This window comes from Manis javanica, chromosome 5 (assembly GCF_040802235.1).
Source record: "Manis javanica isolate MJ-LG chromosome 5, MJ_LKY, whole genome shotgun sequence".
Classification (NCBI taxonomy): domain Eukaryota; kingdom Metazoa; phylum Chordata; class Mammalia; order Pholidota; family Manidae; genus Manis; species Manis javanica.
The window spans coordinates 84,964,743-85,108,921 of NC_133160.1; the positions used below are offsets into that span (position 1 = coordinate 84,964,743).

At 37.4% G+C, this 144,179-nt stretch overlaps 1 protein-coding gene and 1 non-coding gene across 2 annotated transcripts; one reads left to right on the plus strand and one right to left on the minus strand.

The window, feature by feature from the left end:
- The first annotated feature begins 9,982 nt into the window (after positions 1-9,982).
- On the plus strand, positions 9,983-110,140 carry DKK2 (dickkopf WNT signaling pathway inhibitor 2). The gene is made up of 4 exons (XM_017660804.3): positions 9,983-10,985; positions 103,802-103,952; positions 105,203-105,358; positions 107,755-110,140. Exons 1-4 carry the CDS (start codon positions 10,764-10,766, stop codon positions 108,003-108,005), a joined length of 780 nt encoding a protein of 259 aa, XP_017516293.1. The 5' UTR covers positions 9,983-10,763; the 3' UTR covers positions 108,006-110,140.
- Positions 64,152-64,265, minus strand: LOC118972733 (U5 spliceosomal RNA). Its single transcript, XR_005061814.1, has one exon. It is a non-coding gene; the product is annotated as a U5 spliceosomal RNA (small nuclear RNA).
- Positions 110,141-144,179: the final 34,039 nt, after the last annotated feature.

The following is a 144,179-nucleotide window of genomic DNA, read 5'->3' on the forward strand; positions in this document are numbered from 1 at the left end:
TTTTGGATTTCCAGTAGAGATAATTTTGCTTTAACTTTTCCAGTTCTTACAGCTTTAGATTTCTGCTGCTTACTTGAAAAATGTTACCAATAACACAGTGGTCAGTAGTAGTGGAGATTGTGGTCATCCTTGTCTTATTTCTTTTTCATTTAAGCATCAAATTATTTCCTGTCAAATCAAGATGCTAACTTTTGTTGTGAGGTATGTATATATATATTTATATGATATACACATCCATATGGGTATATATATATATATATATATATATATATATATATATATATATACATATATATATATATATATATATATTTATTTATTTATTTATTTCCATAAACTCCCATTCTACTGGCTAATTTTAACATGAATGGCACTGGTTGAGTGTTGTCAAAAGCTTTTCCTGCACCTATAAAGGTGATCATTAGATCTATTATATCAATGGAGTATATTAATGGATTTCTCAACCTTATATTCAACAAATCCCTTTAGTCATGGTGTATTGTTTAAAAGGTCTGTTGGGTTTTATGTACTACTGCTTTATTGAAGATTTCTCCACATCACTATTCACAAAGAGATTGTTCTGTTACTACTCTCTCTCTCTCTCTCCTTTTCTTTCTTTTGCATAACTTGTTACTACATATAGCCATTATATAATATTGTCTCTCTCTGAAGACCATCATGAAGTCCTAGTTCTATAGGTAATTGCATATTTAGTGCCATTCCTTATTTCAGTGTCTCCCCAATCATTGTGGTTTTCTAAATCTTATTTTCTGATAAATTTCTAAGGAAAAGCTTACATAATAATGTTCTCTGACTTCTTGAATTCACAAACCATTTTGTCTGGAAACTTTGTACATGAAGACTAGTTTAGCTGGATTCAAAACCTTTAGCTTCCATTTTTTAAAATATCTTAAAGTATTTTACTTAATTGTCTTTTGGCATAAAACATGGTTGTTAAAAGGGGCATGATTTTTTACTGACTGAAGGATATTTTCTTGAAGTTGAATAGTTTAACTAGAATATGTTTGGGGTTGTTTATTATGGTTTGACTTCCCCTTGTAAAACCTTATGATATGTAGTTTCTAATCTTTTTGGTTTTGTTCATGTTATATCCATGTATTTTCTGAAATGATTTTATATAGTGTTTGTTGAGTTATTGTTTAGGTTTCTAATTTGGGAAAAACTCGTTTAAGTATGTTGGACCTTCTTTTCCTATCTTCTATGTTTATCATTTTTCTTGGGCTCTTTTTATCTCTTGCTTTACTTCTTTTTGATTTATATAATATCCCTTGTTTTCCTGATATTTCTCCTAAAGTATTTCATCTTGCTTTTTTGTTCTTCCCAGTTCAATCTTCATTTCTGAAATTTTTTTTCCTATTGCATCTCCTTTCAAATCTTTCTTTTCTTGAAACATATCATTAGAATTTTCTAAATCTGATTTATGAGGTTATTTTAGTTTCCATCTTTTCTTAATTTCCTTTAGCATGTGTTAAAATATTAGGTTACTGTTTTATGTGGTTACTGGGCATTGTTTTTTGGCTTGCTTTTAGTGATGCTATTCTAATGCTTACTCTTTTTTTTTTCACATATTTGATTATATGGGATTGGACCAAAACCCCTTTTCATTGCCCATTTTTAGTCAAGTAAGTTTTTATTTGCTGTTAGAGAGAGGACTGGGCCAGAATAATTTTTCTAACTATATTGTTGTGTTTATCTTTTGTTTATGAAGTAATTTTAAAAATGGACTTGTATATTTGAGGGCTACTTCCTCTCTTTTCTCACTGTAATCTAGACCTTTTCTTTCTGTCCTGATTGTTTCTGTCCTGCCCAATTTGGATTCTATTTCCAGAAGTTTCTGAGTTTCTGTACATTGAGAGACTTTGTTCCTTGATTTAGAACCTGCAGGACACATTCCCTCCTGGCTTTGTCTACTGTTCTCAGATTGGCTGTGTTCTTTCCAATGAGGACTAGATGGAGACTTCAGAATTCTCCTATTCTCAGAGGCCCATTGATTTCTCATATCCTTTTTCACAGAAACTGACATGTGGACCTCATAATTATTGGTGATTTCTGCTCACATACCTTGTTGCCTAATTTTACTATAGATGTTGTCTGTGGGGTTTTTTCTTTTTGATGTTATCCTAGCATCTTTTTGTGGTATTGTATAGCTGTTTAAAAACTATGCCATCATGTTATATCCAAGACTCTACCTTTAAATTGTTACCTCTAAGTTTTTTGAATAACATTGTGCCCTTGTGTTGGCTGCTTTATTTGATGATTTGTCACAAGTAGCAGAACATGGGTAAAATCAGGGTAGAGTGAGTAAGTAATAAAGCAGCTTATTGAAGTAGGTTTTTAGAACCAGGACAAAAAGATGTGAACATTGTTATGGTGGTGGGCAGTCATAGGAACTAAAGGGGAGATAAGTACTGAGGTCCTTGGATTTTGCTGCACTTCTTTGAAGCATCCAGAGAAAGTTTGAGAATAAGTAATGGTCAGATTAAATAGGAATTTGTTTCCAATGCATTCTGCGAATTAATTGGACCATTTACAACATCATTTGCTTGCCTTTGTTTCTGAGTTGTTGGAAAGAATTTTTATAGTAGACTTCAGTGCCATTCTATATAGGCCTTGATGAAGGAATATGGCTTCTCGTGTGTTGTTCGGTTAGGGAAAGCTTTCTAATTTTTTTTTTCCCAATCTTGGCAGTGTAAGATTTGAGAAGTATTGCAACTACTCTTCATGGGGGGAGTAGCTGAGTTCTTTTGTAGGAGAGGTCTTTTCCATTTGAATAACACTGGGATATGAAAATTCTGTAAACATTTTTCTCCAGAAAAGTTACTTTATAATGATCCATAGCTCTCCATCTTTCTTGCCATTGATAAGTGTGCATTACTGCCCTCTGCTGCATGAACTTGGACTTCTCTTAGTCTTTCAGACTAAGAACTCTTATCAGAGGATAGTAGTGGGATGGTTTGCAATTTCTGTCCCCATATATTTGAATTTACTTAGAAGTGTTGCTCAGAGTGGTTTTCTTAGAGGTATTTTAACATTAAATAGTCATTGAAAAGAAAGTCAAATGATCCTATCTGCTATATTCAGAAAGTGCTTTAAAATAAGTGACAGATAAAGTACACTTTAACAGTTAATTAGCAGTGTTAGGCTGTATCTACACTTGGCTAAAGAGAATGACGAGTGTTAGATTGTAAGAAGTAAAACTTTTTGTCAGAACATGCAACTTTGGGCTTTTTAAAATGAATGGCCTCCTAGACTTACACAAATGTATTGAAGAAAAATCAGGTAATTCTGAAAGTAGTCTTTAGAAGGTTATAAATGTAACTTGCCTTTTTGTGTTAGAAAGGGCCCCAGTTTGTATATCCCTGGCCTCAATGCTAGCTCCAGTGTTAAGTGGAGGGAGGAAATATATGCAATGTTATAGAACTAAAGGATAGTTTTCAAAATTTGAGTAATTCTATAACATGGTAATATTTATCTAGTATATTTTGATACTTAAAAGGCAAATTGAGCAAAGATTTAAGAATTTTATTTCTTGTTAATTTATATTGGAGAACAAGGCTAACACAATTTTAGAACAAGGAAACAGTTGTTATATTCTAGGAGATATTTGATTTTAGGTAAACATAAATCTGCACATATATTTTTGACACTACCAACAAAAATAGCATTTTATGATTTCAGAAAGAAAAACAATAATACAAACTACACTAAATTCAGCTTATTTTAACTCAAATAATTTTAAAACAAGGTGGTTTAAGTGCAATATATTAAAAATGATTTCATAAGCAGTTTCAATGAAATTAGATATTCCCTCTGCTTCCACATATTTAGCACTGCCTTGAACTAATTAAAAGTACTGTGATTCCAAGTAACTATTAATTCACTGAGCAAACAGAACAAATCAAATTAAATAGTTGGACAAATTAAGTTAGTAACAGAATAACTTGCTGATTGCTAGATCACTCTATTTTTGATTGCCGCTTCCTTTTTCTTTGATCTACAATGATTTTATTTTTTTATCATATACTCCTGTATTTTATTGTTTCCATCTTTCATTAACAAAGTGCTGTTTTTAAATGTAGACATGACCTTATCTTCTTGGCAAATAGCTTGTGTTCTTTGTTTTCTTTAACAGGGCCCCTGTGGAATTTTAACAATCATATTCAGACTCAGTCAGCTGGGTTCATATTTGGCCATAATTCACACACATAAGGAAGGTGAGGAAGTCAATATCATTAACACAGGTCAGAGGTAAAATGGTAATAGGAAAGATTTAAATAATGTTTTTAAGTAGACATATGACACATCTCCCATAATAAGTTCAGGAACTCTGGCAGAGTTCCAGAAATGTTAGTCTTTCCCTAAATGTTTTAATATGCACTATGTCTATAAATCCATTCATATGAGCTGAATTGTGTTTCCCCCAAATTCATATGTTGAAACCCTAACCCCCAGGTCCTCAGAATGTAACTTCTTTTGGGGATAAGGTATTTTAAAAGGTAATTAAGTTAAAATGAGATCTTTAGGGTAAGCCTTAATCCAATATGTCTGTGTCCTTATAAGGAGAAATCTGTACAAAAACAGGGATGACCACGTAAGGACACAGTGAGAAGGGGGCCATTTGCAAGCAAGGAAAAAGGCCTCAGAAGAAACCAAACCTGGTCACCTTGATCTTGGATTTTTTACCTCCAGAACTGTTAGAAAATAAATTTCTTTTGTTTAAGTTAGCCAGTCTGTATCATTTGATGATAGCAGCCTGAGCAGACTAAGATACCCATCCTTATTACAGAGAGCTTTTTTGGTTCTTTGCTAAATGATAATTCAGTTTCCAAGAGGTTTTACTATACAGGGCAAAGTTGCAATACATGGAGTCATCTACTTATATTCTTGGTGTTATTTGTAGCCTTTGACCAAGTGATGTACCTTGGCTCTTTCAGAGGAATCACTGTTAAGCCTGTTGCAATGATGTAAAGGTGCCTCCACTTCCTTCTGGTAGATTCTCCTTTTCTTAAGTACACTTCACATTGTTGCCATACCAGGCACCTGTAATACAAATGAGGGCCTGCTGTGCTGCATGTTACTCTTTGCTTAGTATTATTTTAACAGTGGACCTTGTTTTAAAGGCATGATCTATGGGATACAAATACGAGATAATACATGGATTGCATTTAAAATACTTAACAAGCCTGGAACATAGTGAGCATTCCATATATTTTGGTTATTATTAGTTTTATTATTGCTGTATATTCTAAGCCAGTTACCTATATAATTCCTTAAGCTGAGCAAAGTTTAATATCTTGACTTTTCATGCCTCAAACTGTTTTTGAGCACTTTAGTCTATTCCTAGAGTATAAAAAGGTATGATAAAATATCAAAAGGTATAGTTAGTTTTTCCATGTTCATTAGTCATAGGTTTAGAGAACTGATTGGAATGAGCACATTATAACATGACTGGATTAGCTCCCTTGTCCTTCCATTTTTTTAATACACCCAATTTCAAATGACCAAATCATTTCTGTCTGAGTAAATTGCCAGATTTTCAATGGTTGTCCATTTGAGAAATGTTTGTTTTGGAAATAATCTCTAATAATAACAGGGCAGAAATCAATCCATCTTGTTGGCAGGTTGAGGGCTTATAGAATATTTTGGCCAACTCACTGTGGCCAAATCTTAGCACTTAACAGTTGATTAAAACCAACAAACCAACACAACCCTCCCAAAATAAAACAATAACAAAAAGAGGCATTTAAAAATTGATGTTTCTGGAGCCCTCTCCTAAGAGGTCCTATAAAAAATACAGCAGCTCTAACTTCCTTATGGGATGTCTAAAGAACCTGGGAGACCTAAGGGACAGAGTTTGAAAACCACTGGTAAAGATTATCTAGAAGTTGTTGTTCATTAAGACAAGATTTCTTGCAATGGTCCTCTCTTAAGAATTAAATGTGTTTCTCTTTTACTGCCAAGTGTAGTTCTGTTTCCAAAGATGAATCTTGCAATGGCTTGCCAGAACTCAGCAGCAGCAGTGGACCACCAAGAAGGATATGCAGTATATAGGACCAGCAGAAACTGTGCATCATAAGGGGAAAGGTTTGGTATTAAACTTTTGAGGTTGGTTTCTAATTTTAATTTCCCCTAAAGTCACTCACATGCACAAGAACCAGTAGAAGTTTATCTGTCTGAGTTTCTGACTCTAATGTTAGCACACTTTTTATTAGTTGGGTTCAGTCTCTAGGGAGTAACTCTCTTTCATTTGGATGGCAGATAAAGTACTGAGAAGACAATTGATATGTCAAGGATCAAAAAACATACCATTGGCTAAGCAACGATTATGTTTCTGATTGATTTATGGTGAAATCCCTTAAGCCATTTCACTTGGGCATGTTTGTGTCAAGCACAGCTAGTGCCCCAAATGTGAGTGATGCAGTCTTCTCTTATTAGCCAGTTTTGCTGTCCATGAAATCAAGGCAGAAGAGAGTGAATAGCTGAAACTATGGCAGGAATCAATTAAATGGTACAATTTCTCATCTCTGGTATGGAAATTAGTCCTATCAAGGAGCAGAAACACTTGTTCACAATACCAGTGCTAACTTACATTTATTACAAATCACTAAAATGTAACTGACTGCAGCACATGTTTTATCCTCAGGCACAGTGAGATATGTAAAAATCTCATGTGGTAAAATTCAAAGTGTGAGCACAAAGAGAATAGAGAACTAGCTAGCCGGCTTTACCACACAGAAAGGAAACCCACGTTAATCATAGTTTCCTAATCCTTTAACAGCCAACCAGATTAAGGTCACTCATGTCCGTCCTATACAGACAGACAAGATGTTTTAGGGGTCCTATAAGGCCTACTGGAAAGTAATCTTCCTTCCCAAGTTTGCTGCAGTACCATACGTCTGTTCCAACTAACCTAAAATTACAACACCTAGTGTCATTTCATTGGGTTCAACCACAAATGTAGAGTATTATTTCCTTGTAGCTATTAAAATGTGCATGTACCTTCTGAGGAAAGGAAACACTGAGGGGCAGCTTCAGTTCTTTTATTCTCACAGTGATATGAATTCAGTCCAGCTTAGAGGTTCCAGATGCCTTCAGAGACTGAGGTTGGCAGAGTCCAGTGTGGGTGAGAACAGAAAGTCCACAGGAGTAACTCCTAAAAGAGGGGAGGGGCAGGTTTCATGGAGGCAAGGCTTTGACAGTGGACCTCAACCCTCTCCATAGCCATGGCTCCGACTTTCTCACTTTTGCACACTCAAGGCCCTAAACTTGATAAACAGTGAATGCATGAACAGCTGCTAAACAGACCATTGTAGGAAGTGGTTTCTACTGCATGGAGAGAGATAATGGGATGAAAAACAAGAATAAGGCAGTAAGGGTGTACACTTAGTTTACCTTGGGGCTAGATACTCAGAAGGAAACCAGGACCCAGAAACAACTGCTGAGACAGTTGTGGTTTTTGTATGAACCCAAAATGACCCCACAGCTGGTGGAGCAGAGAGAAGAGGGAAAACATGGCCAAACGGAAAATTGTCCACAGCGGCACTTTCTTCCAGACAAGAGGATCCTATCCTTACTTCTCTACAGTATGTCTTTTATACATTTACTCCCTCATAATGTTATTGCATGAGGCATACAAATCTATCTTTTCAAGTAGCAAATGAAACTGGTATCTTTATACTTAAGATAACACACATGAAAAAACACATGTGGGGTTATGACAGTAATCCAAAGGATTATGTTTATTTACAGTTATTTGATTCTGTGTATATATATCAACTTGTCTGTAGGTAGTGTGTGTCTGTTACACAATTTTTACAGAGAGCTTTTGGCTCACAAATGAGATGTTTTTCCTCCTTTTTAGCCTAAGGTAGTGTACGTTTCAGCATTTGTAGTGTGTTTTGTTTTATATATGTGGAAGAATGTGCAAGTAAACATGATGTGAACTTGGATTCTTAATTCTATCTGCAAAAGTTTGCTTTTGGAGCTTGTGGGGTGCTGTGTAAACCTCTGAGATAGTCTCCTTATGATATGAAAAGCTGAGGGATTTCTTGAGAGTAAATAGGCTGAGCTTGGCATCACTTCTCTTGTTAGCAGTACATATGACAAGAGTTAGGTATGACTATGTAGGGTCTTATTTTGGTTGGAGGTAAAGAAAGCAAGAACTTACAGAAACAGGCAAAATATTTTCGAATTATCTCTTGGTTCATTTGAGTTTGTTCTTCAGCAGAGGGTGAATATCCACACCCTTCAAGTAGATGGAGAATGATTTCTTGCCTACATATTTAGCTCTTTCCTGTATTCCTTTTGCTCTAAAATACTCTTGAAAAAACTTTGGAACCAGTAGACCTTTAACTTAATTTTCTACATTTCTCTGTTTTCTGATTGGCAAATCAAAATGAAGGCAAAGGTATACTTTTTTGTAGAGTCTACACACTGAATCCTAAATGTGTGTTACAGAGTGTGGGTCAGTTTCCAGTCCTCCACTAGTGGCTAGAATGCTCCACTGGTACTTACAAACCCATGATTTTTTAAAAAAAATTTAAGTGATAAAATAATTTTTAATGTCAAAATCTTTACCCTGAAGAAAGGAACCACAAGGCAATCCAAATGTACGAAAACATGCCAGAGATCTTTTCAAGTTTTAATCCTCTTTTGCTTATGTATTTTAAAACGTTCTTACTTATGACATGATGTTGAATGTATACCTCTGTACGTGCTGGTTGGTGTATACGAAGATCAAGTGTAAAAGTGAGCAACCCAGGTCCTAAAGTTCTAGAGTGTGAGTGGAGAGAGGTCTTCTGCCTCAGCTGTGAGCGGTCAAGAGCAGCAGTGCCTTGATTTCTCTGCACGGAGTCGTTAGAGCCCGAGGAGAGAAAGGCAGCAACTTTCGAACAACCCCTCGCATTGCTTCTGCAAGCTTTGGCGCTTGGCTACCCAACATTTCTGAGCTCGCAGGGAACAACTAGTCTCCTGCAGAAAGTCGGGGTCTCCCCCAGCCGCTGCCACTGGCGCCTCCGCGCGCCCCAGCTCCTCTCGGAAGCTCTTTATACCTTTGCAGACGCGAACGGGACCCGGGTAGCCTCGGGGGTTGGCCGGAAAGGCTTCCCATGGAATTCCCAGAGGCTAGAAGGCAGGAAGCAGGGGAAGGCAAGTCCTCAAAGCCTCCGCTACCCCCTTTATTCCTGTCTGGGATTTCCTCTTCGCAAAGGGGGCAGCCTGGCGCGGCAAAGGTGAGGGGTAGAGCTATGAGTTTCAAACCCTCGGAGCGTACTCAGGGGCACCCGGGGGTCTCCCAGCAGTGCTGAGACGTAAACACTCTGCGTGTGCGGCGGGGGCGGGGGGGTGTTGGAGGTCCGGGTGGTGGGGATAGGAGGAGATTAGAGAACCAGAACCCAAACGCCTCCCGGAACGGAGAATAGGAGCATCTTGCCCTTTCTCTGGTCCTTTTCTTCCCGTTTCATAGCCCCATACGGATAGTTGGGCACCCCTGGCGCACCCACACAGCCCAGCCTCACACATCCACCGGGCAGCACAAGCTAAAACCCAGACTGGAGCGTACACAGACCACACAGTAACGCCCGGAGGCTCGTTCCCTAAATCGTGTGCAGGGCTTTTCCAGCGCTCCCCTAGGAGTCAGGGACTGGAGACGGGCGGGGGAACCTGGGAAGGGTACTGGAGGTCCCGAAGCGCCGTGGCAGCTTGCCCCACTCCACCTCCACATTTGCCCTGCGTCTGTTTGCAAAAGTCCTTCCACCCTCTGGGACTGTTGTCAGGAATTTAGGAGTACTCATGTTCCTCTGGGAGTGAATCCCATTTTTCCGAGTGTTGTGGAGTGGAGGGTAAGAGGGGGAGAAAGGGGGAAGCGGGAGGGGAAGCCGCAGAAGGAGCAGCCGCAGAGGGGAAAAGAGCGGGGCGGGAACGTGGGGGTGGTGAGAGAAACGTTTTCACTCTTTGTCACTCTTGAATTGGGGGCGGAGGTAAAAAAAAGCCCACTGTGCGAAGCTATAAAAAGCAAAGGGGGCGGCGGTAAGAGCAAACGCAGAGAGGGAGACCGCGCGGAGCAAGACCGCTCCCAGGGCGTCGCTGCGTCCCTGGCAGCGTTTTGCTGCCGGGTGCCAACGGGGAACTACGCTTGGGGGCGACTGTGAGCGCGCGCGCGTTGGGGACCGCGGCTTGCTTCAGACCTTGCGGGCCAGGTGTTGGGGGGTTCCAGATCCCCCATTATAGAGCCCGCTAGCATTGCAAAGGAGGACTTGTGTCCTGCAAAGGTTGAGACATAAAGAGTAAGGAAGGAAAAGAGGAGAGAAAAGCAACTGAGGCCGAAGGAGAAGAACTAGTGTTGACCTCCTGTGCAGCTAAGAGGAGGACTGGACCGCGGAGACTCGTGCGGGACCACGGAGGCGGGGCGAGGAGCGACAGAAGCGGTGCGGGCCGTGGGGCCGGGTCTTCTCGCACCTCGGGTCACGCCTCTTTGGCAAGAAGGCGTCTGCCTTTGATTGCTTGCAGTTACTACGGAATTTCCTGCCCTGGTGGAGAACCGGGTCTTGCTTGGGTCCTCCTCGCTCCTGGTCTGAGGCGTGAGACTGGTTCACACGGTGCTGCGCCCCCGAAGCCAAGTGGGGTTGGGGGAACAGAGTCTGCGAGCACACGCGCCCCACGTGAGGGGGTCCCTTGTGGTCCTCCCGCCCCTTGCATCCTCACCCCTAGGGGATTTGCACGTGCCCGGGACCCCTCGCCGGGAAATGGCCGCGTTGATGCGGGGCAAGGACTCGTCCTGCTGCCTGCTCCTACTGGCCGTGGTGCTGATGGTGGAGAGCTCACAGCTCGGCAGCTCGCGGGCCAAACTCAACTCCATCAAGTCCTCTCTGGGCGGGGAGACGCCTGCCCAGGCCGCCAATCGATCTGCGGGCACATACCAAGGACTGGCTTTCGGCAGCAGTAAGAAGGGCAAAAACCTGGGGCAGGTAGGAAAACACCCCAATACACTCTTCAGCCAGGAGAGGTAGGGACCAGCGCTCGTGAGCGTGTTGTTTGCCTTTGCTTCCCTCGACCTTGCGAGTGCGCCCCCAGGTGTGGCGAGCACGACAGCTGGGGAGGGGTTCCCAGAAGTAGATCTGCGCGGGTGGGGGTGACTTGGGTGGCTGCTGGTGGCGGAGGGCGTGGAGCGGGTGGGTTAGAATTCTGTCTCACCTTTGCTTTGGATACATGAACCTGTATCAAGATCTAGTGTTTACCGGTGGGGAAAGTGGCCAGAACCGTCCTTCTCCAAAGTTAACGAGGCGATGCCACCGATGATGGGAGTAGCAGCTAACATATAGCAATTGTTATGTGTCGGACACTGTTCTAAGCGTTTTACATTTATTTAATCTTCACAACCCTATGAGCTAGGCGCTGTTAACTCTCCCCCTTCTTCACAAGAAACTGAGGCACGGAGTGATTAAGCGATTTTCCCAAAGCACACAACTAGTGTAAGTGGTAGAGCGGGATTCTAATCCAAACACTTGAGTACAGGTCCTGGGCTCTTAACCATTACATTTTACGATTTGGAGGGGGAATTTATCCCTTTTCAAGTTCGCGTTCCCTCCCAATCACTTTCTCCCTTCAAAGTAAGTTAACAAACAGAAAACTGCAATAGACGCTCATCTCTCACTCCCGTAGAATTGTAAATAAATCATCCGGAGGAAGCAAAATGATGAAATGACAATCCCTGCATCGTAGGCTCCAGCTACCTGGGTGCCGGCGACAAAGCAAGGACGCCGGAGGCATTTTTGCGAGAGGGAACTTTTCGCGGGAGTCTCTGTCGCTGTTACATAGACAGATAGATTGACAGTCACATATAAACAGACAGAGACGCGAGCTCGCACACTCGGCACCGCTGTGGCCGGCACGCAGCGGCCAGGAGAGGAGGCCCTGAGGGCGCTGGGAACCAGGACAGCAACCCCTTTCAGCTCCTTTTGTAGGAAGCCAGAGTCAGTTTGCCAAACAGCACATGCACCTCGCACAGCACAACTGTCAACCCACAAATACGGCTCATTGTCCCACGGACGTCAAGTTTCCTTGTCTTATGAGGGAGACTGCTGCAGCCGCTGCGCGCGCTCTCGGTACCCTCCACTGGCTCCGCCGCCAGCGCATGCGACAGGGTGAATGAAGGTTGACAGCGAGGGCCGGTCCTGGATGGACAGCGAGGGAAGAGTTGGCTCACACTTGGCCCCCTACTGCCCTCTCACGGGGACAGTTTTGCTAGTTTTTGCAATTCCAGAATGCTTCCTGGGTTTTGAAATGTCAAACATTTCAGCCATCCTCGAAAAGGTATACAAAGTCTGCAAACATATAAATTTTTTTTTTGCCGTCTCAAGGGAAATAAACTATATATATTCATACATACTAAATGCATACATATCCTTTGCACATTCTCACACATGTGCACATACCTCCACACTTAAATGAACGCTCTCATTCCCTTTTTCTATTCCCTCAGAAACACCCTGAAATTTTCAATGAAAGTGGACTTAACATTCTCTTGGAAATCCATTATGAAATGGGGCAAAGTTTAGAAAGAAAGGATACTCTCAATCAAAACCATAAGACTTTTCTCTAATGCTATTGACTTTCTTGTCATCAGTTGTTGAAGAGAGCTTAATGTTTAGTTTAGCCAAAGACAGAGGTATGGACCCAATGATCTTTTGAGGATCCTTTCCATTCTAATCTACGAACATTCTGTGAGTTTTGTAGAAGACTGGTTCCATCATCACTGGGCCCCAACACCTGATGAACCTCAGTCAAATTTTCAGTATGTCAACACTGCCATGGGGTTACATGGACTAGACTGAGGAGTACACTCTGGAACTTAGTTTATACTTTATGTTTTGATAGTATATCTGCATATAAGTATGTATATGTTTATTTTGCTGTCTCTCCAAATGTCTGCTCCTTAGAGAGATTACAACTCTTTGTATGTCTTCAAATTGAAGATTTACATATTTATTTTACAAAATGAGTTTCCTTTCTTTTTTTGGGTGTGTGTGTGTGTATGAATTTTTATATGCTCTCCATAACTTAGTAGTTCTGTGGAATATGTTTCATTTGTTTAACTGTAATGCCAGATCCTTAAGTTGAAGTTGGATTTGTAAGAAAATTGTAACTTATCAGATAATATTGTTAATATAAATTAAAATATGGAGTTGAGTTGCATGAAGATAGCTAGAAAATCAGAGGATTATCTTTAGATATTCTGGCTTCTCACTTGTTTAGGCAGTGATCTAAACTGTGTACTAGTAAGAAGACATAAATAGAAAAATCTGTCTTCTTTGAAGTAGGACAAGGAATTCTTTGAATATTTATGGATCTCTTTATCTTCTTTATTCCACTAGTTATATGGTTACCAAAATTCTTAGTACTCTTATTTTCAATAATGGAATGGAAATTAGAAAAACTCTTCAGAAGGGAAGATGCCACAGCCTTTTACAGAGAAAAATTCTAGAACTGAAATATAGCTGACCTGAATTTTTATCTATCAATATAGAAAAATATGATTGAGAGCATTGGAAGTAAAGTGACAGCTGATCAACCTAGCTCCTTAAGTCTATATCATCCTGAGACCGAATAAGTTTAATTCTTTCCCTCTTCACTATGATGCTGTTGCTGAAGATACAGGAACAAGAAACAGTAGGATGCAACTTCAAGTAGGCATACTAGAAATTTAGTTCTTTTTTCCTTAAGTGAAAATAGAATAATCATCTATTCATTTTTCTAATTTATGTTCCAGGTAGAGAATTAAAATAAAAAATTTATTGCCATTGCTGAAAAAAATTATTTAAGAAATTTAATAATTTGTTAACCTACAAAAGTGAAAATGAGACTAAACGGGTCTCAAAGTTCTCTTGATTCATCATAGCCTGAATTCATATGAAGAAAACATCCTTATTTATAGGAATTCTACTTGTTCTCTAGGCAAGGTGGATTATTTGTGAATCACTCTTTGAAAAGATGTCTTTGGATTTCAGGAAAGATTCTTAGGTTTGCTTTCAAAGAGAGCTATGAGTAATGATGGAAACTGACATAGAAATTTGGAAGCGGTTGTATTCAGGTGATGTAGAAGTAGCAAAAATGATTTTGCTGAATTATTCACATTAATGTTTTAATTTGACTTTCCATTCACATCTACTGCTGGTGGGTTTTAAAAGGTACATATATGTGTATGGGATAAATTAAGTTGAAGGACTCTTACATATATATGTGTCAATATTTACATATTTCAATTTTTAAAGAGATTATTACAAGTGTTATAAATTAAAAGTAATTTTTAACAAAATCTTCGGTATCATGTGGATAAATATACTCTGAGTACACTATTGCTTGACATCACCTAAAAGGTATCAACCTTTATGGGCCACCTTAAAAGCCATAAAAAATAAGCAACTTAAAAAAATCAATTTACCTTTACAATTCACATTTTTTGTGTGTGGGGGGGTAAAAGTCCTTCTGGATTTGTGCTTGTAATCATTTCTTTCAGTCTTTACTTCTTGCTTTACCTATTTGAGACAAGAAGACTAGCTTGAATGCAATGCTGTAGGATTTTGAAATATTTTTTAAAATTATGAGTAGAACAGTGGAAAATAGTTTTAAAAGTAAATAAGTTCTAAGCATGTGTGTCTAAAAAGAAGCTGATATTGGCTTAATGTAAATTTGGATTCTATGATTTTCTAAGGTAACTTCTATACTTGAAGGACAGGTTTGGATGAAGTTAATGACATGGAAAGAGAATGCTTGGAATACATTGAAACAGAAGCTTGAGGGAGTTGGTTTGAGAGCACTAATAATGTGCATATTGCATATTCCTTAATAAAAATGCTGTATCTATTTGTATGCACAACCACTCATGAAAGTGCTTGTTGAAATAAACTATATATAAACAACATATTCTATTTTCTGTAGGTGATCTTGTCACTTTTTGAAATTACCCGTGACTCTTTTTTTAACTCCAACTCAACTTTCCCCTGCTAGGGAGTAAATATCTCCTCTCCTTTGGACATCAACTGATGCTAAATATAATCAAGAAAGAAAATCATTTTTTGAAATTAAGTTTTTCAAAATAAAAAGAATTCGAAACAGTCTACACTAAGGTTCCTTTTCTTTCACTGTGAATTATAGAGAATTGAGAGTTGAGACAAGTGGCAGGTTACCTTGTGAACAGCAAGAAAAGCACTTTAATGATAATCTAAGTAAGAGGATCTATCATTACACTTTTGTGCTAGAGTACAGAGAGCAAGGGACACGGTTACTTAACTCACTCCAGCTGTGAATTTGACACTACCATAGTCTTCTTTAGTACTCGCCTCTGATGCACTTCTCCCAGGATGTTTCAAATCTTACAGTTTTTAAAGTAAAGAAAGTAATGCAATAGAAGTGTAACTGATGTATTTTGTTCTAGGAGAATATCGCCATTTCCTCTTCTTTGCCCTGCACAATCATTTTAAATGTATATTAAAATAATCTGTTAAATTACAGAGGCCTATTATAACTCTCAATATATTTGCCATTTTAGACCCAGTCTCTTTTGGCTGGTATTCTTTGGTATTGATGTAACTGAAATTCTTTAATATGGATGTAACTTTGAAATGAATTACAATCTCATTACTGTGTGTGACTCCCTAACAGCCCTTTAAAATCATTTTACTTCATTATATCTCTAGTTACTTGTACTTATCTATAAAAAGGAGAAAACTCCTATTAGTTATTTACCCGACCATTGAAAAGATTATTGAAACTCTTTATGTGATATTTGTGTCTGCCCGTGACTCTTCCAGAGCTGATTTTTAAAAATCTGAAGCAAAACCCAAAAGGAAACAAAATTAATAATGATTAGTCCATAGATTTTTGCATTGTGTAGGTTGCTTTACGATTACATAGACAATTTAAATATGGACTATAGGATGAATACTTAGTATTACCACGTAAAGTAAGCAAAGGTTAACTGTCTCTTCCTCCTCTGTGCACTCTTGCCAGGAAATAGAGTAGAACAACGTATTTTTCTCTAATCGTTAGATTTTTTTAGGGCAAATATAAACCATTCTCCCAAAGAGGTTAACTGATAAAAAAATATCAGAGATTTTTTTTGATAGAAATATCTCTCCACAGGAAGAATAGTCACCATCCAAAAATTTTAAATAGTGGCTTCCCAATGAGTCTTGCATGCTAACAACTTTGGGTCGCTGCCCACTTCTTTGGGTTCAAACCAACAAGAAAGGCCATGAATAATAGCAACATCTAATCAGATGTCCTTAGGAGAGCTCACCCCATATGTCTTTGTCTTTGTAACAGTAAATGGAGTCAGAGAAAACTTTAAGGCAGATGGATTTCAATATCAGATCTAAACTGTTGTACTTTAGTTCAAGTAATTAGTTTATGTAGCACTAAAAACAGGATTGTTATTCTGACACTTATTCCACAACCACTGAACCGATATGACAGATTATATTTGTGAGATCTTAATACTAGTTTAGATTTATTCATGTATTTACCTTTGTGCTAATAATAAACGGATAAATCAAATCAACAAAAGCACAAAAGTAATTGTTTTTAAAGTTACTTATCTCTCCTCCATAGTCAAGTAAAAGAGACAAATGTGCATCAGCTTTCCTTCTAAATATATATTACAGTGCCTAATTTAATTTCTTGTATGTATTGTAATTGGTATATAGAATAACTCAAATTTAAATACTATATAATCATATAATCATAACTGTCCCACCCTGTCTAAAACAAGAACATAGATAAAATCAATGAATGAATAAATAAGAACGTTAAGTGGCAGAACAAATCAAAGCACCACAATTAGGAAGAATGACTTCTTAAAGTAGGGGATCTATCCAAACTTTTTCTGAAATGGTAGCTTTCCATATTTATGCTTTATCATGCAGAATAAGAATGTTCCTTTACCTAGAGACTGGAAGAGGTGAGTGATCTTCATACATATTATTTCCTCAAGCTGGCTTGCAAGTAGTTACAGAACACATTAAATTATAGTAAGAAGTTAGACATATTATTTACTCTGTGTCAGGCACTGCTCCAGACACTTCATTTGAATTAATTATTTTGAACTCAGCAGCTCTTTGAAACAAGTCTTATTATCATCCTTATTTTTATAAATGGTAGAATATTTTACAAACGATAAGACAATAATTGTCCTGAGACACAGAGAAGTTATACAATTTGTACAAGTCACACAGCAGTAAGTGGAGAAAGGCAAAATAGAAGCCTAAGCAGTCCCGTGTTAGAAGCTGCATACTTAACCACCAGTCTGTGCCGCTACAGTACCTAATGTTTTTCTGGATTTAAGAGGGAACATGGATTTGTATTAAACTGTTTTCTTTTATATTTCTAATGACATGGATGTAACTCTAGGTTCATCAAAAACCACTGCAAAATCCAAGCCCTCTGTTACTGCCAACTGCTACTCTGAGCAGCCCAAAGGTGGTTAGCACTCCGTGTGTACAACGTCAGGCACCGTTGGCAGTGCAGCATTTTCCTTCTGTCTCTACTTCTCGCTCTGCCAGGAGTACACCGTAGACACACAGAAACACAACTTTCTTCCTTCTGCTCTTGTCCACCAAGTTATGGTGTTGCCCTGAGTTGAAGGGGATACTGTTGGATAAGTCCTATTTTCTCTTCTTTTCTCACAGCATCCGCCACACACTCGCCAGGACCCGTGTCCCTGCGTCCCAGTGCCACCCCATGTCCACTGACGGCGGCAGGGCAGAGGCCTTCCCGTGGTGTCCCTGCAAGAGCGTTAAGTGTGCTCGTCTGGCACTCTTCACACTGCGATCGTATAGGGAGAAACCGCGGAGTTAGAGCCTGCGATGCCCTAGCTTTGACCAGGGCAGGCTGCTGTTCAGGGCATCCAGCCATTCAGCGCCCCTGCAGCTCTATAGTTTCCCAACAGGTTCCAAATTCAGGCTCGCCACTCTCTCGCTTCCTGTCTTTGAAAACTGTCTCTGATCCTTTGTGTTTGTAATTCGTACAATGGGGTAGCAAAAACAGCAACCATAGCCGGAAGAGGACAGTGCACCTGTTGTGCTGATGTCCTTATGCCTTCAACCGTTACAGAAATACTTAAGGCCAAGAGCTCATGCACAAAACGGAAAGTGGCTGCCTAATCTTCCCCCTCAGGCTGGGCAGAGGTAACTACAAGGGGTACACGCGAAGGAAGCAAATGAATTCAATTACAGCACGGCCAAGAATTGTAAAACAAAACGAGACGACAAAATACACATAAATATGTTCACATGTTTCTTGTATCGAATGTTAACACGAAGAGGGATGGTAAGTCAGTAGTGTCCCATAAAAAGGAAGCGAAATAACCCGTAATTGAGTAATTGGTGAAATTGCACAGAAGCAAGGGCACATCAGACATGAAAAATATAATCACAGTAAGTGGGGTCTCAACAACCGTGGCAGTGTTAGTTATTTAACCACAGGAACCCAGCTAATTGAACAACATGTTAGGGGCTGCTGCCAACAGCACTAATTTGATATTCTCCAAAGTAAGAAAGCTTCTGCAAAGGCAAGTTTCTTGACACTTCCTGCCTGGTGCCTGGGGCCCAGAGAGCCAGCTGCGAATTTGGAAGGTTTACAGCCCTGGGTGTTGGCTGCCCTGCTAGAAAGACTCAGAAATGCAGGGCTCATTATTCCCATTCCATTCCCCACTTTCTCTTTCTGTTTTATTTGTGTTAATTTTTTTCATGATTCAGGTACCTTGGCGATATTTTAACCATGTTAAATTGTTAATGAAAGTCCTCTCATTGACGTTGGTGATGAATTTCTTTTAATATATTGGAAACAAGCTGTTTGCCAATAAACATTTCTATCTAATAATGAACTAAAAAGCTTCATACAAATGGGAGGACAGGGAGAAAAATAGTCATTTAAAACCAACTGAAATGACAGCTCACGCTCAAATACGGGTCTTCATTTAATTCTTGCTTTACTTCATCTTAACCCTTTGAAATTTGGCTCAACAAAATTAACATTTTGCTAATTTTTTCTCTTAAAATCCAAAGTGTTTTTTCACTAACCATCCTCTGTCCTCTGTAGCCTGTTGTCTGCCCCTTGTGCTTCATTCTCCTTGCTTCTGTAGTGTTACATACTTCTCTTTTCTACTTTGGATCATTCCTCTTCATTTCTTTCCCTTATTCCTCTACAACCTTCTGCCAAGAATGTGGACATTTCCTCATGTTCCCTCCTCAGCCTCTTTTCTTTCTGTTCCACTCTCTCCTCTTTACTGGTAGTCTTACCTTCTTTGCAGTCATTTATCACACATGCAGAAATCTACCTTTAGCTTGATTAAACTCCTGAGGCCCCTTTGCCTGCTCAACTCTTTTGGACGCCTTCCCAGAAAGAAGCAAACCAAAAAAATCTCCCTATCAAGAATGATACCTTTTACAGCTTAACTTCAAAGTGCCAGGCATCAGGCAGTCCAGTCTGTACGGTTTCTCATAGCTGTCAAGGGAGCCTGGTTGGAAGCACCCTTGGCCAGAGGACTGCGGGCCACAAGAATCAAGTCTCATGCCTCAGTCTGGTTCATCACTCACTGGTGATGAAAGAAAGCTGTGTAGTTTCCCATCAAGACGGGAGCTTTTGCTTCTTCAACCCGACTTATTTAAATGCTTGGAATTGAAATAGCTTCCAATTTTTCTCTCTCTGATAGGCCTGTTGTTAAACCAACTCATGTCTGATTAGAATGTTCAGGTATCTATGATTTATGCTCATCAAATGTTATATATTATGAAATACATATTTTAAACAATATATATTTTAGCTTGAACTGCCTCCTACAGAGTAATTCTTTAGCTATTTGCTATTTAGAAATAATTTTTTAACTTTTAGTGTGCAAAACCTCCTCCTTAGTGTTTACTTTCAGCCTGAGATTCTTAGAAGTGCTTAGATATTTAGTAACTATAAGAGGATTCTTCAAGTGTGCTTAATTGTTGTTATTCAAGATGGAAAGCTCTATAGAAAGAACCAAGAGAACATTTTATCATCTATAAGCTTTAAGAACTTGTGCAATCACCTAAAGTGGGCATAGTTAGAGTTAGGAAATACATTAGAAATCACCTGGTTTAATTTTCTCCTTTTACTATGAGGGAACCAAACTAGGAGATATTTCCTGATCTGTGACATGGACTACATATAGCGCCTGTGACAAAGGAATTTCCCCAGGAACTTGGAACCTCTGACTTCTTACACAAGCCTTTCAAATAATCAGAAGCAACGATTTATGTTAAATCTGTAATAACAAAGTTCTGCAGAAGAATGAGAGTCAGTTGATTAAAAAGCAGTTGGGATGTAAATTAAATAGAGAGCTCCTTTTCAGCTCTAAGTTTGTGTATGTTAAAATGTATTATCAAAGAGCACCATGCCATGATGACAACTATGTCAGTAGGATATAAGAAAAATTAATTAAAGAAGTGTCTTTGACTGTTTGGTTCTTGCTCACTGTTTCAGTTATCATACTTTAATGACGTGATTAGCAAGAGGCCTGGCTGGAGAGAGTCTGTGCCAGAACAGTCAGAACACCCAAAAGAAGGAAAGGAAATAATGACAGGCTGCTGGGAACACAGATTGCTTGACCTTTGTCCAAGCATCATCTAGGATAGAGGCCAATGGCTTTAAAACTTTTTTGACAGAAATGCACAGAAAAAGAAAATGTATTTCACATTATAATCTAGTACACACACACACACACACACACACACACACACAAAACCTTGAAAACAATTTTCAAAAATAAATACTCTTATAATGGGTAATGTTATGAGACACTTTAAAATTTTAGTTCTTTCCCTCTGTTCTGCTCTATGCTATTCTCTTGTTCTGCTCTGTTCTCTCTCTTTTTAAATGCTGGTCATGACTCATTGGATGGTTTCATCAGACCTATGCTTTGAAAACCATTGGCCCATTTGATACTCTCCTGGCCCCACAGGGAGCTCAGGGCGCAATGCTTGGAGATCAGCAGTACTCAGGAATCAGCCCCAGTGAGGGGAAGTAGAAAGCAGAGGCAGGAAGGTCTTCATGGAAAGAAATACCGATCGTCCGAGACCTCTCCCATTTTCCACTGTGCAACTGCATGTCGGACTCTGGCCCAGCTGAGGTGGACCTCTTCATCTGGGATGTGCTTACCTTCTGCCTCTCTCCAGGTCCAGGAGTCAGTGACTAGTAACTATGCTGCATGTGGCACTTGGATGTGTCAGGCATATTTAATCTGAATCTATTGTCCTTTTTGAGTGTATGCCATGTGTAACTGCATACTTTATTTCTAAGAATATGTAGTTGAAGATGGTTATAATTTCTACATAGGACAGCAGGTGAACCTGAAAGAGCATATTTTCCAAGAAAAACATCTTGGAAAGATTTAATAAGGGTCTCAATAATAGAAATTAGTGCATCATTAAAGCTCTAACACTGAACTGGAGGGTCATAGTTTGGGCACATTATGGGTTAGGAGATTCAGAATGGTTAGAGTTCAGGGAAACCGCCCATTGTAAAGACAAGCTGAATGGGTGTGAAATCTCTTGGACTGTGAGAGAGGAAATACATTTTGTCAAAAACGCTTCAAACAGGAAACTGGTTATTTTCCTAAGCTGCTGTGACATATTTTATTGCTAAGGAGGCTTTTCTGGGTGAATGATGTAATAACTCTGATCACTCATGTGCCAATTGCAGGCACCTCACCCAACTGTTTATCCAAACAATCTAGGTTTCCTGCTTTCTATCCCCATTCCTAAACAGTTATTCTCTAATTTACAGGATTCTCCTTCTTAATATTGATCTTATTTGTTGCTTTATTCTCATCCTAATTGTCATTGCCTTGATTCAGACCATTATCATTTTCTGATGGACTGTTACAGTACTGTAATAGGTTTGTACTTCTCCAAATCACCCTCCACACTACTTCTAAAATCAACTTTCTATAGTCAAAATTTGATCAGGATATTCTCCAACTTACGTCCATTTCCAAAGCATGAAGTCTAAACCTCTCAAAATGGCATACAGCATCATCAATTATCTATCTTCTTTCTATTTTATCCCAGGGGCCACACAACTGATGAATGGTGGAGCTGGGGTTTAAAGCCAGGCAGTCTCACTTGAGTCTTTCTGCTCAATCACTGTGCTATGCTGCCCCTCATATAAATTGGAGGACAGAGAAGCCAGCTGGAGACATTGTGGTAGTCTGTTTCAGAATTCAGATGTGATTAAATTCTTCAGATAAGTGAGTCAACTTGCAAATGCTTCTTACTTCTTTAGTGTATTAGATACTATGATCACAGTAAATATTTATGAGACACATATGCTATGCCAGGTCATTGGTTTATTTAGCCATAAAAATAAGTGTGGTCTTCTTGTGGAATCCATCTGGACTTTTACAGTTGATAGAGGCACCCAGAAATTGTCTAGTTCATGACTCTATTTCCAGTAGAGTATTAGAACTGGGACAATTCTAATATCAATGAGTTTTTCTTTTTATAAATATTTCTGAAGTGAATACTTGTATTGCCTCTCTTAGTTATCTAGCTATTTTTAATTATGTTGAGTATAGGAACATTTTGCCTTCTGCTGTAAATGAAGCATGTATAAAACAAAGTTGGATATCAGTCTCTATATGAAAATCCTTCTTCATTAATAGAAAATATAATCAAGTTATTTTAGTCATTCTTCATGGATTACACTCAGGTTCCTTTGACGGATAGTCAGGTTGGCCTGGAAGAGTATGACTATTTCCATAAACAGTCAAGGAAAGGTCTATTTATGCTTGAACATTGTGGTGATAAGGTAAAGAAGTGGTGTCTGCCTTTTCCAAATATTTTATAAAAAATTCAGTTTTAACTTCTTCCTTCATAAATCCTCATTGTTCACTGAGGAAGTCTGATCCTAATTTTATCATTTACAAACATCAAAGAAACAGTGGGAAGAAGCAGGCTTACAAGTAACTAGAAGTATGGAAAGAAATACCAAAGCTGCACTAGTAGGAGGGTGGGAGTCTGGTGAGCTTAGAATGGATCCATAGGGGGAGGGTATGTTCAGTCGGTAAGATCCTACTATAAGTAGGGCAGAGAGAAATAGAAAGTGTGCTGAAATGTATCAATGACATTTGATAAAGATTCAAGTTTAAAGTGATCAGAGAATTTTTAGACAAGCACACTCCAACATTATTTTTCCAAATGAGTCATTGCAGAAACTCATTCCTTTGATATTGTCATTTAGACCTTTCTTTTGAAAGTAACTTCAGAAGAAATTTACATGTTTCTTTACTTTAGCCCATAACTGTATGACCAAAACAATGTTAAGCATATTGATTGGCATACCGCATCTGAAATGCTTGGCTGTGAATGACTCTGTGTTCTTTCCATAAACCAAACACCTTATAGAAGGTGAAGATGTCAAAGAAATGTGGTGTAGTTTCTGAAAACAATTCTAAAACATTTCAAAGACATTCTGAGTCATGGAATCAGTATTGTGGTTACAACTGTAAACCCTTCAGTGTTGATTGCTTTAAGGTGGAAAACCCTCAGTTGGGGTTATAATCTTAAAAATTTTTAAATATGTTTATATATAATATTATCTTGTAATCAAGTCTTCCCCATTAGAAGAACCTGGTCAGCATTTAGGTACTGTGGTTGCTATTTCTCACAGAATCATGGCGTTCAGGAAGCAGTTAATGAGTGCAAGCCAGCAGTGTGTTCCCCACCCAAAACCCACTCCTTTCCTGAAAGAAGAGGCAGGAACAAATCATACCCAGTGCAGTTCCCTAGAGTCCATTCTGGTGACACACATTATTTCGTGTGCCACTTGTTAGTTAAAATGCATGCACTGAAGCCAAAAAAAAAAAAGTCTGTCAGAAGTTGTTTTTTTAAATGCAAACATATCCTATTAAAATTTTAGAGAAAAGCTAAACTGCTTAACTCAGTAAAAATGTTTTTCTAATCGTTTAACTTAATACAATGCTTCCAAAATGCTCTTTGGAAATCCTTGTAAATTTCCTTGCTTACCTATTTGCCCCAGTACTATCTTCCCAACACTCTTCAGAAGGAAAATTTTCTTTTTAGCAAGAAGAATCTTCTTGCAATTACATTTGCAATGGGGTCCTCGCCACACCAGCTGCAAGATGTTGTAACTGAAATCTAATTTCTGTTGGTTCTCACTGTTATAAGCACAAGTGACCAACACTTAGGTCTTATGCCACAGCCATCCCAGTGACTGATTACAAGTTGGATTGGAGTGTGTGCTGTGAATTTTCTTGTTAGAAAATACAAGCTTTCAACACAAAAGGGTAACTATAAGTGATGGCCTAGCACTTAAAAAATTAAGTAAGGGCAAAAAAATATAAAACTTGTTCTTGGTCAATAATAAAAAAGAGTGTAGCCCAACTTCAGCAGTAATTATGTGTTTTAAAGAAGTCTACTTCTGCGTGAGTCAGAGACTAGCTGGAGGGAATGCTCTGATGGTTGGGACCAAGATGTTATGAATTTTCAAGGACTATTTAGAATATCTTAGGGAATCAAGGCAGAGTGGTGAAGCAATGAACAAATTATTTATTTCAAATCCATGCTATCAGATTTAGGAATTGTACACTCAATGGATAGCCCAGAGCAATCATCACAATGAGATTTAATGTTAGGTTTTGAAGAAGTAATCTTTAACTAAGATGTATGGAAAGGAAGGAAGAGCATAACCGATAACGACTTGGGACTCAGTCGCAAAATCAAGCAGGATAAATTGGCCAACCCACAAATCATAGTCATTGTCTATTCATGGATAGTGTAGTCTGATATTAAACATGGTTATCACTATCCCTCTCTAGTAAATGCCTAGCAATATCCTATAGCCAGCATTAGTGGGTTTGAATAGCTGAGCAATACATATTGCCTTGCTACTAGGAGACAGGGCACCTAGTATTTGTTGAGAACCTACTTTATGCCATAAACTTAATCTCCATCTTCTCAATACACTGTGAGCTTCTGTCAAGTGCAGAGTACTTAGGAAATGTTTGAGGGAGGCAGTCAGGCAAGCAGGACTATATATATTATGAGCAAGTCTACATTTGGTATCTGTGGTCACATGATGGCTCAGCTTCAAATTCAGAGTTATTTGATTATAGTTTTAATGTAGCATAGTTTTGCCTATTGAGTTAAATAGGGATATCACTTCAGTTCAAAAAAATGTTTTTTTGTAAAAGTAAATGAGATTCAGATGACAATCAGGTCATCAGACCATAGTACAGATGGCCAGCTGGTACATAAAAGATGCTCAACATCATTAATCACCAAGGAAATGCAAATAAAAACCACAATGAAATATTATCACATGCTTGTTAGAATGGCTTTTACCAAAAAGGCAAGAAATAACAAGTCTTGAAGAGAATGTGGAGAAAAGGGGACCCTTGTACACTGTTGGTGACAATGAAAATTGGTGCAGGCACTATGTATGGAGGCACCTCAAAAAATTAAAAACAACTACCATGCAATCCAGAAATTCCACTTTTAGGTATTTACCTGGAGAAAATCAAAACACTAACTTGAAAAGATACATGTGCTCCCTCCATTCATTGCTGCATTATTTACAATAACCAAGATATGGAACAACCAAAGTGTCCCTTGACAGATGATTGGATGGAGAATAATATGGAATATCACTCAGCCATAGAAAGAATGAAGTCTTGCCATTAGTTACAACATGGATGGAGCCTCAAGGGCATTTTGCTAAACGAAATAAGTCAGAGATAAAGACAGATATTGCATGATCACTCTCATATGGAGAGTCTAAAACTCAAACAAACAAGCAAACATAAAAAAACCAAGCTTATAAATACAGAGAACACATTAGTCATTGCCAGAGGAATGGGGTGGGAGGTGGAAGAATAAAACATTAAAAAAAAAAATGAAATGAAGAGTACAGAGATATAATCTAATCACCAAGATTGCAGATTGGCACAACTCCATATGCAATCAGTTTAGCAAGTGTGTCTGATTATTCTTTTATGTACTTCATTCCTTGTACAAAATACTTTTTAATTATTCAGAAACAGCCATGTTTTACTGAAGCAGGCCTTGTATAAACTGAGAAAGAAAATCAGTGGCATTTCCTCTGAACTGTGAGTAATTTCCCAAGTCAGTCTTAATTAATTCTTGGCTTAATTAATTGAGTTCTTGCTTTATGTGCCTGAAAATCAAGGTGAATATTCTGATCTTGTTTAAATGGGGATCTATTGAATGGGATTTGTGAAACCTTTGGTAGAGTTACTGCATTTTCAAAATGACCTTACAACTATAGGTATATTATAAAATCTAAGTTTTCTTTCCATTTCTAACTAATCTGAAAAAAGATTAAAAGATTGTTTTCCCACATTGGGGTTTTATTTTTTGTTTTAGGAATTTAACAACTTTATAGAACTGTGCCTGTAAACTCTAGAAACATTATGGAAGTCCTGGTCTTCTTGTCTCTGAAGAAGAAACTCAAATTGCTATAATCTCCAAGGGGAGTAGACTGTATATAGCCATTAAAGACAAAAATAAACATTCAAATATCTGATTATTACTAATAGTTGCTAAAAAGTAACAAGTTGCTAAACAAGGACTTAAGATAGTTTGTGGGAAATTTAGCCCCCAAAGCAAAGAAGTGTTAATTTATAGTCTTCTAGATGTCAGTTTTCATGGGGAAAAAAGGCAATTAATACTACTTGTTCAGTAGATTCTGGATCTATCCACCATGTTTGCTCTGACCAGATTCTCACTAGTGATCAGGAAGTCAAGACATGGGGCACGTGTCTCATTATGTTTTAGAAGGACTAGGAAAGAGTGATATTCCCACGTTGGTCTGATTGCTGCAAATCCAGCAACAGGAACATGGAGCATTTTTGAAATGTGCACATGCTTAACACCTGGAATTTTCTGAGAGTTGCAGCCATACTTCATCAGTCACCAGAATGAAAAGCCAAATGCTGATCCAAAGGAGAACTTCTGAGGCAATTCCTCTGGAGCTAGCAATATACCCTACTTGTCATCCCTCAGACATAAGCCTTTAATCCCCTCTTCCTAAAATTGTTTATTTTAAAATGTGAGAAAGGCTAAGGATGTCACAGCTGAGCTGTGAGCTTTCTCTTTAAAGAATCCCATTTTTCAAACCCATCTTCGGCAAAGAAACTGGCATTTCATGTGCTGAGCAGATGGTGTCCTGTAGCACTGGCCAGCCTGCAGATGCAGCTGGGCCTATCTGGCACCCAGGTGTCCTGATTTGGACCTTCTTGAAATTATGACACTGCTTTTTCCTCCATGGGGAAGTATGACTTGGCTACACTGTTTTCCAGTGACAACAGCTATACTGGCCTAACAGTAACAGTCCTGACTAAGGTGATAACATAACCCTCTAACTCATGTTTAGCTGGGACCCAGGGTGTAGGGTTTATTCTACGAGTCTGAGCCAACATTTTGGTTTTGATTTACACATTTTTTTCCATTTTTTTTCCCTCTTTTGTCATTCATGTCTCCTCTTAACCTCTCCAAGTTTTGGGCACTTCTCAGAAAGGTGGGAAAAGATCCTTGAAGGGGAGGAAATGCTGCTGTAACAAACAAACAAACAAGGCCAAACATTATACTTTAAATGAGTGGCTTTTCTAATCACTGGCAAATATGGGGCAAACACATTCTGATTTTAAGGAATCTTCAAGGGTTTAAAAATGAGGGAAACTAGACAAATTTATTATGCTTTTCATAGCATTTGACCAAAACTACTGTGAAAGTAAAAGGAGACTTCAAAAATGTAGGCAAGAAAGAAGGCATTTAGCTGCTGTTCCTTCTGCGTGATCTTTTACATAATCATTTCAGTCTCACCAAAAATATTTCTGAGTGCAGAGCCCAGATGTTTTGAGGGTTTTTTTTCTTTTTAAAAGCAATACTTAATAAGTTTCCCATTCCTTTTCCTCTTAGTAACAGCTGCCTCTAACAACAGCTTATAATTAATATAACTAGGTAGGAAAAACATTAGTGAAAATAATGAGGGACGTAGTCGATGGCATCACAATTTAGAGCTTTAGTTTGTGTTCCTGTTATGTCTCTTTCTCTCTCTTTCACAAAGCATAATTTTGAAAACTATGTCCATTTATTAAAAGCTACTCGTCTTCACTCAGGTGTGCCCTACAATGTTGATTGTCTCTGACCTGAGATAAGCAGACAGAATTACCCAGTTCAGGAGGGAGCTAAAAGTTTATTACCCAGAAGTGATTTTATCCCACTGTGTGAACATAAGTCAACCTTTGCCATTGATCCAAAAGGAATAATATAATATGGAAGAGATATTTTGATTTTCAAAAAGAGAAGGTTTATTCTGTAGAATGATGAGTCTGATATCAATTCTGGACTATATTGCAGAGCAGATTATAAAACTCAGTACTTAGGGAAATAAATATACCCAAGAAGTAACATAGATTACTTAGAATAAATCATGACAAACTAGTGTTTTTATACCTTGAACAAAAGAACTGGATTGCTATCAGTATGATGTTTACTCCTTGTCATCTTCAGTCATTCCCTTTGTGATGTAATGGTCTTATAACTTTAGATACCATTATGCCAATGACACTCATATATATATTTCTAGGCAAAACCTCTCTTATACTTCAGAATAATAAATCCACTTGCCAGCCTAACATTTCTGCTAATAGATATGTCATACCAACCATATCAAAATTCCATCTTTTACCTTCTCCTAACCTATTGCACCCACAGGTTTCCTCATCTCTGATAGTAAATCCATTTTTCTAATTTGCTCAATCAAAAGCCTTGGATTCATCTGTAACTTTTTCCTCTCCCTCACACTTACGTTCAGCCTATCAGGACAGCTCCTTAGCTCTGTCTTCAGAACACATCCATAGATCAAAACAGGCATCTCCACAAAGGTATGAGTTAATAGTAGCTAATAGAAAAATGACTTGGGAATTTAAATTAGACTGAATGAGATCCACACAGGGCAGAATACACCTTCTTAATAAAATAATTTCATACAAATATGAGAGACATACTTATTTTCTAGTCTAGGAGGTGTTTTGTCTGTGTATGTTTAGAACATTAAAAAAATTCTGGTATTCTGGCAACCAGTTCACTCATCAAGTCTGCTATTGCCAGGGTTGGAAAAATTACTCAAGTGGCGTTTATTAACTATATCCTATACAAACAAAACACTTTGTAAATCCTGTTCTTTGTTAGTAAGACTGGATTCCTCAATCATTTTTTTTTAGTGACTAGGCAACATCAAAACCCATATATGAACTGTTTTCTTAATACCTTCCAAATGTGTTTTTGTTGTTTGTTTTTTAGTTTTTCTCTATGTTATGTTATATAGCTATTAGTGGATGCTAAACAGACGAGACGAATGATATTTTAGACTGGCCGTGATCTTCTCTTATAGTTTTATATTGAGATGTGACTTAGCTCCCAAATTTCAATAACTTTCAAATAACTTTGCTTTAATTTGACTCTTTGGAAGGGCAAGCCTTAATTATTATTTAGGGTCAATGGAAAGGTTATTACACAAGAGGTGTTATTATATTGTTATCATATCACTTATCATAATCCCAATTTTTAACATGAGTACTAAAGTTCTCTACTTTAATGTTAACTCATATTACCAATATGATTTATCTCTCACACTGGCTCTATAAACACTTGAGGAAAACTGTATTTTATTTTAGCAACTAAAAATATCTTCTTTTGCCTAAATTTCAGGTCAGTTACATGCATGTATAATCCCATTTACCAGGCCTAGTATTTGTATCTCAGAGATGAAAAATACAAAGTTATGTTGATACTGTGGTACTGACAAATGAGCCAATGAAACAAACTAGAGAGCCTAGATATTGATTGAGAAATGGATCATTAAGAGAAAGAGGGACTATTTAAGAACTTGTTCTGGAAAAATTAAGTATCCATATAGAAAAAACTGATATTGTAAACTACCTTACTACATATAAAAATCAAACGGAGTAGGGTTTATAAGTCAGAAGAAAAAAATATAAAACATTTAGAAGAAAATATAGTAAATATCTTTCAAACCTTGAATGAGAAAGGATTTTTTGAGCAAGGCACTAACCAACAGAAACAAAAAAAGATAATCTTGACTACATTAAAAGTAAGAATACTGGCCTGTCAAATGACACCATAAATAAAGTAGAGAAGAGACCACTAATGGGGCGATGTGTGAGCACATATAGCCCACCCATATCTTATATGATTAGGGATTGATTAGTGTCTGCAATATTCAACAAATTCCTGTAAGTGAGCAAGGAATTAAAAGGGTTATAAACAATACAATAAAAATGGGAAAAACACATGAATAGGCATTTGACAGAAGAGTAATAAAATGGCCAATAAATATTTGAATAGAGCCTCAATCTTATTAGTAGAAAAGAGAATGAAAATTAAGACATTGACCTTCTATTGTATATTAGATGATCAAAAATTAGGAACTTGGTAATGATAACACCAAGTTTGTAGCAGACTATGTGGCACCTTAATATATTGTTCATGGGAGTAGAATCACTACAACCACTTAGCATCATCTTGTAATTCTGAACATTTGTACAGTCTATGACCTGGCATTTCTAACTCTTAAAAATATATCCAGAGAAATGTGTATTCATGTGTGCCAGAGATATGTAGAAAAGGGTCATAGCAGCACTAATTGCAATATCAAACAACAGAAAATAACCCAGTTTGTTGATGCATATATAAATTATGGTAGATTAATATCATGGAGTGTTATGGAGAAGTGAAAATAAATAAATGAACTATAGTTAGAAGTGAGCATAAATGAAGCTTTAAAGTATAAATGATAGTGACAGAAAGAAAAAATATAGATAATATCAAGGATAGTGTTAATTTTGGAGGAAACCAGAGGTTGGAATATGGGAAGTATGCTAAATAGAGGCAAGTTGTTGGTGTTCTAGCTCTTGGATTGGATGGTGGGTTCACAGTTTTTGACACAGTTTTGTCACAGTGTTTGACAACTTACAAATATTTAAATATACTTTGCATGTATAAAATGTACTTTTAAGATACTAAAAGTTAAAAAAATTAAAGGTGATACAAAAGAAAAACCTGAGAATCTTTGTATAACTTAGAAATTTTCCATTCAGGTAGGGTACCTGCAGATAAGAGCTGAGAGAGAGGTAAATATCTCTGGTCACATCTTCTGAAAAGTGTTATCACTTTAAAAGTGATTTTTAGAGGTCATATGTTGACAACACAGTGATAAACAGTATTAGTGAAACTTGTGTAAAAGTAGGACTTGAGCCTTGGTAAATGTAGTTAGAGCTTTTATGAGTTTTTTTCCCCAAAATGATGATCCCATTTCCCATTCACACATCCCTGCCTTCTGGAGTATTTCCTTGATATATGAACCTGGATATATCCCTCTCCTCACTCACCATCTCTCACATCATGGTTTTGGGTACTTTCTACTGAACCTAATATCATAGGTTCTTTTATTTTTTTCTGTTAGAAAAGCATTCATGGCTTCAATAAACAACTTCTTCCACAAAACAGGTCTCTATCTTATTGCTGTAGTTCTCTAAGATACTGTATAGAGAAGAAATGACTTATAGTGAATGAGGAGAATAATGAATTTTAAGGTCTCAACATTGAAATTGACATAAACACTGGATAAAATTTATTTTAATCGCATTTACAAAAAATGGCTGCTGAATTGTTCTACTGGGGCTAATTATTAAACCCATTTGCTCCTGGCCTAACCTATTTGTAAAGGACGTGATGATTCTTAAGCTGTAGTAAAACAGGTTAAAATCTCTTTAAAATATGTGTTTAAACTTTTCCTTCAGCAATATTACATAAATGGGATGTAAGATCTTTCAGCAGTTTAAGTTTGCGTGCATTTTGCATTTTGGAGGTAGTGGTTGAAAGGATTTTTGTTATTTAAATGGTAAGATGTCTAGTTAGCAACTCCCTGTTCTAAAGGTGATAGGAGCAGGTACTGTAATTTTTCTTTTTCAGAGCAAAATAGAAAATTACTTTTTCAAATTTATTGACATAAAAAGATGCTTTATGCCAGTGGTTCTCAAAGTTTGGTCCATGGACTCTTAGGTATGTCTGGGATTCTTTCAAGAAGTCTAAAAGATCAAAACTCTTTTCATAATAACACTAAGATGTTATTTGGCTTTTTCACTGTGGTGACATTTGTTAATACTGGTGCAAAACAATGATGAGTAAAATTGCTGGGGCCTTAGCATGAATTACGATAGTGGCACCAGACCATACTACTACTTCTCCATCAATGCATTTGTAATAAAATCATACACAGCATACACACATACATACATATGTATGCCACTTATGCTCAAGCATGTCCTTGATAAAGCAGTAAAAGTTAGTTTTATTAAACCTTGACCGTTGAACACATACCTTTTAAATATTCTGTATGATGAAATAGAAAGTCTGCATAAGGCACTTTAACTGCATACCATAATATGACTACAAAACTTGAGCTGCAAGTTGAACTAGCTGCTTTTTATCAAGAACATTATTATTTTTTTTAACCTGGAAGAATGGCTGAATAAAAATCTCTGGTTCTTCAGAGTTAACAAGTGTTTAGCAAGTATTTTCTGAGAAATTAACAAAGGAAATTTGTTACTTCAAGCTAAACTATTTTGATATTTATTGCCATGATAAGAGTTGAGCTTTCAAGGTCTACATAACTGCAAACTAACATTTTCTAAAGGTTGCAAAATCGTAAGGCAAAGTAGACCAAAAGATTTAATGTAATAGAGTATGAAAAGTTCATTGATGTGGTTTCAGATTCCACCAGGCAACTAACTTTTATGAAACTACCATCTGTCAAGTTTTGGTGTAGTAATCAAAGAAGAATATTCACAATTATTTGAAAAATCTATTAAAATACTCCTCCCCTTTCAAATTACATATATGTTTGAAGTCAGATTTTCTTTAGTTCAACAAAAAAACATATCACAAGAAATTAAATGCAGAGGCAGATAGGAGATTCCAGCTATTTTCTACCAAGCCAGACAGTGAAGAGACTTTCAAAATGTAAAATAACGCCATGTTTCTCACTACATTTTTCTTTTGTTTTTGAAAATATAGTTATTTCTCATAAACATATAATGGGGTTACTGTTATTTATTAAATGAACTAATAAATATTATGTTTTTAAAGTTTTAACTTATAATATGATCGATCATTATTGATAAATACAACAAATGTAAACTAAAGTTGTTTGGGGCCCTCAATAATTTTTAAGATTTGAATAGGGTCCTTAGACTGAAAACCTTGAGAACAACTTTCTTACGCAATTTTTTTTTAATTGAAGTATACTCAATATACAATATTATGTAAGTTTCTTAGGCAAATTCTTGCTTCAGGGCTAGGACCAAAATGAATAGAAAACTTTCAGCAGTGTCAGAATTTAACAGAACTAGGAAAGCAAGTTGACCCATTCTCTCACTTTTTTTGAGTGTGACTTTATCCTCACTTTTTTTAAAGTATAGTTGATACACAATATTATGTTGATTTTAAATATAGAACACAGTGGTTCAACAGTTACACACATTATTAAATCCTCATCCCAACTAGAACAGTTACTGTGAACATAAAAAGATATTATGGAACCATTGGCTATGTTCTCCATGATGCACTTCCGTTTCTGTGACCAACTTATATTATGATCGAGAATTTTTTTTGGTATCATTAATATACAATTACATGGGCAGCATTGTGGTTACTAGACTCCCTCCATTATCAAGTCACCACCACATACCCCATTACAGTCACTGTCCATCATGATTGAGATTTTTGTGCCCCTTTATCCTCCTCACCATCCCCACTCACCCACCCCAACTAATTCCCTATTGTAACCACTAGTAACTTCTCAGTGTCTATGATTCTTCTGCTGTTTTGTTCATTTTGTTTTGTTTTGTTTTTAGACTCCACAAATAAGTGAAATCATATGGTATTTGGCTTATTTCATTTAGCATCATATCCTCTAAGTCCATCCATGTTGTTGCAAATGGAAAGATTTCTTTCTTTTTTATGGCTGAGTAATTTTCAATTATATATATATGTACTACTTCTTTATCCGTTCATCCACAGATGGACACTTTGGTTGCTTCCTCATCTTTGGTATTGTAAATAATGTGGCAATAAACAGGGATGCATATTTCTTTCTGAATCAGGGATTTTGTTTTCTATGGGTAAATACCTAGAATTGGAATTACTGGGTTGAATGGTATTGCTGTTTTTAGTTTTTGAGGTACCTCTGTACTACTTTCCATAGTGGCTGCACTAATTTGCATTCCCACCAACAGTGTAGGACGGTTCCCTTTTCTCCACATCCTCACCAATATCTCACTGGTGTAAGATGACATCTCTTCGTGGTTTAGATTGACATTTCCCTGATGATTAGCAATGTGAAACATCTTTTCATGTGCCTGTTAGCCATCTGTATTTTTTCTTTGGAAAAATGTCTGTTCACGTCCTCCATCCATTTTTTAATTGGGTTATGTGTTTTTTTTTTGGTATTAAGTCACATGAGTTCTTTATATATTTTGGATGTTAACGACTATTGGAAAAGTCATTTTAAATGAATATATTCTCCCATACTGTAGGTTGCCTTTTTGTTCTGTTGATGGTGTCTTTTGCTGTACAAAAGCTCTTTTGTTTGATGTAGTCCCACTTGTTTCATTTTTTATTTTGTTTCCCTTGCCTGAGGAGATATATCCAGAAAAAATTGCTCATGCTTTTGTTTGAGAGATTTTTGCCTATGTTTTCTTATGAGAGTTTTATGGTTTCATGTCTTATGTTCAGGTCTTTAATCAATTTCTAGTTTACTTTTATGTATGGTGTTAGACAGTGATCAGTTTCATTCATTTGAATATAGTTGTCAAGTTTTCCCAACACCATTTATTGAAAAGACAGTCTTTTCCCCATTGTATATTCATGGATCCTTTATCATATATTAATTGAACATATATGCATGGGTTTACATTTGGGCTCTCTATTCTGTTCCATTGATCTATGGGTGTGTTCTTGTGCCAGTACTATACCATTTTCGTTACTGTAGCTTTGGAGTATAGCTTGAAATGAGGATATGATACTCCCAGCCTTGTTCTTTTTTCTCAGGATTGCTTTGGCTATATGGGGTCTTTTGTGATTCCATATGATTTTTAGGATTGTTTGCTCTGGTTCCTTGAAAAATGCCTTTGGTATTATGATAAGGATTGCATTAAATCTCTGAATTACTTTGGGTAGGATGGCCATTTTGACAATATTAACTCTTCCTACCCATGAGCATGGGCTAGGTTTCCAGTTTTTTGTATCTTCTTTAATTTCTTTCATGAGTATCTTATAGTTTTCAGAGTACAGGTCTTTTCCCTTCTTGGTTAGGTTTATTTCTAGATATTTTTTTCTTTTTGATGGAATTGTAAATGGAATTATTTTTCTAATTTCTTTTTCTACTAGTTAATTGTTAGTATATAAGTATGCAACAGATTTCTGTGTATTAATTTTGTATCCTGCAACCTTGCTAAATCCAGTCATTAGTTCTAATAGTTTTTTGGTCAAATCTTTAGGGTTTTCATGTCATCTGTAAATAGTGATCATTTTGCTTCTTTCTTATGAATTTGTTTTTATATCTTTATTACTGTGGCTAGGACTTCCAGTGCTATATTGAATATACAAGTGGTGAGAGTAGACATCCTTGTCCTGTTCCTGATCTAAGAGGAAAAAATGTCAGCTCTTTGATAGACTTTATTATGTTAAGGTATATACTATCTATAATCATTTTGTTGAGAGTTTTTATCATGAATGAATGTTGAATTTTGTCAGGTGCTTTCTTAGCATCTATTGAGTTCATAATATGGTTTTTATCCTTTTGCTAATATGGTATATGATTTTGATAGATTTATGAATATTATACCATGTTTGCATCCATGGAATAAATCCCACTTGGTCATGAAGGATCATCCTTTTGATGTATTTTTGAATTTGTTTGCCAATATTTTGTTGATGATTTTGGATCTGTATTCATGAGGAATATTGATCTATAATTTCCTTTTTTGTGCTATCTTTGGTTCTGGTATTAGAGTGATGCTGGCCTCATAGAATGAGTTTGGAGGTTTTCCCTCCTCTTCTACATTTTGGAGTACTTTAGAAAGGATGGGTATTAGTTCTTTAAATATTTGGTAGAATTCAGCTGTGAAGTCATCTGGTTATGGAGTTTTTGTTTGTGGGAGTTTTTATTCCAATTCGATTTTGTTACTGATAATTGATCTGATCAGATTTTCTGCTTCTTCCTGGGTTAGTCTTGGAAGGTTATACTTTTCTGGGGATTTGTCTATTTCTTCTCAGTTGTCCAATTTATTGGCATATCACTTTTCATAGAATTCTCTAATAATTCTTTGTATCCCTGTGGTGTCAGTTGTAACTATTTTTTTGTGTGTGTGTGTGTCTGATTTTGTTTATTTGTGTCTTCTGTCTTTTTTTCTTGGTAAGTTTGGCTATGCGTTTGTCTATTTTGTTTATCTTCTCAATGAACCAGCTCTAGGCTTCATTGATTTTTTTCCTTTGTTTTATTCTTCTTTATTTTCTTTATTTCTGCTCTGCTCTTTATTATGTCCCTCCTTCTTCTAACTTTGGGTTTCACTTCTTCTTCTTTTTCTAGTTTATTTAGTTGAGAGTTCAGATTGTGTACGTGGGATTGTTTTTGTGTCTTGAGGTAGTACTGCTATGTACTTCCTTCTTAGAACTGCTTTTGTGGCATCCCACATATTTTGAACAGTTATATTTTTGTTTTCATTTGTCTTCATATATTACTTGATTTCTTTTTTGGTTTGTTCATTGATCCATTGATTATTTAGAAGCATGTTGTTTAACATCCATGTATTTATGGGGTTTTGTTATTCTTTGTATAATTTATTTCTCATTCCATACCATTGTGATCTGAAAAGAGGGCTTATACAATTTCATTCTTTTTGGACTGATTGAGGATCTTTTTGTGTCCTAATATGTGACCTATTCTGGAGAAAGTTCCATGTGTACTTGAGAAAATTTTGGGTGAATTGTTCTGTAGATGTCTGCTAAGTACATCTGATCTAGTGTGGTGTCCATTTCCTTTGTTTCCTTATTTATTTTCTTTCTGGTTGATCTGCCATTGATGTAAGTGGCATGTTAAAGACCCCTAATATGATTGAGTTGTAGTCTATTTTCTCCTCTAGTTCTGTTAGTATTTGTTTTACATATTTAAGTGCTCCTCTCTTAGGTGCATAGATATTTATAGTGGTGATATCCTCTTGTTGGATGACTCCTTTATCATTATGTAATATCTTTCTTTATCTCTTTACTTTTTCGTCTTGAAGTCTATTTTGTCTGATATAAGTATTGCTACTACTGCTTTTTTCTCCTTGTTATTTGCATAAAATATCTTTCCATCCTTTCACTTTCAGTCTATATATGTCTTTAGATGCAAAATTAGTCTCTTGTAGGCAGCGCATAGATGAGTCTCATTTCTTTATCCATTCTGCCACTTTATGTCTTTTGATTGGTGCATTCAGTACATTTACATTTACCATGTTATTGATAGGTATATACTTATTGCCATTTTATTGTTTTCTGTTTGTTTTTATAGTTCCTTCCTTTCCTTTATTCTTCTCTTATACTCTTCTTTTGTTATTTGATGGTTTTCTTTAGTGCTGTGATTGGATTTCTTTTTTTATCTTTGTGTATTTATTATAGGCTTTAGGTTTGTGGTTACCATGAAGTTCATAATAGTATCCTAAATATATAACTATATAAGTTGATTGTTTCCCTATTTTGATCACAATCTGAAATTACTTCTTTTGTGTTCTCCCTCCTCTCTACTTTATGTATTAGATGTCATGATCTGCATATTTTATGCATCCCTTGACTGATTTTGTATATAGTTTTACTACTTTTGTTTGTTTGTTTGTTTTAACTTCATACTTGCTTTGTAAGTGATCTACTACCGTTTCTGTGGATGTATTTTCATGATGAAAAATATTTAGGCTTAGGAATGTTTCCATCTACAGAGTCTCTTTAACATATCCTCTAGGGCCAGTTTAATGGTGGTGAATTTTTTCAACTTTTATTTATCTGAGAAACTTTTAATCTCTCCTTCAATTTTGAATGATAACCTTACTGGGTAGATGATTCTTGCTTGAAGGTCTTTCTCTTTCAATATATTAAATATTTCATGCCACTGCCTTTTGGCTTGTAAAGTTTCAGGTGAGAAATCTTCTGATAGTCTTATGGGTTTTCCCTTATAGGTAACTGTCTGCCTCTCTCTTGCTACTTTCAGTAATCTCTCTTTTTAATCTTTTCCATTTTAATTATGTCTTGGTGTTGTCTTCCTAGGGTCTCTTTGTTAGGGGCTCTCTGTGCTTCCATGACCTGAGTGTCTATTTCCTTCCCTAGATTATGGATGTTTTCAACAATTATTTCTTCAAAGAGACTTTCTACTCTTTTGTCTCTTTCTTCTCCTTCTGGTGCCCCTATTAATGCAAATATTGTTTTGTTTGGAGTTGTCACACAGCTCTCTTCACTGTCTCTCACTCCTAGAAATTATTTTTTCTCTCTGTTTCTCAGCTTCATTATATTCCTGTTCTCTAATTTCCATTTCATTGATTGTCTCCTCTATTTGCAGCAATCTATCATTCATTCCCTCCATTTTGTTTTTTCATTTCAGTTACTGTATTCTTCAGCTCTGAGTGACTCTTTTTCAAATCTATCTCTTTGTAGAAGTTCTCACTGATCTCATGAATTATTTTCTGCAGGTCAGTGAGCACATTTAGGATGTTTACTTTGAAATCTTTATCAAGAAGATTGATGATCTCCATTTCATTTAGCCCTCTAGAAGATGCCTAATTCTGTTCTTTTGTTTGGACCTTATTCTTCTACCTTCTCATTTTGTTTGGGTTTCTATGTTTGTTCCTTTGTATTAGATAGATCTGCTATGCCTCCTGGTATAGAGACCAATGACTATGAAGAAGGCATCCTGTGGTGTTCAGAAGCTCAAGACTTTACTGATCAGTGCCTGGTTCTCCTTTGCAGCAAAGCTGCAGCTGCTGGTGGTAGGCTGTGGGCAGGCCACTTTCTGCCTGTCTGCTGGCAGTGGCCTATGTCAGTCAGCATGGGCTGACAGTTCATTTCAGTGGGACTTTTGTGAGCCATGCAGTAGACCTTCTGCTGGGATTGTTGTCAGCAGGACTTCCCTCTGCCTGCTAGGAAGCAATGGAGGTGCTGCTGGGCGGGCAGGGTTGATGGGGCTTGTTGTGCAAAGAAGCATGCTTCAGGGCTGGGCCACCAGCAAGGAGGAAGGAGTATTTGGAGCTGTCGCCCCAGGTGCCTCACCAGTTGGACTGAGAGAGGGCCAGAAAAGTTGGGAAAGTCTCTCTCTGCCAGCCAGGCAGCAAACTCAACTGGTTTTGGATTGATTGAACAAGCAGGTGGCAGGAAAGCACCTAGGTGCTGAACCCAGCCAGGGGGATGGAGCATTTGGGGCTGGCTCCTGTGAGTGCCCAACTTGTTGGCTTGAGGGAAGGCTGGGGAAGCATCATCCACCTGTCTTTTCTCCTCCAGAGAGAACTCCCTCCATCCCCTGCCCCTCTAGCACCCTTCACATTCTTGGTAAATCTTTCAAACTGCCGCCTCTGTGTTGTGTCTCAGTGGGACTGATGAGCATGGCTCTCTGCACTTAATAGGACTCTCATCCTCCCAGAGCACTCCAACTCTCCCTGGTGCCCAACCCTGTTAAGCACCAAGGCCCAGTGCAATATGAACTTCTATTCCCAGATCAGATCTCCAAGGCCAAGTGTGCAGTTCCTTAGTGCCTATCCCCTCCCTGCTCCATTCCTCTGGACTGGGGAAATGGCTTGGGTCCTGCTAGTTGGGGCTCTGCCACTATACCCGTCTCTGTGTGGTCTTCTCTTCTTCACCAGATGTGATGGTCTGTTCTTCAGTTCTTCTTCTCAGTCTTCAGGTTGTCTTCAGGGTTTTATCTGATGTAGTTGCTTTCTTGGTTTATACATAGGAGGAGGTTTCCCCTTGCCTTCCTACTCTCCTCTCTTTTCCCAAGATCCTCTATCCTCACAATCCCATTCTCTTTAAAGTTCTAGTTCCTGAGACTTAACACCTTTTATGAAGTTCAAACCCCACATTTATTCTCTTAATCAATATTTATTGAGAACCTTCTATGGGATAATTATTGCCCAAGAACTAGAAATACAGAAAAAAAGATAAACACCCCTGTCCTCCCTTAGAAATGATGTTTAAGTTAAATATTGGATTTAGCTTATATTGCTGAGTGAAAGATTGTTGACTGTACTGATGTGTGCTTAGATTATTTCAATTTAGAAAGTAGGAATAGAAGCATTATCTATTTTTATTGCCTGCCCACTCTCACATGTAGCTGCCTTAATAAATGGTTAACCTATAACTTGAAAGTAATCATTGTGCATTTTATCATTTTAAGTTGAAGGTTCTTTAAGAGTCAGGCTATAATCTAACTTAAAGCACACACTGAGTATAGACAATATGTAGATACTCCTTTTTTTAGCCTTGTGGGAAGGTAGACTGTTTGCAGGTAAATCAAATCATTTAAATGGAAGAAAGAAACCCACAGGTGTTTTATTTTGTTTTGTTTTAGTGCAAAAAGCAATTAATTTAAGTCTATAAAGTGATGGTAAACTCCATACATGGCAAAATTCTTTGGGATCCTTAGAGGAAAATAAGTCCTTTTGAAGTAAAAATTTGAAGAATTAAGGAACCATTACCTGTCATCAAATTCTTATTCCCCATAATTCAAGGAGAACTCACACAGAATTACAGAGATTTAGAAACTGGTTAACAAGTAGTCATTTAAGGAAAAACATGTTATCCAAGGAGCCTAAAATTTCTCTTTTGTGCAATAAAATGCCTTGTTCTACTTTGTTACTAATTCAGGAATGTCCTTTCCAATGCTGTGTCGAAGTGAGGGCTTGTGAATTTTATTAAAGTGACATATCTTAAAAATATTGCTGTCCCTTGGCCCTTCCTCAGCTGCAAGTTCCCTTGTTGAAATGTAATTTCATAAGGTTATTCTGAAATAAAATTTCATTTTTCCTTTCCTCTACCACTTCCAACTGCAAACTCCTATCCACCTTTGTGCAATAATTAATATGTATGTTTAATATAAGAACTCATCTTCTCCCCTCACCCTCCTAGCTGCAGATTCCTGTCCTTTGTGTTTTTCTTTACCTTTTTGTTTGTAGTAATATTTCATAAATACAGAAAAAGGTCATGTTCTCCATCCCACACTGTTGTCCTGACTCTCAGTGGTTCTGATTCTTGCCAATGGAGATTACCCCAGGTCCTTCCTTAGTTGAAACATTACTCTTAAATTCCACTATTTTTATTTTATTTTTGAATTCTTCAGTTCCCAAGACATTATTAAATAAGCATTAGCCAAGGAAGAATATATTATAATTTTCTAGTGTTGAAATTAATGGAGTTTTTTTTCTATGATTGAGGATGATATACATCCTATCTTCTGAATTGATCCTTTACTAGGTAATCTATAATTCCTTCATACTAAACATTTAAGTATATGAAAACATTTCAGTTGTTGAGAAGACATACTTGGTTCAACTTTGATAATCCTTTATGTTTCATTTACTTATCAGATTTGCAAACACAAAATTGTTATTTGGCAGTTTATGAAAAGACATTACAAATAACCAAATACTCCTGATCATAGAGTAATGACCTGATATTTCTGTTATACAATCTAGTTTTGATTATATTCATTCATCATATTTCTAAGTACTCTCGAAAATTTCTACTTAGTAGAATATCAAGTCCAGGGAGCCTTCTATTTGATTACTACTACTAAAGTGGTTTTATTTGATTTATAATTTTCTTAGACTATTAAACTCTAAAAACCTGGAAAAAAATATAAACCAAATTAGACACAAAATAAAAAACTTGATGTCTAGAGAAGGTTCAATTTGTCTGTGTGTGTGTGTGTGTGTGTGTGTGTGTGTGCGCGCGCGCACGCGTGTGTGTGTGTGTTTAAGGTATTGTTTTGTGTATGAAACATTAAAGGAGCTTTGGCCCTCTCCCTTTGTTCTTCCACTTTGTGACTGGAGTGAGCTTTCCAAATTGCAAATCTGATGGTGTCTCTCCCCTTTAAGATAAAGCCTAACTTCATTAACATGATTCACAGGTCCATGACTTACAGGAGTGCTTACCTTTGCTTGCCCTGCTGCTGCTGCTTTTTTCTATTACACGTTTGACCTGGGTAACTCTTCCTCATCTTTCTTACTAAACTTTCTTACTGCCTTACTAAACTTTCAAAGGCAAAACAAGATTCCTAGGTGTTCCAAAAGCATCCTGTATTTGCTGTCATTATAGCTGTTACTCTCATGAATATTTTTGGTCGGTATTACACCTCATTCTCCACTCCCACCCAAATGGAAAGATCAAATTTTTTTTCACCATTGTATACCCAGTGTCTTGTACAATGACAGCCACAGAATAGATGGGTAGTAAATGCTACTTGAAAGAATGAATTTTGAATTATAAATCTTACAGAGTCCTTCTCAGCCCTGCAGGATGATTCTGTATTGCTTTTTACATAGTCTACTTATGTTTTAATGGTGGTGATTAGAGAATACCTATTTTCTGTCGACTCTGTATTATCAGCAACTGAAACCTAAGGACATGACTCAGAGAGAGTTTTAAGGCATTTTATCAAACAAGGTGCAGCCAGGAATGGAGTAAGGATATCAGGAGATGATATGGGTGTCTAGTTCGGGAAGTTTTTCATTCTGAGAACTGATGTTTCCCAAGGATTCAGCAAAGCTGTATAAAGACATGCAATCACCTCCTGCTGTTTACCTTAAGTCTTAACAATTTCAAGTATGTCCTTATATGTCCATACTTGCCAAAGAGCATGACTGAATCCATTAGTGCACCACTTCTTAACCTTAACCACACACTACAATCACTAGATGCCCAGGCTGCACCTCAGACCAGTTAAATAAAATCCTTTGGTGTAAAATTCTGTCATGCATAGTTTTTAAGCATCTCTGAGTGATTTCAATGTGCAGCCAACTTGAGATCCATTGCACTTGAAGATGTCAACAGACATTGATTTAGAATCACCTTAAGCTCCATAAGCATCCTCAAAGAAAGGCATGGGCTAGGACACACCACCACACCTAAGGCACCCGCTTTCTTCTCAGAAACATTTATTATTTTGCAGTGCCATAATTTAAAACTATATTTACTTAGAAGTACTGAGGGGCTCTCAGATGCAATCACTTTATTGTCAGGAGTGCTGAGCTAAATGGCTATTTTGGCAGGAAAAGGCAATACATATGAAAAAATAATGTTTCCTTACTGCCACTTTCCGTAAGTCCATGTTGAAAGAGACCTTAAAGCTTTTATGACCCTACAAAGAGAAAATACAGCCTCTGTCACTCTTGAATCCATTGACACAGAAGAGATATTAAAGTTCCATGCAGAAGCTTCAATTTAAGCACAAACTTGAAAATTAACACAAATATCCTATTTTTTTAAATGAATTTAGGATCATTCCATTGGGGAAAAATCATTAACCTAAAATAGCAAAGGTACTATGAGTGTTGCTCTTTCTAAATATATGCACCCTTTATTTTATCCTCTCATTCCAGGAATTTGGAGTGAATTTCTATCTTTAAAGAATGTCTTCTCCTCACAACATTTAGAACACTGACCCTTTAAAAAGTTTTCACAGCCTATCAATGTTTGACTTATTTGTCATATTAACACTCCTTATGTCCCTTTACTTTCTCCTCTAAAACAGATGCATTTTACAACCAAGGAAGTTTAAGATTTTATTACAATTCACTTTCAAAATGCTGTACTTACCAATCAAAATTGGGGAACTATTTTTGCCAAAAGGTTCTTATTTAACCATTATGTGTTTCCTTAATTTTCATTTGATTTACTTTGTACTATAACCAGACACAAACCAGAGATTGTCATCTGCCCTATCACTTCTTTCACTTAAGTCAAATTGGGAGGTATGCAGTGTGGGTGTGGGGGAAGGGTGAGCAGAGTGAAAAGAAAAGTGGGAACCACCCGCAATCAGTTCGGCCATCAAATGAATCATATAGAATTTAATACTTGACAAATAACTGTGCACTTAGCATGATCTTGGAGTCACTAAAGATTTCAACCAGATCCTAGGAATCTGACCCAGACAAACAAGCCTTCTTCTTACCAAAAGATTGTTTGCTGAAGGTATTCTTTTTCCCACACCCACGTGCTGCTGAGCATGGAAAGAGGATCTGAGACCAGGGAGGAATTTTTGCCTGGAGTTTAGTTAGATACATAGAAAAACTGATTGCTTTAAAATGATCGTTGAGATGTTGACTTTCCTCCTTCTGAATACACCCTTCTCACATTACCAAAATTATGTACTCAAATATGATTATCATTAATAACAAAAAAAAAGCTGCTTGTTTTTTTAAGTCATTTTAATGTGAGTTCCAAACCATTACCTTCTATCCCTTTAATTTTTCCCCCCCTAAAGTTACCTTCTAGCTCATTAGCTACAGTCTAGCTCTTTGATTACCTTCTTAGCTCTTCAGTTTTTGTTTCCAACATTTTCTTAAATGTTGGAATTAGTCTGTGAAGCCATGACTGGTTTTTACACAGAAGAATGCTATTTCTTTTAAATTCCCATTGGTGTTATGGTTCGTTTCCATTTAATTATGCTGTTTTAAAATAAGAGACCATAGTCTTCCCTGAAGAGCTTCTCCAGTGATTCTGGCATCCTGTCAGATTTGGGAACCCACTGCTCTAGAGACAAAATGTTTACTAAATGAGATTGAAAGACTTCTTTTTGCTACTAGTGTGGCTTATCCAGTGGAAGCAGGTACTTTGTGGAACTCTACTGATAATTGTAGAATCATAATATAGTTTGTCTACTGGGGAGTGTGAGTCTATTAGAAACTAAAACCAAAATAGAATAAAAATCTCTGCATTTTATCTCTCCACTTACAGGAGTCTTTGAAAATACTTCTACCTCTTTAATTGCAAGTTCAGAATAATAATGGGATGCATGGAGTGTGTGGGAGAATTAAGACAATGGTGCACACCAGATACCATACAAGGAAGAGAGAATAGGATGATGAGTATCATCAAAACATCTCCATACATTCTGGGGAGAACTCTGGTAAAGGCATTAAGGAGGAAGAAACCAATCTTCCAGGTCTTCCTGTTGTTTCACATTTTTCTATTTTCTATTTTCTGTTTACTTTTGCTACCTAACAAATGACCACTAATTTAGTGGCTTAAAGTAACAAATTATCTTACAAAACTATATGTCGGATGTTTGACACTAGTCTCATATGCTAAAATCAGTGTGTCAGCAGGGCTATGTTCCTTTCTGGAGCTCTGGCGACAATCCACTTCTGGGACTTTTCCAGTTTCTAAAGGCCACTCGCATTCCTTGGCTCTTGAGACCACTTCCCTCCATCTTCAAAGTCAGCAACAGAAGTCCTTTCACATTGCACTGCTCTGACCCTTCGTCCTTAGTAACATCTCTAAGTCTTATAGGCCCTATGAATACAGCCTGGAAAGCTTTTCCAGTTCTAAAGACCTGTGTGATTGGATTGGGCCAACCCATATATTCCAGGATAATCTCCCCACTTCTAGGTCTTCAATATCTGAGCAGTCCCTTTAGTCATGTGAAGTCATATATTCACCAATTCTGGGGATTAGGATATGGCCATCAGTGGGGAGCCTTATTTTGCTACTAAAACATGTGTAACATTTACCCAGTTCTTCTGTATACTACATCTTGTATAATTTTATTGAATTATAGAATTATATAGCAAGGTAAATTTAAAACATTATTAGAAGTGATTTTCTTGTAAAATGCAGATAACTTGTGCTTAATGGTAGAATAGGTGCTAATAGATTCTTAATTGGGCTTTAGTCTAAATCACCCTTGAAAATTTCTCGAGGCATCAGTGTGAATCCTAGCAAAGTCTATCAGTAATTACCGATACAATCCTCTTTTCCTTCATCACTGGAATAGATCACTAGAATTGTTATCTGTCTGAGCACCACATGCAGTAGTTGGTAGATGAAAAAGACATCTCTAAATATTTGAATCACAATGAAGTGAGACCTCACAATATCACAACATAAGAAGCACTTGGGAATGGAGTCAGTAATTCAGTATCACGGCCACACACCTAATCCCTCATTTACTCTGATTATGCAATTTGGAATGGTGGGCTTTATTTAAATTGTTTTCTCTCTCTTGCACTCTATTTTATAGATTCTCTCTCTCTCTCTCTTTCTCCTAATCCACAGAGCACTAAGAATATGTAATGTTGAACTGTGTTGCTTCATTAATTCTGATTTTGACCACCTCTCATAAGAAGACAAATAAGTAACACAAATAGGAAAATTGAACCTCATCCTTATGATGTTTTCCCCAGTCTAGTAGTTTAGTTTGGAATGCAAGACTCAGACAACTTCTAGAGCAGTGCTTCTCAGATTACACTGTACATACACAATACCTGGGGAGTGTATCAGAATACAGATTCTGACTCAGCAGATCCAGGTGGAGCCCAGTAGTTTGCATGTTAACTAGGGCCCGAGTGATACGATGATGATGAACTCCATCTGAGACAGGTTAGTTGTACCCTACTGATGATGTGTTTTTACATGGTAACCCTGTTCAGTGGGAAAGGAAGCTGTAGGTTCAGGTATTTGGGGTATGTGTTGGCTGAGGAGCTGCAGGGACAAAGCTACCGTCTGTGGGGTCATGACTGAACACCCCCATGTCAGAAGCCTGCCAAGGCAGAATTCTAGGGCAGCGCCACCCAGCCAGGCAGAGGTACACGGGGAGCTCAGGGTGGGAGGGTGAAGCATGCGCACTTCCGTTAGGACTGGAATGACTGTAAACTGCCTGGGCAGAGGGAGACCAGAGCAAACGCTGGTGGGAGTCTCCCGCAGTCCTGTGTAGAACCCTCACCTGATCTGGGTGGAGGGAAGAGAGACTGCGCCATCTAGTAGCTAGTTCCCTTCAAAGATTCCCTCAGAATCGCAGGCACATCTGGAGCATGCCATGTGAAGAGAAAGGCAGAGACTTACAAGCCAAGAGCCGCTAAAGACTGCCACCGACCATCAGAGAGGGGAGGAACGCTCTCCCTCAGTCCCTCAGAAAAAAACAGCTGGCCCTCACCTTTTAAGTAGTGAGGCTTTAGTAGACTCGAGCTATGGAGGATTTCACTTTCAATCTACCCATAATGCAGTAGTAGGTGCCATGAATTACAGACTATTAGTCATTTATGGAATGTGATAATTTATCTGACCTTATACTAAGCAGTTTATGCATGTTAGTTATCTAATTTAATCCCCACAAGGATGCTAAGAGACTGGTATTATCCCCATTTTACAGAAAAGGAAGTGAATGCTTAATAAAGATCACACAATTCATAAGTGGCACAGCAGTATTCAAACACATCTGTGCTATTCTCAGACCTGGAATTTTAATTACGTGCTATGGTAACTATTTCACCAGAGAGCAGACCAGAAGTCCAGGACCAGAGGTTAGAATATATTAATTTTTTAATTTTTTTATACCATATTTAGGGCATACCAAATTTGCTTTAGACTCAACATTTGTTCAAGGACTAGTGGTTTTCTCCTCCTTTTTTTTTTCTCTTTTCTTTTCATTTTGGCAGTAGAAATCATTGAGCCAGCAAAGCAGAAGCATGTGAAGCCCTCGAGCAGATAAACATTTTCCATTCACATTTTGAGAAGAATAAAAAAGCCAAATAAAAGAACCCAAATGGCAAACACTGTAAAGCCATTCCTTCATAAAAATAAATTTTTGGTGAAGAGGTCTTTCATTCAAAAATTAGATCCAGCTTCTGCTTATGGAAAAAGCAAGTAAAAGGCAGGAAGAACCAGTAGATCTGCTAACTGTACAGCCACACGGTGATACGTGGAGTTGCAGAATACAAAATGTACACTTGAAAGATTTGAACAATTTATTTGCATATCTATACGCTGTGGGATCAGGCATTGCAAAGAAACAGTGTCTTGTAGCTAGTTCAGAATGACATAATTCAGGACAGATTTTTTTTCTCCAACACATGGTTTTGAAATCGAATATTTCTTTTCTTTGAAGAGAGATGGAAAAGTCATTATGAACCAAGTGCAAAAAATTAAGTGCAGAGCAAGATTTTCATGGCACGTAACACTTCACTTCCTGCCTATCTTTGATTGGGTGGGCATACTTCTTGTCAGCAAAGACCAGTGAGTTTTCCAGGGTTGAGGTTTGTAGTGAAAGATGTAATGATAAGGTTTTCACAGTCTAACGGACAATCATTTTTCTCTGTCGTGACTTCAAAAGGTTATTTTTCCTAATGATTCCAGAATTTATTTTTAATGCATAGCTATATGCCTTTCCTTATGGAAAACAAGTAGTCTTTCATTCCTTTAGGTTAAAATAATAATAGTTCACTCTTGAGTACACACAGAATATCGTTCCTTATGAGCAAGATACTGCATCAAATGGTGTGAGAGGTGGCAAGCCATGATCTCTGCCCTCTAGGACATGAAAACCTGCAAATAATCTGGGATAAGAAGGAAGAAACAGAAAGAGAATGAATGCACTCCTCTTTAGCCACCATGAGATACCTCCAGGTTTTGTGCTAAGAACTTTGAATGTATTGTTTGATCTTTACAACAATCAGGAATCATTAATTTAAGCCTCAGTTGTATTGTCTCAAAAGCCATTTCTTTAATTTATTTCTGAAAGTACAGACATCCTCTTATAGGAGTTAACTTGTTTACTTAGAAAATTCTTGGAAGAATTCAGGCTTTAGGATTACCAAGACCTCCATTAGTTTCCTAGGACTGCTCTTACAAAATGCGACAGACAGGCTTAAAAACAGCGGAAGTTTATTCTCTCACAGGTCTGGAGGGAAGAAGTCTGCGATCAAGGTTTTGGCAGAACCATGCTCCTTGTAAAGGCTCTAAGGAAGGGTTCTTTCTTGCTGCTTCTTCCTTCTGACAGTTGCTGGCAATTCTTGGCATCCCTTAACTTCGTATGCTTCTGTGCATGTTTATGGGTTGTGATGCTGAAGAGTTATAATGCTTGGTCTCATTCAAAGCTGAGAGTATGGGTTTTTTTTGTTCTGTTCCGTTTTGTTTTCAGTAGACAGAAGAGCCCTGTCCAAATGATATGGAGAGAAGTGAAAAGAGGTCAATCCACAGGCCAGTCATACCTGGGTTTCTCCTCCCAGGAAGCTTCAAGTCTGTGACTTTAGAACGAGTTGCAGTTAATACAGTTCAGTTAGTTGTGGAAATAAGATTAACTACTTACCTCAACTCTGCAGATGTTGGATTTCCACTTCCTAACTGTATAGTCATGGACAAGAGACTTTATTCAAAGTCCAATTTCTTTATCTGTAAAATGGAGATAATAAGCATTGCATGAGGATTTTATGAGACAATTTAAAGAGTCTAACATCCTGTGTGGCACATAATGGACCACAGAAGTTTGTTCTCTTTGTCCTTTGGCTTATGTGGGCACACTACATCTGAAAGAGATTACAATTTAGGAAATCTGGTTCAGGACCCCTCTCTTACCACATAGAATAGGAAAAATAGTAAAATGAAGCAAGTTAGCATATAGCACAGCAGAAAGATACTGAATAGTTACCAAGTAACAAATCGAGACATGTAGGTTTAAACTGCCCTTTCCTTCTTGGAGTAGAAGCCTCTTTATGAGGAATGTTTCAGGGGCTAATAGTACGCTGTTTAGCATCCAGCGTTACAAAAATTGATGGTGCCAGTTTTGCTTAGATTGAAAAACCCATCATCATTTTGTCCAAATGTTGTAAAAACCATTCTTTATTCTAATTGAAATGAGGGTTATATTGTTGATGAATGAAACAGAACCACTGTAATTTGATCTCTAGTCATTAACATCCTTTCAAAACTATTGAAGTGTGTTTTTTCTGACTATAACACGAGCAAAGAAAAATCCATAGTAAAAGCAAATTTGCCATTAATCCAGGACTATTCCTCTTAAAAGTAAGAATTTATTAGATATATAGTAAATTGCAAGTTCAGTAAGTTTTAGCAGGCTTTTATCTTTATAAAATTGTGCATTGTTTTACATATTTTGGCCTATTGATATTTGTATTTCTATTTTATCATCCCTGTATGTACTTTTCTTTTCTCCAGTTATGTATGCTCTTATCACCTCTTTACGCATTTCTTTTCCCATCACCAATTTCATTATCATGTTTATTCATTTTCAGTGATAAGTTTTCAAAACTTTCCCTCTTCTCTTCACAGGCACAGTTCTTTCTGTTTTATAATTTGAATAATTTATACTTTATAATTTGAAGAGTTGAAGTCTTACCAATTTCAAATACTGCAGTTTATACTTAAGATTTACATTACTCATGTCTGTAGAACATCGAAGTTAAAAATAATGAAAAATACAAAGACTTGACTTAGATTTTTCAATTAGCTTTTTTTATGTAGCCATATCCTTTCTAACTAAAGAAATACTGAATTAGAAAAAGTTCCCTTAAAATAAAGATGTGTACATGTATGTATGTGTTCGCACACAGATAAATGTTCACACTCACACCTATATATATGTAAATACATATATTTGTGTTTATATATATTTATATCTCTGTATATATACTTAAAGATTTTCTTTATAGTAGGATCACATCTAATGCATTCTTAAACACTAACAATCTGCAGTGGTCCAGGCCTTGTGTTAGGTGATCCTCAAATTTTAGTTGTGATTCTCATGGCAACTTTAGAAGGTAGGCATAGGATTATCATCAGGAAAGCAAAGTAACTTGCCTAAGTATGTAAAAGCCAAGCTCTGAGGTTAGGATATAGATGAATCCAGGTCTTTCTGGGTCCAAAATTTGTATGCTTTCCCTGAAGGCATTTCCTGCCTTTTTTTCCCTAAGGAAACAAAGTAGATAATGCTAAGGAGTTAAGTCAGGGACTCTCTTTGTAATGATTCAGTTTTTCCTCTGAAAGTTTATTAGGGTTCAGGAAGATATTTTTATCAGTTGCAAAATCACATACTTATATTATGACCAATTTACATGATGTAAAATGACTTGGAATTTCATTACTTCAAATGTAAGCTTTCTAATGTGGTCCTCAAGGTGCTTTGTATAATTAGCAAAAATAAACTGATTTCTCTTTCTAAACAGGATAAAGGGCAATTTTTTGCATAAGCTACAGCTATTTGGATATGGCTTATCTTGAGAAACTCTGACAACAAGTTTATTAGACATATATTTTTTGGAAATAATACTGATATTTTACAGAACTAGAAATATAATACCATAAATATAAAACTATAGAATATATAGAATATATCTTATGCAGTTATTCCCTTATAGGAGAATCCATTGAAGATTTTCATTTAAAATTATTATTATAATTTTAAAGTCACTATTCTGTTTTGACTAGAACTACTGAGTTAAATGTGATTTATAAACTACTTGCTGGCATCCATTTCAGAGATTGCTTTTGGAAGGAACGTTGACTATCCTTACTCAGCTAAAGAAAGGAATGTAAATACACCTTTATGCCCTTGCATAATCAAAAAATTTATAACAATTTCATCAAAAAATGTGGATGCACTTTATGTGCTCTTTTGCCAGAAGACATTTAAGCAAAATAACTTGTTTTGTGGCCAGATGGAAGGATACCACATTGTGAGATTGAAACAGAATGAGCTAGAAAAAACAGTGCATTCAAAATAGATTAGAAAATATGATTCATTTATTTTGTGGAAAAACAGGATGTCTTGACAACAGAGAGGAAAAGAAAACATCCCTTCGCTTAGATATTTCAAGCTCTCCAGTGCCAGTCATTTAGCATTCTCCTGCCTCACCTACTTATATGTTCACAAAAAGGGTGTTTCATATGCCGAATGAGCTCCAAATCAGCCTTGTTCTTGAACAGTCCTGACAGCTTTAAGACTGTAATTCTAGAAACAGGAGCCTGATATTACACATCTGCACATGTTCTCTATTATTTCCTCCAGAAGAAAACAATAGTTGGATAAGATTACACTCTAATGGAATCCATTTTCACTAAATAGGTGCATTTAGTCAGATGTAATTTGTAGACCATGAAAGAGAAAAAGAAGAAACTATTTAAAATGAGAAGGGCATTTTAAACTATTTAAAATAGAATGCCTATTAAAAAGCATTTGAGTAACTGTCTACACAAATATGCCTAATTGTAGACCTGAATATTTCAGTACACCTGAACTTAGATGTTTTTGAGAAAAAAAAATCAGTATTTCAGCTACCTAGTCCCTTCATCATGGATGGTTTGGTGTGTGAACTAAATGTATTTCTGTCTCCTCCAGTAACTTTTGTTTGGATGGAACTGCAAGGACGTTTTCCAGTCAGCATGGTAAAGCGAGAGTCACACTATATCTGTCTCTTAGGTGTCCAAATAGTTGACCCCAGATAATCTTGTTGATACTCCTGGTAATTTCCTGTATTTCAGGAGGAACTGAATCTGTTTGCATATTGACATGACATGTGTAAGTATGATCTATATATTTCCACCAAAACATGTGGCATGTGGGTGGTAAAAAAATCTGAAAACCATTTCACAGGATGCACAAATAAAATAATTGAAACTTTAACCTGGAAAGAATATCTAGCAATATTTTTGGTGTTGCTGTGGCATAATTGTTCATTCACTGAACCATTTATTGATAGCCTACTTTATGTCAGACCCTGTTTTAGATACTGACTACACAGGAAGAGCTCTTGCATTATGTAAATTATAGCTAGTATGTGGGCATAGTTCTTTTTTTGAAACTTGAAGAAAGAACTGGGGCCAGTGGGATTACAGAGAATCACACTTGAGTTTTGCATAAAGTCTAAAATAAATTATTTTAGAGATAATAAAATTAGAGATAATAAAAATAAATGGACTCTCCCATGCTACCGAACTGTGTGGAGAATGTTTAATATATGATAGTTGGAGAAAATTTCTGTGCTTCGTCTCAACTCTATGATTTATTTTAAAAATCACATGTAATTTATTACCAGTCAAATTAAAATGAGGTTCTCAAATTAACCTTGGCCTACAGAAAAAGGCTGAAGTAGGTCTCAGACACTTTTCAGAGAAGCAGGAGACAAACCTGAGTTGTATTTCTGTCACAACGAACTAGAAAAGAGAGTGCTGCTATTGGGCAGCTGTTTTCCCCCGTCCATCTAATTTTTAGACTAGCTGAACAGGTCGCCAAGGGAACTGTGAAAAGACTGTCTCCACATCCCATGACCCAGTAATTTTGTGTGTGAGGTTAATCACCAGATGTGGCCCTTTCTTTGATGTCTTCGATGTGAGGATTGTCGTGGCCTCCAAGATCTGTCAACTTCAACATCCATGTGATTTCATAGTTTACCTTAGAACTCTGGGCTCAAAGGAGCTTCATGCAGAAACCTTTTCTCATAGCATACTAAACTTATAATCTGATGTCTACGAGAGGTGTTCAGTTACCTTTCTTAGAAATGAAATGGGATCTATTGAAATACTTGAAACAAATCTCTAAGTGTGTACTTTTTTCCTTAGAGTTGCGTATTCTATGTCTTCAGAAGTCAAATCATAGGCTATTTTAAAAATCTGATCTGCATATCATTGTAGGTGGGGCTAGCTTTGTATCTGAAACTTATCATTTAAGAAATTCTGTGACTATGAAGACTCAGAATGACAAATATACTTTGTATGCATTCATGTTATTTGATTTTCATTGCAAATGAGACTTCCAAAGCAGACTTTTTTGGTTTTTAATTCTTCAGGACTCTTTTTGCCATTTTAATAGCTTCAATATCACAGAACTCAGAGTTTGGAACAGATAGTCACATGGATGGTTAAATAAAACATGGAAGTAATTTTTTAAAAATTTCTCATGGCTAAGGGGTACCTAGAGGTAGATTGGGCCCTGTTCTTCAGTGACCCCATTGTGCATGTGAGAACATTTTGCTTTCCCTCCTACATTATGCATAATTATTAAAACTTATACTAGTGAATTTATTTTAAAAATTCCTTCATCAAAAAGGTGAATAAACAAGAGTAAAATGGTGGCTTCTGTGTATTTTATTTCATGAAAAACAAAACATCCTCAGAGACTTTTATCTAATCTGAAAATGAAAAAAAAAAGTGACAACAAATGGGACATTCCATATTTCTGAGTTAAGGTTTAATTTTCACTTAAAATTTCTTACATGAAATAGTTTAAGTGGTAAAATGTTTAATAACTCAAATGTATTTACAATAATGTCTATAAGTAAAGAAAAGTGAAATAAAAGGATTAACACAAATACTATACATTCTAATTCCTGATTCATTAATTCCCAAAGATGCTGTCTTAGAAAATGACATTATTACTATAATTAATCTCCATAAAGCATTTAATATTATTAAATTTTGGAGACATATTAGAGGAAACTAATTAGATTATAGGAAATTTATATTTTAGGTGATAGCTCTAATATTACATATAATTAACATAGTTAATGGTATTAACAATGTTATCTATAACAAATGAAGCCAAACTTTTTAACAAGATAATATGTCAGTCTTGAGAAATTTCCTGTGGTAGAGTAACAACAAATTTTGTTAGAAAATGAATGAGACTATTGACTCCCTGAAGTGTTTGAGCGAAGCTAATGCATGTGCCCATGTGTCAATCAAACGGGAGCCCTGGTACCACTTGTTCTATTGTCAGGTGTGCAGGACGGTCCTCAGAGGGGCACCAGGACTTCAAAGGAGAGCGGCTGGGGGCCAGATGGGGCCGGTAGTAGCCACAAAAGGGTTAATTTGAAGAGTTAGCAAGTTTTTTATTCTTCCCTGGTTCTCTCCTATTAGTTAAACCAAGAAAGCCATGGTTCTGAATTATAAAAGAGAAAATAAGAATTGGTCTCTAACCCCCAAATTATTATTTATTTTCTGCAACAGCTGGTGATGAGTATAACCCACTCTCTGAATAAATTTAATTCAGAATTTTTCAATAAACTTTAATTGTGAACATATAATGAGGATCATTTGTGAATGTGTGTGATTGTTTTTGGAAGACTTCTTTCTGGAAGAAAGAGGGATGGATGTGTCTAAATCCTGGACCAAAATTGTGTAAGCGGACTCTGAAAAATTACCTTAAGTGAATGTAAGCGAACTTTCACCTGTGTTGTGGCCATTTGGGTCCTTGCAAATAGCCAGCAATGCCTGGGCATTGTGTTGCAAGCTTGGGAAACTTGGCTTTTGACTCAAAGAGGTCTTAGGTTATAACAACTCAGAGATAAAGAAAGCTAAATGGCCCCACTTGATGAGAAGAGAAGATGGTATGTGAACTTAGTAGTGGAGTGGCTGCTAAATACAATGTCTGTTGGCAGTTTCCATAAACCACAAAATACTCTTTAAGTTCTTCAAACCAAATTACCTCAACCACTAGATAAGGTTTCTGTGCATGATATTATTATGCTGCAGGCTTTCTTCTCTCTTCCAAGTTAATATCTTTGTTTTGATTTTGGCTGGGGAAGTTCCTTTGTTGGTCAGCCACAACATTTCCATTAACTCACATAAATTCCCCATCTAACAACGCTTGCCAGTTTTCACCCTGCCCAAACAGGATAGATAACATTAGCAGTGTTGTGTGACACATCTAAAATTAAAATTATTTTTCCCACAGCTTCCGACCGCTGGATTGTGAATGACTTCAGTATTATTCACAACTTTCCTAATCAAAGCAAGACATTTGAGAATACTCGTCATTTTAACTAGGAATTAAATCTTTATGCATGATATTAGAAATTATTTATAGGTCTTAAGAAATAAAGAAGTACCAGAGTTGCTTCAGAGATTCCTTTTTGATCTTGTGAAATCTAGTTTTCCTGTTTTGGCAGCCCAGAGCATTGGCCACTTGTATGAGAACATGTATGGTTTTCCTCTTAAAATCCAAATGGCACAGAGCTGCCCGTTAGGTCTCTTAGGCCTAATCCAGCAATCCCATCAGTCAGCAACCAAGAGGTCAACATATTTACTAAATATCTGTTAAGTGTGAAGCAAATTGGTCCTCCTAGATACAGGGGCAATGACTACTGGGTAAAGATGGCTAGTGTTTCACAAGTCAAATAAACTAGAGAAATGAGTCTATCGCTGGGATAATTAGGAACCTCCATTTATTGAGCATATACTAGGCATTGGCTAAATACTTCATATACATGATCTCATAAATTACTGAAAACAACCCAGAGACGTAAATATTATTTTTCCAATTTTACAGACTTATAGGCATAGTTCCTTTAACAATTTGCCCATAGAAGAAATAGGATTTAAGCAAATCTCTGAAGGCTGTGCTCTAACCATTGCTCCATGCTATTAAATTGAACCCTGGTGTAAGTCCAGGGGGTGTATCCAGGACACAAAGACCGTAGAAGCAAAGAACCGTGATTGTTGGGGGCCAATTTGCTGTTATTACAGGAATACACAGAAGGCCAGCTTCCAGGCCTTTTCCCCAAGGTGCCAGAAGAGCCAGCCATCACCGATCCATGTGTTGAAATGTCCAGGGCCACATCCATTTTACTCCTAATTGCTGCACCCATCCTTGCAACACATGTCCAATAAAGTGGGTACCTTGATCGCACTCAGTCACCGGTGACCAACCATAGGCTGCAGAGAGATGCTCTAGGCCTCTCTTGGTGGTTTGCTGATCTGCACAACGTGCAGGGCACTTCTTCTGGGCTTGGCTGACTTCTTCAAAGGTGAAAAACAAGCCACACCAATGGGCCTGCATTGTTTTTTTTGAGGTGTCTGTGCTATGCCACTCTGTGGCCTTTGGGTCCAGTCTCACACCCACCCTGGGATGGGATAGGAGGTTATTACCTTGGTCAGAGCTGTTCCGGCGATGGGCTCTGTAGCCAGCAAGGTGTGGTACACAGCAGCCAGTTGCTTCAAGGTGACCCAGACCTCTGCTCCTTTCCATGGTTGTGGCCAGCCTCTGGCCAGCAGCAAGAGCAGCAGCAGTGGCAGAAGCAGTAGTCTTAGGCTCCAGCCATGGACCGGGTTCAGCACGGCCAGCAGTGGTGGTGGTGCCTTCACAACCACACGAGTGTAGACACATGTCCCTCGGCATGAGCGCCGCTTCTCCCCATCATTTCTAGGGGCGGCCCTCCCAAAGGTCGCACCCATTATAACATATTTTGGGCTCAGAGGAATCCTGTTGACTACCTCCAATTGTAAGTCTGGGGAAAGGAAATCCCGGGGCAAAATACCCCTAAAAACCAAAATCAGTCAAAGGGAGAAATGAAGTTTAAAACCCGTTTATTGCTCAGAAACTGCAGTCCTAGGCCGTCTTTCTTCTCTGCTCCAGCAGCAACCACACCGACCCTCCCCTTCACCTCTCAGGTACAGATAAGCCCTCTGTTGCCCAGGTAATCACCCATTGATATGGAGATGAACTACTCCACCCCTGAGGAAAGATGCAAATGCACTAAAGCCATACTTCTTTCCACCTCTGAACACCTATTGATATGCAGATATACTAAAGCCAGGTAAGATATTCTGGAAATGCTACAATTTTAACCACACCTGGTTAGCCTGACTTTGGAAAGAATGGAAAAGAATGGAAAAGAATAAACCTTTGTGCACTTGAACTGGTTCCTGATTCAAAGGAACCCAAAGGGAGGTCCCTACTGGCTCTGTGTATATCCATATGGGATTTTCATAGCTCCTGAGTAGATCCCCATCCAACCCGCATGCAAGTCTGTTTCTTTCTCAGAGGGCATGAGAATACCTGGTGAGGTGTCAGTTAGACATCTATGGGACAACAGTGGTGGTAATAAGCCCAAAGAGTGTCCATCATCTGCTAGACATCATTCTAAGTGCTTTCCACTCAATAAATCATTTAATATTCACAACACCCCTATGAGGTAAGTCCTCATGTTCTGGGGCCAGGGTATAGTCAGGAGAGATTTTTCAATACAAATATACATGTGAAATACTGCCTACTATAATCTCTTTTTAAGGAATCACATTTCATTTTAGCCTAGTAAAGTCTCTGAGAAATTCTGCAGTAGAACAACTTATCTTTGCTCTTGCGAGCATAGCCCAAATTTATGAATATATACTCCCATCTCCACTAACATCAGTTAATATCTCACAAAATGCAGATTGAGGATTGTTGTTTCAGATCTTCAACAAGAGCCTGAATCCAGAAGCCAACCCATGGGGAAACTTTTAATGGCCAGGAAGTACAGAGGGGGCAGCAAGTAGGGAGGGTAGGGTAGCTACCCAGAAACTGTAGGGTCCACAGTAAAAACAAACATTGGGCTCAGGTGGGCACAGATGCATTCTGTGGATCAATCAGAAAGCAGCTTGCCAAAGCAGAAATAAAAACATGAAAAGCTGAGCAATTGACCCAAACTTTTATCATTTCCACTATGTCATAATGCAAATTTTTCATCTAATAACATGGGGATACCAGGATTTAGGGTGGCCTAGCTACAAATAAGGAACTGCTGCTGATAGACTGATCTGTTCAATGTTGTTACATTTACCTGTAGAAACTGTTGGCCTTTCATAGCCTGCCACTCATCTCCAACCTCTGAAGAAAGGTTCAGAAAGTGATTTAGATTCAAAATCTGGTCACCTTTCTGGGTCCATAGGATCACTTCAGAGTTCAGTGTTAGGAAGGAAACAAAAAAGGATTGATGCCAGGTTGGCCATGGAAACATCTGGAAAGAGGATCCAAGTGGCAAATGAGTGAGGGAATTAACTGTCGCTGGAGGCCAGGGTTTAGAGTTGAGGAAGTAGGCTGGATGGTTATGAAGCCTTCAGAAAGTTTGAGCCTCAGTGCTGAAGTTCAATGATTGGTGGTATTTACAAAAATACGAATGAGGAAAAGTAGTATTCCAATATGTATACATGCACGTGTGTGCGTGTGTGTGTGTGTGTGTGTGTGTGTGTGTGTGCGCATGTGCACGTGCATGTATAAGTGTGTGCTGGAGGCCAGGCAGAAAGGAGTCAGTGTGGGTTGAAAGCACTGTGGCAAATTGGGCCTGTGTTCTGGAGATAGCAGTGAGTTGATCTAGCTGCACAGAAGTGCTCATATGAAACTAGAAATGTAGGTTGAATTCAAGTTATGGAGCTTTTTGAAGGCCAGGCCAAGAATCTGGACTTGATTCAGTAGTCAAAGAGAACCTGAAGGTTCCTGAGCAATAGGGAGACATGAAATTATTATTTTAGAATATCCTGAAAACAAAGAGAAGACAAAGGGCCATAGGGCAGGCCTAGCATGGAGTGCACATAGTGAAGACCTGGCTTTGTCCTGCAGTGGAACCAAAAGGAAGGATTTAAAGGATTACTGGGCACAAGGGTGAAGACAGCTGTACAACACAGATATACAAGCCTGGGAGCATCCTAAAACAAGATCTTGAAATAATTGACTATAAACCACATTTACCTATGAAGCAGATGATTTTTGTCAATACCCTGACTAATTATACTATTAACATAAAAAACTCATTATTGCCTATCAAAAAAGTGGACATTTCAATAATTGCTTGTAATAATTATTTTCATAAAGGAAATTCCCTAATCCATTGCAAAAAAGAAATGTGCTTTCTCATAATTTGTGAGTCTACATTAACTATTTTTTCTAAGTATTGTCCAACATGAATTTATTTTGGAAGGGCCTTCTTCCTTTACATAAATTCTATACTCACATAGAACACATTTTTTTAATCTAGAAAACAAATAGCCTAATGCCTGTTCCCTTTTAGCCTCTTACCTTCAGTCTGTGCTACACATTTCAGATCCCTTATGGTTATCACTTTATGTGCAGAAGGAAAAGAGAAAAGACAGGTCTTTATTTTGAGCAGGGAGTATATTTTCCACTTACCCTTTCTGGTCCTTCTCCAACCTGTTCAGTGCCCTAGGAGGCTGACCTGCAAGAAGGGCATCTGAGGCATGCTTGCCTCTGGATACCAGTTGAGTTTGGCCATCAGAAGACTAGCAAGAGATTGAATGGTAGCCCGAGATGCAGTGGGTGTGTTGGAGAAAGACAATTTTACATATTTTTCCTCAACTCTGTTTCTGGTGATGTCATGCGGTTAGCTTGCCATCAGCTATGATGGGAGAATTTGTACCATGGAAATGAGCAAATGTTATAAATTACACTTTGCATTTTTGGGAAATCAGGTCACCTGCATGTCACTGGAGGAGTGTGGTTCTAGGTATTCATACCTTTCATTGTCTCTGTACTTGGTCCTCTAGGCTGCTATGTATCTCAATCAAAGATATACATGGAGGGAAATCTTTCCATGCAGCAATGCTATTCAGGTTTCTTTTCCACCGCTTCCTCTTCAGGCTTACAAGAGACCATTGTTTCTTGGTCTGCTCACCTCAGACTACTATACCATATCTTTTGTTTCTCTAAACCTTCACTATCCAATATGGTGGCCACTAGCTACATGTGGCTATTGACTACTTGATGGTGTGACTATTATAATAGCATAGCTAATGAATTTTTAATGTTAGTTGGCTAAAATTAATTTAAATTTAAAAACAGAAATATCATAAAATATTTTTCCATTAAACACAACTTTATTGTTTTGGGTAGAACTACATGTTACTAGAGAATGTATTACTTGAACAGAGATGGGTTGTAATTATAAAATACACACCATATTTCAAAGACTTAATATGAAAAAAGGAAAACATGTTACTAATAACGTCTGTATGTTTATCACATATTAAAATAATATTTTGGATCTGTTGGGTTATACTAAATATGTTATTAAGATTAATTTTACCTGTTTCTTTTTACTTTTTTAATGTGGTTGCTAGAAAAGTCTAAATTACTATATGGCTCCCACTATTGGACATTCCGGCTCTAAAACCTTGCCTACAAGTAGCCCCTTCATATTCTTTTCAAATCCACAGCTTAAATATGCCACTAGTTTCTAATGATACCTAACAACTGATACCACCACCACCAAGAAAAAAAGAAGAAAAATCTTGACTGATTAATTTTATTCCTGATGAGCTAAATTACACTCTATTTTTAAAGAGAAGAGAAACAGGCATCTGCAGCGGGGTATATTCAGTAGGCATTATTAGCTAGTTGACACTTGTTTTCTAATGATGTTTTCTAAGCACTGTGTACAGTGTGCTTCAGTGGAATAGTACTCAAAAATGTTTCCTGATTGGGAGGAAGTATTCATATTGTTAAGTAACTATCATATGCTGGACAATTTTTGAATAGATGATCCAATTCAGTTGTCCCCCAAATCCTGAGAGACAGGAATGTTTTGACATATCCTCATTTTACAGACCAGGAAATTCAGCACAGAGAAGTTGCTTGCCCAAGGTCACAAAGCTGGTAAGCATAGAGGCCAAAATCAAGGCCAGATTTGTATGACCTTATAGAGCAGGATCATTCTAGTACATCCAGAAATAAATACTGTAAGGCATTTTAAATAAATTTCAACAGGAAATTTGTTGATTTGACTAGATAGTAATTTTGTAACTTTCCTCATAATGTAGGTGGTCTTTTGTGCTACTTCCCCTGCCACCCAATCTCTCAGACCACATTCCACTCTTTCCTCAGCCAAAAGAGAAACCACTTTCAAACAGATCTACAAATGACCACAGCTACAATACTTCCAAGAGAAGTTGCTTCTAGGGGTGGCATGTCAGGTCCTTGCAGAAAAGGAGAGGCAGAGGTCTCCGGGAAGCAGTCAGGCCAGTTCAGGCAGGCTGCATCGTGCAGAGCCTAGCCCCTACCCAGCCATGTTCTCACCCCATCCTGCCCTTGACCTTTCCTCCGAGAGCTGCACAGCCCCTTAGACAGTCGTGCTTTCCTTTTGTGACACTGGGGAAAGATGAAAGCAGAGAATCAGAGACGTGAACTGTATCCAAGTCTCAGAAGAGAGGAAGGTGCTTGACGTTGGGATTGAAGGGCTGCCTTCCATTCAATTTCCAGTCTATGCATAATTTGATCCTTCTGCATTTGAGTGAGACTTACAATATAACTCTTCATGGGAGCTTTACAGGGATGTTTACACATACATGAACACTTGTTGCACTGGATTTCATCTATCCTACCTTGCTAAATGGGTGTGAAATAAAAATATTATTTTAAATGCAGGTAGGGACTGCACTTGAACCTGTGTTAGTTCTGGAACTATGCACAGCTATGTGACATTAGACACTGACTAGGGAGTGACAGGAGCCTCCAGGCTCACTGCAGAATTGCTGACAGCTTTGTGCTCCTTATTTAGTGCAAGGAATCCTTTGGGTGCTTGATAAACACTGACTATTTGATTACATGTAACAAAGCAAGGGATGTTGCCTCCTATATACACTTATATTTTTGGTCTGCTCTAACGTGACTGTATGACCATCTAGAAATCCTCTCATCTAAACTCTTGAAGCTGTAAAGAGCATCACTGTTACTTAGGGATTAAGAGCTGACTTGCAATCAGGCGGACCTGACTTCAGGTGTATTGCCTAAATAATGTATGATTGTGGACTAGCTCCTTCACCTTCTGCACCTCGACTTTCTTATCTCCAAGAAGAGGGAAACATCATAGCAGTTAGCATTCTTCATGTGTGACCCACAAAAATCAATCACCTCTTCAGCGACTCATTCAAAATATTTTTTTAAAAGGACTTCATTTGATGTAGCTGAAAGAATGAATGGAGCCTCAGGAAAACATGAACCGACAGGGCTCCACAGTTCTAGAAAACAAGACCTGATGGGCGTTATTACAGTCTTTGGACAGAATTAAAGAGCTTTAACCAAACTCTATCTTTTGGCCTCTCAACTCGTATGAAAATCCCCAGAGGTTGAGTGGCCCTCGCTGGGGCCCTGCATTCATTTTCTTGGCCAAGGAAGGGCAGGAGGAGGTAGAGGGCCCTGACTGACAAACTCCAATAAATGAGAGAGACTGAGTTCTTGAAGTAAATCATCAGGGTGGTGCTACCACACAAGGGCATGCCATTCACATGAGATCATTGACATACACAGTAACAGTACATATAAACTGTCAATACATAAAGATAATTAAAATATATATGTGATTAAGAGTTCATTATCTAGTTTTTTTCTCTACTAATAATGACCATGTTCTCAAAGAGCATATTTACACACACATACATGCACAGAACAGTCTCTTAGATTTTGCTAACTGGGCATTGTAACAATTTGCTATCTAACTGATGGAGATGTATGGAAAACAAAATGAGTGGTAATTATGTCCCAAATAGTTAGCATGCAATTACTTAATTGAAAAATCTGCCTGTGCTATTTCAAACAAAGCCAACAATAAATCCCACGCCATCTATTTTAGTTATGGTAAATCATAGTCGTATGTGGTCGTGATTATGGCTCATTGTGGGATAAAGGATTTAATTTTAGAGTATGAATGAAATACACTCTTGTTGACATTTATGCATGACAGTCTGGGAACAATAGGGGAAGAACTAATAACTATATGATATAAATCCTCCTACAGAGAGAATAATAAAGAACATTTAAATCAAGGATTCTGATTCTTAATGATGGTACTGATGATTCTAGAAGCCTGGGCTCTCCACATTTAGAATGCATCAGCTGCTTCAAATTAAAGAGACTGTAGACTCTTCTGATGGATTCATTGATGGTGTGTGTGTGTGTGTTTGTGTGTATGTGGATAAGTTTCTCCAATTATGTGCAAATAGGAAATCTAGAACTATTAAGTTTAAAGAGGAATATATTCTGTGGTACACTGCTATTCCACACTAAGATTGCCAATCTACATTGAAATTTGTAACTTTTTAAAGTACATTAAGAGGGAATTTATTTACACTCAGCCTGAAATTGCTTATGGAATGCATGACAACACCAGGGACTTAAAAGGAAGAAAATCTGTATTTTTTTAAACTTCTGCTTTCACTTTATGACAGACAATGTCTTACATTAAAACTAAACAATTAATGCCACAAAGCAAGGTCTCAAACAATTAACATAAGACTCAGAGTTATTTCCTTCATCATAAATCTTTGGTAAGAGGCAAAATATTTATACGATATGAAGAAGAGCCAGAGTATGCCCTCTGTTTCCATAACACATCTCCAGGAAGAGAAACTCCCACTGCTGATGGATGGATACTTAGTGTCAAGGTGTACCTGCCAAAACTTTTCAGGGAATCCCGTAAAGAAATCTGAGTTGAAGGAAATTTAAAATTGTGCCATTTTATAATTGTACTGTGTGCAGTACACTGTGGGTATTCAAATGAACCTGAGTCACCACCCTTTCCACTCCAGAAATATCTTAATAATCACACAGTGCCTCTGGGCCTCCATTAGGGAGCGATGTGGAGGAAGTTAGTGGTCTGGGATCTAATCTACGTCCTGAACTGTTAGAATTTGTGTTGGGTATTTGCATATCTGACTGAGATTCCTTACCTTCCTCCCACCCTCCTTCCACCTCTTCCTTCCTTCCTTCCTTGTAGTTAAACATTTTGTTTTGTGGTAAGATTCACACGCAGTTATAATAAATAATATGTAGAGAACTGGTGTTCCCTGGTGTCTGTGTCCCCCAGTGGTAACATCTTGCACAAGTATAACACAGTATCACACAGGATACTGATATTGATATAAGTCAAGATAGAGCACATTCCCATTCATTAGCATTCTATCAGGTTGCTTTTTATTGTCCTACTCACATCTCTCCTGCCCTGATTCTGACAATTCAAGAATATTCTATAAATGGAATCATACAATATATAATTGTTTGGGATTGGCTTTTCTCACTCAACATAATTATCTGAAACTTCATACAGGCTATTGTGTGTATCAATAGTTCATTCTATTTATTGCTGAGTATATATAGATATACCAGTTTAGCCATTTGCCTGTTGAAAGACATTTGCATTTGTTTCATTTCTATCTGCTAAGAATAAAACTGCCATAGATACTTGTGTACCAATGTTCAATGCAGCATTATTCACAATAGCCAAAAGGTAGAAACAACCCAAGTGTCCATCAACAGATAAATGGATAAAATAAATGTGGTATATACATACCATGAAATGTTACTTAGCCTTAAAAGGGAATGAAATTCTGACACATGCTATAACATGGATAATGACTTGGAACAAGTGAAATAAGCTACACAAAAGCCACTTACATGAAGTACCTAAAATAGGCAAAGTCACAGAAAATAGAATAGAGATTACCAGAGGCTGAAGGGAAAAGGTAAATGGGAAGTTGTTATTTAATATGTACGGAGTTTCTGTTTGGGATGATGAAAAAGTTCTGGATATAGTGGTAATAGTTGTGTAATATTGTGAATGTGCTTAATGCCACTGAACTGTACACTTTAAAATGGTTAAAATGGTAAAACTTAAGCATATTTTATCACAATAAAAAAGAATATATAAACATTTGTAAACATATTTTTATATAAAAAGAAGTCTTCATTTCTCTGGGATAAAAGCTCAGGAGTGCAATTCTATGGGTTATGTGACAGTTGCATTTTTATTTTTAAAGAAAATACCAAACAGTTTTCTAGAATACTATGCCATTTTAATTCCCATCAGCTATGTACAAGTGATACAGTTTCTCTGCATCCTCACCAATATTTAATGTTGTCACTATTTTCTTTTAATTTCAGCCATTCTGACAGGTGTACACTGATATGTCCCTGCAGTTTTAATTTGCATTTCTCTAATAACTAGTGATGTTGAGCATTTTGCCATCTGTGTATCTTCCTAGTTGAAATATCTCTTTGTGCCTTTTTCCTATTTTCTAATTGGATTGTTTGCCTTTTTGCTATTTAATTTTAAGAGTTTTTTCTATATTCTATATACTAGACCTTTGTCAGATGTGGTATGCAAGCATTTCCTCCTATTGGTGTCTTTTAATACATTTAAAAGGGTCTTTCCTAGAATAAAAATTTGTAACTTTAATGAAGCCCAATTTATCATTTTTTCTTTCCATGGATTATGTTTTTGGTTTCACGTCTAAGAATTCTTCACCTAGTCGTAGATTCCGAAGTTTTCTCCTACTTTTATTCTAAAAGTTTTACAGTTTTATGTTTACATTTAAATCCATGTACATTTTGAGTTAAATTTTGTGTAAGGTATGAAATTTAGTTTAAGGTTCTTTTTTTTCCCTATGGATGTCCAATCACTCTTGCACCATTTATTGACAAGATTATCCTTTCTCCATTGCATTTTTTAAAATTACCCTAACATGATGCCCTTTCTATCTTTTCTCCCTCCTTCCCTTTCTTTTACTCTTTATTTTTGGCTGCTGCTTTACACAATTTACACTATCTTCACTGTTTTTTCTTTCTTAAACTTAGGTTTCAACACCTTTGTGCTATGTATATGGAAGGCAAATTAGTGAGCAAAAGAGAGATGGACACAGGTAAAACATTTTCTGTCCTCTCTTTGCTATCAAAGGTGCCCAGTGTCAGCAGCCCCAGTTCCTCTGAGTTTATTCCTGTCCTGCTGTATTAGCAGTTCCAGAAACTAGGAATGAGGCATGGGTAACTTTCTAATTAGGAAAAGTGGTGATAAGGGCAGCAACTTATGCAAACAGATCCTATATACATCTTTTTCCCTCCCTCCTTCCTTCTACAAATATTTAATAGATATTTGGGAATAAAATACTGAACAAAGTAGACAGGTCTTTGCTTTCATGGAAGCCTCATTCTAGTAAAAAAGGAAGAAAATAAGTCAATAAATGAAATAATCACAGATTGGAATAAATGCCACTTCATAAGGTTTTTTCATTGTCACACATGGAAATCCTCCAAATCTTCAAACATTAGTTATATTGATAGCAATATTATAATTATAAAATGTGTCATTGGATTGATATTAGTGTTGAATTCATTGGTAATATTTTATTGATCTGTGCAATACTTATTGAGTGTTCTGACTCAGTCCTAGTTGCTGCTATGACCTCAAAGAAAAAAAATTGTAAGAATTTATGATTTAGCTTAGAGAAAATTCAACACTCAAACACAAAGAATTGTTAAAGAAGTGTCATATAAAGAGAATAAATGATAAATAAAGGTTAAAAACAAAAATAATTTAGTGATGAAGAAAAGTCCCTTTTGTTAGGAGTAATCATGGAAAGGCATCACTGAGCAACATCATAGATGGACTTTGTCCCAAACCCTAAAGAAGAGACAGGATTTCAAGTAGTTAAAGACCACGGAGGAGGCAAAGGACAGTGAAGGTGGTTGCTTTCCGAAAGGCTCAGCATGGAAAGAACACAGTTCCTCTGTTTCAGGAATGATAGACTAGTTTGACATTACAGTTTAAAAAGCAGGGATTCAAATACGAATGCACAGTAACACATTTTGAATGCTAATGAAGAGGCTGTTTCTACCTATCCTTGTACTCACAGCACCTTCCTAAGGAACTAGAGAGTCAGGCTTTAAATAGGATGGAAGAATATTTCCATTGTGTAATTGCTTTTGAGGATTTTAGATTGAATAATGGGTAAAATGCAATGTTTTATAAGAAAAATCTTTATTTTCCCAGTTAAAAACTAGAAATATCATTTGTATAATGTCAACATGAAATCACAAAAATTTTATTGTTAATTCAATTCATTTTTAAAATTCAAGTCACTCCTTCATGAATCCACAGGGCATAATTTTGCTTTACTCTGATTACATCCATTTTTCCCGGATAGGCTCACCCTCTGATAATAGCAGAGCCAAACAACACTTTCGGTAATTTTTAAATCATTATATGCTGCATCAGCAAATTATGAGCAGATCATTTTCAAGTGGGCAACATGTTTAAGGGTTGGGTCCTGGCATGTATTGAATCCTTACTCACAGCACTTGCCCACTTTGAGTGCAGAGATCATAATAATGCTTACTTCATATTGTTGTAAGGATAAAATGAGACCATGTGTGTTTTTACAAAAAATTATTAGGGCACTAATTCAATACTACTAGATAATAAAGTTTGTGATGGCTTGGATGACTCCTCATACATCTTTGCATTCTCCAAGTGCCTCCTGCAGTACCCAGCTCATGGTGCTTAGTTATTAGTGGGAACATTATTGAAAATCAACAGCAGCACATTTATTTGCCTTTATATGTAGCATTTGTTTAATAAATTTGTTGGTAAATAAATGAATTTCCTATGAACTTGTTTACAAAGAGTTCAGCATACAGTTATCTTATTTAATCACAGTAAATCATGCAGAATAAAATTTTTTACTTGTGTCTTAACTGCAAACTTGCAGGATTATTACTTATTATACTTCCAGAGTGACATATCTCATGTAAGAATGACTGAAAGTCAAATGACATGTCTTCCATTGTCTTCACTTTGTGTTTCAACAGACATAATACGTGATAGTCAGTATAGAACATGCAGAAAAGTTAAGTTTAAGAGATTTGAACTCCATCATTTAAATTTAATGTTTGATAACGTCGATAGATATATGTATATAGGTGTATATATATATGTATGCATAAATATATAAATAGGTACATATATCTATATATGTAAACATACAGATGTATAGATATTATAGAGATTCAACCATATACTCTAAGTTGAAATTAATACTAGGGTCTCAGAATGTGCTGAGTTGCAAATCGTATTGAAAATGAAATGAAAGTGAAACAAAATAAACATGTATAGTTATGCAGCAATTGTCTTGTTAAAATTAAAATTTTATTTCAGAGTTCTTATAGCATCCTATATGAGAGAAACTTTCTATAATATAGATCAGTGTAGAAAACCATAATACACCCACCAAAATGAAATTTTATGTATAGGCTTGTGGATGAATAATTTAAGACTTGCAGTAAACTCAAGAGACTAGTTTTATGAATTGTTCCTTTATAAATCTCTTTGATTTATAATGGTCTTATGTGGTTAAATGTCAAGGTTTAACAAACAAACAAGCACCTGGATACTGTGATGTATGAGAAACGACGGAAACTGCCTCTGTGCACGAGTGCAGTGAGTTTGGGTAAGTCAGTAGTGAGGCTGGGAATACAGCATCTGCCGAGAGTGTTACACACTTAGCAGAGCAGATACTGAACACGTGCAAGCCCTCATGGTTTCGGTCAGCAACGCTGTCCAACAGTGACATGGGGCTCCTTCTAGGATAAGTCGTGAGATGTAATTTACCACGGAGTGGCCTATTTATGGTCCACAGGAGGATACTTTGCTCATTGTTTCTTTCCCAGTTATTAAATCTTAGCAGCAGTTAAAATCCAAGATACTGTAAAACTTTGCACGGGATGACAGGATGCTTCCTACACTCTTCCTGTCTTTGAAAAAATGATGTTAAGTAGTCTATCAGAACTCAAGGAATGGGAAGAATGTGAGTTTTTGAGCCAGCTGACTTGCCTTCAAATCCTGGCTCTTTATTCAACTTTTGTTGGCCCATGTTTTAGTTTTTTGCACAATAGACAAAAGAATAGGTACCTTGTACGGTCATTTTTGGTATTAAATGAGAAGATACAAATATGCAATATGATGCCCAACATCTATTAGGTGGACACATTCTCTCTCCCTCTACCAGACCTCATCTTCACATCCTAGCATCCATGGAAATGTCAACAAAAGAATCTTAGAGTTTGATAAATTCTAAAATTAAAAACTTTGCATATTTTCTTATTGAAATTGATCCTAATTCATGAGAAGAATGCAATAGCTTCTCATATAGTGCCACCTACAAGAAAAAGCCAGCAACTGTTCTAAGAATGTAATATATTTTGTGATTTTTAACCCATACATTAATAAATGCACCATCTGATAGATATTATAAGAATTTTACTGATGATTATCATAATAATGAGGAAAATAGCACCAACTTACTTATATTGGTTTCATAACAAGATTGCGATCTCTGAAACAAAACGTGTTTACATTCTTTGTATTTTAATACTGCTCTGCTTTGCTTTTAATATGTAGTCCAGAAACAATGGCTGACTTTTATTTTCAGAAGTTTCATTGCTAAACTTTGAAAGATGGCATTACAGAGACTCTGCTTCTCTGATCCAAGTACTAATCAGGAAACTCCATGTAGTAAAGACCAATCTAGGGAGTGAGTAAAAAAGCAAGAGTTTTACTCTATGATTTGTGAATAGCCTTGGTAAATTCTATTCTGTGAATTGGTTTGTTCATTTATATAAAGATGGGGGTGGAGATGAGAGAGAGGGAAAAAAGTGAGGGAGGGAGAGAAATGACATAAATCTTTAAGTTCTCAATTGTGAGAAATTATCCTTGAAGTGATCAGATTGCATTTCAAGAGGTTACACTGGAAAAGGTATATGAGATAAAAATTTATTATAGCATTACCAGCCTGAGGGCATTAGTTCTCTGAACCTGTCGACTAGCATCACAAACAACAGGATGCTCCATTACAGTGGATACAGAGTGCCAAAGAAAGTAGTGTCAGGTTGCTACATCTGGATTATTTTCAGGGGTGGAAAATAAAATAATGAGGATACCAACTGGGCCACCCACTGCAAAATGTGGGTGACCAAATGAGCCAACATAACCTCTAATGAGTATTTACACCAAATGACTGTGCATGTAAACTACTCCCAGACTGATGTGGTGCCAAGCATAGAGGATTAAGTCTTCTGATGGCTTTTGTTGATCAGCAGCCAGGGAATCTAGGAACATAGGAGGGGTCTCTTTATTAAACATACCAAAAATATTACTTTCAGACTAGAATGCAAAGAATGGATCAAAGAACCACTATTAAATAGATGGAAGACAGTAGAAATAAGCAATTACAGCATCACTCAAACTCTGGATGTAGGTTGATTTTACTTAGTTAAGGAATTATTTTCCAGAAGGCTTAAAACATCGTGTAACATTTACACGGTCTGGCCTGCATCACAGGTAGTTGTATATATGTCTTTGGTTTTGATGATCCTGAGGGCAGGAGTTTCTCTGCTATGTCTCATCAGTGTACCATTAATCTTCTAGTCCTTTCCTCCTCCAGCACTAAGCAGAGTGTGGATATAAGTTGTTTAATAATTATTTTTGAAATACATTAAATTGAATTATGCAGCTATTATTGCTTTAAAAATATAGAAAGCATGGGGAGAAACATACTATGTTTTTTTTTTTAGGAAAGATAAATCTGTAATACAAAGAAATCACAAGTCTAGAGGGAATGGCTCAATTTCACTTAGAAAGCTAGTGGCTGGGTTTTTCCTCATTCAGGGATCTTGTGTGTCTCAGACTAATGAAATCCCCCAGTGCAGTGCAAATGACAGAGTACATAAGGGAAATCACATTCTCTATATGTTTACTCAGAGAGAACACAAAGCAAAAAAATGTTTGTACACTGTAACAAAAGTTGGTGCTAAAATGGATTTTTAGATGGCCACCCAAACAAGTGTTTACTTCTGTAAAGCAAAGCAAAGCAAATAAATAAATAAAACCTAAGTTGGTATTTTAAGAGGTTGAAACATGACAACAACAGTTACTGAATTCCTTTTGTCTGTTTCCAAATAGTTGTGTTCGCATTTCGGAAACTTTACCTTTCTGGTACTTCACAAAAAAGTGGTCAGTTGTATTTAATAGCAAGATTTCCTAAAAACTACCATGAAATGCAAATTGTGGCCTCTGTTGGGACAAGGTAGCCACGTAAGTATTAGTAGTTGACTTGCAATTTTGGAATGGCACTGTGTGGATTAAAGATTTGCCCAGTGATCAGCAAGGCCAGTGCGGCCACAGTCCTAACTTTTTAAGGGTTCAGTAAACCCTGTGCAGATGTAGCAGTTGACAAACTAGACCAGAGCAATAAAACCAAGATTGAATTTTGACCAAAAGCAGTGAGACCTTGTTGGGACAATCATTTAAGAGGTCCTGTATTAGTGATAGGGATTGCCAATCCAGATACTCCTCATAGGTGTGCTGTGGGATGAAGAAGATAGTCGTGTAGTAATAGTACAGAATGAGAAGGAGGAGGATAGTGGTAATAACAACCCCAATAATAATGGCAGCTACTGTGGAATGCCTGCTTTATGCCACTTTGCTGAGACCTTCACATGTATCATCTCACTGAATCTTCAGAGTGAAATTGGAAAAAATAGATAACCATTACTCTTTTTAAATGGACTACAGTTGTATGGTTGTAGTTATATACATATTCAGAAAGCTTCAAAAATGGTTATTTGCATTCTCAATTTAACGGTCCCATATAGCACCAGAAAGTGTTCTCATTTCTTTAATTCATTCAATCCCCACCATAGCCCTGTGGAATAGTTAGCAGTACTCTCCCTATTCTATAAATAGTGATGTTACATAAGTACTTTGAAGGTCATGCATCTCAGAAGTGGTAGACCTGGGATTCAGATCCAAGCCACTTGGCTTGAGCACACTAGTTTGATCCCAAATCAAAAATCCATGTTCTGAAGAAAATAATGACAGTGGTGGGGTTTTATAACATTCTATTCAACTCATAGTTTCCCTGAAACTGTCTGTGTGGAGCATTTCCCTCCGTTATTCTGCATCCCGCTCTGGAGGAGAAACAGGAAGTTTTCCAGGTCTTAGGCAACTGGGTTTGGGGTCCCACATCATGGAGCTGAGAGGAAGTTTGAAATAGAAAGGGTCGGGAAGCTTTCTGACCACTTCAAACTCTTGGGGATATTTCTGTGCTCGCAAGGACTCAGTGTTCCTTCCTTTTGATGATGTATGTAGAATTCTCAGCAATCGCTTGGTATGGAGCAGGTCCTTAACAGCTCCTTGCCTTTGCTACCATCAATCAATTCCAAGCTGTTTTTCTCTCCCTGAATTTTTTAGTTCGGAAAGCAGTGAATTATTTCTTGCACCTGAAGCAAGCACTTAAATATCCAGAGCTTTCAACGGCTATATCGACAGATCAGAAAGAAACAGAGAGGGAAGGATATCAGCACAAATATATCATCCTTCCTTTTGTTGAAATTATCCTTCTCCCCATCTGGCAACCCCTCCCCATTTAAACACTACACTTGGTGCAACTTAAGTAACTGATTTTCAGAATAAAACTTTTTGGTGTTATTCTGGAGTCAGCATGGGCCTGAATTTCTGGGGGGAGGGCTGGGAAGCCTGAGAAGGGACAGATGAGGAAAATGCGGTGTGTGTACTGCAGAGAACAGGCTCTGAGAGCGAGGTAGCCCAGGAAAGCAGTCCTGAAGAAAGAGAAGTGGGAGCAGCTGGGCTGAGTCCGGGCTCTAAGGAACCAAAGAGCCAAAAAGGAGCCTGAACTAGAGTCTTCAAGTTTAAGCAAAGACAGAGTAAGAGAAGCTAGGTTTCAGTTTGGAGCAAAGATCAATGAACTGCTTTTTTGAGGTAACTGATGCTTACATTTAAGAAAATAAATAAAAGCATAAGTCAGCCTCACCCTCAGGAACCTAGCACTCAACTTAATTCCAGAAAGGAACTGGTTTTTCTTAGGGTGAATGTGAACATTTCTTCTTGAGTACTTTTGTTTTATTCTGGGAGTGTCTCTTAAGTTGACCAGTTATGCTCCCGTGAAATCCAAATTGGCAATGTGGGAAAGGGAGTAAAACAGGCCATGTATCTTGAGGGAGTATCTTTTTATCTTCTCTTCAGTGGGGGAGGCAGTAATATTAATTACTTTCCTCTTAACCTGAAGGAACTACATACAACCAGAGCTGGTTCTTCAATTTTCAGTAAATGCTATGTGTGACAACAGTTCAGAAAGCTTGCCAACACATTCAAAGCCAAACTACCCAGAAAACCATATGGAAAATGAAGAATCAATTACCTCATTAGGCAGGCCCCTTGATGCGTTATGGATTTCTGCTCTCTGTTGGGCACACTGTGTTTCACGGCAACTTTAATTAACAGTAAATGTGATATTTACAATAATTTTAAGAATGTGAAGTGTGGTCTCATTATTTAGACTCATACTTTACATCTTAGGATCAAGACCCCCTCAGTGTATAGAGAGAACAGTGATACATGTGCGTGTGCGCATAATATTCCAGGGAGAGGGCTGGTGTGAGAACTGGTTATATCATCTTGAGCAAGGTGCTTAACTGTCCTGGCTTTATTATACATATTTATAAAAATGATGTGATGACCAAAATGAGACAAGCTCTGGAAAAGTTGAGGAGCCACAGCAGTGGATGGGCTCTATTTGACTTAGATTATTTCCAAATCTTGCATCTCTGTCTAACTCTCTGAGGTTTCCCTCCTTTCCTCACTGCCTTCTTTCTTTTAACAAGTATTTGTCACGTGTATTATGTGCCAGGAACTGTGTTCTATGTGTTTAACAAAACTTTCAGAGGGAAAGATAGATCTGTGCCCTAGGATCATGTCATCTTCCTCCTTAAAATCCTCTGTGCCTTCCTATTTCTTTTACAGAGAAAGCTTGATATCTGGGCCATGGCTGAGCAAGCCTCATCTCACTCCATCACCACTTTGCTCCCAGGCCTCTGGATAGAGTAGTCTTCTCTTTTACTGTACACTGACTATTCCCACTTTCTGGAAGTTTTCTTCAGCATGGCTCTCCCTTCTACCAGTTAACTCCTAGGCATCCTTCAGATCTTAGCTCAAATATCACTTCTTTGGAAAAACTTTCTCTGACCCTTCATCCTGATAGGTTCTTTTGCCTGTGCCTCCACAGTCACTCAGAGTACTTATTTAAGCTTATCATATTTATTTATGAATATCTACTCCTCTAAACAGCAAGCCCCAGGAGAGCAGACCCTGTGCTTGTCTTCCATCATTGTGAAGTCAGTGCCCAACCGGTGATGAGTTCTCAGTGCTTATTAACTGAATGGACGAGTCGGTGAATGAATGAGGGAAGGAAGGAAGGAAAGTGTGAATCCACCAAGGAACTTCATTGTCACCATTGTCAGTGGTTGTTAAGCTTTAAACAAAGTGGTCCCTCCTTTGAAATAAAAAAAAAAATAATGTGTACTTCCGTAATGCACAAATGGACTCTAAAAATAAGAGAGTTCTTTGAAGACAGTTTCTTATTGTGACCGTTCTTCTACTTAGAATCTATTATTAACTAGAAACGTATGACTGAAAAGCCTGGTAGTTCTTAGACAGCCTCCAGAGAACACTACTTCCAGGCTTTGCATTAAGATACATGTCGTCCAAAGAAAGAACGAACCCAGAGGCTCAGGCCATGCTCTCTCAGACATGACTGTTTGAACAATGGTCAAGACATTCAGTTCACTTCCTAACAGATGAGATTTAAATAAAAAGCACACATACATTCTTGGGTAAATTACAATGGTTGAAAATTTAGAAGGGAGGGAGAGTTGGCTACTGATGAGAAAATCCCCTGGAAATTGATTAGGTTGGTATTCGGTTGCAGCCTTTGTGACTAGAGTGAGAGTAATACTACACAGAATTTGGCCTATAATACATATTCCCACATAAATTCCATTGTGTGGAAAGCACATGAGAAAAATAAGTGAATTGCATTCTTTTCTTTAAACTGAGAATCTGATTCCAGAGTTTGGAAACATTTGTTATTATTCTTCAGTGAAGGAATATTATTATGTCACAAAAGCCAACTTTTTGCTAGAGTCAATATATTAGCTACTGGGTTTTTTTTGGCAAATTATTGTGTTAACTTAGTAATTACCTCATAATTTTGATGACCTTACAAGTATAAGTTAATTATCCATGACTTATTATGAATATCTAAACTGAACTGCAATTGAAACTATGCACTTTTAAGAGTCTTTATAATTTCTCAAGTTATTTTTAAATCTTAAATGACCATGTGTATCACTGGATTTTTCACCGAACTTCAAATATAATTAAAAACTTCTCAGTGGTATTAATATTCTTTGGGAGAAAATAGAGAATTATATAATATATAAAAGATTAAAAGTATGTGAAATAGGTTGTATGTATTAAATCTTATTTTTTGGTGGGATGCTCCAAACAATTCTTATTGCTTTTTAATTGGGAAGACCTGGATAACTCTTGGTTTTGACCTTCTTTAGAAACCTATTACTGCCAAACTTAGAAATAATGCATTAGGCTCACAAAAAGATTTGTTGCCATAGTTTTAACACCATAGCTGATATTAGCTTTTTAAGAAATAAATATTAATTATTTGGATATTAACAAAATAAGATAAAGGTATATTTCTATTTTGCATCTTCAAAACTGCATCTTAGGAGGTGTTTAAATGTCAAGAAACAAACTTTAGAAAACAGATAATGGATAAAAAGGATATAACAGTATAAGAAAAATGTGGAAGGGGAAATAAAGGTTTCTTCTTTTACCTTTATTCTATTTTAAATCAAGCTGAGTTGCAAAGAATACTGTTAACAGTAGGGGTTTTCAAAAGAAACAGAACCAATAACAAACACGTTTATTTATTTATTTACTTATTTGTTTACTCATCTATTATATCTATAATCTATATGTCTATATGTATGTGTATATGTATGTATGTAAGTATCCATCTCTTTTAAGAGAAATTGGCTCACATGATTATGGGACTGGCAAGTCTGAAATTCATTGGCTGGAAATTCAAAGAGTTGACACTGAAGTCTTCAGACAAAATTTCCTCTTCTCTGAGAAACCTCAGGTTTTATAGTTAAGACCTTCAGCTAATTGGATGAGGCCCACGACATTACTGAGGATAATCACCTTTGCTTAAAGTCAACTAACTGTAAATGTTAAGCACATCTACAAAATACCTGCACAGTAACACCTAGACAGAGAGGTGTTTGATTCAATAATGGCACATTAGCCTACAAAATTCAGCACACAGAACAAGCCATCCTAAACACCACGTTGCTTATTCTCCAACTTTCTTGTCCACCCCTTGCTGGCAATTTGATTTATACTCTTCATTTAAATTTCCAAATAAAACATTTTTGAAAGCTTGTGATAATTATCTTGTTTTCCTTTAGTTGCTCACCCTTTAGTCATCCTATTGTATCTTGGTGCATTCACCTGAGAATCAGAAAGAGAAGAGAGAATAAATGAAGCTCATGCTGTCCCTTGATCAGGAGGTCAAGTATACAAGACCCCTCTGGCACACTGGTGAAGTTTAGGGATCCCCTCTTAGAATGATATCTAAATAAAGTAATAGAATTAAAAAGAACACCATTTGTATTGAAACATGATTAACCAAATTTGTGATGTAGCAATATATATGTTCATATATTAAATAACAAGATCTAGCTATAGGTTTAGTGGCTAACATAATTTTTAAATGGTGATAAGTGGAACAGTGCTTTGAGATCCAGAAATAACTGTAACATGATATGAATACACCTGTGATTTCTGTTGTTGACAAAGTCACAGACATGGCTAACAGCACTGTGATGCGCTGTCTACATTCACACCCGAAGGATGTGTGCTTACAGGTTAGTGAAAACAGACATGCCATATTTTCCCAACAAAGTTCAGAGACATCCGATTAAGAACCAGTCCCCTGTTTCATGAGAAAAAAAATGATGGTTTGACCAACTAAGACTTGGAAATTATAGACTTAATTTCTCAAGCTTTGCTCTGATGACGAGAATGACTGACGATAGCAGTAGCTAACACTAACAAGTGCCAAGTGGCAGACATTGTTCTAAGTGCTTTATTATGTGTCACATCACATTATTCTTAGGACAAGTCCACATGGCAAGATATTACAGATGGGAAGTAACCTTCCCAAAAGTCAACACAGTTTTGCAGGTGATGGATCAAGGTCCACCAGGGGCCTTTAACTATCGTGCTATCTCCCTTTATCCACGGTGTTCCTTTCCACGGTTTCCGTTATTCCAGCTGTGGTTCCAGATGATCCAACTTCTGACATATGCTCAGAAGATCATTAGGAGCGTAATGCTACATCACAATGCTTACATTATTCTCCTCATTTCATCTTATCATGTGGGCATTTTATCATCTGACATTTCAAGAAGGGTGAGTATATTACAATAAGATATTTTGAGAAAGACTGCATTCAGCTTTTATTACAGCATATTGTTATAATTGTTCTGTTTTATTATCAGTTATGTTAATCTCTTACTGTGACTAATTTATAAATTAAACTTTATCATAAGGATGTAGGTATAGGAAAAAACATGGCAAATATAGGGTTTAGTCCTATTTGTGGTTCCAGGCATCCACTGGGATCTTGGACTCTATCCCCTAAGGATAAGCGGAGATTACTGTAAGTAACAGCTGCTTTTTCTGTATTTGTGTTTTGTGGCAAATGATTGCAAGGACAGGATTATGTGAGAAATCTTTTTCAGTAGAAAAATTTGTGAAACATTTTGAAATCTATAAATTTTCATAAGGGGTTTATTATTGTCTATCTAGTTTATACATTGTAGTAACTAAATTGTCAATGTCAGAAGCACAGGAAAGAGAAAATCCATGCTTACAAAGAAAGCCTGCGACTGTTAACTATTACCAGACTATTTTTTCTTTCTTTTTTTTGTACAAGCTGTTGGTGGTTGCAAACGTAAGAGTTAGAAATTTCTTTATAAGGTTAAAAGATTTTAAAATTTATTGTTATATGGCTGTTTGACTCCACTGGAATTCTAGAACCCCTTTGTTGTGAAAATGTCAAGGTCTCAGAAGTTTTAATAAGAGCAATAATTTAGAAAAACTAACATGGTGTTAAAACATAGCTACTATAATTCAATATCAAGTATTTTTTGACCAAAAAATTTGCAAAAGAGACAACCCACAACATGTACCAACTTTTCAACAGAGTCAAAACACTTTTTTCTTAAATATTTAATGAGTTTATAATTCCTACTTTAGAACAGAAACAAATTTAGCCAATTCTTGATTTTCCAGAGAAAGAGGAGGCAAGAAGGCACAAAGATTCATATGCAATGTCAAACCAAAATTAGTATTTAGTATTAATATAAATACTCTCCTTTATCAAAATATTAGTTAAGCTTCTAACAAATAAATGAAATATTAAGTAGAATTAACTCTTCATATATTAACTTACAAAAGAGAGAATTCAGCTCAAAAGATAAGAAAAATAAAGTGTTTGGATCCCCCAAATATGCATAATCATAATGAATAGTAAATGTACAATGACCATATAAATAAAACATTTTTTTCAAATAGAACAGGTGTAGAATGATAGAATGAACAAGCCAGGAGGAAAGAAGAGAATAGGAAAAAATAGAAACCTGTCCCCTTCATTGTTAATTTAATTAATTGATACTGTTAAGATTCAGTAAGAAAAGAGAAATTGATTATAAGCATTTTTTTCTAAGTATAAATTATAACTAATGTGAAGGGAAGTTTACAATTTTATAACATTTTCCTCAAGTAAACAGGTGTAGGGGCAATGGAATGAACAAGCCACTAAGTAGGAAAGAAGAAAATAGGAAAAATATCAACCTGACCATTTCACTGTCCCTTTAGTTTAGTTATTCAAGATAGGTAAGACTCAGTAGGAAAATAGATTTTAATTAGCTATGAACATTTTTTGCTAATTATCAATTATAACTAATGTGAAGGGAAGTTTATACATTTTATAACACTGTGAATGTCAATGTGAAATATGCTGGAACTGCAGGAAATGTGTCTTAAGACTAGTTGGCCACTTGCTTAATGAGACCTAAGTGACTGTTTATAAAATAAATTAATAATGAAATCTGGACTTCCAAGCCCTTCCTTTTGCTCATAACTAGTTTTATCCTCTTGTCTAAATTTGCACCCACTTAGTTCAGTTATCATGCCAAGGAGCAAATTGTGTCATAAACTGATGACATGTTGAGCAAACTCGGAAATTAAAAATTACTTGAGTTTCATTGTATATGAGCTTAATTGAATATCTATACACTCCATGGTAGTAAGGGCAAATTGGTTTTACAAGGGGCAAAGAAATATTTGTTGAACGAATGAATGAATAAGAGAAGAGCGAACTTCTGCCAAGCATAACTTTTTCAATATCCTTCACTTTTGCAAACTACTGTTGTCATGGATTTGCTCATCTTTTGGATTTTTACCTTATTCTTTCTTAAGCATATTTCATATTTTTGAAAAATTTCAAAATTCCCTTTAAAATCTGACCATTCTGTTCTAGGAATGAAGTTACTTATGGGAATTTGCCAAACTGGGGGTCTAGATCTCACTTACTCTCTGCATCCTCTTGAGAAACATTTGAAAAAATAGGCATCAAGACTTCTGAGATAAATGAAGAGATTCACATGAAAGGGAAAGGGGTAATTTCCTTGCGTTGAATACTGAAAGCCAACCATTTCTTAACGGATGGGAGACCAATTTGCTAGCGTCCCTTAGAAAGATGCGAGATCAATCAAGAACATAAACTTCTGTGAAGCAATCCGGCACTCATAAAAACAGCTTAATGCAATGAATTTTTGTGATGTGGAGACTTGGGATATTTCATTCCTAATCCACCAGGAAAACCCTTTTATATGTTTGGAATATTTTCCCACACAGGCAAATAAAATCTTTTTTTAGACATCTTGTGAGTTTTAGAAAGTCAAATACAGTAATTGGGCATATATTTTTAGTTCTCCAAAATATCGCCTGCTTGATATGATCAACTATTAAGAAGAGAAATGTAAATACATGTCTGTATTCAATGTCATTTTTTTCTTTCATCTCTTAAATTCTTAATAATGACCTTTCTGGCCTTTTTTGTTTGTTTGTTTCATTTAAGGAATAGAGAGGACATGAGGAAAAGTGGGTTCATTAGGAAGGAGGGCAGTTGGTTGAACTGGATACCAAACTGGAAGCAACTGTGCTCAAGTGCATAATTTCTGCTCTCATTGCTTAATTAAAATTTTACCATGCTATGTCTTTTAAAAATTATGCTAGGCTTATATCTATGAATTTAGGCTCTTTCAAAGTAGCTACCATATATGCAGGACAGGAACACTTTTTGCTTGTTTGTTTAGTTTATATGTGTGCTTTTGGAGAAAGTAAAACATAAATGAGAGATTAAGAGTGACAATATCACCTCTGTCTTGACTACAGGTGCAAATCTTGTAAGTAATGTGTAACAGACATGTTCTCATAGATCTCAGGTTTGTATCTATTTCTGTTTGATCCTTTTAAAAAGGATTGTGATTGGTTTTCATACTTGAGTTTGGCATAATTAGTATTTGGTTAATAAAGCTCCCAACAGAGATAAAAATAAAACAGTCTATTCCAGGGGACCTATAATATAATTTGTATATAATTTATATAGCTAATATACCTTTTGATGTACATTATCATGGGATCATGATACCATGATACTTTCCAGAAATTGCAAAAAAATAAGTTTTGCTATGCAGAAAATGCTGAATAAATTTTCAGTTCTTTACTTCTATTGAAGTGGTCAGCTAAATTTTTTGAAAAATCCTTGTCCTTTTTTTAAGTGCTAGTAGAGATTCATCCTTGACAAATACAGACCACCTACTCTTATTCCTTAGATTAAATAATCTTCAGAGTTAGGAATTCCTGTGTTTGATAAATATTCATTGATCTTCTTCTATGCACCAGAAAACAGATCATGAACTTGCATATAGAGATGAGCTAAACACCTTACTTGTCCTGAAGGAAACTTCTAAAGAACTATAGTAGGTTGCAATAAATGCTGCAATAAAGGGAAATGAGCTTGATTGGGAGCAGAGGTGGGATTTCTGTTTCTGGGCCGGGGATGCAGGAGGAAGGCATGGAAGAGAGGGCTTCTCAGAGAGGTAAGATTCACTTAACTCTTCACTGGGCATGCCATAACTAAAACGTCAGATTTCTCTTTTTATCAGTATTCTGTAATTAAAAGCAGTAGCTTACTACGAAGATATGTTTTTCATTCACTGTCTTTGTATTTCCCATTATGGTGAACAAAACCATTTGGCATATCTAGGTTTAGCTGCACTTTCACCATAGGTTTCCACAGCACATCAGATATTTCTTGACCTTTATTGGAAAAAAATAATAATTTGCTTCTCTTTTCATACCATTAGGTGCAAAAAGATGAGTTGTGTGAATTAATGGGTGATGTGTTGATGTGTGCTGGGTGCAATTCCACTGGAGCTATGGTGAGGCGGTCCTTTTGCCAGCCCTGTGAGAACCCCCCAGAAGTCACGCTCTAGCTCACCGAGTGGAGTCGGCAGTGAGTCTGCTTTAAAGATGTGTTTGCTTTACCTTTACTTTCAGGGAATTTTAGCTACAGAGGCACTTAACCTTTTTGATTTTAGAAGGGTAGGTAGGAAAACATGGGTAGGGAAGAGGGGCAAAAAAAGCCACTCAGCCTTCAATTTTGGGGAGGGCATAAGTATAACATCAAAAGAAAAATAAAACCCATTACATTTCCAGTAAGTTGTTGTTTTAAAAGACAATTAACATTAAAATCTAGCACACTATGTCTTGTTCATTATTACTTCATTTATGAATAAAAAACTTTCCATTGAGAAGACATGCAAAGTTGCTTCATTGCATGATTTCCTAAGGCTCTCCAATTGAAGCAAAGCAGTGTTATTAATTATGAACTTGTGAGGTCATATTCCACAGTGGGGAAACTCCTCCGCATTGTCTGAAAATGTTTCCATTCCAGTCTCTATAGACACAGCCTTCCAGTTAACACTAATGTTGGTTTCTGTATACCATGAACATCCAAATACCTGCTTTTCTAAGTTACATAAAAATGAACATTTCTCTATTCTGATTTAGGCTGCCATTTGAAATAATGGAGTGGTATATTAAAGAATGCATTGTCTCTTGATTAAAATGCAATGACAACAGTAATTTCTTCCTCTCTTGTTTTCCTATGATAAAAATAAACTTTTAGGTAGTCCAAATGGAAAAAGTATAAAGAACTGATGATAATATTATAACAGGCAAAAAAATGAATCAACTAACAAAAAATTCAAAACTTAAAAATTCTTATGCATAGTCCTAGGCCTTTTAGACTGTAGCTTACCTTCTAAACTTTCGGCCTTTGACATTTCAGCTGGCATGGTGGTGACTTTGGCTGCATATGGGAAAGGAGACAATTTTCTCTACTGAAGGTTTTATTTTTTTAGGGTTTTTGTATAAATCAATAAAAATAACACTTTTCCAGTATTTACCATGTACTTTAAATCATGTGTTAACTCATTTGACCATTCAAGTGATGTAGTGAACAGAACAGTAGTTATGATTATACTCATTGAGTATTTGTGGAAACTGTGGCTTGGCTGATAATTTTCAAGAGATGATACTCATACCCTACCCATGATGTGGATTTTCCTCACCATACTACACAGTAGGACTTTTGCACCACAAGAAAATGAAATTTCAAGAGCTTACAGATAAATTGACTAGAATCCTAAAGTATACAAGCAAAAAATATTCGATTTCATTAGCCAAAAGTGACAGGGTTGTGCTACGTTATCATTAAGTTTCATGTCCTATGATTCTGTGGTTCTGGAATGACAGAAAGAGACTGAAAGTATCCTCTTTCTGCAGGGAATGTTCTGAATCTCTCACTGATCCCTTTATTTTGTTATGTTGTAACTCAAAAGTAGGATTTCTCTATTATGTGAGGGGCTGCCTTACATGGACACAAAAAAATCTCAGTAGCCTCTGAGCTTCTGGGGGAAGGGAAGGAAGGATGGAAGTCTCCAAGATTTCCTTTTTCATCAGCTGAGTGAGGTCACTCATCTATGAAAATATCATTTTGATGATCTCCCAAGTGGTAATGGTTAAAGTCTTCTTTGCTTCCCATTTTTCTTTATTAAACACTTGTCACTGTTTTCTTTACGTACAGCAGAACCACTGCGAAGGTCTAAACAGAGTTTACACCAGAAAGGTGTTCTAGCTACCTCTTTAAATTTGTGCTGCAAATGTGTTTTTGTCTGTTCTATTTCCATAGAGAAGTGAAGCTCAGTCCCCCTCTGGCGTAGTGAACACCGTGATGGGGATGGCCTGCCCTCAGTGCTGGTTGTCCTGGTAACAACATCTCCAATCTTACACTAACATCTGGTGTTCTTAAGCTTAACAGCTGGTTGTCTACAGAAAAATTTGAACAAGGAGTTGAAACACAAATGGGAATACCACAAAAGAAAAGTGGTTACCTAGGAGGAATACCAAGAAATAACTAAGCTAACACAGGAAATTAGATGCAACTTGCAAAAGAAAAATATATTGGAGATTTTTAAAAAATGGATAAAAGATACTGGTGTCCTGAAAAAAATAAAATAAAATGAAGATTTTGAGTTTAAGTTTTGTATTATAAAATAAGCAAATTGGCCAACATGCTGAGAGGAAAGATCAAGATTAAATTTTGGAGAATTTAGACTAACAGAAAGAGACTGTTTTTTTGGACTCTACAAATTCTGACAGAAGAGGGCGACAATAGTTATCAGTCCAGTTAAACCTCTTGAGAAATCATGGTACGGTGTTTAAAGATTAGAAAATGCTCAGGCCTTCTCCTAGAAGGGGCTGACCAAGAACTTTTAACTTCTTATTTCTATTCATGGGTATATTAACATTATTTGGAGGATCTGAAGATACTTTTATTTTTGAGAAGGTTGTTTTTACTTTAAAGACTCACTGAGTATATAACTGACATTGAAGTAGTGCTCATTTTAAATTGCAACCTTAATACAAATAAAGAATTTTGGCATCATTATTACTCTTCATTTTGAAGAGCACAGGATCTGATAATTTTAAAAAGTTGTTAACAGAAAGTCATAGTGATAGTTCTTCACTTACTTCTCTTAAATTGAAAAGTTCATTAAATTCTCAACTGCTATAGTTAAAAAAATTCCTGTTATATAGACTCCCAAAAGAGGTGATAACAGAATATCTGAACTAGAAATAGATCCTTCCCTGTAAGGGAAGTGATCAAACCTAAGCATAGGATTTCTTGTTTCTAATATACTTACAAAAAGTTCTGTCTTTATATATATGAAAGAAAGTTAAATCACTGGACTAATAAGAGTACAAGACCTATTTTGAGTAGATTTAATAGGCAGAACCAGAAAAACTGGATAAGAATGGAAAGGGAATTAGACTCTTACTTCACATAGGGAAGAGCAGTTTAGGAATTCATTTCCAAAATGAAATAGACAGCCCCTCGAGGTTATAATTTCCTTACTGGAGCCAAGGCGGGATGGCTACTTGTCAAAGATGCTGAATAGAAGATTCATGTTGAGTTAAATAATTGCTAAGCTCACATCCAATTTTAAGACTTAGTTTTCTTGTTGCTTAGTCAACTCCACACTAAAAATGCAATTTTTTCCAAACCTGCATTTTTGTTTAATGGCATTTAGAAAAAAATAAGCAAATAATTGACTGTATTATTTTCCATTTAATGCAAATGTTTTCCCAAATGGGAGACATGCCAATTATTTTTTTCTTAACAGCCATGTTTTGGACTCATAGAAGAAAACATAGGTAAAAATTTCTTGAATGTAAACATGAGCAACTTTTTCCTGAACACATCTCCTCAGGCAAGGGAAACAAAAGCAAAAATGAACAAATGGGACTACATCAAGCTAAAAAGCTTTTGTACAGCAAAGGACACCATCAGTAGAACAAAAAGGCATCCTACAGTATGGGAGAACATATTCATAAATGACATATCCAATAAGAAGATAACATCCAAAATACATAAAGAGCTCACACACCTCAACACCCAAAAAGCAAATAACCTGATTAAAAAATGAGTGGAGGATATGAACAGATCTGAAGAGAAACTTCTCCAAAGAAGAAATTCAGATGGCCAATGGGCACATGAAAAGATGCTCCACATCGCTAATCATCAGGGAAATAGAAATTAAAACCACAATGACATACCACCTCACATGAGTTAGGATGGCCAACATCCAAAAGACAAGCAACAACAAATGCCGGTGAGTATGTGGAGAAAGAGGAACCCTCCTACACTGTTGGTGGGAATGTAAATTAGTTCAACCATTGTGGAAAGCAATATGGAGGTTCTTCAAAAAACTAAAAATAGAAATACCACTTGATCTAGGAATTCCACTCTCAGGAATTTACCCTAAGAATGCAGGAGCCCAGTTTCAAAAAGATATCTGCACCCCTATGTTTATCACAGCACTATTTACAATAGCCAAGAAATGGAAGCAACCTAAGTGTCCATCAGTAGATGAATAGATAAAGATGTGGTACATATACACAATGGACTATTATTCAGCCATAAGAAGAAAACAAATCCTACCATTTGCAACAACATGAATGGAGCTAGAGGGTATTATGCTCAGTGAAATAAGCCAGGCAGAGAAAGACAAGTACCAAATTATTTCACTCATTTGTAGAGTATAAGAACAAAGCAAAACTGAAGGAACAAAACAGCAGCAGACTCACAGACTCCAAGAAGGGACTGGCAGTTACCAAAGGGAAAGGGTTAGGGAGGGTGGGTGGGAAGGGAGGGAGTAGGGGATTGAGGGACATTATAATTAGCACTCACAATATAGGTAGGTCACAGAGAAATCAGTACAGCACGGAGAAGACAAGTAATTACTCTATAGCATCTTACTATGCTGATGGACAGTGACTGCAATGGGGTGGGGAGGGAAATTGATAATATGGGTGAATGTTGAAAGCACAATGTTGTTCATGTGAAACCTTCATAAGATTGTATAGCAATGATACCTTACTTTAAAAAAAGCCATGTTTCAGAGAAAATTTTAAAACACTAAAAATGTAAAAGAATAATTAAGCTCCTGAATTCCACCACCCAGAATTAAAAGCTTTTAATGTTTTTCATATTTAATTTAAAAATAAAACGTTATATTTTCACATGTTTAACTTGATCATTAAGAACAGTCTGAGCACTGCCACCCTTTCCTCCCTCTACAGTCTCATCCCATACTCTCTTAATCACAAGGTTTTGTTTGTCTTTTTTCAAACATTTTGAACCATTCCGAATGTTCAACTTTTTGGTAGATGTTTAGAGAGATAGGAAAGTCATGAGGAAAAGATGGCTTTGATGGAAACTTAATGACTGTGGATGTGAATATGCAACATTTAGGATGCCAGAAGAGACCCAGAAGATATTAGGCAGTGAATGAAAAACATCTGGAGTTGCAAGGGACAAGTTTCAGTCATTGCTCATAATGCCATCTGTACAAGATAGTCAAAGGTACAGAAGTAGATAGAAATTTCTGAAGTGAAATATTCTACAGAAAAAATTTAAAAAAATATCTGAGACCAGAGCTGTTTACAATTACCATGTTAAAAAGGTGAGAGAATGAAGAGGACCCATTTAAGACAATGTAAGGAACCAGGATGATGTGTGCTAGAATCTTCGGAGAATAGAAAATGCAGAGAGTACAGAGTGATACTATGAAGGATAAACCTTTGAACTGAGCTCTTAGAAGGTAAAGGATGATGGGGAGCGATGAGTTTCCTGCACTTTGGCAGCTTCAGATTTCAGGTTAAATGGTGAATTAAGGAATAAATTGTCGGCCAGAAAGAGAAGACTACATATGTCAACCACTCTTTTGAGAAATTTACCAGTGATAAAGGTGATGAACATAGTTAGATTTTGTTTTTAATATGAGAATTTGCAAGGGCAAGAAAATTTGCTAGTAGATGGGGAGAAATAAAAATGACCCTATCTCTTTCTACTGAAACTCTCACTAGTCAAACTCAGGAAAACAATTTTTCAGGTAGTGGGACAAACTTTTATAAAAGAAGGAAAAACAGTTGGAGGAGAAAGGGTCTATGGAGCCTGAAAGAGAGAGAGGTAGACAGGAAAAGTACCACTTTAATGCGAGATGTGCAAAAGTATGTATTTATAAGATACATCCATCCATTCATCATTTATTAAGCATCTATTACATGCCAGACACAGTTCTAGATATTGGAGATATAGCCATAAACAAAACAAAATAAAGAATCCGTCACAGTGCTTATACTTCAGGGAGGGGAAAGATAATAAGCAATGGACAAAATATATAGCATGTCAGATAGTGAGAAATACTGTAAGCAGGGAAAAATAAAGTGGTAAAGGAGGAAAGGGGCATTAGACTGGGGTGTCAGGGAGACCTCAATAATAAGGTGACATTGAGCAAAGATTTAAGGAGAGGATGTGGTCCACGTGGTTGTCTGAGGACCAGCTGTACAGGCAAAAAGCAGAGCTAGCGCTGGGCTCGCAGTTCAAGGATGCCTGGTGAGTAGGAATAAGAGCAAGGAGACCAGGGCCGCTGGAGCAGCATAAACCAATGCACGGGGAGAAGAGAGAAGCACAGGGTCAGCTCATCTTAAATACAAGGGGCTCAGGCTTTTGGGCTCAGTGATATGCAAAGCCCAGTGGGCAGCTCTTAGTTAACTGACAGGATCCAGCTTCCATTTCAACAGGCCGCTAGGGCTGCTGTGTTGAGATAAAATAATGTAGAATTCTGAAATGGGGAAGCAAAGATGGAAGGCTTGGAGGGGAGTGGAGTGAAGCAGATGGTGTGAAGAGGTTGAATTCTAAAAACACTTTGAAGATAGAGGTGAGTGGATTCGCTGATGGATTTGAAGTTAGGAAGACAGGAATCCAGGATGGTTCTAAGGTTTTTGACTGGACAGCTGCCTTTATAGACTTGCCATTTACTGAGATGGAGAAGACTGCTGTGAGAAGGAAATAGAATAGCATTTGCAATTTTTTTGAAGATCTCCAAAGAATCATCTCTACCTATATGGATCTTCATAAAACCTTTGTATCTGCTGGGACACTTCTGACATACCAGTTTGAATTGAATTGTTAAAATTCGCAATTCAGGACGTGTTTTATACTGTGCAAGGAGCCTCACACTCAATCTATTGCTTGTAAAGCCCTTAACACAGAACATAGCACATAGTAAACACTCAATAAATATTAGCTATTATTAGAATTTCTGTAAAGCCAGGGTGTGTTAACAATGATGCTACTTTATATTTATCAAATGTTCTGCTTAGATATCTTCTTTGTTTTATTAGATGGAAAAAGCAACAAAAGGAGGTAATACCGTATTATTTCTGTAATGCAAAAGAAAAGCAGATTAATGACAAATAGTCCCTGGAAACTTGGTAAATTTTTTCTTAGTTGCAACAGATAGCTTGTTAAAGACAAAAACCAAAGCAAAACTTTTTTTTAGGGATCTCCTTCCTTCTACAGATGAAAAACCAGAAACCCACAGATGTTAAGTGATACGTGCAAAGTTTACATGCTAATTGATGCAGACTTGGGACTTGAACCCAGAATTCAGGCTCCCAGACTTCAGCTGCTTGGATCACAATAAGTTATCTCTTTTGTTTGAGTCCAGAAACCCTTTGTACAAAGATTCTATGTGTTTTCAAGCAACTGCTTTTGTGTTCATCAGAGCTATCAACATTCTTCTCCACACACACCAGTTGTTTGTGCCTTTATTAGATGTTTGAGCATAAAGTAAGTAGAAGTCATAACAATGTGACCAGAGCCATCATCTTTTTACCCAAAGTAAAAAAGAGTCAATATAGCCACCCACACAGAGCAGAGATCTAGAAATGTTTGAATAATTCAAGTCACCTGGTACCCTCGGCTCCACAGGTGTTTGTAACAACACACCCTTTACTGGTAAATGGTTTCCTGGTGTTTCATTTAGTCCCAGTGACACTGCAAAAAGAAGGAAATTTGACATCAAAGGAAGAAGGAAGATTAAAGGACCCCAGTACTTTAAAAACAAGACATTGTCAGCTCTACCGTTTACTCTCCTGCAATGTGCTTCCTTACCCAACCTCAAGCCAGTGACTAGCAGAGAGTGCACAGATCTGGTAGGCAGATGTTGGGATATATGTTGGCTATATAACAAATTGTCATCTATACACATGTACACACATTGGGTGAGGGGGGAAGAAAGTGGTTTGGGGTTGATACTAAAATGCTGGCACCAACTCACACAGAGATCCATGAGAGGAGGGAATGCCCTCATCAATGCTGAGACCTCTCAGTGCAGTTAGACCAGGACACTGGCTTGATACCTGACTTGGGTGAGGATTTAACCTGTGTATAAGGCCCTGCCCATGATGTCAGTCATGTAGGTGCTTCACAGCCATACATTCAGAAGTGCCTCTAGTAAAAGAAACCCTCTTACATTTGATTGTCATAAATGAATTCATTCAGCACTAATGACTACTCCATGCTAGGCGGTGTCAGACCCATGATAAGGTAGTTTGAATAGTGCAGACTTACACATTTAATCATTTCCTTAGACGTGCTGGAAGAGATAATAAAGGGACTGATCTTTAACCCAGAGTTTACTTCTAATTTACATGGTAGTTTTTAAGTTGACTGAGTGCTTTCACCTGCACATAGTCATTTTGATTTTGATACAGCTAATACCCCAATACCTGTGAGGTGGAGAAAGCAAACACCTCTTATAAGTTTACTTTGTTTAACTATAAAACACCACTGAGTTAGCAAAACTTACCATTAGAAAAGAGAACAGGCAACGCTGTATGGGACAGTGGTTCTCAAAGTGTGGTCTCCCGACGGGCAATGTCAGTATGGCTTGGGAACTTAGTGGGATGCAAACTCAGGCTCCATTGCAGAAGTGAATGAATTAGAAGCTTTAAGGCTAGAGCCCTGCGAGCTAGTTTCACATGTCATTGGGATGACGATGATGATGCAGACCAGAGTCTGGTCTGGGAAAGAATGTAGAGTTAGAAAAGCTGGGCTTTGCCCCTGGCACCGACACGCACTCACTGCAGGTCACCTAGCATCACCGGGTGGCTTCCTCAGTCAGGAAGCTGAAGCTCAGGGCCTCCCCAAACTGCTTAGTGGGCATGGCACCACTGGGGGCATATTCTGGAAGGATGGAAATGCTTTGTAGCTAGGGGGAGGTAGTGGTTGCACTACCTGGTGAATGTACTCAATGCTACTCAATTATTCACTTTGAAATGGTTAATTTTATGTTTTGCGAATTTCACATCAATAAATTTTTTTTAAATGCCTCCCCAACTCACCTTCCCAATCAGAAGAGAGAATGTGCACAAAGGCTCTTTGTCAGCCAGAAGGTGCTGTGCAGATGTGAGTTTATGGGAAGGCTGTTCAGAGAGTAGATATCCTTAGTTACTTTTATTTTTCCTGCAAAACAGAGGGACCTGTCATCTCAATTAGAGAGACATTTAGCAAATGTTGCCAAACAACATGACATTTTAAAGAAAACATTTTATCTTCACAGTACCTTTCAAGCAGCTGTCACGGGGTGAATCTGGGGTGGGTGGAGGGGAACCCCAACTGCAGCTGATGTGGTTAATGTCAAGAGTTACAGTCCTACACCTCCAGGTCATACACATACTCCACTTATTCAAAAGCCAAAGACAAAACAAGAAATTGAGACTCGATGTACTTAGAAAATTTTCACTCAGTCTGACTTCAGCTCTCTTTCACCGTGTTTGCCCAATCCAAGGTAATAATGGGGTTCCTATGTGCTCCCAGGAAGGCTGGGCTGAGGGTAAGTGTATTGCCACCGCTTGGCATGTGACTACTCATGAAAGCAATGGTTGGTTTTGGCCCTGTAAATTGAGTCTCTGGAAAGCAATAAGCATGTCTTATGCATCTTTACCACCACTAAGATGCCTACATTAGTAGCCCTTCAGTAAATCATCAATGGGTGGCAATGGCTGGGATGGGTATTTCCCTGCAGGCTTGTGGGCTAAATTTCACTCTAGAGATTTGAGGATCAGAAGCTACAGCATAGATACAGAAATACAGTGGCAACTTCCATGTAGTAGATTGTGAATGAACCAGTTTGTAGAAGCTCAGAACTTAACTCACACCATCAGACGTCTTGTCAGCCTTCTCAGAGATTTGCCTTCCAGTCTCTCCAAGGCGGGGATGGACACAGGTAAAGAAAGAGAGTTTTGTTTCCACGTTGTCAGAGTGCTACCTGTGCTCTACCTATGTGTAAAACTAAGTGATTTCACATTCTGTCTGGAGATGGCTGCTCTTGGAAGATTAGTTTTAGAGTGCTGTCTATGCTGCAGGAATTCTTCAGTTTTTTCTTTAAAGAAAATTTTAAACATGCACAAAAGTAGAAAGAATCATATGAGTGAACCCCTATGTGCGCACCCCATAGCTTCAACAATTTTTAACTCATGACTAATCTTGCTTCATCCACATGCACCAACACATCCCCATTTTTTGCTGATCATTTTAAAATAGATGCTACCCACCATATTATTTCATCCTCAAATATGTCAGCTGTTTTTTTTAAGAGAAAAGAACTTTAAAAAAATAATTGCAATACTGTTATTAAAACTAAGAGTTAACAATTCCTTAATATCACAAACTATCCAGTAAGTTGAGTTCTTGAATGCTTATAACTTTTGCAGTTATTAAAGAAAAGTGATTACAATGAAAATTTTTGATTTGTGCTAAAGACCAGCAGTTGGTCTTTATTCATCTGTAAAGTGACATGTCGATAAAGTGTCTCGGCAAATTGTGAGATCATTTTGTCAAAAGCACATCTGCAGAATATCTGCAGTTTCCAGGAGCCTGGAAATTACGAACTATGTGTTCAAGGTCTCATGAAAATATGTGTAGTTTGTAGAGAAGCTCTAGCAACTGTGGCATCTGTTAGCAGGAGGAGTCGTTTGGCTGGTGAGATGCTGAATTTGAGGATCCACGCTGAGCTGAGGTTATGCGGAGAATTGTTAAACTCTGGTGAAAAATGTTAAAGGCTCAGCCTCACCACACCCAGGTTACGCACCCAAATTCCCAGACAATTTTTGTATTATTTTCGGCAAGTCTGTCCTCAATGAAAACCATGTTGCTGTGTCACTGGAAACACATTTTTGCTTTGATTGGGTATTGGTTGGAAACTCAGCCATAAACCAGCCAGACAGTGAACATGGGTGTGTATTATGACCCCATCTCTGTACATCCAAACATGTTTATCTAACAGCAGAAAGATCCCCTCTGCAGGCATTACCAGAACAGAACGTGGATATTAAGTTCTCCCTAAAGCTCTTCAAACAGGTTAGCAGTTGTGACACAGAGTTAATTTGTCAATACTTAAGAAGTTCACTACCTGAAAGATAAATAGCTCTATGTGCAGTTGCTGTTGAATATTAATATTAATTATTATTTCATAATCACTAACTTGGTGATTACTCTTTTAACTGATTCATTCTGTGAAACTGTTTTAAAGATCTGTGGTGTCTTTTTGGAAGGTTCCCGGAGAGCAGTTTTGGGCTTTTTAGCAATGTTATTTATTAATGTCTCTATATAAGAAAGGCATTCTAATGTTTCTTGGAATCATTATTTGTAAGTTGTAGTCAGCTTTCAATGTACCATTTATAAAGATGTGGCTCCACTTCTCGTTACTATGGGATGAGCAGTCTTCTTTCAAGAGTTCATTCTTGGCTTTTCCAAACCTTTCTGTTTAAAACCCCAGGCAGCATTTGATCAGGGTGTATTAGGCAGTGCTGGGCTCAAGCAGGGAGATGAAAAGCAGCACATGACCAGATCCTCATGCTTTTGATCTGCCCTCGGAAAAGAGCCCGGCTAGTCCTGGGTTTTGTAATAAAAATCACTTCATCCAATGTTAATGTGTAAACGACTTGACTTGTTTGTGTGAATAGAGTTCTGGTGATCTCATTTAAATCCAGGAAATGTTACAGTCAGTCCATAATCCATCCTGATACCTGCTGTGCCCAGGTGTGGCTGTATCTTTCCCCTTCCTATAGAACAAGGGAATCCAATCACTCTAGTCTCTAGACTGTGCAGCTAAGCTGCACAGGAATCTTGTAGAAACTTAACCTTTTCAAATACACAGTGACATCCCTGCCTGGACTCAAAACATGCAGCAAACAGGTGACTTTGGAAGTTTCACCTAGAAAGTAGAGTTATTTCTTACCTCGTTGCCTGGGCAACAGGCTCATATCATCTTTCTACAAATATCAAATATGAACCTAGCTTAGGCTGAATAAAGTCCCTTGCAAATTTCTCTAAATTCTTAAACAGGGGAGATGGGCCTGAAAAATGTAAAGGTGTCTCTAAAATTCTGATGTGTGGCATGATGACGGGAATTGGATAGGTGTGGACAAGAATCATAGACACGATTTGAAATTAATTTGATTCAAAACCTAAAAGCACCTTCCACATTTTTTGGGGGAAAAATTGCCAATAAGACTGAAATCATTTAATATGGCTGGTGAGACCCTTGTTTAACAATTTATTTAGGGTTCTAAACAAGTTAGGTATCAAATAAACTTTTGGTGTGGCATTCTACAAGGCAAGCATTTGGAAAAATTGCTTTTGCTGTTATGTATGTACTGGATGCTATACAGCTGAGACTACGGTGTATCAAGAAACTGAATCCCCTTCATATTCCATCTCCAAGAAGTTTAAAGGATGCCATTGTGAGTTATTCACCTTTTCTGTTTCCTGTAATAATACCTCAGAAGTGATGGAGATTAACTAGGAGCACTATCAAATCTGATCCATCAGTAAGAAAGATACTGAGAGACGAAGGCAGAGCAAAGTTGGGAAGAAGTTTTTAAGGTAGAGTGTTACCAGGGCCATCTGATTCTCAGAAGTACCCAGTGTTACAGCTGCCATCCACCAGGGAGTTAAAGGATTCCCTGAGGACAGTTAGGAAAGACATGAAGAACTGAGTCCTTGCTGCCAGTAGCTGCATTATTTCAGTGGCAGAGATCACTGGCACCACTTAAGAATGAAAGAGTGTTCTTCTTACTTCTGATCATTTATATGTGAAAAGTGTCACCAACTATAGGAATGATATGTAAAGGAGCAGATGACAGCACTTGAAAATGTGAATCTGAGGCTCACCGTGAAACACAGCCAAGATGCTGCCTGGAAAATCACTCACCAACCAACCTCCTTTCTTCTTCAGCACATAGGCTATCCCAAACTGTATAGTTGCAGGTTATTCATGGTTTATGGAGCACTTAGCCAGTACAGAAAGTATCAGTGATAGCGGGGTGCAGATTAAGTGGGACATTCAAATCAGTGGTGATAAGAAGCCAGCCCAGAAGGTTTACCCAAAATGAAGTTACTTGATACAGCTCTAAAAGATTAGTTGGAATTATTCTGCTGATAAATGAATGGAGGAAAGGTATTTTTGGCAGAAGAAAAATTGTTTGCAAATGCATAGTCATGAGGGAGTGTGGCTGACTGACAGATGTGCAAGGAGCCCCATATAGCTGGGATATGTAAGCAAGTGCTGGGGAGGTAGATAAGTTCGTATACCGTGCTAAGAACATTAATGTTTTCTGATCATCTTTTTGTAACATGGCTGCCTTCTTTGGTTAAAACAGAAACAAACAGGACGGGCTTCAGACAGTATTCCCTACATAGGCCTAGAAGCACTTTACTGTTGAATGTGAATGGAAAAAAATACTGAAAAAAGTAGTATAAGATTACAGGTTGATCCTAGCAAAGCTGTACAAGAACTCTATAACCCCTTGGCTAATGAATATTGTTGGATTAATTTGCCTGGACTTCCTATTAACCAAAATAGTACTTAAATTGTGTTAAGGCAGGACATACCTACCCCAATCCCTAGCTTTCTTAGCTGCACTCCACTGTTTCCCACACTCCATCCCCCATCTCACACTTTAAAGTCCCGTATTTGCTGCAGTCTGCTGGAATGTGAGGCCAGACACAGAGGTATTAAAAAGAGCCCAATGCTGGTACCTCTGGGGTTCCATTCTAATAAACAAGGTCCAACAAAAAAGCAGCAGAAACACACAAAGGAGCATACTTTTTGCACAGGCTGGAAAGGCCATTGGGATGGAGGGGGCATGTCTTATGCCTACAGATGTGATTTCATTTTTTTTTTTTTTCATCTCGTAACAAATTATCTGACCTCGGTTGCATCATTGAGAATGTGCCGGTTGCTAAAGTAGACGTACTGGGATGTGGGTGGTGTGGGGGACCAGCGTCTTCAATGTATTTTCTTTGGGATTACTAACACATTCAGTATGTCATCACAAGATATACACATTTCTGAGGAGGAGATTTGAACACTAAAGTCACACAAACCAAAGGATCTGTCATCTGGCTCATAATTTTCTCCCTTCCCAATTCTCTAGCAAAGCACTTATATGGAATTTTTTGGTAAAAGTAGATTATAAACCAATGAGTGATGCCTTTCTCTGCACCATGTTGTTTGCTAGACACAAATTCCTTTATCCTTACATATTGACCTCTCCTTCATTCTTCCGCACAATAAGAATTTAAATTGGTCCATGGGAGCAGGAGATTAAGAAGTAACACCATGTGTGTATTGAGATATAGATTAGTTTTTGGAACAGTATTTTATTTTAATAAATGACATGTGGTTATATAATTGCTGTTATCAGACACTAAAAATAAAAAAAACTCTCCAAGCTGGGGCTATTCAACCTAATTGTCTTGCTAGTGTCTGAAATAAATTATTAGCTTTGCCTATTGTAATTTCATCTGTCAGGAAGTCAGGCAACTACTCCACCCAGATGCTTTAACACTATCATTCTGTTAGAGACTCTGAGACTGGTTCGAACTCTTTCAAACATAGTTTGTCCTGATTTTTGGAACCCAGAAATAACAATATAAGTGTACTTAGAGTGCTCCTTATATATGAATTTCCATGTGAGATCTGCCTTATCAAATGAACATTCTAAATAAATAAAAATGAAACGTGGACATGGAGCACAAACCCTTCCCTGTTTTACAGGTTATATAAATATCAGCTTGAGCTTCCTGGAGAAAGAATCAAGCTGGGAAATACAAAAGAATAAAGATGATAAAATAACTGACTACATGACATAACTTCAACTTCTTTCTTTTAGTAATAGACAAGCTGGCTTATCCAAAGCTCAGGAGTTATAAAATCCCTCCTCCTGCTGCACATATAACTTGAATATTACTCCCTCCAGATCTCAGTGGTATATAATAGGGTCATGATTCTAGTTCAGGATTCTTCACAAACTTACTGTTTATTTTCCTCCAAGTGGCAAAGGCAGAAATAGATGAGTAACTTGGCAGGGTTCTGTGTTAGAACCATGAACCACCTCTTCGAACTTTTTTACTCAAAAGGTGTCTTAGTGGATTCAGTCACTGTGGCAGTTGCTACTGAGCGAACCTCTTGCTTCAGCCCTCTGGGCAATCCCTCTGGGCCATCCCTTTGGGCCATCCCTCTGGGCAATCAATCCCTTTGGGCCATGCTTCTCCACTCACTGCTTCACCTCCCAGCACACCCAGAAGTACAAAACACCTCCTGCCTTCTGGTTTATGACTCGAAGTTTGAATGGTAATGTTTTATATTTCAAGTAATACTTATACAGGACGAAGTAGTTCTAAAACAGAAATTAAGTCTTTTGCACTGCAAATGAATATTCTGCTGTGTTTTTATCCATCTTTCCAATCATGAAAGAGCAATCTTTTCAATTTTATCAGCTTCTATCAACTGTTTCCTCAAAATCAGAATAGAATGTGCTGAGTGGTCAATTAATTATTAGTCTAGCCTAATTCCTAGAGGAAATAAAAGAGATTTAAATGAGATTAGAGAAGCATAAAGTTTGCATGTTCTACATTAAGTGAAATCAGTCAAGACAACAAATATTAGCTCAATTAAATAATTTTTGGAACAATGGATTGTGTGTGTATATACATATATATAAAACTTGAATGCTGAATTGGTTCCCTGATTCTGCTAACAAGGTGACATTTATGAAACAAAAGAGAAAATTTCTAATCAAGAAACTTCACTCTGGATTCTTGATATTGTGGCAAGAAGGCCAGCTCTAGGAAACCCAGGTTCTTTCAAGCCTTCCTAATATGAAAACCATGAGGCATACATTAATGAGGAATAAAAATTTTCACTTTGAATACCATAATATTAGTTCTTTTAAAAATTGTCTTAATTTTAATAGACAATACATGCACCTAGTACACATTATAAAATGTTTGATAACGTTTACATGGAACAAAGATTTCCTCTTTTCTCTGTTCTAAACAACCCTGTCTACCTTCTCATGGGTAAATTCTATTACACAGTTCTTGGGTATACTTCCCCAGATAATGTAAGATAGCATATGTGTACACACACACACACACATCACAGGATTCTCATATCCTCATTTCTAAACTCATGACATTGTAAGTGAAAATGACTCAAACTCACCTAACATTTAAAACCCACAAATGTTTACATTTCAGCACAAAACTATTTGCCAACATTGACCTGTTTGTTTTATAATCACTAAGAAGATCTTCTATAAACAGCAATTTGAAAATATGTGACATTCTCAGATATACCTGGACATTGCTATTTGAATTTTAAATGTGATTTTCATTGGCAAGGGAAATTTGATGATATATAAAGAGGAGAAAATAATAAAAACACACATCATCTGTTTATCATACTTGATATGGGGGGGAAGAGTACTTGTTCTGTAAGGCCCTGCAGGAGGATACAAGAGACAAGAAAACTGTGAAGCTATGCATTGCCAAGATACAGGTGTACTCCACATGGGGGTATGAAACAGCCCAGCCACGATGGGTGTGTTGACAGCTCTGAGTCTACACTGAGCTTCTCCCAAAGTGCACTGGTGTGTTTGTTGTATGTTACTTTGTTTTCTCATTTAGTTTTAGAAATTCTCAAGCCTACCCCTAAAGCTCAGTGACTGATTAGGAGTGAAGATGAACCTGCCTGGAAACAGTTGTTGTCAGTGACTCTCTTGGACTCACGCTGATGTCAGGGAACCTGTCTCCCACTTAGATCTGTATCTCAGGGAGATAATACTGAATCCATATCTCATACAGACCAAACATTATCTGTATGAGGTATACACAAGAGACATCCCTGATCTTTGCAACAATCCTCTAAAGCAGAGTTTCCCTATCTTACCTTATCATGTATGATCACCAGGAAAAGATTTATTGAAAACACAGATTCCTGGACTGTATCCCATCCTATAGAACTAGAGTCTCTAAGATAGAGTCTGTGAATAAGTAGTTTTCAAAGAAACCCCCAGAGATTTGAAAGATTAGGCAAGTAGGGAACACTGATGATGGTAGGAATTATACCTACTTTATCAAGGAGGAAACAGATTCAGTTGAGTAACTTGGAACAGCTAATTAATTGTGGAGGTATAATTGCAGTATAACTCCAAACTTCTTATCATGTTACCTTTCTGAAGGTCATGAGGTCAGGCACATTTGTAACACTATGATGAAAATTTTATATTACAGACTTTCAATCCCGGATTTGGAAGAAAAATTGAAATTGTTCAGTTCCTTCCTCTGTTTTGCTTAGGATAATTATATGCAACCAATTTCAGAGTTATAAAGGGCTTTATAATTGCATATGGAGTATAAGGGTTCCAACCATGGCTGCAGAAGCACTCCTGAGACTGCTTTCTGACCATGCAATAGAAGCGTTTTGTCCTAAATATTCCAAATGAAGGGGAAATGGGTCAAAACAGACAAAAATAAAAATCCAGGTAAACTATATGGTTTAGATTTCTCTAACTACTGAGACCATATGGGAAGGGTTAGTTCTCCCCATTTACCCCACAATCAATAACATTAATGTACATGTTAGAGCTGAGAATATGGTCTATGTTCAAAGTAGAGAATTCCCTGCAATCTCTTTTCTGCTTAATGACACACAGAAAACAGGGTGGAGCAACTGAAGGCAAGGCCCTTTATTTCATAGAATTATTGGTTCTAACATTTGAGTGAGGCTTTCTGGATATACTAAGAAAGTTAATGGACCATTGGCAGAAATCCTTCATTCCTGATTTATAATCCAGGCAGTTTTAGTAGAAATTCTTTCAGCTCTGAACTTTTATATCAAAAACCAAATGTGTAGCAACCTTAGCCTTCAAATGAGTATGTGTAAAAAGGTACTCAAAGGTTTTCCTTGTGTGCACAACATGAATTGTTTTAAGGGAATCAATTTCCAAATCCTCATCCGCCATGGTTCTTTTCCTTAAAACTGTCTGGGAATATGCCTGTGTTCACAATAAGTCTTCTGCCATTTTATAGGGAAAAAAGGCAAGACCGTCATGCATTCCAAATCTTGATATACTGCATTAGCCAGAGGTACAAAAACTTTATTTGGATGACAAACTAAAGTAGAATTTGGAATATTGGTTTTAACGAAGATATTTTAATGGTTGATCAGAGCATATTAAACACATAAAAGCATTTTCTTTCCTTGTCTTATCATTACTTTAAAAGTGAAGCTTGGCCTCAGTTGGAATGTTCTGGGTACAGAACATCCATAATTATTATGATGACTTGTATATTTTAAAATTTAACTGAATCTTTTCTAAGAGTATCTAATTTTTTCAAGAAAAAGTATCTATCAATAAATATGTTGTGATTTATTTTAAGATCAGTATGCCAATTGATCAATAGATAGGGAACAGCTATTTTATTTTTTGAATCATGTAAAATTACTGTGGACTTCATCTTATAAAATGTTTAACATTACATATCACATTATCACATTAATAAAGCAAACAAACTTATGCTGAAAAATTTTGCATGTTACATAGAGAGGGTATGTGTTTCAAAATCATTTTAGGAATGACACTGGCAAAACATTTGAAGATCACTGAACTAGTTGTGTCTGAATTAAAGTTGGTGGTCAATAAATAAATGCTGAATAAATAATTACTGAATATTGAATGAATGAATACCCGAGCAGCTGCCTAATGAATCTATGGCACATATCCAGAACATCATGAAATATCTGAACTTTTCCCCTTAAATTTAATATAGCTCAATCCTCCTGGCTTTATGTTCAGGAATCCTCAAAGATGCATCTAATACACCCTAATCCCCTGGAGGTAATCGTGGACAAAGGAAAAGATCAGATTACACAGCGTCTGGCATGCAGTACACTAGGGCACATTAGCCAGATTGAGTTATATGTCCCCGTACCTCCTGAGTTGCAGTTTTTGGGTTTGATTTTGAAACGACCACCTTAAAGGGTAGCATGCCTTGTGTGTTCATTGAAATATAGATCTATCATATGGAATGTCATGACGAGGGAAATCAGTCATCTCCCTGAGGACCTAAGCAAAACCAGTCTGTTCTGGTTTCCCAAATATAATTGCCAGCCTTCTGCTGTGCGCTGTGAGACCCCAGACGTTACCATCCCTGGCCCTTGCCTGCTACTTGCTTCTGAACACTCTCCCCAAATGTTTTTCATTCCCACAGCTGGGTCTTCCCCCTCCAGGCTTTTTTTTCTGCCTTTTCAGCTGATGATGGTTTTCTGGCTCCAGAAAACTTCCTAGATTGTTACAAACAGTGCTTGTGGGGATAAAGGATTGTCCCGATTTAAACAACAAAACTAGGACAATCTTGCAAGAGTCCAGATGGGTGACCATCCCACATGAACACTTTGTGACGTTTCTGTCTTCTTTCCTCCCCAATCATCAAACACGAACAATGTCATTATTTTGAAAACTCAGAAGTAAAACAAAGGGTTTAATTGTGACCAAAGGTCTGTTCACTAGCCAGTCTGCAGAGATCACCTGAAACACTGTCTCATTTCATCCCCCTTAGGGATCTGATTACCGCATCCTAGTCAAATAAAAGACTACTATCCATATCACTTTTTGTGATATCATCTGTATCAAATATTTTCCATTTCCCATCAACTGAGACTGGGAAAATGATGATCTGGCTTCCACAATTTTCTACATAAATGAACTGCTACATTTAACAAACAACTTGCTTTCTACCATACAGACTATTTTCTAGGGATGTAGTCAAGTATTATTCTGTACTCAGACTCCCTTGAAGATCTGTTGTTTGAGTTGTAAATTGTACCTGATGTTTTAGGTGGAGTGTGTTTATTTCTGTTGAAAGAACATGCCCTATTTTTATGGAAGGAAAAAATATTGTAAGACATCAAATGTTTCTTACAAAACAATTTGATGAAATAAATGTAAATGAATCAGAAACATGTGAATTGTATTTCTAAGATTAATTGGGTTTTTACGAAGGGAGTAAAGTGCTTGGGGGGAAGAGTATGGCAAGGCTGGAAGTGACATTTGTTTTCATCAGTCTTGGATTCTTGAAAAATGGCCTAATACTCTGAATTCAACCTTATTCAGTTTCTCTCTAAAGCTTAATGATGGAGTTCCAGAGTGGGACAATAATATGCAAATTTGTTATATAGCTCTTACTGGCTCCAATTATAATGTAGTCCCCAAACACTGGCACTGTGCAATCCTTCAAAAGCACTTTCAGTTTGAGGCTATTGGATTTTCTATTTTTGATTTTCTTTTGAGGGTAAACAGGAAGTTATAATGATGCTCAAGTACACTTTTTCCTCATAGAACAACGTGTAAAGATTTTGGACTCACGTGACAAGTTCACATTTGTTTCTAACTGAAGATGATCAGGTCTAAATGGAAATCACGTGAGAATGAGTTATGCACACATAGTAGAAGAAGGGTAAGGGAGAAAAGGTGATGGAAGAAACAGAGAGAGAAAGGGAATGAGAGGAGAGAAGGGGGAAAAGGGATGTGCACCGCAGGCTCACTTCAGCCATCAGACCTCTGTTCCTAAGAAAGCACTCAAATCACACTAATTATTTGAAGGTTGCAAACATTTCATCCTACAGCTTTAGGTTCAAATCATTTGTGCTTGCTTAGAAACAACTACATAGCTTTTTTTTTTCATATTTTTCAATTTTAAAACATACATTACTTTGAAAATTGGGAAAAAATTTAACTGAGAAAAGGACTTTCAAATAAGTCTCCTGTAAACATGCCTCAAAATATAGGTTTGATACGTGGTGTGGTGTTTCAGTTTCTCAACAATCAGTCTCTGAAAACTGGGACATTTGAAGTGCTCCGAGGGCTTCCAAGAGGCAAGGGGGGCCTAAGTGGAGAATGTATTTTTGTTTTTTTATGTGAACCTGCTTAAGTAACCTTCTGAACATACAACTTGGTAGAGAAATGTAGAAACAGAAGTCCTTTCTGTATAAGTTGATGGAGCAGTAGCCCTTAGGGCTATTTTTGTGTGTAAGGAGCCTGCTTTTCAGTTTCCTAAGAACATGGTGATGCAATAGCAGCAGTTTAGCATCTCTGACCACTCAGGCCTTGTGGCTGCTCATCACCGGGGCTGGAATGAGGACGCTGTGCTCCTTGACTTCTTTGTGCCGAACAGTTCGTTGCCTCACACTGTTCTGGAAATAGTTCTCCTCCTTGATCTTCTCAGGCAGGAACTGTGAAGAGTCACTCTTAAAATATTTGTTTCAGAATTGGGCAGGAGATGTGTTTTAGCATCTAGCACAGCCCTTAGTTGTTTTATTTGACCTTCCCCTCATCCTAGTTTAGCAGATGAAAAACGAAGTGGCCAGACTGATGGTTTCATCTACACCTTAAATCAGTGGCAGTATAACAAGTTACAATCGTCTCTGAGCCCCCAAAATCGCTCTTAAGGGCTCTCCTCATCAATACAGTGTCTCAATTCCAAATCCAGTGTCATGCCAATGAAAATCTATGAATGGTGTCCACTCTCTCTTTGCCACTATCAACAATCAGAGTTTATCAGGTTCCCAGTTAAGTAGGTCACTGTGCAGGGTCTGGGCTCAGAACCCTGTTACAGTGGTACAGGTCCCTCAAGGACGGCATACTGTGGGTTATTTTCCATCATGATTCGCGGTGGTAACTTTTCACAGGCATTACAGGATCTAACCCACTTTGCCTTTGGTGCTTTGCTCCACTTCCCGACAGGCCTACCCCTGCAGCAGCGATAAGGAATGTGAGATGGGGAGGTACTGCCACAGTCCCCACCAGGGAGCGTCGGCCTGCATGGCGTGTCGCAGGAAAAAGAAGCGCTGCCACAGAGATGGCATGTGTTGTCCTGGCACCCGCTGCAGTAACGGTAAAGATCTAGCTCAGTGTTGCTGGGCTCATTCTTTTCATGTAGGAGGCCTGTCTAGAAGGTAGGCTAAATTCTCCTTGTCAGCCCTTGAAAACGTAAGGAGGCTTTGAACACTGACAGGGATTGGATCATGGTTCAGATTCATGTAGGATTACCCGGATTATGTCCCAAATCAGTATTTCTGGGATCTGGTCACCTTCCCTATTTTATAACCCATGGCGATCTAGGAGTTCCATGTTGATATGTCAGATGGAAATAGCTAGATGTTCTTCCATCAAACACAGAAGTGTGTACATGTGAAAGGACCGAAGAAACAACCTGCTGTGATTTAGCAACCCAGCTGTGAGACCCTCTTGCAGAGTCATACCCGTTTCTTGCCTTGATTCTCATGTTCATGGTGTTTTTTAAAAGTCCTCCCCATGGCACAGTCAGATGGTGATGGAGTGACTGGTGCCCCCAAAAGGAGACACAGGAGTCTATTCCCAGCCTTTCCATAAGCCTAGCTTCCCCCAATCTTCATGAATTTATAGGCAGACAGTCTAGCATTATAATGAAATAAAGAATCTGGACAACACATAGTGAAACCATTAAATAATCTCAGAAGGTAGTCAGAAACATACACTTTGTCATACAAAACAACATAAGTAGACTCACATTATCTTTATAGTTCTTTCTGACCTCTGGGCATAGTCCTCCTGGGAGTTCCTTGGACAGGAGGTGAAGAAAAGACCTCATACATTAGAGATGTTTATGGTTTTGTAACCAAGATTGCACTGTTGGCTGAACAAAGGAAGCTAGATCCTGAAGATGGATGGCTGGTCAGACAATTTTAAAGTACTAATAACTAATATTAATTTAATGCTTTACTATGTCACTTTTCTAAGCACTTCACATGTATTCACAGTAACAGTGAAATGAATTCTGTTTTTATTACTTTTTTTGCCCAAGGTCACTTGATCTTGAGAGAGATAAGATTCTAATCAAGGAAGCCTGGCTCAGGTCCAAACTAGCCAATACTCCATCTCAGGAAATATGTAAATAAATGAATGGATGAACGAATAGATGGGTGATGATGATAGATAAATAGATATATAGATATAGATAGATAGATAGATAGATAGATAGATAGATAGATAGATAGATAGATAAGTAAATAGGTGATAGATGGCTTTGTACCTCCCATCAGAATACATGGATAAGGAACACACTTTACAGAACTGGATGTCTAACTGCTTACCAACCATCTCCAGGCATCTGCATCCCAGTCACTGAAAGCATCTTAACCCCTCACATCCCAGCTCTGGATGGCACTCGGCACCAAGATCGAAACCACGGTCATTATTCAAACCATGACTTGGGATGGCAGAACCTGGGAAGGCCACACACGAAGATGTCACATATAAAAGGTAGGGGAGCTGCAGGTCTGGGTTTACCTTTGCTTGTTCTGTAAAGAAGTAGAATCATCCTTTTGATTTTAGAAAAAAATATAAGGAAGTTATTTTAATGGCAGCATTTTAACTGAATTTATTCATTCTTAATTATGTGGATGCTAGACATTTCCTAAAGACAACAAATTGTTAGAAAATATATATTATGTGAATTGCAGCCCTCTGGTCAACACACCATCTTCTGAACAGTCCTGCAGTTTTTACATGGAATTTAGAAGAAATCTCCTTACAAGTATGTCTGTCACATATCAAACAGTAAAGCAGTCTGAAAAATAAATAAATAAATGGGAATACATTTGCCATATAATTAATTAAATCACTAAGCTTTGAGTCTTTTTCTCACCTTTCTATGTTCAGAGATTTTATTTCACTAAACTAGATATGTTACTATTCATAAGCCAATTTACCGAATGTAATAGTGGATTATGTATGGCCCTTCAATCCCTTTCGAAGCCTAATCACTAACAGTAAAACTTCAAAGTATGAAATTGTTGGACCTAATTATGAACAATACAATTTGGAAAGCATGAAACCCCTCCAGTTTTAAAGGGGACTTTTCACAAGTGCATTCTGAGGAGTGCGGCTCTTTCAAGATGTTCTGTGAATTAAAGTACCCTGTGTTCAAGAGCTGTGTAATAATGCCTCTCTTTCCACTTTTGGAACTTTATAATAAACATTGGTACCTTGAAGGCTCTGAGAAGTTCAGCAACGAGGAAAATCAGTCGACTCTTTTAAACACTGTATTCCCAGTCTAGACCACAAAACCATTTTCCCACATTTCCATGTTCTCCAGAGCTAGGATCCTGTAGAATATCTGACCTACTAGTCTGACCTAGAATATGAATGGTCACAGGGCTAGTGCTAAAGCGATTGACAATTCCTCTTCAGTTATCCTTTGTCTACACTCCTGAACGCCTAAGTCTCTGACTGTATCTCCTTTTCCATTCCACCAAATTTACATGCATTTGTTATTACATGAGTATCCCTCTTTATTCCAACACTTATGTCACAGTATGGTTTCAAACTTACTAATTATTTTTATATAATTATGTGTGTAATTTTTTATGGCAACTAGAAGGAACTGAGTAGTGCATGTGTCCATATCACACAGTGGGCTGGTTATGTCTGGGGTGATAGCTAACCCTCCAGACCAGGCTTGGCACACTAAGGCCTCTGGCCTTGACCTGTCCTTCTCCCTGTTTATATAAATACTGTTTGATTGAGTCACAGGCTATCCCAGTCATATGTATTATCTGTAGTGGCTTTGGCAATACAACAGCAGAATTGAGGAGTTGTGACACCGATCAGATGGCCTGAACAACTGAAATATTTATAATCTGGCATGTTACAGAGAAATTTGCTGACCCTTTCTTTATACAGGTTACACATCAACCCAATTATGATGTGTGGATGCTCTTTGTTGACTTAATCTTTTTTTTCTAAATTAAATATCCAGATGTGCTTGTTTTCTGTGACGGGTTCCTGCCTGACCCTGGGGCTGTCTGCCCTCTCTCTGCTCCACTCTGTGTCAGCCCCTTACAGACCGAGTTTCCCAGACTCCTGTCAGGTGGCTTTGGCCACGTGGCTTTGGCTGTGGTGGGAGATGGAGAGGCAGAGAAAGAAAACAGCAGGCCTATTCTCCAGGCTTCTGGTAGTGTTCTGGCAAAGCTGGATCTCCCTAGGGCTTCAGCTCCTGCCAGGCGAGCCTGGTGGGATTCTGGGCCCAACCAGAGATTCCCATCCCTAGACTCTGACATCAGTGCTCCTCTGGGTCCACCAACCTAAATGCGGTACAAGCTTCCTGCGGTGTTGCTTTACCGTCCTGTGGTGCTTCTTAGTCCTGCAACTACCTGTGGGTCCAGTTCTCTGCATTAAATATCCTCTGTTCTGAATACCCAGAGTTTCTGTTTTCCCAGCTAGACTCTAGCTGGTATATGGTCTTAGGAGTCCCTGAGAATTACAGACTTCTCCCTCATTCAGAGTTTGTTTACACTTTCTAAGAAGATATTGAGCTAATTAATTTGAAAGTATTTATCTTTACTTATTTTTCATTCATCTATTAAGAAACATAACAGAGAAATACCTAAAAGCAGATGATACCAAAATAAAGAGAAGATGAAGCACAGTTCCAGCCATTTGTTAAGCTTCATGTTCAGACAGCAAATAATGGACATAGGTCCTAATGAACTTATAAGATTAGATGGGGAGACAATTGATATGAATCCAAGACTTTTCATTACAAATGCTAATGTCATGGAAGATAGTATAAACAAAAATATTTTATGTGCTTCTGATTGTAAAGGAGTTTTTTTCTAGAGTGTTATGGTATTAACTTCTGGCCAACATCTCTGCAGGGCATGAAGGAGACCCCTGCCTCCGATCATCAGACTGCATTGAAGGGTTTTGTTGTGCTCGTCACTTCTGGACCAAAATCTGCAAGCCAGTGCTCCATCAGGGGGAAGTCTGCACCAAACAGCGCAGGAAGGGCTCTCATGGGCTGGAAATATTCCAGCGGTGTGACTGCGCAAAGGGCCTGTCTTGTAAAGTATGGAAAGATGCCACCTATTCTTCCAAAGCCAGACTCCACGTGTGTCAGAAAATATGATTGCCTCTGCAGAAAAGATCACCAACAGACTGTGAATCTGTGTATTTAATGCATTATAGCATGGTGGAAAATGGGGTTTGGGTCTCAGCAGAATGGCTAAAATAAGGAATGTGATAAGAATATAGGTCACAGAAAGAGAAAAAGAAAAAGAGAACTGGGAGGATTAGAAAGGATGACAAATGTAGTACAATCAGTGTGTTTCCATTTTGCAACTTGTTTATGTAAATAATGTACACACTTGTGAAAATGCTGTTACCAAAAAAAAAAGCACACAGTGACAATTATTGATGAATACCATGTCACATTCCTAGGGTTTAGGTGCTGCCAGAGGCTCAGTTTCTTTCTGATTGGTGATTGCCTATAAAAATTTCTAATCATAGTTATAGTCTAACAACATACTCCCCATATACCTTGGTGTACAACAGGCTCCAAAACATGAAAAGAGTTGTTAAATAGGAAATGAAATCATGGAGTAATAGTCAATTTGCAACATAGAAGCACCTTTTAATTTGAAACACTACTTGTACTGCTCAACTGAAGGCCTTTTTAGACAAAAAAAAAAAATTTTTTAAAGCAGTGCATATATTACACATAATTTCAAAATAATTGCCAGTCTTTTATCAAGGCCTTTACAAAAACCATACTTGTTTTCCTCAAACTACTTATTAAATATTTCAAAAATTTAATTTCACTTATAATTAGTAAGAACCAGTATAATAAGGAAAACAGTCTATTCAGATTCTAAAAGAATGAAATTGCAACTGTCCTGATTGTATGTGATTCCTGACCTGAATATATTTTATTTTCTAAGGTATACCCTTTAATTGCAAATATCACAGGGCAGAATTTTCATAAACTGCAAAAAATTTTAAGACGTCCAAATTATGTGGGAAACAATGCTAATGGGTCATTGTTTTTGAAGGCTTTGGCATTCCCTATATTTGATATAATTAGACTGATAAATACTTTTATTCTTTACATGCTCTGCAGAATACTAGGGTAAGCTGATGATAGAGACTTGAGCTATATCTGTCCTGCACTGAAGCACAGCAAGACAATGGAGAAAACCGTCAAGTACCCAGGTTTTGGTAACACACAGATCATATATCTGAAGCACAAACTGGCCTCTCATATTTGAAGCTGGAGGCTGCACAACCTAAATGGAAGTTGTCCATGGCCTTTGCTATCACAGTATTTACTATGCACTTGAGTTCAGTGTGAGGTCACTACTTGGCCTCAAAATATTTATTTTCTATTTTTGAGGTCCTAAAATAATCTTTATATGAGGAGGTCTCATGAAGTGGACTTCCACGGCAGGTAGGAATGTAAGGTTCCATTGCCCATGCACCATCTGATTTTTCTATACCAACCTCTCTCTGCAACAGATGTTTTTCTTGCCAAAGATACAGTTTCTGTTTTCTGCAGCCATTGAGGTTAAACAATATAAATGGAATAACTTGTAAAATCTACATATTGTTAATCTATAGAAACAACAGATTCTAAATTCTTTTAAAACTATTTTATTACTTGTTTTTACTTTACTCAGTTCTAAATATAATGTCTAGAGTGTAAAGCAAAAGAAGTCATCTTATAGTTGTTACTTTTGACATTTTCATTTATAGGCTGCATGTCACTCCTTAATTTTCTTTTACTTAAATCCCATCTGCAGGATCAAATTCAAGTTCTCCCAGTAGAAATTGAATTTGAGCCTGCATGTTTATGAAGAATTTCAGGTTCCCACACACTTTTACCAGGATAATTAAGATTTACATTTTTCCCACATGTCTGCTAAAACAAAAATTACAAGCTAATCTAGCCAAGAACCAAAGTCTACACAAACAGGTTTCTGAAGAGAAGCTTGGCAACATGAAAATGGGACATTTCAGTCAAACATTTCCTATATAGCAATTACATTTACAATCTGGTTTCTGCGTTATTTCTCTTATGTACATCCCTTCAAAAATTATTATTTGAAGTAATTTATTTACAGGAAATGTTAATGAGATGTATTTTCTTATAGAGATATTTCTTACAGAAAGCTTTGTAGCAGAATATATTTGCAGCTATTGACTTGGTAATTTAGGGAAAATGTGTAATAAGATAAAATATATTAAATTTTTTCTTCTCCAAAAGTAGCATTCAAATTTCCTTGTGTTTTGCTTATGGGAAAACTTTCATAGAATCATAGATTCTGAGTTCGACTGAATCAGACTGGTCTGACTTTGCTGTCTGAGTCAATATCCTTGGATGACATCACTAAAATGATCCTGGGCAGTGTACTATTACTGAATGCAGTTGATTTCATGTCAGGACCACTATAATTGTTAGAAAGTTATATTTTCATGAAGCTAAAGTATTCCGCTTGGGCTTTCCACCCATTTATTTTTCCTTTGCCTTCTGGGACACCCTGTGGAGGGGCTCTCCCCAAACTTCTTCAAAATCCTTGAAGCCACCTACCATATTTCCTATTATCTTCTCTCCAGGGTAAAATTTTCAAAACTGGAGATGGCAACATGCTTAGATATGTTCATTCCCCTGCAGTGCTAAAAGGCTACAAAATATCTTTATTCCTATATGAATACAGAGGGAGTTACCTGGCCCTGCAAGAACTTAGATCCACTTCCTGGGAAGGTGTTTCCTCTGCTTCCTGAACACAGAGAAGTCAGGAGTGTTTAACAAACAGTGTTCATCAATTATGAGACCAGGAGTGTTTGTAAGAGCCCATGTTGTATTAGAGATGTCAATAGGCTAGAAATGTGGAAAATCAACATTCTGTGACATAGTGGAATGGAATAAGTATAGCTACGGCAACTTAGTGAAGCTAAAACAGAACCAAAGCCAGAGGTCAGAGCTGAAGGGGCCCTGCCGCCAGAGGATAGAGCTGAAGATACCTCAAGCACTGCTAACATAATTCCCATGTTATTCTACTTAGTCACTGAAGTGTACTCTTACATAGTTATTCATTTCCTCAAATTGAGAACAGTTATATGTCCTAACTACAGTGTATGTTTAGACAATCATATGGGTGGTATTTTTCTTTTTCACTGAGTTCAGTGGGATGCTCTGAGAAATGACAAATTGTCCTAACTTTCTTTTCAGCTAGGAAACAAAATGCCTTACTTTAGTTTTAGGATTTGAGGGTGTGGGACAGTTAATTACACCTTTCTCTACCCACATATTCTGGTCATAAGAAAAAGTTTAAGAAGAAAGACAGATGACAATTTACCCTATGGTTGATAAAGGTATTAGCAGACAATGTGATGTTCATCTGTGAGTAAGAGGCCAGAAAGAGACAGATTCTAAACCCCTTCTTGGGCAAAACCAGACAACATCTGTTCTACCTATGGGAGCCATCCTGTAAAATTCACAAAGTAGATGGGTAAAAAGAGAATGAAACGCTTTTTTTCTGGCAGTTAGTGCTGCCAGAAAGAATAAGGGTGGGGAAGGGACAGAACCATGAATTTCTCATTCAAGAATCTCATCTGAAATTCTCCAAAACTGGATAATTCACACAACATGAAAGGAATGAATGGGGTGAAGATGGAGTGAGACAAAGATTATAATATGCTCCACATTAAACTAACGTTGAGAATTAGAAAAGAAGCCCGTATCATTCCCCAGATCTTCATATTTTTAACCCATTGCACATCACTACTCGTTTATGGTGAAGATATGGGTTTTAGCCAAAGCCTAAGCAACTGTCTGTCTAGTAGAGCATTAACTGATGAGGTCATTCCCTTAATGCCAATTCCTCTTTTATGGATCCTCTTAGGACAAGGGTGGACAATTTAGATTTTAGTACCAGAAGATTGCCAAATGGATGAAAATAGTTCATTAATTCAATTGACTCCAAGAATACACTATAATCAGAATTGGAAAATAACTCCTTTTTCTTTTTATCCTCCCAAATTACATCCATCATATTATCTAACACAGTCTAGTAGAGGTCCTGCAGTCAGATTAACTGACACATTGGGTACCCGATAATAAAATATACAAAAACACTTAAATCATAAAGTTCCAATGATACAGAGATGGCCCACTTTTGAATATAAACCCTCTTCCATTAAAAAATCCCTAGGAGTTTCATTATTTTTCTTTTTTATCACTGAGTAACATTCCATTGTATACGTGTACAAAGTCAAAATACAAAATTTAAATCCTCTTGCATTTTAAAGTAAAAAAAATGTTCAGTTCCAAAGAAATTAAAGTCTATACTTGTTATAGTCTTCTTCAGAATAAGGAGAAATCAAAATTCAAAATTTTCAAATTAAAGGAAAAAGTTTGCCACCCTTATTCCATATTCTGCTCTGTCTCAAGCCAGAGGGGTTCTTGATGCCTGGGTGAAGTGGGACTCTACCAGCAGCTGTAGTCTGGACATTGTCTCCTTAGAATGAGAGATTTCATTTCTAATAAAGTTCAGTGAATTTTTAGGACACACAAGATTAAGTCAAAGATGTTACCACATTTAGAAAATAGCCTTATATATGTGGTAGTAGGTACAGTGGGTAAAAGCAGAAAACCAAACCAGTAGAGTTTATCCTTCATTGTATTTATACTCCAGTCGTTTTTTAGCTCAATAGCTAGGAGGCAGAAAATAACTAAATAACTATTATATAAATACTACAGGAGACAGGGATGAGCCCTATGAAGAAAACTGGAGCAGGGTAAAGGAATAGAGGGAGATGAATAGTGCTACTTTAGATTCTGTAGTCAGGAAAGGTCTCCTGGAGCAGGCAAGTATCAGTAGAAACCTGAGTGAAGTGAGGGTTTGACAATGGAAAGATGTGAAGAAACAGTGGTACAGGAAGCAGAGTCTGGGCTAACATGTGGCAATGGGAAGAAGGTGAGGGGGAGACAAGGGTGGGACGGGTGAGGGGAGAGAGATAGGAGATGAGGTCAGAGAAGGAGTTGGATCAGATGTGTAGAACCTTCTTGAGCATCATGAGTATTTTTATTTTGAAAGAAATATGGAGCTGGTGAGAGCTTTTGAGTAGCATGAGCTGACATGCTTTCAAAGGGTCAGCCAGACTGCTGTGTAGAAGAGACTAGAGCATCCAGGCAAGAACTGCTGGTGGCTCAGATCAGCGAGGAAAGGCAGAGGCCATGAGATATCACTGGACTTAGGGTATGCTAGAGGTAGAACTAACTGGATCTGCTGTTGTTAGACTTGATGAAGACTATGAAAGAAAGAGTGGATTCCCTCTAGCCTAGCATGAGGATTAAGGACATAGAGAAACTGTTGATAAGAAAAGAATGGTTAAAAAAACCCCTCCTTCCTATGCAGTGCCCTTGCATTGAATATATAAAGAATGAATTGCCCTTAGTAGAATACTTACTTTTCTTTAATAAATTTCTCTTTGTAAATTCTCATCAGCTATCTTGAGGGCTTGAGAAAAAATTATATGAAGGAGGGATTGCATCAACGAAAAGAGAGAACCTGTTGTAATGTCCCAGGAGGTACAGTTACAGACAAATGAAAGAATGTGGGGTGGCAGGAAGAGGTAGAAAAGAGAATAAACAGGGGCCAGTGCACAGTCTGAGTAGAGAAAGACTCAAGTAAGAGTGTAAGAAGGATGCATCAAGTGGAATGCTAGCAATCCTAAAAGGTGCTAATAAGAAGCTTCAATATAATACAGATGTCAAAGGGTGTCAAAGAAAACTCACGGGAAGAAAATAGTTTGACTCACAGCAGTAGGTTTAGAAAATTATTTTAGCAAAGGGTGTAGCTCACACAAAACTCGTGTTGACATTGGGCCAATGAATTGCATTAAAGAGCAATTTGTCAAAGCGAGTCACAGTTCTCTTTGAGTTTAAGTAATTGTGTAGTGTAGTATCTGGGAATTCTAAAGAAATAACAATATGCAAGTAATTGAAGTACTTTCATGAGAAGTACACTTGCCTCATACCTCTCACACATATGTCATAAATATCATAGTGCACAACCTTTTAAAATTTTCTGGGGGTCAGCATTTCTTATAGATGCCATGGACTTGTTTTATTTGCTCCACACCTTCCCCCTCCACTGCACCTGCCACACCAGTCATCATTCTGTATTTAATGGCCACTCAGCTTCCAGAGCCTGGTAACAGATGGAGAACATCAGATCAGCTAGTGCATATAAAATATTCTAAGTCCTACTTAAGCTTTTCAGGCACACTTTGAAATTGAGATCACTTTATCTTGCATTTCTTTTCCTACCTTGCCTATTGCTCCTTCCTGCTGTGTTCTTGTCTGTTCCAATAGCCATGCATTCTGTGCCCAATTGTATGAAGCATGTAAAGCTTATATGGATAACAGTAAGGCTGAGCACAGTTTGTGGAAATTTCACAGTAACATTCAAGCTATTTAACACACATCCATGTCTTATAACTTTCCAAGATCCAAATAAAGCGATGCTGCCTTTTACAATGCCTGAAAGGAATACAGAGCAAAACTTATTTTTACAAGTTTCATGGAACCTAGAATTCTCTATGGGGAGTAAACTCCTCAATACACTATGGGCTTCAGTTGAGGACTGTTAAAAATCAACGTTAGCCAATGAAGCAAAACTGAAGGAACAAAACAGCAGCAGACTCACAGACTCCAAGAAGGGACTAGTGGTTACCAAAGGGGAGGGGTGGGTGAGGGTGGGTGGGGAGGGAGAGAGAAGGGGATTAAGGGGTATTATGATTGGCACACATGGTGTGTGGGGGGGTCACAGGGAAGATAGTGTAGCACAGAGAAGTCAAGTCGTGACTATGTGGCATCTTACTATGCTGATGAACAGTGACTTCAATGGGGTCTTGATAATATGGGTGAATGTAGTAACCCCATTGTTTTTCAAGTGAAACCTTCATAAGAGTGTATACCAGTGATACCTTAATTTAAAAAATCAATGTTAGCTATGGAGAAATGTAAAGATGCTGTGGAAAAACTTTCCTTAAAATAAAGGAGGTAAAGATAACATGAAAGCAGTTAAGACTTATTTTTTAATGATGTTGCTCAAAACACTGTTTTAAGGTTACAGAAGAGAATGGGTTTCTGTTATTTAATAGGAAAAAACAACCTCAGCGAAACCTACTCAGTATTAAAGACAAGGACAGGATGAAGAGGTCGGCCCTCTGGAAGAAAGGACAGGCAGTTAATTCAAGAAAATGTTTAGGAAGCAAGGGATATGGGAACTTTCCTTGAAAAAAGTTTTGTTTTGGTAGCTTAGAGATAAGTCAAAGAGAACACTTAAAGAGAAAGACTGGTTGGGTGAAAATCAGCTGCTGGGGTTGGGGGCTTCACAGAAAACCTAATGATTTAGGGGCTGTCCAAACAGAATATTGTGCTAGTCCAGCATTCCTGCCTGATTCTTCAGGTCATCATAGGAAGAATCCAACTCTTACCTCATTGTCAGCTGACAGAGAAGAAGGCTTATAAAGACCCTCCCAGAGGATATAGACATGATAACAATCATTGCTATTATACAGCACACTTTATTTTGCCTTAGAATGCCATCAAGTGGCTCACTACACTTTGTACTTAATTCCTTACAAAATGCTTGCCTTGTCTCTTTTGAATGCTTACTATGGACCAGGTGCTGGCTTAGTGGCATCTCCACATCATCTCAGCCAGGAGGGGTGGAGCAAGGATTCGAGACCCTGACTTTCTGAGGCCAGATCTTGCACTCTTCTCCATAGCCTGTGCTGCCTCCATTGGAATAAGTAGCCATGCCTTTTAGGATTATGGGGATTCTGTGCCTTGCCTACTGTCACAGAGTTCATTAGTATCAGAGCTGATGCAAAGGTTATCTCTTGTAACTCTTCATTCCAAGATTTGCTGAGTACTTCCTAAAGCTGTTTCCTTATTTTCTCCCAATCACAGCAGTTAGTGCTGGAATTAAAGCAAAGAATATATCATTCTCTCCCCAGCAGATATTTCTTTTCAGGGGGCAAGCCCGTCTAGTTAGTAGTTTGGATAATATTAACAAGAACAGCTTATCAGTATGTCACAGTTTATAAAGCTTACAAATAAACACTATGCCATTTGATACGTGGACAACTGAGAATTTAAAAGTTCAAAAATTCACATAAGTGGAAAGCAGGCATGGGGTTTTTCAAAGCAGAATTTGGGGCAGTATGTATCAGGGAATTAGCTTTGGTATGGTTAACACAGTAAAACAGTAACTGGATCTCAATTCCACCCCACTTCACATTCTGCTTTGATAACACAGTTCAGAGCAGAAAATTAATCACCATTTATTTGAAAATGTTACTTTTTAAAAAGTCAGTTTAAGAGTCCACTGAACTTGTACTCTGTCTTCTGTGCCTTACCAAAATATTATCTCTGTTTATGTAATACAGCAGTCCCGGCTTTTCTGTGGTTTCTCTTCCTGTAGTTTCAGCTATCCTCCGTCAACCAGTCAGGAAGTAGATGATCCTCCTGATATATTGTCAGAAGGTCAACAGTAGCCAAACGCTACGTCAACAGTGCCTACATCATTCACCCACTTCATCTCATCGTGCAGGCATCTTATCTCACATCATCACAAGAAGAAGGTTTAGTACAATACAATGAGATGTTTTGAGAGAGAAAGAGAGCTCCCATTCATATAACTTTTATTACAGAACATTGCTGTAATTGTTCTATTTGATTATTAGTTACTGTTATCTCTTCCTGTGCCTAATTTATAAACTAAACTTTGTCAAAGGCATGTATATAGAGAAGAACATCATATATATAGGGTTAGGTACTGTCTGCAGTTTCAGGCACTCCCTGTGGGGAGTCTTAGAATGTATCGCCCGTGGATAAGGAGGGACCACAGAATTACTGTGCACACAGAATTACTAAACATGACAGAAGCGTATAAATCACTCTTTGATTGCATACATTAAAGAAATGTCTAATGATTCTGTCAGGGGAACAAATCCAGATTGAAAATGACTTGCCAGTATCACCAGACTGGGGCTTAGAGGCAGGGAGGTGGAGATTTGCCCAAACTATGACAAATCTGCTTCAATTTTACACCTGTGGGCCAAGTTCTTTCATGTATACTCTTTCATATATTTCTTGTTTCTTTGCCTCATGTGGCCTAGAGAATTTGTCAGTTTTTGAAGGAATGGTGATTTCTAATGTTATAAACAATTTTTCACTAATGGCATCCGTCTGTCCATCCATCCATTCACACTTTAGATTCGGGTCCTGAAAGAAGAAAGTGAGGCTGATTGTGATTCTAGAGTTTGTTTTCCAAAAGCCCTGTGTTTGATGAGGAATTTTCAGCTGACTATGAAAGTACTCTCGAGAAGCACTTCCTTCCTTGAAAAAGCAACAAATTCAACTATCAGAGTCAGATAAAAAAAATATGTATAATGACCATATTTTGAGTTAAACCCCTCCCCCCCACACACAACTTTTAGTTTAAACTGGTTTCCATAAAGGTACCCTAAGTTGTAAAAAATGTTATTATTTGATTTGATTGTTGTGCTATAATTATTAAGTTGTGATGTATTTTAAAATCACTTTAAAAAGAAGTACCCGACTTGCTGGATGGTTTCCCTTTGTCCTCCTGTGTTCCAGAAGATTGGCTGGTATCAGCCGCAAGAGGGGCTCCCGAAGCCTCTAGCTCCTTGCCAGGTTAGGCCAAGGAAGACACCTGAGGAAGCCCTGAAAGTGAGGACGGAGGGCTCGGAATCTGTCTCCCCTCGGCTCTTGCCCTGACCCGGCACAGTCCGCTGGTGGCTGTATTCCCCACCCAAGGCTGCAGATGGGGATGCACACCCTTTCCCAGCAGCTCTCCAGGTTTCAGGAATGATTCCTTGCAGCGCAGCAACGCCATTCCTGCTGTTCCTAGCCCCGAAGGCTTCAACATTGCTTGTTGCATTTCCCTACACCTGCCTAAGCCATTACACACATGACCTCATCAGTCTCTCAGCGACCTGCCTCCGTCTGCCATCTGTTCCCTGCCAAGACCTTGACTGATACCTGATGAGGTATATAAATGTTAATCTGCTTTTCCCTTTCACTGCTCTCCTTCACAGTCTGTAAGACAAGGTGTGACATCATAAAGATGGTAAATTATCAAGGCCAGAACTTCATCTGTCTTCCAAACGTGATTAGTTGTCTCCTAAACACTTGTATTTAGTGTGCTGGCTTGTACACTGATTTTAGGAAAAGTTGTATTATTTGCTAACATTCAGAACATTGAAAGTTCCTATATAAAAAACTGGATTTCTAGAACCTCCTGAAAAATGAAATAAAACAAAAGCCCTGAACTATAGGAAAAAGTTGGGCCTGCATCTCTGTCCATCAACCATTGACTGAGAAGGGCTGGAGTTTTCTTAAACTCTTTTCACATCCCACCACTCCCTGACATTTCTGAGTATCACTTACTATTATTTTTTAAAATTGAGATGGCACTTTTTTGTTGTTGTACTGCCATTAAAATAAAAAGAAACATCACACATAGCTCTGCTACAAATACTCCAGTCTCCCATCACTCTCAGAATAGCCCCTAAATCCAACGACACATGGCTCCACTCCAGCCAAGATTTTTTTTCTATTTCTTGAACTCACCAAGGTTGTTCCCATCAAACTCACCCTTCCTTCAGTCCTTTGGCTTAGATATAGTCTCTATGTAAACATTTAACTCACAGCAGTCCATCAAATGGCGTCTCTTCAAAAAGGTCGTCTCTCTAGAACTGAAGGCCTCCATTTTGAGTGAAGGATATATGTACACAACTGGCATATATGTACACAACTCTAGAATCTTGTTCTTTATTCTCGATTCGCTACCTTTTTTTTTTTTTCAATCTCCAGCACTACTGCCTCTTAGGCTCTTCCACCAGCTAATTCATAAAATGTTGCAAGTGAACTAGCACCGCATGACCTCTGCATGGCCCAGACTGTGACTGTGGCTGCAGCCCTGGGATTAAACGGCAGAAGACTTATTGTGCAGTATTAAAACCAGATGGTGTTATTTTAATTAGAGTAATGGGGGTTCTCAATCAGGAAGTGTGCACTAACAAAACCAGGATATATCATCATAGCCATTTAAAAAATCAGCAAAAATAGAAATTTTTCTGTAGAAATATCTGTTTCCATTAATGTAGACTTGTGAGTCCTTTCCAAAATTCCTTCCATAGTCTTTTATTTTTTAAATTCTTTCAGTGAAGATATGTTGAAAGCACAAGTGCCTTAAAAAGCACATAAACATCGAATTTTGTTGCTTTGTTTTTGGGGTGTGGGTGTGTATGTATTTTCTGTGTGTATAAGGTGCATTTTCCCCAGAAATAAAAGACAAATCCTCCCTTTGGAACCATTAGCCACAAAAGATTCCTTTGAGAAAAGTGAAATTTAATTTGGGAGGGATGAATGGAACAATCTGGTCCCATAAGAAGTGCAGTATACTTAGCTCCATTCCAATCATTTTAATAACTCACGCCCACTCTTTATCCTTTTCACTTGCCTGTGTTTTAGCACTTCTATGTGCATCTCTAGAGACCTGAGCATTCTTTCCATGTTTCTGACACTTGTGCTTATACATATTGGGGCTGATACTCTCTCCTCCATTAGACTTTAAATTTATGGTGCTCGAGAACTTTATAACTCCCCACTCCACTTAAATTGCCCCACAGCTGAAGTCTTACCTCCTTCATGAACTCTCCCTTAGACCTTCCTGACCCCTGGTGATCCTTTTCTTCTCCAAATTCATATTGCATTTTTCATTGCATCACATCCCACAGCACTTTCTGTAATAACATTTACTGAGCACTTGTTATATGACACACACTTTTCTCTGTACTTTATATGCATTACTAAATGTAGTTCTCACAATAGCCTTATGTCTCAGGTACTGTCTTTATGCCAATTCGATAGACTGGATTAAAATATTCGCTCAAGCCAGCTAGACAGTAAATGTTAAATCCACCAAGATTTCTGAATTTAGAAACATTCTTTTGAATCATTTTGCTTGATCATGTTACACCATCTCCCACATATTTAATGTCCACTTGTTTATGAATTTTTTCCTCTAAATTAGTTGTGTCTCAGCCAAATGTCATTCTGGAATCAAATAACCCCTATAGTGCCTAGATCTGTGTGTATGGGAGGCACTCAATAAATACATCTTAGTGAATTCAGAAGCCATAGTTGGAACTAAAACATCCTCATCAGAGTCTCTACAGGCCTACATCAGCTCACCTAGCTGACTGCAGCCAAGTTCTTAAAATCTGTGAGACTTTAGTATTTCTATTTTTGAGATCAGAATATTCCAAAAAAGTAAATTTATGTTATGTAATTGAGTTTATTATTTTTAGGATCTAAGTAAGAAAAGCTGAGCCTGCAAAACTGCCTATATACTAACATGACCAGAAACAATATTCCTTCCTAATATAGAAGGAGTTACAGTATTACTAGAAATAATTTACCCTAATTTACACCATGGGGAAATGACAAGACAGAGGGGAGAAAAGAGAACTACTATTCATTAAGCTTCTCTTTACTTTACTACCCAAATTTACCTTAAAACTGTATTGTAAAGCAGTCAATTACAGGAAGCCAGGATATGAGTTTCCCTCTCTGTTCTTGTGTGGGAGTTCTTAGGATTCTATGGTACCAACAGACAGAAGTCAGGGTGTTCAAAAACATTATGAAGTATGTGTGAAAGTCTGTCTGTGGTTCTGTTTGGTTGAGAGGGTTCATAGTTTTTATAAGTTCCTCAAAGGAGCTTTAATCAATAGCCTCAAAATAGGAGAACAATTTAGATTTACTGCTCTCCTGATGATTATAATACCATCATAAATAACTGAAAGTTGTTCATTTGCCCATAATCAAATAGAATAACTAATATTAAATGTCTGTGAGAGAAAATTGTCAGGCTTTAATTAATATAAGGGAAGTAAAAGCAATTGTTCGTATTTTAGAACAGCAGTTCTCAGGACCCTTTTATGTTCTTAAAAATGACTAGGTAGCCCCAAAGTGCTTATGTTTATGTGGGCTGAATCTATTAATACCATATCAGGCATTGAAATGAAAAAATTTAAAAGGCAAGCATACACAAGCACACGTCCCACCAGCCTTCAGAGTGATCACACCATTGGAGAGATGGTCACATAACCTCTGGAAAACCCCACCATGTGATCATGACAGAATGGAATTGAAAGGACAAATAATGTTTTTGTCTCATTAATTCATGTCTAGAAAATAGAGTGAATTTTACAAAAGTGTTTATGCTACCCTCACTTAAATTTTGTCTCTTATTTTCACTTTACCTTGCTTTTATCATACATTTATTTCATCTTACTATACTGTACACATATTCACAAATTCCCTTATGTTCCTTTTGGAACAAGATAGTATTTAAAGAAAGAAACACACAAATGAAAAGCACTAAATCACCATAAGATGCTGAAGTGGAGACAACAGTTTTTATATAAGAGTGATAAATAAATAATTTATTCTGAAATGACTAAGCACAGTGTCATGATACTATTAGCAAATCTGTAACTTCTGGCAAGTTTAACATACATAATGGAGTAATTTTAAAGATAGAAGGGGTTTCAGTGTTTTAGTCAAATCTTATCTTGTTACAGAGGTAGAAAGAGAAGTAATGGTTTTGCTCTAGTTTTGAGAGTTTTAATTTAATAGTTTCCTCAACTATTGAATATAGACTTTAAGAAAGGCCCTTTTCAACCTTGAAATAGAAATCACCTTGGTAGAAATACAAAGTAATTTGTTGTATTTTTATTGCTAGCTGTGATGAACATTTATCCCCTTAAGAGAACTCTCATGCACAAATGCATTATGATGTCATCCATCTTAGGTGCGCTGATCTTATGATGGCTCATTTTTAAACATGGCAGAAAAATGGAGGTTTGAAGTGGGAGCGGGCACAGCAGAAGAGACAGTGCCTGTGTCCGCATATCGTTCATCACTGACAAGAAAGTACCCTGTGTCTAATGCATGACTGGCTCTTCTTCTGTGCCAGTAGCCATTGTTAAAGATAAACGTTTGAAAACAGGAGATTTCTCCCATGAAACCATAAATCTGTGTTTGTGGTATTGTCTAATCTCTGTTGTGGGAAAGGATCTGACATCACCATCTGAAAATTATGACTTCTTTCAACCCAAAACCAGGATGCAGAGGAAGATAGATAAAAACTTCCTCTCTAGATTCAGACAAATGTCACAGTTGTGCAGAATTCTGTTCTGCATGTTGAGAGGCAAATGGACTTAGGGTTTACTGTCCTTTAATTAGATTTATCTTCCACAAGATGTCATGGTTTATGTGCTCACTAAAGCAGTTGGACTGAGCCCTTACTTCCTCCCAGCTGATCCTGGGCCAGAGAATGCAAATGTCATCACTGTAATATCACAAGTCATGGATACAACCCAGAAAAGAGGATTTTCATCCAAGGGTTCAAATCAAGTCCATATTTCCAGGCCCCCAATCACTTCTCCATGTTCTTTCTTCAAACATTTCCACTGTACATCACACCATGCTGGAAATATCCTTTAAATTCCACTTGTCAGAGTGACATGATGCATAAGTTGTGCTTTATGGTAGGAAAATAACCTGCCACCTGCTTATCTGTGTGACCCTCCTTCAATGCCTAGCAACATTCTCTAAGAAAATAGTACTGCTTTAGTTACCCTCCCTTCTTTTTTAACACCTGAGCATATGTTGGAAGCAATGACATCATGTGCTAACTTTTCTTTCTGAAAGAGCATGTAACATCTTTCAGGCAAGATGCTTGAGATGAACATTAACTCTGCATCTTACCTCTTCCTTGCAGGTGAGTGTCATCACAGAGAAATTCACCTATGGACGGTCACTCCATGACCTGATGGTACAGCTGGGAAAAGAAGCCAGGAGCCTTGTAGGAGCAACTTCTGCTGAGGTGACTACCAGAGGTTTTTCATTCCACTCTTTCAGAGATGGGGCCTTTCAGTAGGAAGGAAAGAATGTGTTCCCATGGCTTGTTTCTTTGGGGAAGAAAGCACAGTCTGGGATCAGGCCAAAGCTTTGGCTAAGAAGAGGATGGGCCAGGGCTCCCTCAGCCCCTACTGAGCACCCTTCCGGCTTCCTCCACAGTGGCCCCTCGGTGGATGTGACTTCTGCTGACTAACTGTATTATCAGTGCAAAGATGATTCTGCTCCAAGTTTGATAATAATATGGAGACCATATTCTCATTTCAGAAAAGTAATCAAAGACTGGAGGAAGAGAGCCGATCCACCTGGAACATCTCAATCACATATTGACCAATAAAACAAATCAAAGAAAGCAAGCAAGCGAACAAACAGAAATCCCATCATGAACCTTTGTAAACATCAGGCAAAAAAATATATTTTACATTTCTTTTAAGAATTAATAAATTTTTGTAGTGTGGGTTGAATTAGGTATTTTGGGCCACTACTTTAGGTAATACTGTTCAAAATTGAATATTTCTAACTTATTTAGACTTCAATATATGAAAGCTTCAACACATCCCCCACTATATCTTCTCTATGCCTTTTAGTACAACAGCAGGGTCTAGCCCAGCCCCACTACAGGGAAGTATGCAGTTAAAAGAAAAGTATAAATTATTTTTTCTTCTGTATTTCAAACTCAAAACAGGTTCTCAGTATTTGTTGAGTATAATAATGAAAATTGTAGTGAAAATCCATGGTTGTGAAGGATGACCATTTCCCATGCACATTTTATGGAGAAAAAAATGTATTTTTTTCCCATAAAGAGAAGCAGAGTAGTTCATAAGATATTGAGGAATAATTTGATGATATTTGCTGCCAAGATATTTTGAGATATATCATTATTCATGCAGGCATGGGTGCCATATATTGAATTTATTGTGTCCTTGATCTTGATTTTACTTTCCCATTCTGCATAATTATTCTCCATTACCATTACTTTAATTAGTAGAGGCAGTGAAGCCACTGTGTCCATTTAAATTTTAATTTTCCAGAAAGGCAAGAATCATAGGAGGAGTGGAAATATTTCCTTATGTACATGAAGCATGAGACAGATTTTATTTTTTATTTTATTTTTTTATTAAGGTATCACTGATATACATACACTCTTATGAAGATTTCACATAAAAAACATTGTGGTTACTACATTCACCCATATTATCAAGTCCATCCCCCACACCCCATTACAGTCACTGTCCATCAGTGTAGTAAGATGCCACTGATTCACAACTTGTCTTCTCTGTGCTGCACTGTCTTCCCCATGACCCACATACACACCATGTGTACTAATCATAATACCCCTCAATCTCCTTCTCCATTGTTGCAAATGGTAGGATTTGTTTTCTTCTTATGACTGAATAGTATTCCATTGTGTATACATACCACATCTTCTTTGTGCATTCATTCACTGATGGACACTTAGGTTGCTTCCATATCTTGGCTATTGTAAATAGTTCTGCAATAAACATAGGGGTGCAGATGTCTTTTTGAATCTGAGAAGTTGTTTTCTTTGGCTAAATGCCTAGGAATGGAATTTCCATGTCATATGGTATTTCTATTTCTAGTTTTTTGAGGAACCTCCATATGATTTCCACAATGGTTGAACTAATTTACATTCCCACCAGCAGTGTAGGAGGGTTCCCCTTTCTCCACATCCTCGCCAGCATTTGTTGTTCCTAGTTTTTTCGATGTTTGCCATCCTAACTGGTGTGAGGTAATATCTCATTGTGGATTTAATTTGCATTTCCCTGATGATTAGCGATGTGGAGCATCTTTTAATGTGCCTGTTGGTCAGCTGAATTTCTTCTTTGGATAAGTGTCTGTTCATATCCTCTGCCTATTTTTTAATAAGGTTATTTGCTTTTTGGGTGTTGAGGCATGTGAGCTCTTAATGTATTTTGGATGTTAACCCCTTGTCCAATATGTTGTTTACAAATATATAGAGAGCCAAATTTTATTAAAGTTACTTTTTATTCTTATTCATAAAGTTTCCCTGTAAACGAACTCCTCTTAAATAAGGTGTAAAAATTTTCAACTTAAATAAATAATTATAACCATATAGAGATAAGCAGGCATTTGTCAACCAGTAGCCTGGAATCCAGTATATAGTGACATACAAACTTGCATTAAGGAGTGATAAGTACAAGATAATTACCAGGACAATGGAAAGGGGTCAAAAGGAGAGAAAAAAAAATCAAAGTGATTTTTAAGTTAGTAACCTTTCACCTGACTCACACTGGTCAGAATCCAATATTGACCAGAGGGACTAGAATTCACTGTGATGATGTGATGGTAAAAAGTTGTGAGGTCAATGAGTCTGGTGGTCTTGGCACTATTCCCAGAGAACTCAAGTTCCTAGCACATAACAAAAGACCTCAACTTTGGTCCAACTGGCCGTCTTTGTTCTGTCAAAAAAAGACTCAAGGTGGAAACAGGCCACAAGGAAGCATTTTTTCCTTCCTACTGACAGGCTTCATCTGAATGAGTGGGAGGGACTCTGGTGGTCACCTCGGGGGAGTGGTGGCCAGGACCCCATTCTCAGTCTGACCTATGATTGCAGTGGACTCGGGTTTTGAAGGAGTCCTTTTCAAAGCCTTATGCCATCTTTGGGGAACATAAAGGAACATAAAATTTATCACTTGGAAGGATAGAAAGATTTCATGTGCAACCTTCATATCAGAGTCCTCAAGGAGAAGTGATGAATAAGCTGAGAAACTTTATTCAGCAGAACTATTCCCTCTGGTATGGGGAAAGTGAGCCATGGTCATCTTTATTAGAAATTATGCACCTGAAGACTCCCAGATAGAGGGAGAGAACATGCACAACCCCCCATAAAACACTTTTAAGGAATCTTTAGAATGCATTAGTGCTTTATTACACAGGGGTTTAGCTCTGATTGCCAATATGGAAATCCCAGCTGCTCATCTTTAAAAGCTAACACTTTCTATTATAAAGTGGTTTTTCTGTACTGGTTTTCCTTTCTTTTAATTCCTGGTATTCATCTAGAGAGTCCTTACTGGTTCCCTATGGTTTCTAAAATTACTGAAGGAAGAAACTCTCCCAAAGATGTTGTAAGTGTCTGGGGTGAATGATTCTTATTCACGGATCAGGCTCCAAGAATATACAGAAAAAAAATGCAAGCTCGGTTATGGTGAAGTGATTCTAGTCTTTATAACTGTACCATTCCACTGGTGCTCCAATCCAAATGGATTATCTAAAGGAAAATGATGCAAGGCTCAGAAGTTACTTGAAGGGGTTCAATCCCAGCATGAAAAAAATGCAGGCAATCAGAAAACAAATTGCAAAATTAATTTTATAAAAGAGATGAGAAGTAGCCCCTAGACATTATGTTCAAAGAAAAAAAATCTCATGCTAAGCAAGAAGGTACAAGATGAAAATTTAAACAGCTTCTCCAACTTGAACTTTACTTGTCCTCTTGGTAAAATCTGACATTGTTTTTCATGCTATCGGTCTTGAAATGTTCTCTTCTTTTGACTTCTATAATATTAATCTCCTATCCAGGCTCCTACACTGTTATCTTTCTGCCTAGAAAATTTGATGTTTTTAGGGACCTAGATACTCTTTCCTTCATATTCTACAGACTCTCCCAGAGATATCCCTGTCTGTCCTTTGGATTTAGATTCCATCTACTTGATAATAAATCTTAATTTGCTCAGGCTTGTTCAGATACTAGTGGCAGAAATCCAAATGAAACCAAATGAATTTCAAAAGAGGGTATTTTATTGACTCGAACAACCAAAATATCTAGGCATAGTTATTATGAAGGTGGCCAATGCATTCATTAATTTAACAGTTTTTTACTAAAGATCTATTATAAACCAAGCACTAAAGAAGGGAAAGAAAAGACTAAATAGACAGCAATCTCTGATGTAACATAGCTAGCAATAAACACATAAATAAATCATTTGAAAATCATACAGATAAAATACATTGTATGTTAGATGCTAGTAGGTGACAGAGAGAAAAACGAGGCATGGGAGGAAGACAGGGAGGACTTTCCTTACCATAGCGTGGGATTTCTACTTCAAGTTGTCAGGGTAAAATGTCACTGAGAAAGTAACATTTGAATCTTGATCTGAAGGAGCTGAAAGAGTAAGCCATGTGGATGTCTGGAAAAAGAGCATGAGGCAAAGGAAGTAGCCTGTGCTAATACCCTGAGGCAGGGTAATCCCCAAGGATGTGAGAACTTCAAGAAGTCCTGGGTAACCACACAAAAGAGAACGGAGAGAGTGATAGCTAGTGGAGATAGCCAGTGGACAGACCACGTAGGGCCTTTTAGGACTTTGTTAAGACCTTAGCTCTTTACATTGAGTAAAATCCAAACCATTCCTGTGTTTTGAAGAGAAGAGTGTCATGTTCTAATTTTATGTTTTGATGAGATTGTTGTGGTGAACAAAATAAGGGAAGCTAAGTTGAAATTGGGAAGACCAGTTAATGGATGTATCTCACCCTAAAACTCAGGGGCTTAAAATCATGGCATTAAATATCACCCAGGTATCTTCCGATAGTCTGGATGTTTCCTTTGTCTGGTCTCAAATGAGCCTAGTCTTGTACTGGCAGGTGGCTGCAGGGTAGCTCTGTCGATCTCAGTGCCCCCACATTCTGGAACACAGTCTAACTATAGGCTGACCTCTGATGGTCTCCAAAGGGATGTGTGGCACCTCATCTTCAAGTTGTCTCATCCCCCAGCAGACTGGCCTGAGGCTTGTTGATGTGGCAGTGGCAGGGTTCCAAGAGACAAAACAGGAGCATGCAAAGCTTTTGTGACCTAGTCACAGAACTGGCGCAGTCTCGTCTGCTGCATTTTGTGAGCCAAAGCCTGTCCCAGGCCGGTCAGGATTCCAGGGGCAGGGAAGTCATTCCATCTGTTCTGGGAAAGCATGTCGCAAAGGGTGTGCTAGGGGGCTATGATCCACAACAGAGTGTTTTTTGAATTCTCTGTATTTTGAAGGAAGAGCTGAGAGGATTTATTGAAGAACTGAAGGTAGTATATGAGAGAAGAGGAGCTGAAAGTGACACGGAATGCTTCTGTCCTGAGTAATCAGAATGATGGAGTTGCTACTGACTTGGAAGGAAAAGACAGCATGAGAAGAAATAACTTGTCTTCTCCATCAGGATTCTATCTTTAAGCTCTGATTTCCTCTATGGTAGGCTTTCCCCACATCTGGAAAAAATGCTTACCAGAAGCTTCAGGCTTATATATATGTATACATCTTTCTGGGTTAGCAATTAAGCAGAAAATGAAAGTCTCTTTTCCCATAGTTTTATTAGAAGTTCTGGACTGACTTTCATTGGATCTGTTAAGCCCTGTATCCATTCCAGAACTAGTTATTGTAACTATCATTGCCCAGTCTGAGTCATGTGTTCACCCTCATAGCCTGTGAGCACTATCAGTCGATTTGAATAATAAGGATTGAGAATGGAGTAGCAGTGATTTCTCAAAGAGAAATGGAGAATGGATGCTAGGTAGACCAAAACAATGTGCATCTATCACGAATCCAAAGTCTGTATCTACTACCAAGATCTTATGCCTTGTGTCTTGAAGATGAGGTGACTTGAATATTCCATAAGCACCTATGGCCTGATATTTAAAAAACTGTACTCATTACCTTACTGCCTCCCTTGGAAATACTAGATGACTCTTAGGTTTCTTACCATAGTGAAACAGCACCACCCCTCTATTTTCCCAAGAAAGAAACTGAGATTTATCATTCATTTCTACTTTCCCCTACATTCAGTGAATCATGAAGTCCTGTAAATCCTCTATACTGAATATCTATTAGTTTGGGGCCACCATCCACAGGATTATTTCTGCAGCTCCCTGAACTGATTGTCTTTATTTTCATACCTAGTTAATCCATCCTTTATTTGAATTCATTTTTTCACATTGCAAACAGTGATATTTCTATAACAGTATACAATCATATGTTTTCTTTGACAAATGTCCTGTAATCAGTCTCTGTTACTCTTAGAATAAGACAGCTTGAAAGGTCCCTGCTTGCCTCTTGTTACCTGTTTTGTTACTTTTACCCCTTAGACTGTGCTCTCAGCATACTAAGTGCATTCAGTTCTTCTAAGGAGCTCAACATATCCCTCTCACTTTGAGCTACTGAATATTTTGTTTCTTTTCCCTGGAATACATATATTTCAAGGTAGATCCCATTTATTTTTCCCTAGGGAATATTTTTGACACTTCCTTCCACGGGTATGGGATGCTACTCCTCTGGGTCTCCCCTATCATAACACTTGCTGCACTGTATTTTATCTACTACTTATTTGCTGGTAATCCATCACTAAATTTTAAATTTCAGACGGTGATGATCGCCTCTGTCATGGTCATTGTTTTCTCCCTTTATCATTGGTTCATACTAGTCAAAGTATCATGTGGATCAGTGAATAGAAGAACTCTGACTTGAAATCTTTTTTAAAGAAAATTTTAAGCATCACATAATAGACATAAACTTCATGAAAGTTCTGTTGCCATTTTGTTTTAGTATTATGGAGCTAACTATTGGCAAATTTATCCAGGAGCCATTGCAAAGACTAATCTGAAATGTTAGACAGAAGAGAAGAAGAAAAAAAGTCATGACAGTGTGAGTCAATTTTTCAAAAAATCAAGATGGGCAAGTTCCCTTTTTATTGGTTAGGGTTCAGTGGAGGTAGCAGAGAAGTGAAGAGTCTTATAAAAATTTATTATGATAATTATATCTTGGTCAATTGTGGGAGAATTTGGGAAATTAAGGTCTGGAATATGGAGTTGGAGGATGAAAGAGGGAGTTGCCAACCAGTTGCTTTAGAAGCCGAGTGTGTCCAAATGCTACAGCAAATCCAGGCAGTAATGGAGGGTTCGGTACTACCTGTAGTTTCAGGTATCCATTGAGGTCTTGGAATGTATCCCCCCATGGATAAAGGAGGATTACTGTAGATGGGAACTGTACAATCTTTCCAGTTTTGTGTGAATAGAAACTGTTGTGAAAAATAGTTTACTAACAGTAAAAGCAAGAATCAGAAGATTCTGGAAAACATATTTCCCAGCTTAACGAATTTGACCAACATTAACCAATGAATGCCAGAGTTTTCTTTTGATGCTAGAGACACCTGTGGCTTTATTTTCCCACCCATTCTGAATCTGGAAAAAAGCAAAGATTTAGACATTCAGTTGCTCTGTAGAGCAGGGTGACCTTGACTCAGACTTCACACTGGGCAGCTGTTGTGAAAGAGAATGGGTGGAAATGCCAAGAAGCCTAAGCGTGAATGGCAAATAATTTTGAAGATCAAATAAACTCACGGCATATGGGAGAAAGAATGAAATCTAGTCTTAATTATAATTGTTTCAAAAATAGAAAAGTGCTGCCAAGGATCACAGTACAAAAATGTTGAGACTGGGTTTTAATTATAGCTAGAGAATGCAAATAACAATGAGTTAGAAACTTTGTATTTGTCTTGTGGACTTAGGATGCAAATTAAATGTCTGACAGAAGGTTCAGAGGAGTTAGCAATTTTAATAATAGATGTCTCTGTTGCTAATGTGAGGATACACTTTGTAACATCGAATCCATGTGGCCACCTTCCTCCTTGAGCCCTCTGCCTGACTTCTAATGAGATCTAGGTTTCTCCTCCCACACACTTTCTCTGCTAAACTCAGTGGTTCTCGCCAAAGGGAACTGGGAAAACGTTTGATTTCAAAATGCTCTCTCTGCAAGGATGATGCCTTAATCAGTGATGCAGCCTCTTAAATTATTAAATAAAACATCCAACATGCCAGCCTGGAGCGCTTGCATTTGGATGCTGTCCCCAACGTCTCGGATCTCCAAAACACAAGTAATATCAAGCAAGACAGCAAAGAGGCTCACCAAACTAACAACAAAAAGATCATATCAGATAGGACTTCTACTGCTCCCTCTATGAAGCTTTACAATGCCAATTTCTGGCAATTTTAGCATAGTTGCTTTGTCCTGGCAGTCAGCTATTAAAGCTTCAGCTATATTTAGGTATAGTCTCAGAACCCTCTAACTGGTGAATGGTAAAATTTAAATGTTATTCCCATAATGGAATCAAATTTGGATTGCCCCCAAATCACCTTCCTTTTGCTAAGTAAAACTTCATATAAACTACCTTAGAGAGCTATCTATCAAATAGATTCCAAGTCCACCTTTGTCACTCATTTTCGAAAGCAGTGCAGTTTAGCGTTTCATCCTGTTCATTCCTACAACCATTTCCTTCGTATCTCACCCAAGGAAAAGCTCCTGCTTTGCCTATACTATATTCTTTCAAACGAATGTGCTCTAATATTGTCATTCGATTCCTTTTCTGGGCCCTTCTTGCTATTTATGCCTTTATCTTAGTTAAGATTTTCTTCCTGGGCACATAAGGCTACAAGAGTCAGAGAAGAGGATACTGGGGAGAACAAACCTTCCCCACTACAGAGCATTACTCATCTGTGACTCCCCACAAGGCTGGAGGCCCAGAACTGTCTGTTTTAATGTCAATTAGTTTTAACAGAACTAAAACAACTGTGTTGAGAAATCTCATTGGCACATGACATTTCAGTTAAGCATGGAGGGAGGAGTGCTTGCCTTTAATACAATGCAGACACTAGAAAAAGCTCCTGATACACACAGTTCTTAAAGTTCAGTTTTAAAGATAGAACAAATTAACAAGCAAATAAGCAACTTTTATGGAAAATTGCATACCTGACTCAAATTAACTGTTTTTTTAGGGAGTTAAATTCTGAAAGTTATTTCCAGGCTTTCAATTTTCTTGAATGTTGGTCAAGAAAAAAAAATTATGTCCATTGTCCCAAAACTAAGAAAATTTAAACTTTGAGACTCATAGATTTATCTTTTTAAAAATCACAATTCTTGAGTTTTAAAATAGTTTATTAGTTGTTATTTGATATCAATGTGATTATTTTAAGGGAGAATTTGGCTGCCTTAGCTGAGTAGCTGATGCTAACCAAATGAAAATTGAAGATTCAAATAGCTGCAGAGAGTAACGAAGATATCATTCTGTGTATTCACCTTTTCCCAGGAAATCTACTGCATTCTTTGGAACAAGTTTCAATGTTGGAAACTGATTTAAGAAGAGGATAAAAAGCATATTAGAACATATTAACGCATCTGAGATAGAAAGCACAAATTCACATTTCAAAGTGGAATTAAGGCAGATATTATTTTTGCAAAGGGCAATCTAAAACTTTCTTCTAAACCGAAGGAAAAAATATCAACATTCTGAACAGCTATCAGAGTGAGACTCCTTATATATATATATATATATATATATATATATATATATATGTATACGTACGGGCCACTGAAACAGAAACTAACTCCTTGGACATACTCCATTGAAATACTTGAACATTTTCTGAATTAAAATAAAGAGGAAAAAAAAAAGATGTCATCCTATTATCCAGCACCCAAATTCTATTTAGGGGCTGTACTAAGTAACACAGACACCATTTTAGGTGTTATCATAACACCTGAAGTTTTTTAATTTTGGAGCTCCAGAAAATCAGACCCTACTTTTTTAATAGGACACTAAACGTTCATCCAGCAGAGGGCAATGGTGCATGCATACGGCTCAGCTCTGGACAGGGACGGAAAAAATCTATGGGAAGGAACGTGTGGGGCAGTAAACACACAGGGCAGAGGCAGAGTTTATTATAAATATCTTCAAGGTTTCTTACTAATGGGAGAAAAGGCATTTCAAATCTTCAAGCTTTACTTAGATATCGGTAGAAAGAGCCATGAAGGGAAATTCAGCTTCTGAAATGCTTTATCTCAAATGACAGAATCAACCAACGTAATAGTGGTGGCAATTATGCATCTCTTTCTCTCCTCCCTCTGTCTAATCTTTTTAACTCTGTTTCTTACTCTTTTTTACTTTAACCTTTAATAACCATCTTGTCATACTGTTGTAAGAAAATAAAACAGTCACTAATATTTATTGGGTAGGTATAATTTTGTCAGGTAGTGTCTTAAAGTCTTTACATGTACTGTATGTTACAGACTGAATATTTATGTTCCCCCCCAATTCGTTAGCTGAAGTTCTATCTCCCTGATGAGATGGTATGAGGAGATGGGCCTTTGGGTAGGGATCAGGACTGGGGGCGGTCACAAGTGCAGAGCCCCATGAGTGGGATTAGAGCTCTCCTAAGAGTCACCAGAGAACTTGTTTCCTCTGCTGCTCTCCACCTTGGAGAAGCAGCAGTCTGGAATCCCAAAGAAAGCCGTCACCAGAACCCGACTATGCGAGCAACCTGATCTGGGCCTTCCAGCCCCCAGAACTGTGAGAAATACATTTCTGTTGTTTATAAGCCACCCAGTCAATTGATACTTTGTTATAGCAGCCCAAATGGACTAAGATACTGTATTAACTCCTTTTATCTTCTCAGTAACTCTTCTATGTATTCTTATGATTTTCTTTTGAAAGGTGAAGAAACTGAGGTTAAGGAACTTTCACACATCTAGCCTATTGCTCCTCCTCACTGGTGGATCGTATCTTAAGAGTATTTTCTCTACCACGTTCTACCTCTATATTATTGTATTGCAGAGGCATAGATGGCCTCTAACTCCTCACTATGGTAAATTCTACTAGAGTAAGCCCACTTAAATTTGCCTCCTTTCCGAAACTTTGAAGTATGTTTTCACACATGTAATTACTTGGTCTAAAATTATATCAATACTGAATTTCACTAAGAAATGCCAACTTGTTTTCCAGAAGGGCTACACCTGGTTAGAGAAAATTCTTGGCTGCCCACATTCTCACTAGTTAATATTTTAACAGGTACCTTTTAAATGTGTTCATTAATTTGTATTTAGCTCATTGCTAATGAATGTGTCATTTCTCTAAATAAACTTGTTAGCCATTTGGATTTCCTGCATATCATTCCAAAGTAAGTAATTTTTTGTGGTAAAGTCTAGTTTTCACCTTAAGGTTTCTCTTTTAAGGTCTTATTCAAGACTTCCCTGGCCCTGGATCACAAAGATGCAAGCCTTTGGATATATAAACATGGTTTACATCTCCAGGTATTCAGAAATGTCCTTTAACTGATTTTTATTTACTTAATTATTTTTAGTGAGGCAAAAGTCACATAATATAAAATCTTGTATTAAGGCACACAGTTCACTGGTGCTTATACTTTCACAGGCTTGTGCAATCACCACCTTTATCATTTCTCAAATTATTTTCATCACCCCAAAACAAATCCCTGCCTGTACTCATTAAGTGGTCACTTCCCATCCCCACCTTCCCCCAGCCCCTGGCAACTGCCAGTCTGCTTTCTGTCTCTATGGATTTATCTGTTCCAGATATTCCATACAAATAGAATCATACACTATGTGACTTTTTGTGTCTGGCTTCTTTCATTTAGCATAATGTTTTCACAGTTCATCCATGTTCTAGCATAGATCAATACTCCATTCTTTATTCTGGCTGAATAATATTCCATGGTGTGGATACACTACATTTTTGTTTATCCACTCATCTGTTTATGGACTTTTTCCCCACCTTTTGGCTATTGTGCCTAGTGCTGATATGAATATTGATGTACAAGTATTTGAGTACCTATTTTCTTTAACTTATGCCTTGGGGAAAAAAATGCTAAGCCATATGTAATTCTCTGTATAACTTTTTGAGGAATTGCCAAATTGTTTTCCACAGCAGCTGGACATTCCCACAAGCGGTGTAAGAGGATTCTGATTTTCCCATCCTCTCTAACACTTGTTATTTTTCATTTTCTTTATCATAACCATCCTAGTGTATATGAAGTAGTACTTCATTATGGTTTTGATTTGCATTTCCCTAATGACTAATTATATTGAGCATCTTTTCATTTTCACTCTTTTATTAGATTTTAATGTTTTCTCTGAGGTTGTGTATTGTTTGTCAAGATACTTTTATAATTGTATTATTTTACAATAAAAGTTGCATATTTTACAGTTTCTCTTATAAATGGAATCTCATTTTTAACTTATTTTCTGGCTATTTATTGCTGATAGTGATATGATTGATTTCCTAAATTTAACTTTCATCCAGGTGAACTCTCTTATTAGTATAAAAAAATCATTTATTGTTCAGTTGTCTATACTGATTGTTTTCTCTTCCTTTATAATCCTTATACCCTTTTGCCAGGTTCTTAAATGATTGGTATCTTAATTCATTTGGGCTGCTATAACAAAATACCACAGACAGGGTGGCATATAGATAGCAGAAATTTACTGTTTTCAGTTCTGGAGGCTGAAAGTCCAAGACCAGGTACCAACATGGTCAGAGAAGGGCCTTCTGGGCCACAGACTTCTCACTGTGTCTTCACATGACGTAAGGAGGCAAGGCGGCTCTTTGAGGTCTCTTTTATAAGGCTGTTAGTGTCATTAATGGAAGTCTTTGCCCTTACGACATAATCACCTCCTGAAAGTCCCACCTACTAATACCATCACATTGGGGATTTGGATTTCAATATATGAATTCTGGGGTGGGGGGACACGGCCGTTCAGATCATAGTCTTTGGTGAGGATCTTCATATTATTGTAAAAAGTAATAGTGATGATGGACATCCAAACCCTATAGCTGACCTTACTCATCTAAGTTCATCTACATTTCCTCCTTAAGATGGATGCTTTCTGTAGGTTTAAGGTATACAGATTTTTATTGTTAAGTTCAATCTAGTCCTTGTTTCCTTAGATCTTTAAAAATCATTAATTTGAATGTAATTAGTTTTATGAAATGCTCTATATGAATTGTAATACTCAAATAATTGTGTAGTTAAAAAAATGAAGGTTGTAAAAGAAATAATTTATGATGTTGAACTATCCTTAGTTTCCTAGTATACTTTAGACTCAATTAGATAAAATTTACTTATGATATTTACTTCTAGATTTAGAAAAAAATATCTACCACATATTTTTCTCATACTGTTCTTAGCAGATTTCAGAATAACTGTTGTGCTAGCATCATAAAGTTTACTAGTGAACTTCCCCTTTTTCAATTTTTGAAGTAAAATACATAGTGTACATATGTCTGTTTATTGAAAATTTAGCAAAATTCAGCTATAAAGCAAAAAGACCTGGGCTTTGGTAGGAGAGCAGTGGCAGGAAAGGAGGAATATGGTGTTTTTTCCATTTATCACTTCAATTTCTTTCAATAATTCAAATTTTCTATGCTGGATTGTGGACACTATATAAACCAAATTGCATCCCCAGCCATGTGAGAAACATAAATACTCACAGATTTCCAAATGTCAGATGGGAAGTGATATTGATATCAATATGGTTTCAATGACAACTATAGATTATCAACCTTATTAACATACATTATGTTTCTGGTGTGTGTGTGTGTGTGTACATGTGTGTTTTTACAGGAAATACATGGCTTTATCATTTCTAACATACAAAAAAATCTTATTCACACCATTGGTAACATTGTTGTCATCCTGCAGATGAAGGAATTTGAGGCCATGGCTACCAGGTCTATCACACTCTGTAGTATCATCTGGGAAAAAGTATCCCACCTAGGTAGTGGTAATAGAGCTTAAAAATCTGGGATCTGAGTACAGTACACTGATAGAAGCCTCCAAAATAATAGTTTTCAGTGCCAGCTCATTTGATTCTCACTAGTCTTGAGGAATATAGGTTAAGGTTAATGTTCTTCATTTTGAGAGGAGAGTAAAACAAAAAACAGAACAAGAAAGTGACTTGCTTAAGCTCACACAGCTGCATGTTGAGAGAGCAAAGATCTGTCCTGGGTCATGTGATTTGCATGTTAGTCATGTTAGCAAATACTCGTTTATCCTGTTTAGAGCAATTGCTCAGATAAGAAGGGTACTAGCATATGTTGTTCCAAGTACTCGTACCCTTATTAAAAATCCCTGCTGTATCTGAGATTACTCTCCCCTTTATTTCTTTGCTTTCCATCTTCCTTTTTTTCTGTCTTGATAAATCTTGTTAAAGTTTTGACTTTTTAATCAATTTTTTACTTTTTTATTCTTCACTCATTATTTTTTATTTTAATGATTTTTGCCTTTATGTTTATTATATTCTTCTGGTTTCATTGGTTTTGTTCTATCGCTCTTTTTCAAAATGAAATTAGCATTATTCAACACATTAAAAATAAACCTGGGGGATTCAAGATGGTGGCGAGAGAGGTGAGACACAGAGCTACTCCAAAAACCACATATGTTATGAAAATAGAGTTAATATAACTAATCCTGAAAGAGCAACAGGAAAGAAGGCTGCACCAGACTGCATACATCTGGAGAACAGAGCAGACCTCACTAAACGAGGTAACATACCAAAGCCTTGATTGGATGGGAACCAAGCCCTTCCCCCACACCAGCTCACTGGCTCAAAGAGAAACTAAACAGGGAGGGGATAGAAGCCTAGCACTGCTGAACACCCAGGCGTGGAGATCTGCTATGGGAGCACAAACCTACATTGCATAGTGCTCTGGAGATTAGTGGGGTAGGAAAGCTAAGACAGGTAGAATACATGGGAAGCCTGAGATTCCAGCTGTTTGTGCAGGACAGGGATCCACATCCAGTTGCTCTGGGACAGAGGAAAGATGGGCTATTTGAGAAGCTTCCTAGCTGCAAGAGGCTGCTGAAGGGACAGAGTTTGCATGGAGCTTGCTGCATTGGTGAAGGGATAGGTTGACACGGTTGTCTGGGTGCGCTTTGCCCAGCAGGATGGGAACTTTCAGGAGCTTTAGGCACTCCATCCACCTGGCTGCCTACTCAGCTCAGAGGCCCCTCACTGTGACAACCTGCTGCACCTTCCTACTGGCCTAGTGGCACCACCTTGCAAATTGGCAACCCCTGCTCTGGCATCAGGCCAGCCACAGAAGCAAAGAGGCTTACACCTGCGTGCTGGCCCACTGGTTCTGACAGTGGAGACAGGTATTGCATCCAGGAAACAGGAAACAGCTCTTTCCTCCCCACCAGGCAACATCACTCCAGGGGCTGAGCAGCTCCAGAGACTAGAGCTTCTGGGCACTAGAGAGCACTACATACAAATATGAAATGTCAAATGAATCTGGTTCAGACAAAAATCTCAAAAACACCAGAAAAAGGCCCAAATGAAAGTGAACTCACCAATCTTCCTGAAAGTGAGTTCAAAATAAAAATCTTAAACATGTTCATGGAGGTACAGAAAAATATCCAAAACTCAAAAATGAATTTAGGATGGAGATTCAATCATTAAGAAATTCCATATCAGAAATGAAACCTGCAATGGAGGGATTTAAAAGCAGATTGGATGTAGGAGAAGAGTCAGTAAATGGAATAGAAATCAGAGAAGAGGAATACAAAGAAGCTGAGGCACAGAGAGAAAAGAGGATCTCTAAAATGGAAGAATATTGAGAGAACTGTGTGACCAACCTAAACGGAACAATATTTGCATTATAGGGGTATCAGAAGAAGAAGAAGAGAGAAAAAGGGATAGAAAGCGTCATTGAGGAGGTAATTGCTGAAAACTTCTCCAAACTGGGGAAGGAGATAGTCTCTCAGGCCATGGAGGTGCACAGATCTCCCAACACAAGGGACCCAAAGAAGACAACACCAAGACATATAATAACTAAAATGGCAAAGATCCAGGATAAGGACAGACTTTTAAAAACAGCTAGAGAGAGAAAAAACATCACATGCAAAGGAAAACCCATCAGGCTATCATCAGACTTCTCAACAGAAACCTTATAGGCCAGAAAGGAGTGGCATGATATATTTAATGCAATGAAACAGATGGGCCTCAAACCAAGAATACTCTACCTGGCAAGATTATCATTTAAATCTGAAGGAGGAATTAAACAACTTTCAGATAAGTAAAAGCTGAGAGAACTTATGTCCCACAAACCACCTCTATAGTACATTTTGGAGGGACTGCTATAGATGGAAGTACTCATAAGGCTAAATAGCTGTCACCAGGGTAAATAAAACCACAACAAAGAAAAACAATTAATTACTAAGCAGATGCAAAATCAAATCAACTACCCTCAAAGTCAATCAAGGGACAGAAAAAGAGTACAGAATATGATACCTAATATATAAAGAATGGAGGAAGAATACAAATGAGGTAAAAGAAAAAAGAACCTTCAGGTTGTGTTTGTAACAGCATACTAAGTGAGATAAGTTAGACTCTTAGATAGTAAGGAAGTTACCCTTGAACCTTTGGTAACCACAGATCTAAAGCCTGCAATGGCAATAGGAATATACCTATCGATAATCACCTAAATGTAAATAGTCTGAATGCATCAATCAAAACACATAGAGTCACTGAATGGATAAAAAAACAAGACCCATCTATATGCTGCCTATAAGAGAGTCACTTCAAACCCAAAGATATACACAAACTGAAAGCAAAGGGATGGAAAAAGATATTTCATGCAACCAATAGGGAGAAAAGAGCAGGAGCTGCAGTACTTGTATCAGACAAATCAGACTTCAAAACAGAGAAAGTAACAAGAGACAACGGACATTATATAATGATAAAGGAGTCAGTCCAACAAGAGGACATAACCATTATAAATATCTATGCACCCAAAACAGGATCACCTACATATGTGAAACAAACACTAACAGAATTAAAGGGGGAAAACAAATTCATTTTAGGAGACTTCAACACACCACTTAGACCAAAGGATAGATCAATCAGATAGAATATAAATAAGGAGACAGAGGCATTGAACAACTTATTAGAACAGATGGACTTAACAGACATCTACAGAACACTCCATCCAAAAGCAATAGGATACACACCTTTCTCAAGAGCACATGGAACATTTTCAAGAATAGATCATATACTAGGTGACAAAAAGAGCTTCAGTAAATTAAAAAAGATTGAAATTGTACCAATGAGCTTCTCAGACCACAAGGGTGTGAAACTAGAAGTAAATTACACAAAGAAGACAAAAAAGCCCACAAACACATGGAGGCTAAATAGCATGCTCCTAAATAATCAATGGATCAATGACCAAATAAAAACAGAGATCAAGCAATATATGGAGACAAATGACAACAATTTTTCAATGCCACAAAATCTGTGGGATGCAGCGAAGGCTGTGTTAAGAGGAAAGTATATTGTAATACAGGCGAACCCCAGGAATGGAGAACAATCCCAAATGAACAGTCTAAACTCACAATTAATGAAACTAGAAAAAGAAGACCAAATGAGGTCCAAAGTCAGTAGAAGGAGGGACATAATAAAGATTAGAGCAGAAATAAATAAAATCAAGAAGAATAAAACAATAGAAAGAATCAATGTAAGCAGGAACTGGTTCTTAAAGAAAATAAACAAAATAGATAAACCCCTAGCCAGACTTACCAAGAAAAAACGAGAGTCTACACACATAAACAGAATCAGAAATGAGAAAGGACAAATCACTGTGGACACCACAGAAATACAAAGAATTATGAGAGAATATTATGAAAAATTACATGCTAACAAACTAGATAACTGAGAAGAAATGGACAACTTTCTAGAAAAATACAACCTTCCAAGGCTGACCCAGAAAGAAACAGAAAATCTGAATAGACCAATTACCAGCAAGGACATTGAATTGGTAATCAAAAAACTACCTAAGAACAAAACTCCTGACCCAGATGGTTTCACTGCTGAATTTTATCAAATGTTTAGTGAAGACCTAATACCCATCCTCCTTAAAGTTTTCCAAAAAGTAGAAGAGGAGGCAATACTCCCAAACTAATTCTACGAGGCCAGCATCACTCTAATACCAAAACCAGGCAAAGATACCACAAACAAAGAAAATTATAGACCAATATCCCTGATGAAAATAGATGCAAAAATACTCAAAAAAATATTAGAAACCGAATTAAAAAATACATCAACAAGATCATCCATCACGATCAAGTAGGATTTATTTCAGTGATGCAGGAATAGTACAATATTTGGAAATCCATCATAATCATCCACATCCACAAAAAGAAGGACAAAAACCACAAGATCATCTCCATAGATGCCAAAAGAGCATTCAACAAAATTCAACATCCATTCATGATAAGAACTCTCAACAAAATGGGTATAGAGGGCAAGTACCTCAACATAATAAAGGCCATATGTGACAAACTGACAGCCAACATTATACTTAACAGTGAGAAGCCGGAAGTTTTTCCTTTAAGATTGGGAACAAGACAAGGATGCCCACTCTCCCCACTATTATTTAACATAGTTCTGGAAGTCCTAGTCTCAGCAATCAGACAACAAAAAGGAATAAAAAGCATCTAGATTGGTAAGGAAGAAGTTGAACTGTCACTGGTTGCAGATGACATGATATTGTACATAAAAAACCCTGAAGAATCCACTCTAAAACTACTAGATCTAATATCTAAATTCAGCAAAGTTGCAGGATACAAAATTAATACACAGAAATCTGTTGCATTCCTATACACTAATGATGAACTAGCAGAAAGAGAAATCAGGAAAACAATTCCATTCACAATTGCATCAAAAAGAATAAAATACCTAGGAGTAAACCTAACCAAGGAAGTGAAAGACCTATACACTGAAAACGATAAGACACTCATGAGAGAAATTAAAGAAGAAACCAATAAATGGAAACACATTCTGGGCTCATAGCTAGGAACAATTAATATTTTCAGAATGGGCATCCTGCCTAAAGCAATCTACAGATTCAGTGCAATCCCTTTCAAAATACCAACAGCATTCTTCAATGAACTAGAGCCAATATTTATAAAATTCATATGGAACCACAAAAGACCCCGAATAGCCAAAGCAATCCTGAGAAGGAAGAATAAAGCAGGGGGGAATATGCTTTATTCAAGCTCTACAAAGCCACAGTAATCAAGACAATTTTATACTGGCCCAAGAACAGACCTATAGACCAATGGAACAGACTAGAGAACCCAGATATAAACCCAAGCATATATGGTCAATTAATAAATGATAAAGGAGCCATGGATATACACTGGGGAAATGACAGCTTCTTCAACAGCTGGTGTTGGCACAATAGGACAGCTACATGCAAGAGAATGAAATTGGATTATTGCCTAATGCCATACACAAAAGTAAACTCAAAATGTATCAAAGACCTGTATGTAAGTCATGAAACCACAAAACTCTTAGAAGACAACATAGGCAAAAATCTCCTGAATATAAACATGAACAACTTTTTCCAGAACACATCTCCTCTGGCAAGAGAAACAAAAGCAAAAATGAACAAATGGGACTACATCATTCTGAAAAGCTTCTGTACAGCAAAGGACACCATCAGTAGAACAAAAAGTCATTCTACAGTATGGGAGAACATATTTGTAAGTGATGTATCTGACAAGGGGTTGACATCCAAAATATATAAAGAACTCACATGCCTCAACACCCAAAAAGCAAATAACCCTATTTAAAAATGGGTGGAAGATATGAACAGACACTTCTCCAAAAAAGAAATTCAAATGGTCTACAGGCACATGAAAAGATACTCCACATTTCTAATCATCAGGGAAATGCAAATTAAAACCACAATGACATATCACTTCATATCAGTTAGGATGGCCAAAATAGAAAAGACTAGGAACAACAAATTCTGGCAAGGATGCAGAGAAAGGGGAACCCTCCTACACTGCTGGTGGGAATGTAAAGTAGTTCAACCATTGTGGAAAGTAATATGGAGGTTCCTCAAAAAACTGAAAATAGAAATACCATTTGACCCAGGAATTCCACTCCTAGGAATTTACCCTAAGAATGCAGGGGCACAGTTTCAAAAAGACATATTCACCCCTATGTTTATTGCAGGACCATTTACAGTAGCCAATGGAAGCAACCTAAGTGTCTATCAGTGTATGAATGGATAAAGAAGATGTGGTACATATACACAATGGAATATTATTCAACCATAAGAAGAAAGCAAATTCTACCATTTGTAACAACATGGATGGAGCTAGAGGGTATTATCCTCAGTGAAATGAGCCAGGCAGAGAAAGGCAAGTACCGCATGATTTCACTCATCTGCAGAGTATAAGGACAAAGCAAAAAACTGAAGGAACAAAACAGCAGCAGATTCACAGAAACCAAGAATGGACTAACAGTTACCAAAGGGAAATGGACTGGGGACGATGGGCAGGAAGGGAGGTATAAGGGGAATAAGCGGCATTACAGTCAGCACATATAACATGGGTGGGGCACGGGGAAGGCAGCATAGCACAGAGAAGACAAGTAGTGACTCTATACCATCTTAATACGCTGATGGACAGTGACTGTAATGGGGCTGTGATGGGGACTTGTAATGGGGGCAATCTAGTAACCACAATGTTACTCATGTGATTGTGTATTTATGATACCTAAATAAATAAATAAATAAACCTAAGTTTACAAATGACTGAAAAAAAAAGAAATTAGCATTATTCAATGTTTCTTGTTCATGACTAATGAATATAAAGCTTTAACTTTCCAAATTCTGCTTTAGCTATGTACAATAAATTTAAATGCAGTGTTTTCATTTTTATTCAGTTCTTATCATCTTATAATTTCCCTAAAGATTTGCTCTTTAGTGGAAAGATTTTTCATAATACATTATTTAGTTTTTTTCAAACATGAAAGATTTTTTTAAGTTCTATTTAATTACTAATTTCTTATTTTATTGATTTGTGATCAGAGACCATATACAATATAATATACATTCTTTTTAATATATTTAAAATTCCATGTGGAGTTGTTGAAATTTAATTTTTGACTGCTTCACATTTAGCCATCTAACAAATATTTAATAAGTACTTATCTGTGTCTGGCACAATTTTAAGCACTTGGGAAAAATTAGTGAATAAAGCACAAAGTCTCTTTCCTCATGGAGCTTACATCCTACCAAAAAGAAAAAAATCATTAACAATAGCTGACAAAGGGGCAAAGTTAGATAGATACAAACGCTTTGTGAGAAAAAAAGAGTTGAGTAAAGTGAATGGGGAATGCCAAGTGGAGTAGGATGTCAATTTTAAACTGGATGATCAAGGTTGGCTTTATTGAAAAGGTGGTATTAGAGTAGAAAGTAAAAGGAGATGAAGGAATTAATCACTGGGTTATATGGAAGAATATTTCCTTGGGGAGGAGGACCAGTCCATGCAATGACTGTGGTAGCAATGTGGCCAGACTCTTCAAGGAATGCATGGTAATGAAGGCCAACTGATGGAGAGTCTAGTAGACCATTGTAGAGACTTTGGCTTTTATTCAGACAGAGATGGGAGCCATCAGACAGTTTTGAACAGAG

Bases quoted from the DNA above. Each gene is read 5' to 3' on its own strand.
- DKK2 (XM_017660804.3), top strand. From the start codon at position 10,764: ATGGCCGCGTTGATGCGGGGCAAGGACTCGTCCTGCTGCCTGCTCCTA. The intron at 10,986-103,801 runs GTAGGAAAACAC...ACTTCCCGACAG, and splicing joins AGGGCAAAAACCTGGGGCAG to GCCTACCCCTGCAGCAGCGA. The intron at 105,359-107,754 runs GTAGGGGAGCTG...ACATCTCTGCAG, and splicing joins GAAGATGTCACATATAAAAG to GGCATGAAGGAGACCCCTGC.